Source organism: Neomonachus schauinslandi, chromosome 5 (assembly GCF_002201575.2).
Source record: "Neomonachus schauinslandi chromosome 5, ASM220157v2, whole genome shotgun sequence".
Taxonomy (NCBI): domain Eukaryota; kingdom Metazoa; phylum Chordata; class Mammalia; order Carnivora; family Phocidae; genus Neomonachus; species Neomonachus schauinslandi.
In genome coordinates, this window is record NC_058407.1 from 151,475,922 (window position 1) to 151,620,100 (window position 144,179).

Sequence of the window (144,179 nt, forward strand, 5' to 3'; positions counted from 1 at the left end):
CCACCCTCAGGGGAAATCTTTTTTTTTTTGTTTTCCTCAATGGAAATCAAAGAATTACTGTTTAAAATCAGTACCGGCAATGAAATCTTATTATTTTTGTCATCTTTGCATAGATTAGGGTGGAAATTGGTAATACCTTCTTGAAGGCATTTGGCAATAAATATGTTAAACATATCAGTGTTTTGTCTTAATCGCTGCAGTTGGTCCTGGGTCCTTGGCCAACCCCTAGCCTTAGGGGTTATGAGAGAGAATGGGCTGAATTCATCATATTTTATTTTTATTTTTATTTGTTAAAGATTTATTTATTTGACAGAGAGAGACGAAGTGAGAGAGGGAACACAAGCAGGGGGAGAGGGAGAGGGAGAAGCAGGCCTCCCGCGGAGCAGGGAGCCCGATGCGGGGCTCGATCCCAGGACCCTGGGATCATGACCTGAGCCGAAGGCAGACGCTTAACGACTGAGCCACCCAGGCGCCCCGAATTCATCATATTTTAGAAGTAGCTACATAATGAACATCCCCTAGGGATCACAAAGTGTCACAGAAGGAAGGATCTGTGGCAACAAAGACATTCTCAAGTACTTGCAAGAGGTGCGAGGTCACCCAGGTTGAATACCAAATGGGCGGTGTCCTGTCCTTGTCCTAGCTGACGAAGCAGGGATCCCAATCACCATAATGATGGCGACTGTTTACTGAGGTCTACTATGTGCCAGCCACTGCCTAAGTCCTTCTCGGGGAGCATCTCACCTGGTCCTCACAGCCTCAGAGGAATACTGGCATTCCCATTTGCATTTCCAAATGGGAGCCTGGTAAGGTGAAGCAGCTTGCCCAGGTTACACCTTGCAAGCGCTGCAGCTGGGGTGTGAGCCATGAATTTGACTCCAAGCCCACGATCCTCACCTGGAGGCTCAGCAGGGCCCCCGGTGTGGGACTGTGGAGAGGACTGCATTGGCTTCCATGGCTAAGGTCCCTGACAGTCGGTAGATGTTAGGAGGAATGCTGTGCAGCCAAACCTGGATGGAAAAGAAAGCCCTGGATTCTTCTTCTTTTTTTTTTTTTTTTTAAGATTTTATTTATTTATTTGAGAGAGAGAGAATGAGAGAGAGCACATGAGAGGGGGGAGGGTCAGAGGGAGAAGCAGACTCCCTGCCGAGCAGGGAGCCCGATGCGGGACTCGATCCAGAGACTCCAGGATCATGACCTGAGCCGAAGGCAGTTGCTTAACCAACTGAGCCACCCAGGCGCCCGCCCTGGATTCTTCTAACATGGCATATTTGTGAGGACTGGCTTCCTCAGGAGAATTCCCCAGCTGGTGAGAGCCTCCTTAAAAAGACGGATGCCGGGGTGTTGGATCCGAAATTCGCTTCAAAATAATGGAGGTCTGATTTCTCTTTTTTTAATATTATTATTATTATCCTTCGAATTGGGCAAACCACTTAACTATGCCCCATGTGTTTATTTTGACAGCTGATACAGCTCCTGATTCTCTTTTGCAGCTCTACAGAGAATATCCTACTTCTTAGGAGCTGAGAACGTGGGAAAAAAAAATACTCCCTCCAAAGACTCTTCACGGGAGTGAGATGTGGTCTTGCCCTTCTCTGGAAGACTGCCCTGAGGCTGCAGTTAGCTTTTTGTGTTTTCAACCTCCTTCTTCCCAGTTTGAAATTTAGAGCTGGTTCCTCGCTGCTTTCTTGTACTAGACATATTTTGTTTTCTTTTTTTCTTTTTTTAAGATTTTATTTAATTATTTGTCAGAGAGAGACACAGTGAGGGAGGGAAAATAAGGGGGGGGGGGGGGGTTGGGAGAAGGAGAAGCAGGCTTCCTGCTGAGCAGAGAGCCCAATGCAGGGCTCGATCCCAGGACCCTGGGACCATGACCTGAGCCGAAGGCAGATGCTTAACAACTGAGCCACCCAGGCGCCCTGTTGTGTTTTCAATATGGCTTCCATTAGCTCTCTCTCTCTCTCTCTTTTTTTTTTTTTTACAAAACACACCTCCAATTCCTTTTGGAAAGCCACGTGTCTTCAGCTCTTGATTGCATGGACCCTGATTGACTTAAGCAATCAATGTTTTATCCTCCTGGCCATGATGATGGGTTGAATTGGCCAAATAACCCAGGTACAGCCAATGATATGAGAGGAGATGTTTGCCGGGGCTTCTGAGAAAGAGTAACCCCTCCTTCTCTTGAAGGATATAAGATGTGGACTTATACTGGCCATTTTTGTTTTCCCAAGTGGAGAGACTGGAGCCTCAGGATCAAGCCAACACCATGGAGGCAGAACAGGGAGATAAATATCTTTGGCAATATCATTTAAGCCTCTGGATCAAGCTGAGCCTGAAGCTAGATACCTCTGGACTGTTCAGCTCAACAAGTAAATCAAAGTCTTTTTGTGTTTAGGGCAGTTTGGGTTGGGTTTTCTGTCACTAGCAATCAAAACAGTCTCAGTGATGCACTTGCCTCTGAGGACTGCCAAGGGAGCAGAAGGAGTATCCACCTGCTCACTGGGGGCTCGGTCTGAAGGCAGGGACCAATGTGTTGGCAAAAGCGCAGGTGAAGAGGGGCTCTCATATACTGTAGGTATGAGTATAAATTAGTAAGGGCTTTTGGGGGGGTGTCTCATTATAGTGTAGGTGTTTATGTGTTAATCTGGGTCCTCTGAGAAGCAGGCACAGGGATGGATTATGTGTGCAAGGATTTTATTAGAGGAAATGCCTTTGTGAAAGAAAATATGGAGGGAACCAGGGAAAGCTGGGAGAGGTGTCAGTCTGTGATGCAAGTCTGGCCCTCCAGTGAAGGACAGAAGGTGGAGGCCTCCTAGACTGGCCTGTAGTCTAAAGCAAGTTCAGCAAGGCCATCGGGGTGTCCCTGAACCAAAGTCCCCCACCAAGGAAATGCTGCCCCCCAGGAACAAGGCTGCCTCACTTAGTCATTGCCTGGCAGCAGCCTATGGGAAGTAAGGCCTCCGAGTAAACAAAATGATGGATTTCACCCACAGAAGCCAGGACCCTCAGTCAATTCTGTCCCTAGGAGTAGGAGGCCCTTGAGGTGCATTCTCACAGTGCTCACGGTACACATGCCCAGAAAACACTATTGAAAGGTCGATAGTGGTTAACTCTGGCTGGTGGGATTATGGGAGATACATACAGGACACTTTATATGTGTTTTTGCAGTCCACATGCATATTTTTGTAATAGAAAAGTAATCCTATTTTTAAAATGTGCTTACACTTTGAACTGATAATTCCACTTCTAGGAATATATCCCCAAGAAAATAATTGAATATATATATATATACAGATGATTATCACTGTGTTATCTATAATCATGAAAAATTAGATGGCACCAAAAAGACTAACAATAGAAGGACGGTCAAATACACGTTGATATGTCCACATGCTGAGATCGTATGCTTCATTTGTGATGATCGTATGGGTGATGTATATTCATTGTCATGAGTACCAGCTTCCCTGTCTGTCTGTCCATCTATCATCCAGGTCTCTCTAAATATATCTCTTGATTGTTTTCACCCCTTCCTCCAACCATCCGTGCATCCATCCATCTACCCATCTGTCTATCTACCCATGCATGCATGCATGCATCCATGCATGCATGCATGTATCCATCCATCTACCCATCTGTCCATCTACCCATGCATGCATGCATGCATATATCCAACCATGAATGCATGAATGCATGGATCATCCATCCATCTATTCATCTATCCATGCATTATCTATCCAATCATCCATCCATCCATCCACCCATGCATGCATGCATGCATCCATCTATCCATCCATCCCCGCATCATCCATCCATCCATCCCCGCATCACCCATCCATCCATCCACGCATCATCTATCCATCCATGCCTCCATGCATCTATGCATCTATGCATCCATGCATCCATGCATCCATCCATCATCGATCTATCTCCCCCGCTCTCCCCCGCCCTCTCTCTCCCTCTCTCTTTCACGGATTATTCTCAGGCTTGGTTGCCTGGCTTCCCTGCCCACAGCATCTCAGCAGCAACAGTCTAGAAAAGATGGGAGATTCTGTGGGCTGTCAGAGACTGGCACAGTGACACCCAGATATGATGACAGGCGACAAAAATACCTGAAGTAGATGAAGCGCACATGACCCTGAATCATCGAGAAAAGACTAATCTTGTTGAATATCATCTGTTTAGGGAAGCAGGGAAATGTATACGTGGTTTAAAAAGATTGCCATCCAAAGTAGAAAAAATAGAGATAGTTGTGATGCTTGGGGAATGAGTTTTCGTTTTCGGGAAAAGTCCCCTATGCAGAGCTCCTTGTTCCCCAGAGCTGCCTGATAAATCACAGTCAGAGCTGGAGGGGAATGCATCTCCAGTTTACAAATGAGAAAACTGAAACTCAGAGAGGTTAAGCCACTTTCATGAGGTCACATGGTAAGCAGAAGTGGTGGGATTTGAACCTTTTTTTTTTTTTTAAGATTTATTATTGGTGGGGGGGTGGGAAGGGGCAGAGGGAGGGGAGAGAGAGAAATCTTAAGCAGGCTCCACACTCAGTGCAGAGCCTGACTCGGGGCTCGATCCCACGACCCTGAGATCATGACCTGAGCCGAAACCAAGAGTTGGCTGCTTAACCGACTGAGCCTCCCAGGTGGCCCCAGCCTATGTCTTTTTGATTCCAGTTGAGTAACATGGAGATGCACCACCTAGATCCGCCTTCGAGGAAGAGCGCAGAGAGCTTTCAGCTGTCAGCTCCTTCAGGGTCGGCATCAGCTGCGGAGAAGTCACATCCTTTCTGGGGAAGCCTGCGTCGCCGCTGACTGGGTCAAGCTCGGGTCTGAAGGCCTGGTCCTTTCCACCCCATGTGGTCCACTTTGATGGCAATATTTCTTTTTTTTTTTTTAAGATTTTATTTATTTATTTGAGAGAGAGAGAGAGAGAAACAGCATGAGAGGGGAGAGGGTCAGAGGGAGAAGCAGGCTCCCCGCCGAGCCGGGAGCCCGATGCGGGACTCGATCCCGGGACTCCGGGACCATGACCTGAGCCGAAGGCAGTCGCTTAACCGACTGAGCCACCCAGGCGCCCTGATGGCAATATTTCTTTCTCCTGGATCTCCCTGCCAGGTTGGCTGATAATTTGCCAGGTCATACCCAGCTCCACTTCTTCCTCCGCTTTTCCTTCACAGGTATTGATCCCTAAGCGATCTCTGCACCAAACTCTGTCTCAGCGACTGCTACGGGAACACCCAGTCTAGAACCACTGATACTGGGAGAGGTCTGAAGAAGCAGGCAACAAGGCAGGGCTAAGGAGCTGGATGGCTTCCCTCTAGGCGGGCAATCAGTTGTTGTGGGTGGAGCACCCTCAGTCCCTGGCACAAGGTGGTTCAAACTTTCACTGAGTGAGCTGGGAGGGTGTCCCAGGGGCAGGGAATGCACCAGCAGAAGCCATGTATTGGGTAATGATACATTCATTACCAATACAATCGGGAACAGAGGAAATAGTATGCATAAGCATAACTAGGTTGGATGGCTATTGCTACAAGGCTTCGATGCTCTACAGAAAGATACTTATCAGCTGAGGACGAGTCACAGGCCCTTGCTCTAGGAGTGAAAGCCAGAGAACCTCTTTGGTTGCAGACAAAGAAGTTGGCAGGAGGGCAGACCAAGCCCAGGACTCAGAGTGACCGAACTTCAAAGGCAGTGACGGTCCCAAGGAAGGCATGCATTATACGATGGTCAGGGCCCTGGTTAGGACCCTGACCCATGGGAAGAGGTCATCTGGGTGGTACCCCCAAAGATGTTTCCACTTTGGGGGCCATTCTGAATAATGCTGCGATGACCCCTCACGTCTGAATACCTGTCTTCAATACTATTGGTTATATACCCAGAATTAGAATTGCTGGGTCATATGGTAAATTCTGTGTTTAACTTTTTGAGGAAGCACCATCTTGTTTTCCAGGATGGCTTCACCATCTTATATTCCCACCAGCCATGTATAAATCTGTTGATATTTTTGTTTTTCTTTGGGGAACCGCCCACCTCTTCGGGCCCATGTGGTTTAGGTGATGTCGACTCCCACACCTTTCTGCCCCAGAGATGTGCATCTAAGCAGGGTCTAGCCAACCAACATATGCCAAAGTAGAGTGTGACTGAGCCTGACCAGTGAAATTCAACTCTGAGTCTAGAACAAACCTTGGATTTTTGTTACCTGGAGCAATAAATCCACCTCCCCTGTTTATTTATTAAGCCAGTTTAAGTTGTGTTTCCTGTCACTTGTGACCAAGTAACCACTCTGTAGCATTAAGACTTGCTTGTTTAAAATCTCTGTCTGGGAGCTTTATCTCCCCCGTGTTTCACATTTATTGAGTGTCCGATCTACACTAGGTACAGCTACAAGACGGTGCTGGAGTCGGGCTCACTGTGAGGGGGCAAGACCGGATCAGTGAATGGTCAGAGACGCGATCTTGCAGACAAAGGGGAACTTGTGGTTGCAGGTGTTATTATTCCGTGACCTCAGAGCTGCAGTGGCAAGAAGCAGAGAACCTGGGTGAGGGTCCACCTACCACAGTAAAAGTCACCTCACCACCCCACTGGAGTAAAAGCCCTCTCCAGTGGCCTCGTGTCTGCACCAGCACCCCTTTCTTGCTGATGCTTGAGGAGGCAGCTGTCCAGCCTTTCTCTCTCATAAGGCTGGTCTTGACTTGCCACTGTGCATGGGGTGGAACAAACTTCACCCTGAGGCTGGGCCCAGCTCTGGCTACCAGGCTCCAGCCTGGCCCCCAGGGTAGCAAGTCCCTGTTCCATCCCTCCCTCCTCTAATCAGGAAAAGAAAAAGGAGCACAGAGGGAGTAGCAGTTGAGGGCTTGAATCTGGACTTTGGTAGGTCTTTGTCTGAAACCCACTTCACTACTTGCTGTGTGACCACGAGCAAATCACTTAACTTCTCTGAGCCTCTGTTTCTTCATCTGCAAAATGAGAATATTAATAGTTTTTACTTCTCAAGATTGGTGTGAGGAGTGGCAATGTCATTAATGCTGATGGCGGTGATTGCTAATACCTCATGCGAGCCCTTGTGGCCACTTTATGTACATTAGCTTCTTTCTTCCTCACAGCAACCCTGTGAGTTAAGTATCATGAGCCCAGTTTGCAGATGAAGACACTGAGGCACCAAGAGGTTAAGGCATTCACTTTGGGCCGCGTGATTAATCAGGGGTGGAGCTGGGTTTCCAGCAAGGGCATTCATGCTCTTGCCCGTGTGCTGGACCAACTGTACCTCCTATAAGCCTCAGATCTGCCCTGTGGGTAGCAACGATTACTAAATCCATTTTACAGAAGAGGAAACGGAATGTCAGAGAGAATAAGTAATTCCCCGCAAGGACACAGAGCTAGAAAGCAGCAGGGCCAGGGCTTGAACCCAGGTGTGTATTCTTTTCACTGCTTACACCGGGTGCTGCCCCAGGCACACCTCCGTTCTCATACTCAGGAGCCTGGGGTGAGGACTGGTACTTGGGTGCATTGGTGAGCGGACACGGAAGCACTGTCCTTTGACCAATCTTTGTACCTCCCCCCACCCGCCCCGTGCTTGCGTCACTAACACCTTTTCATCCAACAATGCAGCACTACGTACTGTTTAAACTGTATCCACTGGGGCGCCTGGGTGGCTCAGTCAGTTAAGCGTCTGCTTTTGGCTCAGGTCATGATCCCAGGGTCCTGGGATCGAGCCCCACATCGGGCTCCCTGCTCGGCGGGAAGCCTGCTTCTCCCTCTCCCACTCCCCCTGCTTGTGTTCCCTCTCTCGCTGTGTCTCTCTCTGTCAAATACATAAATAAAATCTTAAAAAAAAAAAAAAGATAAACTGTATCCGCTGTGGAGAAGGACGCCCCCAGCCACCTAATTCGCCAGTCTCCCTGCCATCCGTGGCACTTCCCCAGCACCCCTGCGAGAGCCCTGGTCTCAGGGGCACCCACTGCTGGTGGGCTGGTATCATATCTGCACGCAGTCCTCCTCTTCTGGGTCCGCGTGGACACTGTCACCCGGCTGGTTCCCGTCCCAGTAGCTGTAGTCATAGGAGGGGCCGTCGGTCCATTCAAACTGCCCTTCCTAGGCAGCCCCATCCGGAGTCCGAGGAGGCAAGCCCGTGAGAGAAAGATCTGGCAATAGCGCCAGCCCCACCTCCAGGAAGACACTGTAACACCTCCATGCGGAGCAGAACAGAAGTCCTCACGTGGATGTGAGACACTGTAATTAGCACCACGCAACTGTTTGGTGAAGCCTTACTAGGTGCCACGCCAGGCGCCTTAGCCTCACTGTCCTCTGAGTGGGCATCTGCATCTCCCTTTCAGAGATGAGGAAACCGAGACTCAGACTGGTCCAGCCAAATTCATACCGCTCATAGAGCCTTCCTGCTGGGATTCAAACCCACGTCTGTGACTGCAGTACCCAAGACTGTACCTACTACTCCACTTTTTTTTTTTTTTTTTAATTTACCAGTGGGCAGGGGTCACCCTTCATTTCTTTCCTTTTGTCCAACATAGTGTGTATTCTTCTTGCCCGAGGTGGGACCGCTCTGTCCAATTACAAGAAAACGCCTGTTGGGAATGTGATTGGTGTTAAAATAAATGTGCAAATTAACTGTGGGGAGAACTACATCTTTGCAATGTTCTGGAACACAAGCCGTTTCTGCATTTATTCAAGTTCTTAGAAAAGTCTCCCCCGAAGCACTGATGATTACGGAGGGGGCGTCAGATAATGGAAATAGCATGCCGCCTCTACGAGAGAGTTCTCGAGCTTGCCTGTCCAGCTCTACCCTCTTCTTCCCTGCAGTCTGGACAAGGGGCTTAACCTCTCGGGTCTGTTTCCGCACCTTTACAACGGGGCTAATATCTCCCCCAGAAAGCTATTGTGAGGGCTGACGAAGTAAAGCACGCAAAGGGCTCACAGTGCCTGGCCCTGAAAAGAAAAGTTTAAAAAAACAAGCCCTTTGACTGTACTGTTTGTTATTATTATTCTTAAATCTTGTAATATAGGTTCCTTAAACCCCAATTAAGTGTGTTCATCATCCCATTTTATTTTATTTATATGTATATATGTGTATATATATATATTTAAGCTTATTTAAGTTCTCCCTATGCCCAATGAGGGGCTTGAACTCACGACCTCAAGATCAAGAGTTGCATGCTCTTCTGACTGAGCCAGCCAGGCACCCCTATAATCCCATTTTATTTTAATATTTATTTGAGAGAGAGAGAGAGAAAGCCCATGCGTACAAGAGGGGGGGAGGGGCGGAGGGAGAGAGAAAATCCTCAAGCAGACTCCCCGATGAGCACGGAGCCTGACCTGGGGCTCTATCTCAGGACCCTGACATCACGACCTGAGCCAAAACCAAGAGCCAGACGCTTAACCGACTGAGCCGCCCAGGCGCACCCTCCCCCCTCACCATGGTCCCATTTTAAAGTTACTGTTACAAATAGAAATGTTGTCGGGTTTTTTTTGTTTTTTTTTTTTAATGACAACTTCTATATAGTTTCTTGCCAGCTGAATTCTATGGGCTTAAAAGATGTATCTCTGTCGAGTCTGGTCAGTATGGTTACCTCTGCCACTCTGATAGCAGCCCCAGCCAGCCTAAACGAGCCGTGATCGTGCTCCAAACACCAGGCTAAGCTCACTGACTTTCTACAACAAGGCACTACGAAGAAACTGAAGCTCAGAGAGGTTAAAAAAAAAAAAAAAAATGCCCGAAGTCACCTACCAGCCAGTCAGCCGCAGGACGGGAGGGGGAACCGGGGCCCGGTTCCCCACAGTACCCTGGGGCAGGGCTGGTAGTACACGCCTCTCAGAACAGAGACAGTATTCAGCTCACCCAGGGAAAGTCTGGGGACAAAACTTCCAGGTGGAGTCTGCGGTGATATCACCAGGTATAAGATCTGGCGTCAGCTCTCCGTTTTGGCCTAACCCTTCACCATGAATCCATTGACCACTGCCCCGCTCTGCATCCCCGACCCGCTTGTCTTTAATGCCCTCGAATGGGTCAGAAGTGCTCACACCTTAGGCCTTTTGCCCATGCTGTTCCCTCTCCCTGGAATGCTTCTTCCTCTGGCTGACTATTTATCCATTAGATAGTAGCTTAAATGTCTCTAACCTAGGAAGGCTGTGGCAGCCATGGAAGGACACTGCCTGGAGCTCCTTTAGGAGGACCGGCTACAGGGAACATGGCTGACTGACCGCCTCAGCTCCCCTGCCCCTTGGGATTCATCCCAGCATTCACAGTGAGACCGGGCTTCCTCCAGGCTGTGCCCCGTCAGTGACTCAGCAAGAACTCAGGGGTGCTAGTGCTGGCCCATTCCTGCCCCATGTGGGCTTCCTCTCCTGGCCCTCCTTTGCCTGCGGACTCCCCACGGGCCTAGCCAAGTCCTTCTCAGAACTCTGCTATAATCAGAGGCTCTTCCTCCCTGGTCTTCCTTCCCCCGCACCCCTCCCAGGTCTCAGACCCACCTCGCTGTCCGGAGACCTTCCCTGCCTCCTTATGCCCCCTCCTCTTTTTTTCTTCACAGCTTTTTCCCCTCAGAAATCTCTTGCACATCTAATCATATTTTTGTGTCTGCTTTTTCGAGAACTCAGACCCAAACAAAGGCCTCCCCTGACCATACTATGTTCCCATCATAGGCTCATTCACACCACTGTATTCTAACTGGGGCATCTCGGTGTCTGATTTCTCTCCGTGTGCTGGGCACGCAGCAGTGACCTGGCATAGAGGTTCCATGCACAAGGTTGGCTAAATCGAAACGGCGTCTTGGTTGGGAGCTTCCAGCAGTACCTGGTAGTCACGGCTTCCTTACCTGTCTGTGATCATGAAGCCCTGTCCAGACGTCGGCTGGGATCCCAGGCACACAGCTGTTGATAAGGTCATACACAAAGACATTCTCTTCCCAGCTGCAAACGTAAGGAACACAGTAAGTGGGTTATTCCTTGCCTCTTTTCATAGGACAGAGTTGCAAACTGAAAGCAATCCTTGTTAACGTTCCTGGACCACAGTAAATTGAGGGTCTGATGCAACCCCGCTTTTTCCTTCTTTAATTACATCACCCATATGTGACTGCCCTGCCAGAGGCACCTCTGGATTGGATTCATGCCAGTTCAAGGCAGATCTCAGCACTGCTATTCATCCGAAAGATTTAAATCTGCCTCAAGGGGCGCCTGGGTGGCTCAGTTGGTTAGGCGACTGCCTTCGGCTCAGGTCATGATCCTGGAGTCCCCGGATCGAGTCCCGCATCAGCTCCCTGCTCAGCGGGGAGTCTGCTTCTCCCTCTGACCCTCCCCCTCTCATGCTCTCTGTCTCCCATTCTCTCTCTCAGATAAATAAATAAAAAATCTTTAAAAATAAATAAATAAATAAATAAATAAATCTGCCTCAAAAGCACGAGCAAACAAGGTGGACTCGATTGACAATATCACGAAGAAAAAGAAAGAGGTTTATACCACATTGCGCCCATCAAACAACTTAATGAAAATCTCCACTAGACATTTTTGTTTTTTCTCAAAAGCCCTCCTTTTGCTGCCAGTCCTTACTTACCCTACTAATTTTTTTTCTTGCATACCATCTCCAAAATCTTTTGCTTTCCTGGAAAATTCAGCTCTGGTCTTGAACTTACAGAGCCCACTCCGCAAACCAAAGGCCTCCAGGGAACAGATCACTCTCCTTTAGAAAGTGTCTTAGTCTTTTCAGGCTGCTGTAACCAAGTACCATACACCGGGTGGCTTTCCAACAACGGAAATCTATTTCTCACAGTTCTGGAGGCTGGAGGTCCAAGATCAGGGGGCCAGCAGGGTCAGGGAAGGGCCAGCTTTGGGGTCACAGACTTCTCACTGTATCCTCATAAGGGGGAAGGGGCTAGGGAGCTCTGGAGGGGCCTCTTGCAGAAGGGCACTAATCCCATTCATAAGGGCTTCACCCTCCTGAACTAATCACCTCCCAAAGGCCCCATCTCCCAATACCATCACATTGGGGGTTAGGTTTCAACATATGAATTTGGGAGAGACGCAAAGATTTAGTTCAAACAATATCTATTAAGCAGCTCCCTGAATATGACTGCCTGGAGAACCGTGTCGAGAATGATTCAGAGTGCCAGAAGTCTGAGTGCTTCTGGAATGGACTACTAATTTCTTCCACAAACATGAAATTAAGAAGAATAAACATGTCTGCTTTGATTTGCTACCAATGGCTCAAGACAAAGGAAATTTAAGAGTGGGCATTTTGGACAAGGTGGCAGCCTCCGGACAGCGGCCATTCAGACGAAGCCAACGAGAGCAGACACGCTTTATGGCACCCCTAGCCCACCCTCCTGAGCTTGGCCAATGGCATTTTCCAGGCTCGCCGATGTCCGGGCACTGGGTACGCCATGACCTTCCTCCAGGGTCTTCCCGCAGCTCCAAGGACCATGTCCCCACATGACTACAAGCCAAGAAGGAAAGGCAGTGATGGAAACTGGGCCTTCTCCACATGCCCGTGTCCATTGATCAGGGAGGAGAGTATTTCCAAGATGCCCCTTACAAACTTCCCCTTACATCCAATTGGCCGAACTGGGTTTTATGGCCAGTGGGAGCTGCAAAGGAGGCTGGAAAGTGAAATCTAGCTTTCTTAACTTCTTACACAGGCAACAGGCAAAGGGATTAGTCATGGCTGTGGAGTAAGCTACTAGAAGGGTCTGCCCCAGTGCCATTTTGATGTGAGGACTCAATGAGTTCATTGGTGCCATACACACAACACAGTGCTCAGGGAACATGTTAATGATCGAATGGAAATTTCTGTGTGTCTATCTCTCTATCTATCCATCCATCTCCATTTCTTTGTTGTTTTTAGCAGCAGACAGCCTTCAGCATCCTTCACTGATTTCTTTTGTTAGGTGAATTATTTTATAAGCTCTTTGAAATAGGAGGTGAGAATCCCCCAGAAGACACCAATGCCTTCTGCTATGGTTTGAATATTTGTGTCCCCCCAAAGTTCCTATGTTGAAATCCTAACGCCCAATGTGATCATATTAGGAGGTGGGACATTTGGGAGGTCCTTAAGTGGGAGTGCCCTGATAAAAGAGATGCTGGAGAGCCTTCTCACCCCTTCCACCATGTGAGGACACAGCACAAAGATGGGCCATTTGTGAACCAGGGAGCGGGCTCTCACCAAGAACCCAACCATGGCTGGCACCCTGATCTTGGACTTCCAGCCTCCAGAACTGGGAGAAATACATTTCTGTGGTTTATCAGCCCCCCCCCACATCTGTAGTATTGTTGCAATAGCAGCCTGAAGAGACTAACACCAATACTATTGGAGGAAATGGAGGGGAAAGAGGGTGAGCGAGGCAGGGCTTGCATGCCCTTGGAAAGATGAGCTGACATGAGAACACTAACTAAGAACTGAGCCCCTGAGATGCCTAGGGTGATAATAAATGAAACCATTAACAGCTCCCACTGTTGAGCACTCGGCCAAGCTAACTGTGGAAGAACTTCAGATGCTTGGTCTCCTTGGTCAGATCGTGAGCGGAGGAAGTGATGGAGCTGGGACTGGTCCAGCACTATCTGACTTTAGTGCCCTTAAGGCACATCACATCTCCTCCCGTGGGCTTCTCCATCTGGAACATCTGCTGTTCCCATTCCTTAAGCTTCCTAAATTCTTCAGGGTCCTGATCCAGGACCAGTTTTTCCAGGAAGCCTTCCATGAGCACCCCCTATCCACTCCTGGACCGCCTGGAACACCCATTTCTGACCTCTTAGGGGTAGGCTGGTTGGCTTAGTTCTCTATTTCTCAAGGTCTGGTCTCCCCAAATGGGCCACAAGGACCACACAGACCAATATCAAGTCTTATTTCTGTTTGACGTCTTCTCTCTCATGCCGTCAGCAGGCTCGATTCAATATCGATGTTCCAAGAGTGTGTGGTCTGACATGGGAATGATCCAATTTCTGGGGACAAAGTGTTCTTCAGCCCAGTGGGTCGCTGACCTTGGTCCTACCCAGCTGGGTAAGCACTGGCATCCCCCAACGCCTCTCTCGTGCACAATTTGGCTACATTGACTGCTGAACATACATTTTGGTGGATGGCTGCCCAGTCACTTTTAGCGATTTTGCCATCTTTGCTCAACAACACCTGCTTGGGAAACTATTTCAATAATTTATTGCATTTCCCCCATATCTGGTCAAAAATAACAGGAACAGAGAGAGAAGCCCAAGGTGCTACTGCCAGTAATCAGGAGCATGGATCAGATGAACTTAATTCAATTCAACTGTTGCTTGAAACAAAGATGGAAATTATCAGGTAAGCAGAAAGTATGAGGATCTTAAGCTTCAATCAGATGCTCCACGGACATAAACTGATTGTGTGTGTAATTATGAAAGAAAAAAATTGAAAAAGCATGAAAAAAACCACCAGAAATTTAGACTCAGGCTGTGTCTCAAAGATAAGATGTAATTAAGGATTTTATAATGGTGTCTAGCTTTATGCAAACTGAACTTCATGTATAATAGATGAATGAATTGTTCAGGTTTAACTTTCCTACATGTCTTCAGGAAAGTATTATATGCCAACATGGAAAACTACCTGTAAAGGAGAGGAAAGGGAGAGACTGTTAGTGTAAGAAAGGCAAGGAGGAGCAGTAGGAGTTGAGAAGACAGGAAGAAGGTAAGTCAAGGCAGAAAAGAACAGGAATTGGGTCGGGGATTGCCGGAAGTCCCCCAGTTTGCCTGCAATCCTTTCTGATGCCCAGCTAACCAAGGTTGAGATTACAAGCACCATGAACAGGCTGAGCTGCCCTTCCTGTGGGCTGGCTAAACGGAAATCTTCATTTGGAATTTTTTTTTAAGAGAGAGAGAGAGCAAGTGCTGGGGTGGGGGGTGGAGGGAGAGATAGAATCTTAAGCAGGCTCCACACTGAGCGTGGGACTCGATCTCACGACCCTGAGATCATGACCTGAGCTGAAATCAAGAGTCGGACACTTAACCGACTGAGCCACCCAGGTGCCCCTGGAATAATTTTATTTTATTTTAATTTTTAAAAAAGATTTTATTTATTTATTTGAGAGAGAGACAGACAGAGATAGCGAGAAGAGAGCATGAGCAGGGAGGAGAGAGAGAAGCAGGCTTCCCGCGGAGCAGGGAGCCCGATGCAGGGCTCGATCCCAGGACCCTGGGATCACGACCTGAGCTGAAGGCAGACGCTTAACCGACTGAGCCACCCAGGCGCCCCAACCCCTGGAATCATTTTAAAAATATACTCTTTATCACATGGATCTCATTTTCCTCTATAGGCTCACAGTTTCTGAGAACGTCTTTGATCCATCCTTGTCAGTGCCAATCCTGCGCTCTGTTCTCTATCACAGGGAATTTGCCCTGAAGACCATTTTTCGCCGGTTTTCTTGTCAGCTGCCCTGCCCGTGGTGGGAGGCACAGATGAGGGTGGGAGGGAGAGAGAAGCCAGGGTATTTGTCTCCCTCTCTGCCTTGGGAGTCACTGGCAGGGGCTGCCTCACCCCGGTGGCTCCAGATCCTCTAAGGCTGGTTTGCCCTCCCGTTAGGGGTGGGATTGGCTTCCTGCCATTGTGAATCTCTGGACTGCCTCACTACTGCCTCTTTAAGTTCTTAGATTCCATCACCCGTGTGTATTAAATTCTCTGTTTTGAATATTTGTAGTGGTTCCTGTTCTCCTGATAGACCTGACTGCCACGCTATATTCCCTCAGCACCACTGAGAATACAGTGGGAGCTCTCCACATTGGTTGGATAAAAACATGGAGGATTCGCTTACACACTAAGATAGAGGACCCCTTCTCCATTCTTACCAAAATTCGGGGACTCTAAAGCATAAAGAACCAACTGTCTTTCCAGCTTCAAGTCTTTGAGATTCTTTTTTTTTTTTTTTAAAGATTTTATTTATTTATTTGAGAGAGAGAGAATGAGAGAGAGCACATGAGAGGGGGGAGGGCCAGAGGGAGAAGCAGACTCCCCGCCGAGTGGGGAGCCCGATGCGGGACTCGATCCAGGGACTCCAGGATCATGACCTGAGCCGAAGGCAGTCGCTTAACCAACTGAGCCACCCAGGCGCCCAAGTCTTTGAGATTCTTGAAAAACAGAAGCAGGATTGTGAAGTTGTAGTTTGGGTGCCAATGGAACATAGCATAGTTGGCTTGAAGGAACCCACACATGGTCCAGGATGTCTGAGGTGAAAACAAGTCCTAATAAGGTGATGAAAAAAATGCTCTAGGAGAGGTGGTCGATGAGTGCAAGTAGGGTGCCATGGAGTCAGGGTGACTTCAGTGAAGAGATGAGCCTGAAGGTTAAGGAGGTATTTATCTGGAGGAGAAGATGGGGATAGGAATTCCCTGCAGAGGGAACAGATTGTGCAAAGGTATGGAGGACCAAAAGGGCTGGATCAGACTGGAGAACTTTGAGACGGTCCGTGTGGCTGGGGCTTGGGAGACACAGAGGAATGTGGAAGGAGGCCTTGGTGGGTGGGCTATGGAATTCAACTGTTCAGGTTCAAATCCCAGCTCCACCACTTTCTAGCTAGCTAACTTTAAGCAAGTTACCTTTCTGGAGGATCAGGTTCCATGTCTGTGCAATGAAGATACCTACCTAATATGGTTTGAGAGAGCTTCAATATGATGATGTATATAAATGCCAAGCAAATAAATGTCAGTTATTATTCCTCATATTATAGTCTTCGTATGTATGTTATGTGAGTTGTTATCACAGGGTCAAGCCCTCTGCACAAAATCAGCACTTATAAAGACGGATCCTGCAGCTTGCTATTTGCCACCCAGGATAAATGCTTTGCCTTCTACTGTTTCAATGAGAAATTGGGCTGGACCAATTTCAAAGAGAATTCGGGCTAGATCAAAGCTAGCTAGAATTACCCAAGAGAAACACCAGTGAGAAATGCCATTTTTCACTCCCCTTTCCAAAGGGGGTGCTTGGTTGGGCCATGGGGGATGGATGTCCACTCACCTGTGGATGGAGGTCAGTTTGGTGGATTTCCTGCCAGTGGAGAACTCAGAGCAGTAGAAGTCGGCCTCGGCCCAAGTCTTATTGAGAGGGAAAAATCTATAGCAGTGGCCTTTGAACTCCATCCAGAACAGTGGGCACAGGGAAGCCTGCGGCAGCTCCGGCATGCCTGTGGGCAGAAAGAAAACAGACTGGCAGGAGGGTGGGCAGTGCGCAGACATTGTTCCTACAGCTTGTGACGTCTTTTCAAGAGTGAACATAAAACATGGCCCATTATGATTAGTAAAATTCTACACTTGAGGTCCAGAGAACACGTGCATACCTAACATTTACCAAATGACAAGAGTAATATATGCTTATTATAGAACACTTGGAAAAATGTTACTGCTCTGGTGTATTTTTCTTCATGTCACGCTTGAATGCAATGATTTGTAAAAACTCAATTCTTATATTGTACTATACATACCTGTCAGTATTCCGAGTTCCAAAAATGAGAACGTATTTCCCCCACGTCATTATAAATTTTTGTAAACATGGTTTTAAATAGCTCTCGAATCCTCCACTGAGTGGCCCCCCTTGAGTTGATTTAATCATTCCCCTATTTGTGGATAATTAGACTGGTTCCCTTTTTTAAAAACAATTACACCCAGTGCTGAGATGAACAGCCCTTGTGCATCAAGCTTTTTCAGCATTTCTGGTGATTTTCCGAGGAGAGATTTTTAAGGCTTTGATACAATTTTGCTAAATTGCCTCCTGAAAGCAATTTATACTCCCACGGTAATGCCTGAGAGTGCCCATCTCACAGTGCCCTTGCCAGCGCTGAGTGTTATCACTTTCATGGCAATCTTTGCAAATTTTATAAGCAAAAAATGGTATCTTGTTTCAATTTGCAATTCTGAGCTCTCTGGTGAGGGCGGAGATTTTTCCACATGTTTATTGACAAACGATAGCCCATTGAACTATTTATATCTGTAAGCCCATCGAACTGCTGGGGTTCAGGATGTGCTCTTAATTCTGAAAAAAAAAGCACACATGGAAAACCCATGATTGAGACAATAAAGTTCTCCCAAGCGTCAGCCCCCCTGAAGGCTTCTTAGGAGATACTCTTTTTGGAAACGACTCAAGATGACTGGCTGGGGGGAGGAAGGCATGCCGAGAACCTTCCTTGAACAACATTAGGTGGCACACCTGTAGCAGTGGGGGGTGGTGAGACCTGTTGGACTGGGATCTGGAGCCCGGGGTCCCAGCCACCAGCAATAGCACATTCCCTCCCTTCTGAGCTGTCAAGCTGGCTGACATTTGGGGTCCCTTTTGCGGCCACCCAAGGACGTGGGATCTTTGCCTTTCCAGCCACTGTAATAGCTGGCTGAGCTCTTGAATAATTAAGTAGTGGACAACATTCTCGGAGCATTTGTGACATGCCAAACACATACAGGGAAACCGAGGCTTAGACAGGTCAAGTGACTTGCCCAAGGTCATCCTGCTAGTCCGTGGCAGATAGGGATTTGAACTCAGCCTCGGGACACCATAGTCTTTGATCTTAAAGTCCGCAGGATGTTTCATCAAGGGAAATCAACAGGGCTGAGAATGGTTAATAGTCTTTTAGCACTTACTTCATGAGGTTGGTAGGCCAACTAATTGGGCCAGATCAATTCGCGGAATGCGTGGCATGTATGGACTGCTCTGTGATAGTATGATTATTAATGATTAGCTCAGGGGTTCATAACCAGGGTTGATGGGGCTTCGGGGATCCAGCGAATCCCCTGAAATTAAATGCAAAATCAAAAGTGTGTATGTGTGCGTGTGCACATGCGTGTACCTCTGTGCATTTATTTGGGGGAAAGGAAGAGTCAGTTGTTTTAATTGAGAGCTCTGCTAAGCAGACAGGTTCCATGCTTCCCATCAGTGACTAGAGCCACTGGTCTTTCTTGTTTGACCAGAACCAGCCCTTCCCCCACCCAGGCAGCTGTGCTCGGCAGTCCTGGCTTGTCCCTTCTGCGTGTTGCTGAGCTCTTTGTAGGGATTTTGTGGCACTGCATTTTACGTAGAGAGAGAGAGAGAGCAATAATTAAATGAAGGGGGCTGGAAGGGGAAAGGAGGGGGCAAGGGTCCTCGCTCCCCTCTCCCCAAGGCCCAAAGGCTTCTCCTGGGTCCCAAAGCCTGGTGGATATTTTAAATCAAGTCTCCCTGTGGAAAACAAGCTCCCTCCTCCACTCTGCTGGTTCCTTTGATTTTCTCCACTGAACAAACATGCCTGGAGTGAAACATACCAGAAAATGGGGCTGTGACAGGTCACTGCTTAATTATTCCCTTTTCCACCTGGGCAGGCAAAGGCCTTTAATTGGAAGGATCTGGGAGGCAAAAAGCCACGTGTTTGCACTGGGATGATAATGAACTCCACCCTGCCTGGTATCCCGCACCCCCTTTGCCTCTGGGATTTGAGAAACTGAGAACTGAAGGATCTCAGAGGCCATTCATCAGCCTGAACCCCGAAATAGCCTTCGCTAATCCGTGTCTCCCTTGTGAAGGGATTTCTCTAGGTTTATAGCTTTACAAGTCAGATAATGATGGCAATATAATAAACAGGATCAACACTACTGAGCTTTCATCTGAGCCAGGCATTGTGTCAAGTTCTTTGTACATAACAATTCATTTAGCGTTCACACATTCTACAAGGTAGGTACCATAATCACTTCCACTTTACAGAGGAAGAAACCTAAAGACAGAGAGGTTGAGTAACTTGTCCAAGATCACACAGCTCCTAAGCGGCAGAGGTAGTTTTTAAAGCCAGGCTATATGGCTCCAGACCTAATTTAGGGATTCCTGCTGCATTTAAGCCCATTTCCTTTAGTCTCAGTCTTGATGGCCTGGTCCTTCGTTCACTCCTTTTCATTCAACAAGTCCTATCAGAGCACTACTTGGGCTCAGGCTGTTAGTTGGCTAAATGCTGGAGATACTGTGGCCAACTACACAGAGGTGGCCTCTGACCTCTTGGGTCTTACAGTCTAATGGAGACCGACATTAAGAAAAATAAGCACAGGGGCGCCTGGGTGGCTCAGTTGGTTAAGCGACTGCCTTCGGCTCAGGTCATGATCCTGGAGTCCCGGGATCGAGTCCCACATCGGGCTCCCTGCTCGGCAGGGAGTCTGCTTCTCCCTCTGACCCTCCCCCCTCTCATGTGCTCTCTCTCATTCTCTCTCTCGAATAAATAAATAAAATCTTAAAAAAAAAAAAAAGAAAAAGAAGCACAGATATAAAATGTCATTAATGTGCCATTTGTGGATGTGTGTCATGCAGGCAAAAACTTGAGGGAGCAGCCGCCAAATTATTTTTGGAAGCTGGTTGTTTGTCCCCTTTGTCTCTCTAGTTGAACTGGTGGCCGCCCCAACCCTCTCTGCAAGGAGCCTGTGGGGTGATTAAGACAGGGCACCAGAGTCCCCTTCCCAGATGGGGAAATTTCAGGGAGTTGCCATAGGAGCACCGAAACATGTCATATAAGGATTTGGAGATCTGGGAGGCTTCCTGGAGGGGATGATTATCTCATCTGACACCTGAAAGGTAAGAGTCAGAGAAAATGTTTCAAGCGCTGTGTGGACACAGCAGGTGCAAAGGCCCTGAGGTATGAGAGAATGGAACATTTGGAGAACATTTGCAAATGGTTCAGCCAAGCTGGGAATCTGAGGGTGGCGGGGAAGGCAAGAGATGAGGCCAGAGGTGACAGGGAGGGGGGAGGGGTAGAGACAGGAAGGCATGCACAAAGGAGCTTGTTGCTCGGGAAACCAGGAGGCCAAACGGTAAGGTCTTTTTACCTCAATTACCAGCACTAAAGGTCACCAAGATCTCCCAGCTGGGGTGGGAGTCAAAGTCTTTGGGAGCTCTGAGCTTGTGAAGAAAAAAGAACACACCAGTGGAGTTCAGGGCTCATTTTTTTCTCTCTCTCTCTCTCTTTTTAAAAGCATAAATTGTCACCTTCCCACTCAATCTGGCTGCCTGCTCCCCTGGCCCCAATCCAGCCGCCTACAAATGCACTACCCTGCTGCCTCCTGCCCAGATCAGCCTTGAGAGCCAGCCAGGAGAGGAGGTGAGGAAGGCTCTGGGGTCCACATCCCAACCCCCACCCCACTCCCACTACTGGGCCCCAGATGTTCCAGGAGACAGGAGGAAGAGTCTCCCAGTGTCCTGGAAGGTGGCGACTGGGAGGGCTCTGTCACCCTCACTGCCTTTCCTTCCTGCTGTCTCCCTGGTTCACATGTCCCACCATCAGACCATCCTCCTCACCAGTGAGTCCTGGCTCTGGTTTCCAGAGCTGGTGGTCCTGGGCCTCTCGTGTCGGAGCTCTGCTTTCCCTTCTCTGGGCCACGCTTGTGGCCACATGATACAGAGGAAAAAAGCACTGGGCCCTTTCTTCTTCTTCTTTTTTTTTTTAATCTTTTTTTTTTTAAAGATTTTTATTTATTTATTTGACAGAGAGATAGAGAGCACAAGTAGGCAGAGCGGCAGGCAGAGGGAGAGGGAGAAGCAGGCTCCCCACTGAGCAGGGAGCCGGACGTGGGGCTCGATCCCAGGACCCCAGGATCATGACCTGAGCCGAAGGCAGCCGCTTAACCGACTGAGCCACCCAGGCGCCCCTGGGCCCTTTCTTCTATTGCCCAAACAGCGGCCATTCATTCGGTGGTGAGTATGTAACTGCTGAGACCAGCCTCGGAGGGTGTCAGTATCATCCCCATTTTACAGCTGAGGAAACTGAGTCTCAGAGAGGCTAAGTCACTTATTCCCACAGCTAGCAAGTGGTGTTATCGGGATGAACTCAGAATTCCCCAAACACTAAGCGCCTCCGGAAAACATCTTTTTTCTGCCCTTGGTTTTCCCATTTATAAGACAAATATATTAAACACCAAATTCAACCACATCATGGATTGAATGTTTGCGTCTCCCCCTCCTCAAATTCATATGTGGAAGCCCTAATCCCCAATGTCTTTGGAAGGGGGGCATTTGGGAGGGGAGTAGGGTTAAATGGGGTTATCGGGGGGCACCCATGATAGGATTAGTGCCCTTATAAGAAGAGAAAGAGAGACCAGCGCTCCTGCACCCCCACTTTTCTATTTGTGAGGACACAGCAAGGTGGCCATCTTGGACCCAGCAAGAGTCCTCACCAGGAACCAAATTGCTCAGGATCTTGATTTCGGACTTCCCACGCTCCAGAACCGTGAGAAATCAATTCCGATTGTTTAAGCCTCCCAATCTATGTTTTTTTGTTGTTGTTGTTTGTTTGTTTGTTTGTTTTTTACCATAGGTTATAGCAGCCTGCGCTAGTTGACTAAGACTAAAAGTTAATCAAGCCAATAAGTCCATGTCTCCCGGGTGTCTATTTGGCTTTGAGGTCTGTGCCCTCAAGTTGCTCACAGTCTGGGGAGAGGAACACACTCACGACAATGAGTCATCATATACTAAGATACAGTCCAGAAATATGCAGAGTGCTCTGTGCCCATAGAGGTGGGGTGGGGAATCGGGTCAGAGTGTCCATGGGGCACTCTGGGATCTGACTCTATGATTCAGACTCCGAGGGGTATTCTAGGAAGTGCGGACATCCAGTTGCTCAGACGTCTAGGCTCCAGCTTGGACTCTGGAGTCCAACGGCCCCCGTTGGACACTCAGCTCTTTGTGCCTCCATTTTCTCATCTATAAAATGGACATGATGATAATGCCTACTTCACAAGGCAGCCATGGCCTGGCTCATACTTGGCATTCTAGTAAGCATTAGGTATTACTGCAGCAGAGACAGCCTGGAACCCGGAACCCGCCTGGAGCTGGGGGTGCGGTGCCAGCCTGATTCCCCTGCCCACCCCTGAAGCCCTGCAGAAGCAGCACCCCACCCCACCCCCAGCTTCAAACGCCTTGCTGGAATTGCCTTTGCTGTGGAGAGTTCTTGGCCTCAGGAGCCAGGAAAGGAAACTTGATGGTAATGGTTGAAGAACCGTAACAGCAAATATTTATGCAGCTTTTACTAGGTGCCAGGTCTCTTCTAAAGCACTTTACATTCATTAATCCCCTTGTACAATGTGATCAAAGCCAAGTTCGCAGAAAAAGTTTTGGGAAAAGGCTCTAGTCTGGCTAAACCCTCCCAAGTCTCTCAGAAGTGTCTAAAGCGTTTTTTTTTTGTTTGTTTTTTTTCCCAGAGCAAATCTCGAGGTGTGGCTGAGTTGCACTCTGTGCGTATATTTGCATGTTCATGGAAGGTCAGGAGACTTGGGGTGAGTGAAGAAATGACAGATGCTCTGTTCTGCTTTGCACAGGAAGGCTGGGATCCAGAGGAGAAAGACAAACAGGGCGCATTCTCAACAAAGAGGGCTCTTGGCTGTGCACTCACCTTTGTGGCCTGCAAAGGCCCACCAGGACCCTAGAGGAACCCTTCCTAGTCACACATCAACATGCACACTCTTGCTCACACACTCACACACACACACACGCTTACACTCACACATTCTCATCTGGGTTGAAGTCACCTTCCTCTAGAAGATCTGTCTGCTCAGGCTCGAACTAGGCTTTCTGCCGGGCTGGGAACCTGGAGAGCCGGAGATCTACCCCTTGGCAGGGTCACTGGCCTCTGTAGGTCTCAGTTTCCCCAACTGTAACATGTTGGGCTGAATGGATTTCCCCGACCCTTCCTGCCAACTCCAGTTCTGAGCTCTCCAAGACGGCTGGGTTTGAAGTGATCTCAGTTCCCCTCTTGGCAGAATAAGGGTGAGCTGGGGAGAGACCTCTGGAAGGTCCTTTCTCCAAGGGAGGCTTTTGTCACAACAGAAAGCTGTGTCTCCTGACCACTTCTATCGTATCACCAACAAGTGCAGTAGCAGAAGAACTAACTCTCATTCTTTAAGCACTTAACAGGTGCTATGCACTTCATCTGCACGATCTCATTGAAGATCCCCAAAACATTTAGTAGGCGCCATTATTATCCCCCCTCTCCAGGGGAGGAAACTTGATGCTCACAAAGAGGTGCCACAGGTACAAGCGAGTGGGAGAGAAGACTCCCCAGTTGCTCCCACTTGCAAACTCAGCCTCAGGCCCTTCCCACACACATGGGACGGAAAGGCAAGGCCATGGGATATACAAGGCAGACCTCAAGGATATTTTGTCCACCTTCTCTCCTGCTCGCCTACTGCATGGATGAGAAGATGGAGGCCTAAGAGCCAGGATGCAAAGTCACGGTTATGGACTGAATTTTTGTGTCCCCCCCCCCCCCCCCGCTCATATGTTGGAGCATTAAGCCCCAGTGTGATGGTGTTTGGAAGTGGGGTCTTAGGGAGGTAATTAGAGTTAGATGAGGTCATGAGGGAGGGGGGCCATGATGGGATTAGTGTCCTTACAAGAAGAGGAAGAGAGACCAGTGTGTGCACATGCGCTTTCTCTCTCTGCCACGTGAGGACTCAACAAGAAAGGTGGCCGTCTATAAACCAGGAAGAGAGCCCTCACCAGGGAACGGAATTAGGCAGCACCTCGACTTCCCAGCCCCCGGAGCTGTGAGCAATAACTTCCTGTTGCAGCCCGAGCCAAGGAAGACAGAGTTTATGATAGATCAGAGCCCCTAATGCGTACCTAGATAAACAAAGACCACCACTCACCTTGGTTTAAGAGGGATGCCCAGGTACATCTGAATTTCAGCTAAACAACAAATCACTTTAAGTCTATGTCCCACTCAATCTTTGAGAAATGCTTATACTAAAAGGTGATTGTTTATCTGAAATTCAAATGTACCTGGGCATCAGGTATTTTATCTGGCAACCCTATCACCCCACTGTTTCAATTCACCCCAACACCATAACAGCCCAATAATGGGGTCTTATGGGAATCCTCCACTTTCATTATGAGTTTAACGGGGATCAAAATAGTATGTCTGTCATAGGCTTATTGCAGAGGTTAAATAAATCCATACACAAAAAGTGCTTAAAACAATGCCTGGCACATGGAGAGGGCTATGTAAATCTTTTTTTTTTTTTTTAAAGATTTTATTTATTTATTTGAGAGAGAGAGAATGAGAGACAGAGAGCACATGAGAGGGGGGAGGGTCAGAGGGAGAAGCAGACCCCCCGCCGAGCAGGGAGCCCGATGCGGGACTCGATCCCGGGACTCCAGGATCACGACCTGAGCCGAAGGCAGTCGCTTAACCAACTGAGCCACCCAGGCGCCCAGGGCTATGTAAATCTTAACTGGTTATAGGTATTATCATTATTTTAAATATTTTTTTTAAAAGATTTTATTTATTTATTTGAGAGAGAGAGTGAGAGGAGAGAGAGAGAGAGCACAAGAGGGGGGAGCGGGAGAAGCAGACTCCCCGCTGAGCAGGGAGCCCCATGCGGGACTCGATCCCAGGACTCCAGGATCATGACCTGAGCTGAGGGCAGTTGCTTAACCAACTGAGCCACCCAGGCGCCCTATTTTACATATTTTAAACAGTGTTTGGAAAGAACCCTCACAGTGGAGGCGACAGGCAAGATCCTCAGCCCAGAGCAGACGGTAGGATTCAGCAATCTTCCCGCCCAGACGGGGTTCCCTCACAGTGAGCACCCTGGTCTTCCCATTGCAAAGAGGAAGAAACGGAGCTCCTTTGAAGCCCTGAGTCTCACGTGGGACACTGGGAGGCCACATGCCAGAGGCTGGTAATTGCTGTCCTAATTGCCCGGGACACAGAAAACCCAGAGAAGCAGGCCACCAAGCAGTGGCCTCCAGGGAGGTCATGAGAGGGACAACTGTGTCCCCTTGCATGCCTAACCTGTGGTGGCAAGCAGCAGGTCTGAAAGGTCCCTGGGAACAGACGTCACAGTCAAGGTGGGGGTGGCCCCCGCACCCGATGCCAAATGCCAACAGAAATCCCGTTTTCAGACTTTGCTGTGGTGCCAGGCACCAAGCGCGAGCACTGCCCCACTTTATCTTATTTCCCTTGCAGAGTCGCCCCAGAGGGTGTTACTCTGACCCCCATTTTCCGAAGGAAGCTGAGCTCAGAGAGGTTAAGAAATTTGGGCGAGGTCACACCGTTTTTAAGATGCTAAGCTGGGATTTAAAAATCAGGACTCTTGGGGTGCCTGGGTGGCTCAGTTGGTTGGGCAACTGCCTTCGGCTCAGGTCATGATCCTGGAGACCCTGGATCGAGTCCCACATCGGGCTCCCTGCTCGGCGGGGAGTCTGCTTCTCCCTCTGACCCTCCCCCCTCTCATGTGCTTGCTCTCTCTCATTCTCTCTCTCTCAAATAAATAAATAAAAATCTTTAAAAAAAAAAAAATCAGGACTCTTTGAGTCTGAGCGGGGGACAATGCCGCTGGATGGGGTGGGGGGAGGGGAGCCGGAAGGGCTGTCGGGAGGCTCAGCTCGGCTCCCACCACTGCAGCCCAGGCTAACCAGGCCTCGCTGACAGAACCTCAAGTGTCTGGGAGGTGTTCTCCTCTCCTCCTGCTCTGGCCCTGGCCCCGGTGCTCACCTCGGCTGATATTGATGTCCGTCTGTGGAAAGGCCTGTGCAGAGGGGAGGGTCAGGGAGGCCGCCCCCACCCTTGCATCCCGAGGCCCAAGGAAGCCACCTGCAGGCCTGAGAGGAGGAGAGAGGCCCTTCCACTGGAGCTCTCTTGGGAGCAGGCGAGAGCTGCTGGGAGCTCAGGACACACTGCAGAGCCTCCAGTCTCCTCCTTCTCCCCTCCCTTCTCTCCTCCCTCCCCTCTGCACTGCCGGAGACAGCTCTGAGTGACAGCCTGAAAGCTGACCCTGGTCAGTCCCCTCCGGGGAACTAAGAGAAACCACCGCCCTGCTTCTGAGCCACTGTGTGGCCTTGGGCATGTGCGGGCTTCTCTGAGACTCCATTTTCTCCTCTGTGAGATGGGATAGTAACAGAGCTTGCATCCGGGCCTGTCACAGGAGATAAAAGCATCTCGGGCCCCCTCAGAGGAAATACATACCAGAAGGTAAAAATAGAAGTCGGAGGCAGAAGTGGATGGGGCCTTTGTTCTTGGGCTCAGCTCGTCCCCACCCCACCCTGGCCTTGAAGGCCCTAGAACACCGCTTGCCTAGGAAGCAGCAAGGGAGGCCTAGGCGGGTTACCCTCCTCCCTTTCCCTCTACCTTTCAGGGTTTCTTAGGGGTTAAAGGAGGTGCCAGTAGAAGGTTCTTGGCCCAGAATAAGTGCTCAATGAAGAGAAGCAAACATTATCGTTCGTGCACAAGTCTCGCGTGTGGTTTGCTCTGACTTAACATAAATGTGTTCAAATCCACCGGTGTTTCATTGGGAAGGTCACTGCACTTATGAATTAGTATCTCCGAAAATCGGAGTCTTTCTCTCCCCTGCTTCATGTGTTGTCAGGCAAGTCACTCTGCCTTTCTGAGGCCTCAGTTTCCTCCTTAATAAAATAGGGGACACCAAGAGTACCTACCTCGCAAAGAATCAATGAAATCATTTGTTTGTAAGACTCAGCATAATGACCTCACTGATATGAGGAATTCTTAATCTCAGGAAACAAACTGAGGGTTGCTGGAGTGGGGGGTGGGGTGGGAGGGATGGGGTGACTGGGTGATAGACACTGGGGAGGGTATGTGCTCTGGTAAGCGCTGTGAATTGTGCAAGACTGTTGAATCTTAGATCTGTACCTCTGAAACAAATAATGCAATATATGTTAAAAAAAAAAAAAAGAAGAAGATAGCAGGAGGGGAAGAATGAAGGGGGGGAAATCGGAGGGGGAGACGAACCATGAGAGACGACGGACTCTGAAAAACAAACAGGGTTCTAGAGGGGAGGGGGTTGGGAGGATGGGTTAGCCTGGTGGTGGGTATTGAGGAGGGCACATTCTGCATGGAGCACTGGGTGTTATGCACAAACAATGAATCATGGAACACTACATCTAAAACTAATGATGTAATGTATGGTGATTAACATAACAATAAAAAATTTTAAAAAAAGACTCAGCATAGATGCTGGCAAATAGTAGGTGTTCAACAAAGGATAGCAAATTTCGCTACCATTATCACGCATCCAGTGCAAGCCTTCTCCTGGCAGGAGACCCTGCATACTCCCCTCCCTCCCCTGCTTCCTCTCCTGAAATGCCCCATCGGGTTCTCTGACACTCCGTGTGGCTGGCACCCCCAGGGAGGACTTGAACCTGTCCCAGGCACTCACTTCTCTCTGGTATACCTGCTGCCATGCCTTCAAGGTCTAACTGCGGTGCTCTGTGGGCACCGGGTGGAGAGCCTGCCGAGGCCAGACTCAGGCTGCAAACACAGCTCAGGCTCAGTTTCCTCCTCATGCCCCACGTCTACCGGTTCCTCAAAACGCTGGGCTGCTGCACACCCCAGAGCGTGCATGTGTATTTATTTAAATTTTTTTTTAAAGATTTTATTTATTGGGGCACCTGGGTGGCTCAGTCGTTAAGCGTCTGCCTTCGGCTCAGGTCATGATCCCAGGGTCCTGGGATCGAGCCCCGCATCGGGCTCCCTGCTCTGCGGGAAGCCTGCTTCTCTCTCTCTCCCACTCCCCCTGCTTGTGTTCCCTCTCTCGCTGTGTCTCTCTCTGTCAAATAAATAAATAAAATCTTTAAAAAAAAAAAGATTTTATTTATTTATTTGAGAGAGAGAATGAGATAGAGCGAGCATGAGAGGGGGGAGGGTCAGAGGGAGAAGCAGACTCCCTGCCGAGCAGGGAGCCCGATGCGGGACTCGATCCCGGGACTCGATCCCGGGACTCCAGGATCATGACCTGAGCCGAAGGCAGTCGCTTAACCAACTGAGCCACCCAGGCGCCCTGCATGTGTATTTATTTAGGAAGGACATACACTTATTATGTCCGTGTTGTGCATCGATGACTTACTGTACTAATAGATCAGGTCTGTTATAAAATACCCCTCCCCCAAACTGACATATATATTTTTTGAAGGTTGATATAAAACATAAATATAAAATTTGCATCTTTTCTCCCCACTCTCCATCATCTGGTGCAATGCATTTCGGGAGCCCCTGCTGTCACAGAAATCAAGCACCCTCCAAGTGGGAACCCTCCAGGTGGGGAGGAGGGTGGTCCGACAGATGCCACTGGAAATTCTTTTGAAAAGTGGAGGATCCTTTGATTTGGCAAATGAACTAAATGATCTGTGTTGATAATGTGTCAATAGGTGATGGCTGAGAAGTTTTGGTAAATGGGTTCATGCCCCCTCTCTGGATGGAAACAAGCGGAGTGTTCGTTATTCGCCCAATCCCATGCACTGGGGTCTCCTGGGAGCTCGTTCAAAAAGGCAGAATTTCAGGCCCCACCCCAGACCCCCCGAATCAGAATCAAGGGGTTGTGTGTATGTTACAGTTTGTGAAGCATTGTTCTAGGCAGGGGTAGGCAAACTTTTTTTTCTTAATTCTATTTTTAAATAAAAATTGTATATATCTAAGGTATGCAACATGATGATTCAATATACCCATGCACAGTGAAATGCTCCTACAGTCACACTGATTAACGTAGCATCTCCTCACATGGTTACATTCTTTTTGGTGATGAGAGCACCTGAAATCTACTCTCTTTGCAAATTTCAGTATTCAGTCCAGTATCATTTTCTGTATTCATTATGCCGCGCATTAGCTCTCTAGACTCATTCGTTCATCCTACTTTATTGTAACTTAAACTTCTGTAGAGCCAGATAGCAAGTATTTCAGGCTTTGCTGGCCACACGGACTCAGTCACAACTACTCAACTCTGCCACAGACTATAGGAATGGACCTGGCTGGCTTCCAATAAAACTTCATTTACAAAAATAAGCAGCAGGCTGGATTTGGTCCATGGGTCCGAGTTTGCCAAACCCTGCTTTAGACCTCAAGTTTACTGACCAGAAAGTAGGTCATTTCTTTACTTAACAAATCAATCTGTCATTTGGAGGTTGTAGAGGTCTCTTCGTAACATAGTATATACATTTTCTGTCTTCCTAAAGTCGTATTTATTGTGTGATGGCATTGCCTGCCCTCCCACCCCCAGATACACCTCCACACACACTGTGCTCATGGTGGTCTGGGGATTCAGACCATCTCCTCTCCCCTCCTTTCCCCTACCCTCCCCTCCTCTCCTCTCCCACCTCTCCTTTATCATCTATCTATCTATATCTATCTATCATCTATCATCTCTGTTAGTTTCTTAGCTTTTAAAAAAAATGCTCTTTATTTACCAATAAAACAAAGTCCCCTGCGCCCTCACCACCGTTATAAAAGGGACAGTGGAGGCGAGTTCATTTCATGGCTTTCCCCTTCAGGCATCTGCTGCAGTAGGACCACATACTGTTATGTAATCCCATAAGCCTCAGTTTCCTCATCTGCAAAATGGGAACAAATCAGTTCTTGCCTCACACAAGTGCTTGGAACAGTGCTTGACATGCTAAGTGCTTAATATACATTAGCTACCATTAGATCATGATGCAACCTTCGAAAATACCGTACAGGAAGGTATATGCTTGAGCAGTAAAACCACCTCCCAAAGGATAACCCTGGCCAACCTTGAGGGTGATGCTGTCAGTTTTTTTTTCTAGGCATTGATTTTAGTTTTTACATAGTGATGATCATTCCTGAGTTATTTATTTATTTATTAAACATTTTTAATTTATTTATTTGAGAGAGGGACAAAGAAAGTGAGAGAGAGCACAAGTGGGGTGAGGGGCAGAGAAAGAAGCAGACTCCCCGCTGAGCAGGGAGCCCGATGCGGGACTCGATCCCAGGACCCCGGGATCATGACCTGAGCCGAAGGCAGACGCTTAACGACTGAGCCACCCAGGCGCCCCTGTGTTATTTATTTTTTTTAAGACTTTATTTTTAAAAAAGATTTGAGAGAGAGAGAGCATGTGTGCGCACGGGGGTGGGAGGGGGGCAGAGGGAGAGAATCTTCAAGCACACTCCCCACTGAGCACAGAGCCTGATAAGGGGCTTAATCCCACCACCCTGAGAGCATGACCTGAGCCAAAATCAAGAGTGAGACACCTAACCGATGGAGCCACCTGGGCGCCCCTAAGATTTTATTTTTTCAGTAATCTCTACATCCAACACGGGGCTTGAACTCACAACCCCGAGATCAAGAGTCGCACGCTCTACCGACTGAGCCAGCCAGGTGCCCCAATCTCTGAGTTATTTTCAATGGTCTTTTTGAACACTGAAAAGGGCAGGTAGCCCATTGACAGTGGCAGGCCGCTCAGAAAGGAAAGGAGTTCTTCTTTCCTCCCCTGCTGTGATTCCCAGTGTTTTCAAAGTGAAATATCAGAGCTCCAAACAGCTGTTCCCGGTGCCCTGGGACTCAGCATGTCTGAGCTGGGCTGGCAGAAGTCATAGCTTCTGTCAACTCCCGGGGGTGGACTGAAATCCTGAGGGGCTCTGGAGTCCCAAGAGACGAGAGGACTCAAGGACTGGCTGTGGGAAAACAGATTCGGCTTTCAAACTTCACCCCACCGCTCCCACCCCACCTCCTCCCTTTGAACTTGGGTCCCCACACTCCAAAGAGGGTGAGTAGGTGGCCGGTGAATCTCCTTTCCCATCTTCCAGCTGAGGAGGAGGAGGAGGAGGATGCTAATGGGTAGCCCACGACAGGGCACCTTGAGCCCAAGTTTCAATAGAAACCAAGTCATTCCTTCACCTTTCAACACATTTCCCTAGTCTCCTGACAAACTCTCTCCTTGGAGACGTGGACAGCTCTGACATCCATCCTACAACTGTCCCCTCTGGCCAACCAGCAAACATCGCCTGATGTGTGCCTCGCAGGAACAGTCTGCAAGTACATGTGGAGATGGTGCGGCCATTATCCAGGCTAATCCTCAAATGAACCGTGTGGGCTAACAACAGTCACCCTATTTTCAGAGAGGAGAGTCCAGCGAGCGTAGTTAACCACACCAGAAATTCATGGTCTCGCAGTTCTGGAGGCCAGAAGTCCAAAATCAAGGTGTCCGCAGGGTTGGCTCCTTCTGAGGGCTGTGAGGGACGGATCTACAACCTTCTGTCTCTGCCCATCATCTTCCCTCTGTGTGTGTCTGTCTCTGGGTCCTAATCTCTGCCCCCCCCCCCCACCTTTTTTTTATAAGGACACCGGTCATACTGGATTAGGGCCCAGTCAATGGCCTCACTTCAACTTGACTACCTCTGTAAAGACCCGATCTCCAAAGAGGTCACACTCTAAGGTACTGGGGGTCAGGCTGCCATCTTTTTTGAGGGGGCCACAATCCAGCCCACAACAGGCTCTCGAGTCCGACGGGCCTGAGCTGGTATCCTACTCTACCACTTACTGGCCACTTAATCTCATTAAGCCCTGGCTTCCTCCTTCGCAAAAGGGAATTAAGAACATCTTCCGTGTGGGTTTCTGCATGAGGACTACGTGAGATATTTGGCATTTCCCATGGTGCTGAGTCAGCCCTCTTGTTATTACTGATGAGGAAGGCGGATGCCGGGGATGCTCCACCTCAGAGCACACTCTCAGGCAACTCTGACTTTCCCTGTGGCTGCAGCGCATGCAGACCTCACACTCGGCCGAGAACATGGCCCCCCACCTGCCACCCCGTTCTCTGCCTGGGGATTTCTTGGTGCTACTGAAGTTTGCTCAGCCCGCATAGGACAGTCCTAAAGGGCCAAACATTTCATGTCTCCAGGGGCAACCCTCAGGCCCTGAGGGATAAGCGTCGGGAGTTAAAATACCCCAGCTTCCCCATCATGATCACTGTCAAGTGTATTCTCCGGGGTCCCCAGCATGACTGCGCCCCAGCTGCCCACAGTGCTAGTCAAGGCAGCCTTCATCTGCTTTTCTCCTTTCTCTGACTTGTTCTTCCATTTAATGCTTCTTGGCGTCCCCTCCCCAGTAAACAAGCAGCACCCAAGTCCTTGCCTCAAGGTCTGCTTTTGAGGTACCCCTAACTAAGATAACGAGGAGACCATAGCTCAGAGAAGTTATATGGCTTGTGCAAGGATACACAATTAGAGAGAGGTGAGTCCATGATTTGAACCATGGTTTCTTTGGCTCCAAAGCCCATGGGCTCAGTCACTGGTAGTCCCTCCTCTCTAGTGCCCAATGCCTGCTATGTTCCCGTCCTCCTCATGCTCTTTGTTCTCTCATGGTTTTTTTGTTTTGTTTTGTTTTGTTTTAAGATTTTATTTATTTATTTGAGAGAGAATGAGAGAGAGCACATGAGAGGGGGGAGGGTCAGAGGCAGAAGCAGACTCCCTGCCAAGCAGGGAGCCTGATGCGGAACTCGATCCAGGGACTCCAGGATCATGACCTGAGCCGAAGGCAGTCGCTTAACCAACTGAGCCACCCAGGTGCCCTGTTTTGTTTTTTTTAAAGATTCTATTTATTTAGTTGACACAGAGAGACAGAGAGAGAGAGACAGCAGGGGGAAGGAGCGGGGGGCAGGGGAGAAGCAGGCTCCCTGCTTAGCAGGGAGCCCGACGTGGGGCTCGATCCCAGGACCCCGGGACCAGGACCCGAGCCGAAGGCAGACGCTTAACCGACTGAGCCACCCAGGTGCCCCTGTTCTCTCATGCATTTATCCTCTTCTGGACAACCACGATAAGGAAGTCATTTTGTAGTCTCTTTTTTTCTCTTGAGAAACTTAACCTAACCTTGCCCTCCTGCCTTCCCCCTTGACCTCCCTGCCACGTCAGGGCTCTGAGTCATTGGGATGGTTTGTTACGCAGCAGCGGTAACCGCAACACCTTGCACTCTTCATGCCCCGTGTTCATGAAGAAAAAGATAACTCAAATGCATGGCACAAATAAATAATCTTTAATTTCAATAAATATCTCCCCATTATGCCAGACAAGAGGCTGTGGGAAAGATACAGTAGCATCCAACAGGGAGAGATCTATCCTAACTACACTAATTCCTTAGCATGAGAAAAATGACTTTGGTTCACACACAAACACAGAGAGATGCTCAGAGTATGACAAGGAAGGAGTCCTCTTGGACGGGAGCGCGGTGGCCATTTTAATCCATGTAACTGTCCTTTGCAAGTCTTTCATGTGCCACAATCACCATGAATCATCAAAAAAGGTTACTTTTGCTCTATCATATTCTATTTACTTGACATACGCACATGCTGTTACTGAAGGTGGGGTCATGACAGACAGGAGGACACTGGGTGAAATTTCACTGGGAGGGGCAGAGAGAAGGGAGTGCTCAGGACTGAGGTCCTGCCGACCACCTTGCTCACCAGGAGGACACACAGGGACACACACGTGTTCACCTGTGAGGGCACACACGAAAACATTCCCCATGGGGGGTCCTTAGGAATAAGCTAACACAAGGACAAATTCAGTTAAGCCAGGGAAGTTTCTTACACTGGAATATTTTTTGAGGCCATTTGGTTTCTCCAAATAGTCTAATCTATCAAGTCCACTAAAGAGAAGACAAAGTACTTACACTTTTGGGGGAAGGTATCAGGTCTGAAGAACCCCCCAGGGAACAGCAGCCCGTTCAGAAGCCACCCAATCAGCAGGTGTGCCTTTTGGGTGTGGGGGTCGGGCGTCCCACACACTGGCCAAGCTCTTGGAGAATTTCATCTCGATGGAGGCTGGCACCCTTGGGGAGGCCCCTTCTCTGGCCTGAGGGTTGAAAGTGCATTTGGGGGTAGGGGTATCAACAGGAGCAAGCACTGCCAGTAAGTCTCACAGCAGAGCCCACTCAGCTCGTGACGTATAGATGGGGTTTCTAGAAAGTTCTCAGGCTTTGCCCATTGAGGGCAACCATTCTGTGTTCAATAGTCAGCTTCTTCTCAGTTCTGAGAGGATTTAGTGTGTGTGTGTATTTGAGTGTGTGTGTGCGTGTGTTGTGTGGATGTAATAGGCATGTGACACGTTTTCTGTCTGTCTTAAATTTTCCTCCTCTTTTTTTAAACAAATGAAAGCTGCTTTTCCCACAGCTCTCAGGTCACCTCCAGCGAGGCAGGAGACACGCGGTCACACTCGGCCCGGGACCTCAGGCTGTGCCACTGCTCTACGGCTGTGCGGTGGGTGTTGAGCATTCGCCGCCAGTGGTTGGATTCGGAGGGGCCCGAAGAGTACTGGCCGATGACAATCCTTCCAATGAAGTCGTTGCTGCTCTTCATGTTGTGGCCAAACACTAGGGAGCCAGAGGGGCGAGGGCGGCGGGGAGGAGGTTGGAGGAAGGAGAGAAACGGAACAGGGAGGCGGGAACAAGACAGAGGCTGTTAGTCGACACGTTCCTCAACTGCAGGCACGGGCCCCTTGCTTTTGGGACATCATCTGTTTCTTTTAATGGTAAGAACGCCCCACTTCCCTCATCTCATCTGCCCGTGAGTCCCTTCACGCCAGGTATACCAGGTGGCCGGCTGTTCCTCACCATGCCAGGCATGTTCCCGCCTCCTGGCCCCCGCACTGGCTGGTCCTTCCGCCAGATAGCGGCGTCCCCTATAATAGGCAACTTTAAACTCACAGCCATTGCCCTACCACGCTGTGTACAGAGCACTATAGGTGGGTAGGTCTAGGGGGACAGTCAGCTATCACTGAAGTCTGGTTGAGTAGTTAACCCAGGGTTTCTCAATGGCGGCACTGCTGACGTTCTTTGTCATGGGGGCTGTCCTGTGCAGGATGTTGAGCAGCACCTCAGGCTTTTATGCACTCGACGCCAAGAGCACCACCCTCACCAGCTGTCACAATCCAAAATGTCTCCAGACGGGGCCCAATGTCCCCTGAAAGGTCAGTTCATGCTGGAGAAGAGCCACTAGGTTAAGCCTGTGGGCCATGGGCCAGATATCCTCGGTGACCATTAGGCTAGCTCTGGGACCCCGAGACAAGGGAAGGAATCTCTCTGAGACTCAGTTTCCTCCTAGGTTAAAGAGGAATCTTGATAGTGCTTTACCTCATTTGTCATTGTGAGGTTTTGAAGAGATAACGTGTGTAGTGTCTCAGCACACAGTACCTAGATAAGCACTCAGTGAAGGTTATACTGCTATTTTGATCCCAAATCTCTGTCTGTGGAGCTTTTATAAAAGAGGCTTTATGTTTCCTCTGTTCCAGGCAATGGAGGCAAGCTTCCTGAGAGAAACGGCCATGGCAATTTCTTCTACCCCTTGTTGTACTGCGTGTCTCTTTGGAAGGCTTCTCTGTTAATTCCAATGCAAGCTTAATTTGTGTCTTTCAAGCCTAATGAGATGGTTAGCTTGATTTATCTTCCCAGCCAAGTTCTGCCTAATTCTTTATCTGTGTGTGGGTAGTCCGGGCATGTCATCTCACGAACGGGAAAGCAGGCTGCATCTGGGTTATAAATGAAGGACTGCAGAATGGGAAATATCACAGATTCACCCAGCATGAGCCGAGCAAAAGCGGGCTGGATCCCAGGAGGGATGCCGATTATCAAATAAACCAGCTAAAATATGCAGCCAAAAACAGAACTTGAATGCTAATGAGCCTCCGTTCTCCCCTGTGGGGTTCACATCAAGAATTCTAAATGATAAAAATTGGAGGGGGGGGGCGCGGAACGGGAAGAAAAAAAGAAAAGTGGAAAAACAAAAACAAAACCCCATCCATTGTCTAAATACCAAAAAGACCCAGGGTGAACAGGCTAGCCTGTACCAGTCAAGTCCAATACCACTCCAGTGTCCAGTACCTGTCAGCAATGTGGACAAAAATTGGACCCTGTATATTTTTTGTAACTTGGTAAAGTGTTCAGGACACACAGGGGGATCTTGTTTATGTGAAGATCCCTTACAGAAGGGAAAAATTAGGACAGGAATCTCTGCTTAATAAAGGACATTACTAAGGAGCTCTCTGAGGCATTTGAAGTTTTTTTTTTTTTAAAGATTTTATTTATTTATTTGTCAGAGAGAGAGGGAGAGAGAGAGAGCACAAGCAGGGAGAACGGCAGGCAGAGGAAGACGGGGAGGGAGAAGCAGGATCCCCACGGAGCAGGGAGCCCAATGCGGCACTTGATCCCAGAACCCTGGGATCATGACCTGGGCCGAAGGCAGACACTCAACCGACTGAGCTACCCAGGCATCCCTTTAAGTTTTTTTTTTTTTTGAAAAGGTAACACTCAGGTTTGTTTTGAACCACGCCTAGTGGGCACTGTAAGGTTTGATCTCACCAAATGAAAACAAGTTACCAGAGTCCCCTTCTCTGTGGGCCTTGGTAAAGCAAGATACTAACAGGAGGTCATTTCAGGCTCTATTTGGTTTTCTTCCTTGGGGGCAAAATGTTCTATCTTCCTATACCTCTCCAAAGTTCAAGAATGAAAATGCAGAAACATCCTAGTAGATGAATGTAGGTTTCCCTTGGGAAAAGGTTTTTTTGTTTTTTTTTTTTAAAGATTTTATTTATTTATTTGAGAGAGAGAATGAGATAGAGCATGAGAGTGGGGAGGGTCAGGGGGAGAAGCAGACTCCCTACTGAGCAGGGAGCCCGATGTGGGACTCGATCCCGGGACTCCAGGATCATGACCTGAGCCGAAGGCAGTCGCTTAACCAACTGAGCCACCCAGGCGCCCGGGAAAAGGTTTTAAGAAAGGAAATCTCAAACACTCTCATGTATTGCTTGTGAAAGGGGAAGCTGGTTCAACTTTTAGGAGAGGGTCACAGTATGTACTCGAAATAAAAATGTTAACTTGTTTTTTTTTTGTTGTTTTTATTTTATTTATTTGACAGAGAGAGACACAGCGAGAGAGGGAACACAAGCAGGGGGAGTGGGAGAGGGAGAAGCAGGCTTCCCACTGAGCAGGGAGCCAGATGCGGGGCTCGATCCCAGGACCCTGGGATCATGACCTGAGCCGAAGGCAGACGCTTAACGACTGAGCCGCCCAGGCGCCCCAAAAATGTTGTAACTTGTGATCCAGCAATTCTATTTCTAGGAATTTATCCCATAGAATTATCTGCACAAATGGACAAAGATATACATACAAGGATATTCTCTGGATATTGGATATTGGATAATACCTGGGTTATTAGAGCCTCTAAGCCAAATCGGGCCTGCCACCTGTGTTTTGTAAATAAAGTTTTACTGGAACCCGGTCAAACCCGTTTGTTTACACAATGCCTGTGACTGCTAGTGCACTACAGAAGCAGAGCTGAATAGCTGCAGAAGAGACTGTGTGGCCCACAAAGCTGAAACTATTTCCTATCTGGTCCTTTGCAGAAAAGTTTGCCAACTCCTGCTCTAGAATAGAACATTGTGAGAATGAAAAATGTAAATAACAAAAAAACGCCCATGAAGAAGTGTACCTGAGGCGGTGGCGCCCTGTCCACCTCCCCAGCCCACCCTAGAGGCTACCCCCAGCTCTCAAGCACCTGGAGCCCTCTGCCGGGGCCACGCCAGTCTATGCTAATGATGACTTATGGTCGAGTCCTTGGGCCACTCTATGAATAGCAGTTTGACCTCTGCAGGGGCTGGAGACTAGGGTCAGCCACTTGGACGCCTACGGGACTGATTGCCTGATCAATATCCCAGACACCAAGGCTTGCGTGAACTTTTCTGGTTGGCGCCCTTTCGAGTGTGTGTCTCCCTACATCATTCCTGGGACAATGAAGTGCTGTCCTCACAACTCCACTGGGAGAGGGCAACTGGAAACTCATATCTGTTCTCGCCTGGACTCTGCCCTGTGTGCCTCTTTCCTTTGCTGATTTTGGTCTGTTTCCTTTTTCTGTAATAAACTGTAACCATGAGTATAATAGCTTTGCTAAGTCTGTTGAGTCCTTCCAGCGAATCACTTAACTTGATGGTCTTGGGGATCTTCCAAGCTGCAGTTACCCACTCATCAAATATCCCTGATTGGCTTGCCTCCCTTTTCCACTCTCTTATCAGTACTTCCTGGGGTCACCTCCTTAGTAGCCTATCTGAACCCAAGTCATTGTCTTAGGATCAGCTTTGGGGAGCAACCAGACAAAGACTGGCGGAGACTAATTAAATCATTGCTGATGTAATAATGTCATGGAAACCAACATTGCTGTAAAATGAGATAGACCTATATATATAAAATAGAAACATCTCCAAGACATATTGCTAGGAGACAAAAGCAAGTTGCAAAATAGTATATGTAAACACAATCTCTTTTTTGTTAAAAAAAAAAAGTTAATATATAAAATAGAAAACAATCTGGAGGAATTTCATCAAACTGTTGAGAGTGGCTCTCTCCGGGGGGCGAGGGGGGGGGGGGGGAGACAGGGAACTTTCTGCGTTCTGTATTATGTAAGTATGGTTTGCACTTCTTACAGTACATATTGTTTTGGAAAAAAAACAGGGGCGCCTGGGTGTTTCAGTCGGTTAAGCGACTGCCTTTGGCTCAGGTCATGATCCCAGGGTCCTGGGATCAAGCCCCATGTCAGGCTCCCTGCTCAGCAGGGAGTCTGCTTCTCCCTCTCCCTCTGCTGCTCCCCCTGCTTGTGCTCTCCTGCTCTCTGTCAAATAAATGAAATCTTAAAAAAAAAAAGAAAGCAAAAGAAAAAAACAAAACAAAGTTTCCATTAGAGAATCCACATCTAAATCGCCAGAAGGCAAAGAAGACTAAAAGGCAGTCTAATATCCTACGCTCCCTTTCCCAGTTTGCAAAGTTCCTTGGTGTGGTGAATCACTTGGCCCTTGCAAGGTAGGTGCTCCTAAGTGATTCAGCCTTTCTGATGGAAAGCAGTCACTGCTGTGGCCATCTGAGTTAATTGGCAGGCTTTGACATTTGCAAATCACTTGGTAAAGTTATGGCAATCTTAACAGTCTTTTAAAAATCGAACATTTAAAATGCAAGTTATAACAAAGCCAGAGCTGAAGAAAACTAATGACTTCTATGATAAAAGCTGCCTGGGAGAATATCAAGATTTTCTATCACTGTAAATTCTAGGGAGCATGTTGTTGGAGAAATGGGGAATTAAGACTGGATATCTATAGAATCCAGAAAGGGGCTCAGAGACAGAGGGCCAGATACCCAAAGCCCTCCATTTTACAGATAAGGAAACCAAGTCACTGAGCTAGTTGGTGATACAACTTGAAGTATTTGCAGCAAAAACCCTGCAAAGGAAGCCAATTCTGTGTAACTAGATCCCCACTTTCCTCCTCCTTAGAAACAATCACAATTAGAAATTTTGTCGTGAGGCATCCCCAAATATCCCTCCTGGTTGTTACGGGGGACTCATTCTACTGCGAGTCCCTATTGTATTACTGGACCGTGTACCCTAGTCGTCCGGAAGCGGCTTCCCAACGACCGATACAATTCAGAGAGTAGCACAAAGGTGTTGCAACAGTCAGAAAAGATTCAGGATTTGTGCACAAAACCCATGGAGAGGGCTCCTCACATTTTCTCTAAGAACCTATTTACTCTTCATGGATTTAGACATACTCTGAATAAACTTGGTCATCTGATTTCCCCACCTGCAGTAATTTTTAAATTTTTTTCCTGAGATTTATGAGAGAGAGAGAGTGAGCACAAGTGGGAGGAGGGGCAGAGGGAGAGGGACAAGCAGACTCCCTGCTGAGTGGGGAGCCAGGCCTGGGGAGTCCGATGTGGGGCTCGACCCCAGGACCCTGGGATCATTACCTGAGCTGAAGTCAGACGCTTAACCAACTGAGCCACCCAGGTGCCCCCATCTGCAGTAACTTAATTTAGTGGATTGCAACTACCAGCAGATATAAGAACTTTCTCTTTTTTTAAGAGTTTATTTATTTATTTAGAGAGGGCAGGGGGAGGGTCAGAGGAAGAGGGAGAGAGAGAATCTCAAGCAGAGTCTGTGCTGAGTGTGGAGCCCGGGGTGGGGCTCGATCTCACGACCCTGAGAATACGACCTTGAGAATACGACCTGAGCCAAAATCAAAAGTCACTTAGCTGACTGTGCCACCCAAGCACCCAAGAACTTTCAAAAAGTACAGTAGAATGTGGCCATTTAGTAAAGGGGGAAACAACCCTGTACTGCTTCAGAGCCAAAGGTATATCCAACCGTATGATCATTTATTTTTATTGTCATGACTGAATCAGTCAGAAAGCTCAGGGTTCCGGTTAATGGGTCAAAGGGAGTGTGACAAGTTCTCTATCAAACACAGTAAAAAACTTAAAGCCTTTTTTAACATCAAAGGGGAGGGGATGCAGTCGGTGGAAGATTTACTCACACAAAACCCGTTTAGTGCCCGTCCCCCCAATGGTTACAGAGTAGGGCAACCACCTCGCCCAGCAAGGCGCTCTGTTACTGGTCACACCGTGTTCTCTCCATAGCCTTAACAAATCTCAAGCGCCCTGATGCGACAGTCTCAGAGGATGGCCCCCTGTGCAGACAGGCGAGCCACCAAAGTCCAGTTCCACCCTCAGACGGGGCATGGGTATACCTGGCATATTGCACTTTCTGGAATTTTAGGCTCGACTTATCTCTAAAGGATTACCAACATATCTGTCTGCTTTTGTGGCACCAATCACCATGGCAAGTTAGGTGAGCAAAATCGCTTTGCAAAACCAAAGCACGATGAGAGGCTCAGGGACCAGGCTTTGAAGAAGTGTGGAGAGTAACGCAGCTTTATTAAGCACCTACTATACGTATGGCCCAGGGCTAAGCACATCATGTGGATTAACTTGCTAAATCTCCGTTATCAACCCTCTAGAGTCAGGTTTCTCACCTTGAGCACTACTGACGTTTGGAGCCAGATCGTTCTCTGTTGCCGGGCTGTTCTGAGCAGCGTAAGATGTTGAGGAGCATCTCTGGAAGATGCCACTAGCTGTCCCCTCCCGAGCTGTGACAACCCAAAGTTATCTCCCGACATCGCCGTACATCCCCTAGGAGCATCATCTAACCCTTCTTCTCCCTGGAGAACCACTGCTCTAAGACAATTGCTATCACTGGCCCATTTTACGGCTCGGGGGACAGAGGCCCAGGGAGGTACAGGGAGATCGCTCACTGCTCCAGTCAAAACCTAGGTGCCCTGAGTGAGTCAGGCACAAAGCTGAGGCTTTCACATGTTGATATTTGCTGTGAAAATGAATCTGTTCTTCCCCGCAAGAGCTAAACTCTTTGGGGTGCTAATTTAGTTTGCCAAGGCAGCCGGTCTGGAAGGGAAGCTGGATGACTTAGCATGTGGGTGTCATAAACACTGCAAATTAAAAGGGAAAAAAAAAAAAAAATCTCGACAGCTCCCCATTTTTTATGTTTGGTTCCAAGGTGATACCCCCACATGCCCCTTCGAGGCTGATAGCACAGTGCAGGGGTGCCCCAGGTCATGGTCAGAACCCCACCTCATCACAGGCCCCACAGTCTACCTCTTGGGTACTCAGTTGCACTATTCCCACATTTCTATAAGAAAAAAAAAAAAAAAAAAAAGCATGAAGCCAGCAAAACCCATCCTGGGCTGTTTCCCAGTCCTCCCTAATTCCTCAGTGCGGAGGGATCCCCACACTTGGTCTGGATGTTCAGGAGTTATCCCAACCCTCAGAGAAGCCCCAAAGCAATCTCCTTGTCCCTTTTCCTCCTGTTCCCTGCTCTCCAGAGGCCAGCCCTGACACATCCCAACAAAGGTGGTACCCATTCTCTCGTCAACTTTTGCAAAACTTCCTCAAGCTATAGCATTCCCTCTTTTTTCTTCTTCTCTCTGAAAGCTAGAAGCTGTTTCAGGTGTTTCTTCAAAACAAGGTAAATCATATCCTTTGCCTGGGCCTCAGTTTTCCCATTTATACAGTGGGTGGGTTTATGTAGGTTTTAAGGCCGTCTTCAACTCTAACATTTCTTTGGTTCTAAGAAGTTTCATCCACGACTTGAGTGAGGTTTCATTTTGTGATTCATAGCAGCTGCTCAGATGTTTTTCCTTCCAATGGTCAAAATGACAGTTTAGATAACAGGATTATTGTAATTAAAAATCAGCAATACCAGGGCGCCTGGGTGGCTCAGTCGGTTAAGAGTCCGACTCTTGATTTCGGCGCAGGTCATGATCTCAGGGTTGTGAGACTGGGCTCTGCACTGGGCGCAGAGTCTGCTTAAGATTCTCTCTTTCCCTCTCTCCCTGCCCCTCCCCCGCCACCCCTCCTTGCACAAGTACACACACATGCGCACGCTCTCTCTCACTCTCTAAAAAAAGGAAAAAAACCCCACCGCAATACCAAATCCTGGGTCCTGTATGCTAGGCACTGAGAGAAGTAGTTTATATACATTTTTTGACTCAATCCACACCACAGTCCTGTTAGGGAAGGCACTACTTATATCCTTTGGCAGATGGAGAATGAGAGGCTCACAGGGGCTCGGAGGTGGAGCGCCCAAGGTCACAGGGCCGGCATGTGGCAGGGATGGACACTCAGCCCAGCAACGCTTTTCCTTCTCTTGTCTCAGAAAAGCCTCACCCATTCCCCCTTCCACTGACCCCGCTCCATGACAAAAACAAGATTCGGAGCAGAAATACAGTGCATGCATGTGTGTTTGAAGGGGAGTGAGGCCCTCAAGCTGGCCTATAGGGCAAGAGGCATCAAGAGTCCCCTCACGAAGGTGCCATGTTGGAGCCTGTCCCATCATCTCTGTAGGGCCCAGGGGGGTCACATTTGCCTCCAACATCTGAATGGCCTCTTCTGCAGGTGGGCAGCAAACAAGGAAGCCGTCTTATGTCTCCAGACTATTGATATGAAAAATATAATACTAGCACCTAACCCTTATATAGTGCTTATCGCGTGTCAGCCCGCATTCTATGGATTCTCAGTTGCACTAAATGATTTGATCCACATGTCTATTTACAAGGTAAGTCTATCATTATCTCTTGGGTCTAGAGGTCACACACCACCAATGGCCTGCTTTCCTGAGGAGGGCCTGGACAGAGGCCTGAGCACGGGGTGGGCATGTTACCTTGACTCCTTGGGCTTGCCTTCTGACCTCTCACCCCACTGAAAGCACAAGGCCTAGAGTAGAGACCCCTTTTGGCCAGGTCTATAGGAAATGCTGGCTTAAAGTGAGTTGTTCAATTCCTTCAATGCAGTGGTTCTCAGCTGGGCCCATTTTGGTCCCCAAATTTGCCAATGTTAGGAGACATTTGGATTGTCACCACTGGAGAGGAGATGCTGCTAAACATCCTACTGTACTCAGGACAACCTCAAAATAAAGGATCTACTGGCCCAAAATGTCCACAGGCACTGAGGCTGAGAAACACTGCCTTAAGGGAAAAGCATGTGACCTGGGGTTTCCCTTCATTAATCCACCACCAGAAACTGGGGAGTGGAGGCAGAGGTCTTTGAGGACTATCTTCATGGCTTACGGATTAGGTCTCTTCCTCCTTCCACAAGACACAGGAGCCAAGACTGAAATTCCTTTTGGGGTGCCTGGGTGGCACAGTCGACTAAGCATCTGACTCTTGGCTTCAGCTCCGGTCGTGACTTCAGGGTCATGAGATCGAGCCCTGAACTGGGCCCCGCATTCAGTGCAGAGTCTGCCTGACACTCTCTCCCTCTCCCTCTGCCCCTCCCACCCCCCTCCTCTAAAGAAAATAAATAAAATGAATCTTAAAAAAAAAAAAAAAAGATTAAAATTCCTTTTGAAATTCCTTTGGACCACGGCTGGACCATTTCTTTACTCCTCTGTGTGGAAACTGAGCCATGTGGAGCCTGCGTTTATAAAGATGACATATGGGTTGAAGCATCACTTTCAGGTCTGAATCACACCGTCTAGGAGGAAGCATTTAAAAGTGTGATGATAACGTAATGTGCTTGTTTTTACACGAACAACCAAAATGTATATATCTGAAAGAGGATCATCCTTGTACACATGTCTTAGAGATGCTGGCATTGCTCTGGGGGAAATGTTCACTACAAACCGGCTTCAGAGCTAGTTGCAAGACACCTGTTAGAAGCTTCAGGGGAATAACTAACCAAATCTTCCCCCTCTCTGTCTTCTGAAATAATTGAGAAACAACTGGGAAAACAAAGGAGAAATATCACAAACATGTGAATCCCTCAGAAGGGATTTTAAAAAAATCCTAGTGCCCAGACCTCAGCCCAAGAGATGCTGTCGATGGGTTTGGGGGGTGGGGGACTGGGTGCCAGTGTTTTTCACATGCTCCCCAGGGGATTCTCATGGGGTCAGGTTAGGTACACTGTGCTAGATGCAGAACAAAGTATCAGTTGGACTGGTAGCTTAGCTGGATTATAGAAAGGGGCCAGACCCTATTTGCTCTCCTGGAATTAAACTTCTCTGACCAAACACAGTGCAGGCCTCGTCTTGGCAGGGGCAAGCCTGACCAGCAGGCTCACTGAAGGAGCTACAGAGAATGCTCCCTCCCTGTTGTGGGCAGGTAGGTCCCCAGAGAGAAGAGGAGGGCTGGGAGATCTTTAACACCTTAATCCCATCCAGCAGAAGACCATGGACCGTCAGATGAAAACCCACCAGGTTCCCAGTCAGATAAGTCAATTCTTCCCTGGGCAAGTAAATACAAGATAACAGAGAATAAAGCAAATAATAAAATGAATAGGGGCGCCTGGGTGGCTCAGTCCGTTAAGCGTCTGCCTTCAGCTCAGGTCATGATCTCAGGGTCCTGGGATCGAGTCCCGCATCGGGCTCCTTGCTCAGCAGGGAGCCTGCTTCTCCCTCTCCCTCTGCCCTTCCCCCCTTTCATGCGCTTTCTCTCTCTCAAATAAATAAAATCTTAAAAAAGTATAAAAATAAGATGAATAAAAGACAGCCCGGAGGTGTTACTTTAGTGCAAGGGTGGGCAGGCTTTCACCATAAAGAGCCAGACAGTAAAGACTTTAGGCTTCAAGGGCCCCCTATAGTCTCTGTCCCAACTTCTCTGCCATTGTAGCAGAAAGAAGGCACAGACTATATGCAAATGAATAGCCATGAAAATGACATAATAAAAATATATTTAGTCTCTGCCCCCACTTCCTTACACAGAGCTCCTAAAACCCTTGTAATTTCCTAAGTGATAGCGGTGATAAGAGCATCTTGTGTTATAATATTTGGTCTTTGTCCCGGGTTCATGACCCAAGAGCTTCTAAGACCCTTGGAATCTTCAAGTGACGGGTGTCTTCTGGTATACTAATGAGATGGCTGGTGGCAGAGGTCTCCAGATAGTTTCAGGAAGGGGGTTGGCTGCCAGGAAGACCAAGGCATGATTAGAGGGTCGGACCTTTCAGTCCATCCCAACCCCCCAGCCTCCAGAGAGAGGAGACGGGCAGGAGACTGACTTAATCACCAACAGCCAATGGTTTCATCAATCATGCCTATGTAATGATTTTCTGTATGCTAAACTTCAACAAAAAGTCAACTTTAAAAAACAAACGAATGGGACTAATGTTTGCAACTGATCTCGAAATGCATGAAAAAAAATGAACTGAGATAAATAGAGGGATAGATAGATGTGTGGTAAAGAAAACAGCAAAATATGCAGTGCAAAATCTAGGTGGTGGGAATACAGGTGTTGACTGAGTAAGTCTTCCAATTTTTTTTAAAGGTCCTCCATAAAATGTTGAGATCATAAAAAAAACAAACACACAAACTCAATTGTTTTACTTTCATAGCGGTCTTGTTACTGAGTTACTAGAGTTCTTTATATATTCTGGATACAGGCTCTTTGTTGGACAGGTTTTGCAAAAAATTCCTCTGGGGTGTGCCCTACTCTTTTATTTTCTTAACTATGTCTTTCTTTTTTTTTTTTTTTAAGATTTTATTTATTTATTCACGAGAGACAGAGAGAGAGAGAGAGGGAGGCAGAGCAGAGGGAGAAGCAGGCCTCCCACCGAGCAGGGAGCCCGATGCGGGGCTTGACCCCAGGACCCTGGGATCATGACCTGAACCAAAGGCAGACACCTAACGACTGAGCCACCCAGGCGCCCCTTAACTATGTCTTTCAAAGAGCAAAAGTTTTACATCTTGATCAAGTCCATTTGCAAAAAATTCCTCTGGGGTGTGCCTTACTCTTTTATTTTCTTAACTATGTCTTTCAAAGAGCGAAAGTTTTACATCTTGATCAAGTCCATTTATCACATTTTCACTCATTTCCTTTCAAAATGAAATAATTGCACACCCTGGGTTTTTGAAGCCAGTGACCAATGTGGAACTGCTTTGCCTATGGCAACTGAGAAATGAGAAACTAATCTGAGACAGATCTGCGTGGGGGGTCCATGACTGCCTGTGATTTTTTCCCCCATATATTTGAAGTATTATATAATACAGAATTAAAAATCAAAATGCTTTTTAAAGGTAAAAAATATCACCTCATAGTTGTTCAGCACTTCATAAGTTTCAAAGCTTGCTTATTTCAGCCTTGCCAGAGTCCTTTGGGGGGGGGGGGGCAGGAGTTGAGGCCTCCGTGGGCCACAAAGGCATAAAAGCATTTGTCAAAGTCATCTGTTTCAATTGCATACTGCAAGAAGACACAAAAGAGTAAAAATTTTGCCACTTTCTTTTTTTGGGATTGCAAATTTAAAAAAATTATTTATGTATTTATTTTAGAGAGAGAGTAGGGGGAGGGACGGAAGGAGAAGGAGACAAGCAGACTCCCCGCTGCGCAGGAAGCCTGATGTGGGGCTTGATCCCAGGACCCTGAGATCATGACCTGAGCCGAAATCAAGAGTCGGAGCTTAACCAACTGAGCCACCCAGGCATCCCCGGACTGCACATTTTGACAACAGCTATCCAAATGGACAAACATATATGCTTTGGCGGAGCAAGCCCACTGCTGGATTTTTAGCTCACGGTACATTTGGACACATCTGCGGAGACATGTTGAGGGTGCCCACCCCAGTAATGTTCCTAACTGCAAAAAAACCCCCTGGAATGAATCCCAATGTTACCAACAGGGGACTAATTAAATAAATTCTTCAACTCCTGGACTTAATGAAATATCATGCGGTCATTAAAAATAATTAGGGGAAATCTGCACTCCATGTCAGCCACACTGATCTCCCTGCTCTCACTCCCTTCCATGTAAGAGCTTTTGCACTTGGTATTCTTTTTGGCTGCAACGCTCTTCCCCCATCCATATCCACGTGGTCCATCTCTGACCTCTTTCCCGTCTTGGCTCAAATGTCACCTTCTCCATGAGGCCTTCCCTGGCCACCTTGGAAAAAATCGCAATCCTCCCCCCATCCCTCACTATTCTCTTTCCTTCCTTCTGTTTCCTCCTTAGCACTGAACTTCATCTCTACATGGCCCTCATATGGTTACTTGCTTTGTTTACTACCTGTCTTCCCACATTCAAGTAGTCATCTGATGAAACCAGGATTTTTGTCTAATTTGTTCACTATTGTATCCACAGTGCCTGGTTTGCATGCATATATATACATATATATATACATATATATATATGTATATATATATAAACATGCTAGTATGGAAAAATGTCCAAGATCTATTATGTGAAAAGACCAAGTCGCAGAAAAGCCTATCTATTCTGGATAAGAACAATAGCGGACGGAGACACCGCACACACTCGTGTACATCTGCTCCCGTATACACGTACATACGTGCACACATTCACGTACACAGAAGTGTATATAGTCCTAGAAAGAAGGCTTGTGAGGACTAATTACCTTTAAGTAGGGAGAATTAGGGATTTTTACTTTCTATTCAACTCTCTCCTGTACAGTTCCACTATATATACGTATACATACATATATATGTGTATAAACATATATTCCTTAGCATAACAACACTGAGAAGCCACCAGAACCCCTTTTCCCTTGTAAACCCTTGGTGTCACCCCATGCAGGTGACAGGCACCCATAAGCCACGAGGTGGGGAGGAGCAGAGACCAGATTTAAAAATACTCTGCTCCTCTTCCTGAGAGGGCTCCCCACCCCCTCTCCTGCGGAGCCAGGCGGCAGTCCATCTGTCCAGGTCATACCACCTGGGAGACGGGCTCGTGTGCCGAGCAGGATGCTTCTGTCTGCCCAAATCTTTATGGAAGCAGGGAAGCCATTTGAAAAATCTACACACATGAGCACAAATGCACTCGGGTTTCTGCCCCTGAATTCTTCATGCTTAGGCAGCCAAAGAATAACCACAAGAAGTGCAGAGAGGTTAAAATGCCATTGGGAGAATAAACATGCCTCCCACGGGCACATGACTGGAGCAAACTGGCTCTGAGCCCTTCACAGAGGCTCCCCCCCAACCCCGCCCCGCCCGGCGAACTCCGAGACCAGCAGAGCCCACTGCTCGAGCTCAGGGTGGTCGCCACCAGGGGGGCTGTTCCATGCACTGTGGGATGTGAGCAGCATCCCTGACCTCCACCTACTAGATGCCAACAGCACCCCTGGAGTTGTGACAACCACAAATGCTTCCGGACACCGCCCAATGTCCGCTGGGGAACAACATCAGCCCAGCCGAGAACCACGGGTCTAACTCCTTCTCTACGTCAGTAGCTGCCCAGCACTTGGCAGCCAAAAGGTTATGTGGTGATTCACTACGAGGACCGCTCTTATCAGGTGGAAGTCCCCGAGCCTGGGATTCGGTGAGGTGGGATCCCCGCAGGCTGACGCTCACGGCGAACTCAGGGGCAGCAGGTGCTTGGGGAGGCAGCAGAGGAGCAAGCCTGTTCAGGGCCCAGGCCGGCTTTTATGTGCCCCCTTGGGTACCTATGGCCAAGATGGCTGTGAGCTCACCAAAGCCTTTTCTTCCTGGACAAGCAGCTGGACTACAGTCCCAGCCTCCCCTGCAGGGAGTTGTAGCCGAGAGGGTCGGAGTGGGAGTGGAGTGATATTCATAACTTCCAGACCCGGCCTATAAAAACTTCCCACAAAATCCTCTCTCTCTGTGCCCCCCTCTCTCTCTCTCCCGTAACCACCAGCTGGAGGTGAAACCCTCCAAGGCCTGAGAAGATGGCAGAGCCACAAAACGGAAGGGGCCTGGGTCGCTGAATCTCTGCATGGAAGGCCACTAGTGAAAGGCCCCACAAACACTGGAGTGCGAGCAAGAGATCGGCTTCGACTCCAGTAAACCAGAAACCAGCACGGCTGATCTACTCCAGCAGCCTTCCTTGACCTCATCTAACACAGGAACTTTTAGCAAGTCACCTGGGCTTCAGTTTCATCCTCTGTAAAATGGGCATAACACCGGTACCTCCCTCGTTTAGTTGCTGTGAGGATCCACTGAGAGAGTCCTTGGGACTGTGCCTGGAACTTACTAAGCCTAACGAAGGTTGCCTCTTATTACGAGTGGGAAGAAGAGCTACTGAATTCCTGCCCTTCCCATTACCCCTTCTGTGCCTTCTTTTCTGAGTCACACTCAATAACCTGGGAAAGAATGATTTGCCCCAGTCCTTAAATGCCTTAGGGACATACTGAGGCTTTAGGGAAACTTCTTGTAGTAAGGCTGGGGACCCTTATTTTATCACACAGCTGTCCATGCATCTCCTAAGTGTCCTGGACCCTCCTTACCAAAGACACCACTGAGAGGCCAAGGTGACCTTGAACAAGAAAGGAAGAGGATCCCACCCACGAATCATCTGTAGGCTGTCTTTCTTTTGCTTTTCCAGCCTCAATAAAATTAAGCAGAATAAAACCTAAAAGCAGGGGCGCCTGGGTGGCTCAGTCGGTTAAGCGTCTGCCTTCGGCTCAGGTCATAATCCCAGGGTCCTGGGATCGAGTCCTGCATCGGGCTCCTTGCTCAGTGGGGAGCCTTCTCCCTCTGCCCCTCACCCCACTTGTGCTCTCTCTCTCACTCTCTCTTGCGCTCTCTCTCTCTCAAATAAATGAATAAAAATCTCTAAAAAAAGGGCGCCTGGGTGGCTCAGTTGGTTAAGTGACTGCCTTCAGCTCAGGTCATGATCCTGGAGTCCCGGGATCATGACCTGAGCCGAAGGCAGACGCTTAACCGACTGAGCCACCCAGGTTCCCCTAAAAAAAAAAATCTTAAAAAACCTAAAAGCAAACACATAATGAGAACTATGGCCCAGACTCTTCCTGGGCCTGCTCTGTAACTAAGGATCACAAAGAAAGTGGCCTTGAGTTAAGCCGCAAAGACCCTGCCTCCCCTGGCCAGTGTGGGGCACCACAGAGAGAGCGAAGGCTGACCCCTCTGCCCACTCTGCTTATTCTTCACCCACCTGCTTGTGGGCGAATAATGCCCTCGCCTAAGACCGTCTCTAGAAATGATTGCCATTATAGGCCAACTACATCCTGCTTTAGTGTGGGGGTTGGGGGCTGGGAAGAAACCCAGGGGAGCAGTTTTCACATCAACTTACACACAGGGAAAGAGAAAATTACACCCACTGAGCATCTGCTATGTGCTAAGTATCCCCGCACACATATCATCTCACTCCTTTGTGAAAGCACAAGCCACATCTGTCGTGCTCCCTAGTTTCCCCAGTGCCTAACAGGCTTAGGCACACAGTAGGTGTTCAATAGATACTTGTCATCTGAGCTTACCATGACCCCTACTTATTGCTCTGACCTCACGTGTAATTCACTCCCCTCATTAACTACGCTCCTGCCACTTTCACCTTCTTGCTCATTCTGGCCCCAGGGCCTTTGCACTTGCCAATTCCTCTGCCTAGAACGTTCCTCTCCCCGATCTTTGCACAGCCAGTCCTTTCTCAGCTTGTATTACCCAGCTTAAAGTGATGCTCCAGCCCCTGTCACTGTACTCCGTTATTATTTAGGTGTTGATTTGTCTCACCCCAACTAGCATGCATCAGGGAAGGATTAATTATTTCTGCCTCTCTGCTATTTCTCCAGCAACTAGGCACAGCACTTCAACAAAGTAGGGGCTTGATAAATATTCGAGGCTGTGTAACTCAATGACCGAGAGCCCAGACTCTGGACCCAGACCACCTGACTTTGAATCCTGACCCCGGGACCTGGGGCATGCTACTTCTAGCACAGCCTCAGTTTCCCCATTCATAAAATGATCGTAATTCCTACATCATAGTGCTGCTATGAGGATTCAGTGAGTTAATTCACGCGAAACCCTCAGTGCAGTGCCTGGCATATAGGAAGTGCTGCGGATGCGTCTGTTTGTCATTGTTAGAGACAGAATGAGCCACCTCAAGGTAGATCTTAAATGCGTCTGACAGACAGAAAATGCAGGCTCAATGAGATGAAAGGTTCCTGTTTGAGATGATTCAGCAACCAAGCTCTTTTGGACCTGGTTCTTGGATTTTTAAGCCAAAGTTATTTTCACAAGGTTTCCTGAGATGTAGGGAGAGAAATGACACTCAGCCCATGCCCCACAGTCCCTAGCCTTTCAAAGGTTAAGCCTTCTCCCGCTGACTGGCAGCTCTGGGTTGGAGCAGTCAAGAGAAGGCAAGGGACAGAAGGGCTGTCTGGAAAGGATATTCTTGGTTTCTGATCTCTTCCATGTGCCAGCCTTCATCTTGCAGCCACCAGGTACTGGCCTTGGCTGCTGAGCCCAGCTGTTTCTCGCCAACACGGTGGCCCAAGGCAAAGCTGAACCTGACCTTCACTGGCTCCCCTTTCCCACCCCTAGCTAGGGCTCTGCAGGGACACGTGTGGTTGGATAAATCCCCAGCCCCCTGAAGCTTTCCTCCATGGGGATATGCCTGGAGTGAGGCTCCATCTAAAGGCACCAAAATCATTAAACAACCACGCAAATGAAGTAAAAACTCCCCAGGAGCCCTGGCAGCTGGCCTGGTCTTTAAAGGCTGCCACGGGAGCCCAAAATGAACGCTTAAGATCTAGCCAAGTTTTACCGCCTGGTTGGATGGACTTTGGCAGCTCGAGGAGCTCTCTGGAGGAAAGATGAGGCAGGGGTGCCACCACAGGCTCTGCGCTCCGCCAGGAGAGCCCCAGGGTGGCAGGGGTCTGCTCCCACCTCCTGACCGCTTGGCTGGAGTTCCACCTTGGCCCACATCCAGGTTCAAGGCCATAACCCACCGAGCTCTCACTAAGGGCCAAGCGCTGTGCTAAGCACATTATATCGATCATTTCCTTTTGTCCCCACAACACCCTAGGAGTTAGGGGGCTGAAATCTACAGATGAGGAATCTTCATTCAGAGGAGTTAAGTAGCTTGCCACCATAGAGAATTGTCCTTTACATCTAATCCATGAGCACTTTCTGTTGACTGTGCCTCTTACATTATATCCACGAGTTACTTCTTTGAAACCGTTCTGCCACCTCCCTGGTCCAAGCCACCATCCCCTCTCCCTTAGACCAGCGCTGCAGCCTCCCAGATGGTCTCCTGGCTCCCCCTCTTGTCTTCTGACAACACTTTTATTCTTCATTCAACAGGTGGAGGGATACTTTAAAACATGATCATAGCACTTCCCTGGTCAAAACCCTCCAAAGGCTTTTCAATGCACTTAGAAAAAATATATATATATAGCTTCTAATCCTACAGGCTCTACTCAACCTGCCCTGTGCTATTTTTCCAAACTCACACTGCCTTCTGTGTTCTGGACATATTGGGGTAACATGGGAGAAGAGATGAAGTGTCTTCTTGCTATTCAAAGTGTGGTCTTCAGACTCCAGTGTAAGTGTTACCCTGAGCTTATTAGAAATACAGATGCTCAGGTCTCTCCCAGACTTACTGACTCAGAATCCACATTTTGACAAGATCCCCAGGAGATGCATATGCTCATCAAAGTGTAGAGGTTAAGAGTGAGGAAGACTTTGGAACCAAACAGCTTGGGTTGGAAGCCTGGCCCAACCACTCACCAGCTGGATGACTTGCATCAGTGACCAGCTACTTCCTGCGTAGTGAAGAACTCATCTTATCCAAAGAGAGATCTTGGTCTACGCCCTTGGCTCCTAGGAGGTGATTTCCAGGCTCATGGAATATCCGGCAGAGGTGTTTGTTCGCCTGAGGGCTCTAGCCACGGACAATGCGATTTATGGTGACAGCTTTGGGGTCCCCTAGAGAAACCAATGACTAGAGGTATTAGCTGGACCTCCAGGAGGTGCTGGAGGCTGATGGTCAGCTCCCAGAGAGTATGGGATCAAGCCCCGTTAAAAACTCTGGACACCACAGGCTCAATGAGCTCCCCTCGTTGGCAATATTCTGCGCATACTGCACACGTAGTGAGCAAGAGGAGGTAACACCGTCCATGACTCCATGGGGACAAAATGACAGGAAGCCCCATGTCCGGACCCCTTCTGGACTCTGCCCTGTGTGTCTCTTTCCTGGGCTGATTTTAATTTGCATCCTTTGCCATCATAAAACTATAGTTCTAAGGAGCACCTTCCTGAGTCCTGTTGAGTCATTCTCATGAATTATTGAAAATGCATGGGCACGAGGACCCTGCATATCTAGCCAGCTGGTCCAAAGTGAGGGCAGTCTTGTGGGGACCAGTCCCTCTGACTTTGCAGTTGGCTCAACTCATTGTCATTCCCTTCCCTGACCTTCAGTCACCCCAGCTGAAAAATGGCCATAGAGTAGATCACACCTTCTATGTTTACTGAAAGATTAAATGAGATAATGAACACACAGGAGTTTCACAATAAACACAAGTACAGTGTCCCTGTGGTTTGGTCAAGGAAACTGAGGGTCACAGAGGCAAAGCCACCTGCCCACAGTCAGAGGCTGAAGCCCTGGCTGACTCGAACCACGGGGCGATACTGCCTCCTCGTGACTTGCTAACACCTTCTGGGAAGGGAGGGACAGGCATGGTTCGGCTGAGCCCGTGGTCCAGCAACCTGCTGAGGAAGTCATGGGGCCTCTGGGGGGGAAGTCACCCACTGCCATCCCAATGCTCCCTACTGCTTCTCTTCTCTCCTCTCCTTTTGGGATTCACAGGACATGAATATGAGGCTCTGTGATATTGCTCCACAGGTCTCTACTTTCCCCTTCTGTCCCTCTTTTCTACCCCATCTTTTTTTTTTTTTTTTTTTAAAGATTTATTCATTTGACAGAGAGAGACAGCGAGAGAGGGAACACAAGCAGGGGGAGTGGGAGAGGGAGAAGCAGGCTTCCCACGGAGCAGGGAGCCCGATGCGGGGCTCGATCCCAGGACCCTGGGCCGAAGGCAGACGCTTAACGACTGAACCACCCAGGTGCCCCTACCCCATCGATTTATTCTGTTGTTCATAGTACGTAATTTCTCTTCATCTATCTGTACGTTCCCTAACTCTTTCCTCTATCACCTGCATTCTGCTATGGAGCCCATCCAGTGAATATTTTATTTGGTACCGTACTTTTCTGTTCAAAATTTTCCACTTGGTTCTTTTCTTCTATCTTCTGTTTCTCTACTAACCTGCAATAGTCTCTGTCTTACCATTCTTTTCAAGAGGATTCACCCGTCTTTCTTGGAGCACGGTTATAATAACTGCTCTGAAGTCTTTGTGTGATCATCCCAACATCTGGGTCATCCTGTGGTGGATGCCTGCCGATTATATTTCCTCTGAGAATTTGCCAGACTTTGCTGGTTCTCTGTGAATCAGGTCGTTCTGGATTGTACCCTGGACCTTTTGAATATTATGTTATGAGACTCTAGGTCTTGTTTGAATCCTACTAAATATATTGATTCTTTTTGGCTGTACCAGGCAGCTGAGTGGGTTCGGTTCAGACCACATGTTCTAACCTGCCTTCTGGGTGCTGTTAGGCCAAAGTTGGTTCAGCTTTCAAAGTCTCTGCAGGGCTCTGCACATCTGTCCCTCATTTGTGCCCGCCAGGGCCCAGCTGCAGACTGGGCTGGTAGTCTACACTGTAGTTCAGTTCTCAAAGTCTCTCCTATACCATTGAGGGTCATATCCACTCTATGGGGGCAGCTCCGGGGTGAGCCCAGGACTTCATACATCCTCCTTTCTGGAGCTGCCTCCTCCTGCAATATTTCCCACACTCCGGCTCCCAGGGGCCCACGTTCATTACCCTCTGTCTAGAAAGTGGAGGCTTTAGTCTCCCCACCCCACTTCTGCCGCTTACTTCCTGTGCCTGGATTTGGGTCTGCAGCCAAGTGCCCACTGCCAACCCCAGGGCACTGTGGGGAGCACACACCGCTCTGGTTCTGTGGCTGAGCTGGCACAGCTTGGGGGTCAGTCCCCGGCTCCTGGATGCCGTGCCAGCTGGAGGCTTTGGGGTGATGATGATTAGGTGAGGGCGCTGCTCGGGAGGCGACCACAGGCAGCTGGTCCCAGCCATTCACCTCCAAAGGGCCAGCATTTCAACTCTTCCACACTCTGGAATTATTAAAACAACAGGCATGATTTTCCAAGGGGCTATTTCTGGGATGGGCAGGTCCACAGGCTGTTTTGCCTGTAATTCCCAGGATAGGAATGATTTGCTGCATTTTACACAAGACAAAGTCCAGACTCAGAGAGGTGGAGTCATCTGCTTGAAGTCACACAGCTGGTTAACAGTGGGGGCCAAGATTCAAACCCAAGTCTGTATAATTCCAGGGTCTGCTCTTCTATGGCGAGTTCCATCATCATCAACATCATCATCACCATCACCATCATCATCACCATCATCATCACCATCATCATCATCATCATCATCACCATCATCATCATCACCATCATCATCATCACCATCACCATCATAACCACTATCATCACCACCATCATCATCATCACCATCATTACCATCATCATCACCATCATCATCATCATCACCATAGTCATCACCATCAACATCATCATCACCATCACCATCATCACCATCATTACCATTATCATTACCATCATCACCATCATCACCATCATCATCACCATGATCATCACCATCAACATCATCATCACCATCATCACCATCATCACCATTATCATCACCATCATCACCATCATCACCATCACCATCATCACCATCATCATCATCATCATCATCACCATCACCATCATCATCACATGTGATATTTATTGAGCACTATGTACAAGGCACTGTCTAAAGCTTTTTATATGATGTACTGAGGCTGGAAGGTTGGAAGAGAAGGAAATTGAGCTATAGGAAAGGGATGTCATCTGCCCAAGGTCACATACACCTGCTGAGTGGTAGAGGTGCTATTGGAACCAAAACCTGCATCTCACTCCAACCCGTACTCTGAGTGGCCATGCAACCGTTTCTCTAGCAGGCAGAGCTGGGCCCGGTGCCCAAGAAGTGGGGTGGGGAGAGAAGACAGAGGCTGTGGGGAGGCTGCAGGGAGGAGGTGTGGCAGAGGTGGGCTGAGGCCAGATGCTGGGGAACATCTGCGCCCCAGAACAAACCCACAGCATCTCTCCGTCTCAAGGGAGCTTCTAGCTCTCGCAAAATGGCTATGCCCCTCAGACGGGCTTCCTCCTCCCTCCTCTGCTGGAAGCCCTCAGCTTCTCCAGTCCTGCTGCCCAAACCCCAATGCTTTCTCAGCATGTCCTCTGGTGCCCATTCAGCCCTGAGGTCTCCCCAGGCAGGCTGGTGACAGCATTGCTCCTGGCCTCCCCTCTCCTCCTCTGCCCCACCTCCCCACCCACCTCATCCCACCAGCAGATTCAATTAACCAGTTAGATGCTGGAGCCGCAGAAAGCCAAGCAATTATGGAAGCAGACCAGGTGCCTTGGAACTCACTCTTCACAGAGGGGCCTGGGTGGCCTCCAAGCAGACAGCGGGGCGGGGAGGGAGGCAGAACAGTGTGGGCAAATGCTGCCAACCCAGGCTGGGGGAGAGAGATCATTGCTAGAGTCTGATTCCTTCTAACGCACGTGGAATGACTGGCGCTCACCCAGATGCACTTTCCGGGTCTTCTATGTATTTGCTCCCCAAAGTGTGGTCTGCAGACCCACAGCGTTGGCATCACCTGGGTGCCGTTAGAAGGGCAGAATCCCAAGCTGCAGCCCAGGCCAACTGAATCAGAATGTGCATTTTAACACATCCCTAGGAGATGTTAAGGATGGAAGTACCGTACTCTCTAGTCCTAGCTAGACACACTAAGGTTGACGAAAAAATGTGGGTCATTGCCCTGGTTTCTCTTCTTGCGTGTTCTGCAGCTGCCTGGACACTGGGTATGACAGGCGGACCCTCCCCACCCCCCCCACCCCCCGCTTCTGAGCCTGTGCCCAGGGCAATTCCTATAGCAGCTGCCTTGAGCATGGGGCTTCCATGCTGACCCCTGTCAACCTATTAGCTCCCAGGCTGACGTATGAGGTTGGCCTCAATTTCTCTCCCAGACCTCAGTTTCCCTTCTGGGCTGGAGGCCTGCCTGGTCTCTCCTCACTCCCTACAACCTTCTGCGCCCAGCTCAATGTCACCTGCTCACTCCTCAGACAGGGTTGGGCATTTGCAACGTACCCTGCTTTTCTCCTTCATAACCCTTAGACCAATTCACAATTACGTTGTGATTGTTGCAGCCTTTGACTAACATCCGTCTGTCCCCCTGCTAGAATTAAATGCCATGAGAACGTGGGTCATGAATGTCTGGCTCTTTATTGAATACACAGCACATAGTAGGTGCTCAAAAAAAATTTCAATCTGTGGAGACTGACACTTGGTCAGCTCCAGCCCCAGGGAGCTGAACCCCACCCCCTCCTGCCCCTGCCATCAGAGGCTGCCTCTACTCTCCATTCTGTCTCTATCAATCTGTCTACTGGAGATATCTCATATAAGTAGAATTCTATAGTATTTGCCCTTTCATATCTCGCTTATGTCTTCAAGGTTCATCCATGTTGTAGCATGTGACCATTTCCCTCCTTTGAAGGCTGAATAACAGTGCACTGAATGGATAGATCACATTTTATTAATCCATTTATCCAGCTCTCAATGGACACCTGGGCTGCTTCCTCCTTTCTGCTACTGGGAATAACACCACGATGAGCATGGGCACGTGAATGTCTGTTCGAGTCCTGCTTTCCGTTCTTTTGGGGATATACCCAGAAGGGGAATTGCTGGATCACAGAGTAATTCTATTTTTGATTTTTTGCAAAGCCTTCATCAAGCGCTATTTCTTTTTTTTCTTTCTCTTCTCCCCCCACTTCCAAGAATAGCCCACTAACCTCAGTGGCTAATTCTACTTCACTTTCCCGGAAGGCCTCTGGGCTGCACGTCATTCTCTCACGAGTTGAAAAGCAATTCTCCCCCCTTTTTTTAAACTTCAGCTGCAGAAATCACCTGATTGAAAATTGCAAAAAAACCCTCATCCCACACAGGAACGGAACTGCTCAGCCAGCCCAGCCTGCTGGCTAATTACAGGCTTTTACCAGGATTCTCCACGAACGCTCCTAGCACAGCTCAACCTTACTTTTTTGTTATGAAGTGTTTGGAAACAAGCTAATGGGCTAGGTTTCAGATCCTTAGCCCGGAGGTGACAGTTCTTTCCCCTGGCTGGTACATAAAGCAAGTTAGAACATCATGGATCCGAATTTGGCACAATTGTAGCTTTGCTTAGATAGATACCAGCACAACCCGCATTTCTTTTATCACTATGGTCAGTGCCCTTTACAGGTAAAATGCCATCCCAGCCGGGATTTCCACTCACAGCTATGGTTTCGAACCCTGACTCAGCATTAGAAATATCTGGGGTGCTTTAAAAAATACATATACACAGATAGAGAGACAGCCGATGTCCCCACCTCAGTCTGCTTGGTCAGAGTCTCTGGGGGTGGGATCTGGCCACTGGTTGCACTTTACTTGTTTACTTATTTTTATTTGCCTATTAGAGAGAGAGAGAGAGCATGAGCAGGGGGAGCAGCAGAGGGAGAGGGACAAGCAGGCTCCCCGCTGAGCAGGGAGCCTAATGTGGGGCTCGATCCCAGGACCCCGAGATCACAACCTGAGCCCAAGGCAGATGCTTAACCGGCTGAGCCACCCAGGGGTCCCTGGTAGCACTTGAAAGCTCCAGCTGATTCTGAAGTGTAGCCCGAGTTGAGCATCCCTTACTTAAGAAGGCAAGAAGATCTGCAATCCTTCCTTCTCTAGAAAGAATATTTTCAATGGGCTTTAACCTGACGAGAGGTGCCCCTGAGCTGGGGGCACGAAACCCCAATATTTAAACAGGAGAAGCAGATGTTCCACAAATGGAGAGCACGGGCCTTGTCTGATGGGTGCAGCTGATGACGGCCACCCGAAGTGGTGGGATGAATGACAGACGTATGGGGGCAGGGTGCAGGGGTGCTACTTCCATTTGAGGCTTTTGCCTGATGGGGTTCACACAGGGGATTCAAGGGGTTCAAAAAAACCTCTGAACAGAAGGCAAAGTTTTCTGTCCTTCGGGGTGTTTTTCTGGGAAGGGTGCTCCAAAGTTCTCACTGCAACACCTCAAGCTCTGTCACATACCCCTCACCTTCCCACACCCTCCCCTGCCCCCCACCGTGCGTAATGCAATTATTAAAAATAAAGAGCTAGGTGCGTCCACATTTGCTTTGACCTGGAGGGACTGGACACATGCAGTGGTTAATGAAACAAAAGTCAGTTTCAGGGTGGTGTCCACAGACCGGTCCGCCAAGCTCCCCAAGAGCGGGGGCTGTCTGTTTTGTTTCCTGCTATATTCCCAGCACCTGGAAACAGTGTCTGGCCCAGAGAAAGTGCTTCATACCCACTTCCGAAATGAATGAATAACTTCCTAAAAGAGCTGAATCTTCTATATGCGGATGATGTTTGTGTGAATGAGGAAAGAAGTGTGAAATGAGGCACACCAGGATGTTAAAGGTGGCGACCCCGGGGAGAAGGGACTGGAAGGGGGATGAAGAAGAGAGTAACATTGCTTTTTAATAATAGTTCCCGGTTACTGAGTGCTTGCTATGCACGAGGCACGTTGCTCAGCAAAGATTATGTCTTGTTCTCATCTGATCCACATAACAATCCTTCAAGTCGTCCTGGTGCGGTTACACCCATTTTACAGATGAGAAAAGCTAAGCATACAGATCTTGCTCAAGATCACAAAGCCCAGACCCAGGCCCTGGCTCCACAGCCCGCGCATTTAACCCCTCTGCTCTTCTCCGCCCAAACTCCTCCTTTGCTTGTGTCACTCACTGTGACCAGCATGTGCTACTTTTGTCCTAAAATCTTAAGGAAAATATAAAAGTGTCAGGGCTTTCCTTCTGTGCACTCACTGCCCCCCCTGGGGTCCCCTCCTGATTTAAATGTGCAACATTAAGTCCTTTATTCTCAGTAGGGACTTGGGAATCGATACTCCATGCTTCGGTCTTATCTTGGTTCAATAGAGTTCCCACTGCCTGCTCCATAGCATTTTTTTTTTTTAAAGATTTTATTTATTTGAGAGAGAGAATGAGAGAGGGAGAGAGAGAGAGAGCATGAGATGGGGGAGGGTCAGAGGGAGAAGCAGACTCCCCGCTGAGCGGGGAGCCCGATGCGGGACTCGATCCCGGGACTCCAGGATCATGACCTGAGCCGAAGGCAGTCGCTTAACCAACTGAGCCACCCAGGCGCCCCTGCTCCATAGCATTTAAGGATTCAGTGGAATCACGGTCTTCTGCTCGACCTGAAACCTTGGGGACAGTGGGACCCATGGACAGCAACCATCCCAGGCTTCAACAGATAGGACTGTCATACCTGCTTAGTGCAGGCAGGCCCTGATTGGATGCAGACTCTCTGGGTGACAGGCCCTAAGAAAACCCAGAACCAACCTGCCTCAGAGGAGTCTTGGAGCACAGAGCATCTGCAATCTTGGTGATGAGAAGCAGTAAGCCCGTGCGGAGGAAGCCTTGCATGCAAGGATTTTTTTCAGCCACGGCCTTCTGTTTTGGGAGACCTGCAGCTAAGGATTTTAGACTAGATCTAAACAGATGAGGCTTCCTATTACTCTGGAGCACGAATCCTCAGTTTGAGGTCAGTTCCTCAGTGCCAGCACTACCTGGGTGTTTGGGGAAATGCAGACCCCTTCATCTTTGCAGCTAGGAAGATGAGAGCTTAAATCTTGACTCTACCAGTCTGAGACTGGGTGGATCGGTTAGGTTTTGAGCCTCAGTCCCCAGCCCCGTAAGCCGATGAGGATGATGCTGATTTGACAGGGTGAATTATGATGCATATGAGCAATAAAGTAAATGAAGCTGAAGCCCCTGCTGGGAACAGGACACAGGAAATAATAACCATTACTTCTATTAACTCGACATGGTAGGAGCCTGCTTCTAAAATGGCTCCCAATGATCCCTAACTCCCAGTATTCACGCCCTTCTGTAATTCTGGAATGTGAGCTGGACCTACTGGGTTGCTTCTAATGAACAGTATACGGCAAAAGTAAGAGGATGTCATTTCTAAGATTAGGTTACAATAAGACTCTGGCTTCCATCTTGCTCACCTGCCCACTCTGATGGAAACCATCCACCATGTTGTGAGTTGCACTATGGAGAAGCCCATGTGGTGAGAAACAGAGGAAGGTCACTGGCCAACATCCAGGAAGGAACAGAAGCTTCCAGTCCAATGCATCTCCACTGTGAGGAACCGAATGCTGGCAACCACTAACTATGTGAGTACGCTTGAGGAACAGATCCTCCCCCAGATGAGCCTTAAGATAAGACTGCAGGCCCAGCCAGTACCCTGACTACAGACTTGTCAGAGAACCTCAGCCAGAAGCACACACCGAAGCTATGTTTGGGTTCTTGACCCACAGGAACTATGAGCTTAATAAATGTTTGTTGTTTTAAGTCACTATATTTGTTATGCAGCAGTAGATAACTAATACACCCTGAAGACAATATATTAAATTCAACCACAGTAGCACATGAAGGCTTTTAAAATCCTCCTCTCCAAGTTAGGTGACATATTACGTTTCCCTATGAGACTATAAGCTACTTGAATCACCGTATCAACAAAACTAACAGGGTGAGCACTTATTATTTTAGACTAGATATTACTTAATTTTACAAGCTCACTGAATCTTATAAACCTATGAAGCAGGTACTATGATTGCCCACATTTTAGAGATGAAGAAACTGAGACTCAGAGGGGCCAAGTAACTTGCCCAAGGCTTCAGCAATTATGGGGAAGTGCTAGGAAATCTGGCTCCAAAGTTTACATTGGTAATAATTATGCTCTACAGTTCTATGAATCTTGACCAACTTCACAAACAGTTGGATTCAAACCCAGATAGCTGAATACCAGATATTACCATCTCCAGACACCTATCTTTAGGACAGTAAGTGGAATACAGGACAGTAAGTGATGAACTCACCTGGAGTTCATCAGGGTCTGAACCACTACCTACCTGTAAACACTAAGCTGGCATTTTCAAGTTCTTCTTGGGGAACTTTGAAGCTAAAGGATTCATTGTAGAAAGGATCAATTGTGCCTCTTAAGAAGGATGTCTTCTTTGTTTTCACAAGCTTGAGTCCATGTACCAGCTGGATTTTCACAAAGGGGTCTGGGAATTAGACACAGAATTATAGAATGTTGGAGCTCATGAAACTCAATCCATCCATCCATCCAACTTCCCATCTATCTGACAACCCAACCACCTACCCATCCTTTCATCTCTCTTTTTTCCATCAATCCATCCACCTTTCCATCCATCAGTCCAGATGGATACCTCTCCTTTCATTCATCCATTTTCCCATCCATCCATCTATTATCCATCCCTCCTTTTTCCCATCTAGCTGCTTATCTGCTCATCCCTTTCTCTCTTCCTCCAGCCATCCAAGATTTATTGAGCTCCTCGCATGTGTCAGGCATTGTGCTCATTTTACAGATGAAGAAACTGAAGATTCAAGATAGGAAATGGCCTGCTTAAGATCAGACTAGTGGAAGAAAAGCCAGACCCAGAGGCTGTGCTGGTTTTCTGTCCCTAGAAATCCATTATCATGTCAGTGATCCCATAGCTCCATACACAGGAGCTCAGAGATGGCAGATTAATAACTATTGTTCTTAGATCTCTTTACAGTTTACAAATTCATGTACATTATCTAATTTAATATTGTTTAAACAACTCAATGAGATGGATACTGTTGTTATCACAATTTTTCAGATGAAGAAATTGAAGCTTATGGAGGTTAAGTATCTTCCCCAAGGCCACATCATTTGTAAGCAGTAGAACGAGGACCTGGTTCCAGGCAGTTTGACTCCAGAACCTTTAATCATTTTATCATACTGCCTCTCCCATCGTGGTGAGTCTGAAACTCTCCAGCCTTAAGACCATTTCCTCCACTGGCCCCTTCCAAACCTCTATTTTTATAATGTGGTTTTTGAGAATGTGAGTTGTGTTCTAAAGGCAGGTGTCACTTTCTAGCAAAAGTAATTTATTTTAGCTACTGTACTTAGAGGAGACAGAAGTTTCTCCACTGAGCTGAAGAGGTCCCAGAGACCCTGGCTACTTTCATGATAATATCCTTTGCTGTCATGGGAGAGGCTCCATACAGATGGAATGTAATCTGTTCCATTTCATGAAAAGTCATGTTTGAATTGGTTTGCTATAAAGTAGACACTTTAAATACAACAGTATTTTCAGAGCTGGGATTTATAAAGATTCAAGGTACACTTGAAATGAGCTGGGGGGGGAAAAAAACCTCAGGGCGTGCCCCCCACTCCGGCAGCTCGGACTGCAGGGCCGGTACACACTAGCGCCACCTGGAGCATGGCATCTCCACTGCAGGTACAACATCTGGAAAGGTGGGTCACTTCCTTGGGGGCTGCGAGCGCACAGAGGATCTAGAGGTCAGGAGTTATCACACATGGTCTCAGTCAAATCCCCCATTCGAATGGGGTTACTGAGATACCATCATTTACTTGCCTCATCCTAAGAGACATCTGATCGTTTATTTTCCCTCTTGAATCTAACATTCTAGTTCTAAATGCTATTTGTTTATCCTTGCGGGGTTTTATTAATAGTATTCGGAATGTATATGCTAAGCGAAATAAGTCAATCAGAGAAAGACATGTATCATATGACCTCACTGATATGAGGAATTTTTAATCTCAGGAAACAAACTGAGGGTTGCTGGAGTGGTGGGGGGTGGGAGGGATGGGGTGGCTGGGTGATAAGACATGGGGGAAGGTATGTGCTATGGTGAGCGCTGTGAATTGTGTAAGACTGATGAACCACAGACCTGTACCTCTGAAACAAATAATACATTATATGTTAAAAAAAAAAAAAAAGAAGAAGATAGTAGGAAGGGAAAAATGAAGGGGGGGAATCGGAGGGGGAGATGAACCATGAGAGACTATGGACTCTGAGAAACAAACTGAGGGTTCTAGAGGGGAGGGGGGTGGGGGAATGGGTTAGCCTGGTGATGAGTATTAAAGAGGGCAAGTATTGAATGGAGCACTGGGTGTTATACACAAACAATGAATCATGGAACACTACACCAAAAACTAATGATGTAATGTATGGTGATTAACATAACATAATAAAATTAAATTAAAAAAAAAAAGAGCTCGAGCCCCATGTTGGGGGAACAGATTACTTAAAAAAAAAAAAAAAGTATCTGGAATGCAGAAAAAAAAAATTTGGCCCTGGGTCAAACAAACAGAGATGCCTCGTTAAGGAAATGGGGGAGGGAAGGGGTCGCACTGTACCTGAACCTTGGCTCACATCTGTCTGAAGAAGTTGCTTGGCTCGAATAACATCAACATTCAGTCTCCCAGCACTTGGGAGATAATTCAGTGACAGAAGCAGCTCCCCCAGCTCTACTTCATTCTGCAGGGAAAAGAAATGGTCAGGAAGTTGCTTTTTTCTTATAGTCCCGTTTGTACCTACCATGCAGCAAAGTGACCCCAGCAGCTCACAAATGGGCTTCTGTGGGCGGATCAGTTGACAATGGGTGCCTCTTTCTTGGACTTCTTTTAGCCTCTGCCCCCAATTATTCCATCTATCTCAGAAAGTTCTAGGGGCCCCTGGGTGGCTCAGTCGGTTAAGTGTCCAACTCTGGATTTCAGCTCAGGTCATGATCTCAGGGTCATGAGATGGAGCCCCACGTCAGGCTCTGTGGTCAGCAAGGAGTCTGCTCCAGATTCCCTCCCGCTCCCTCTGCCCCTGCCCCTGCTCATGCTCTCTCTCTCTCTCTCAAATGGATAAATAAAATCTTTAAAAAAAAGTTCTTTCTGCTCTTAGAATGCTTAATAGCAGCAACAACATACTAACAACAAAGCATCAATAATGATAACACATAAAATGGGCGCCTGGGTGGCTCAGTTGGTTGGGCGACTGCCTTCAGCTCAGGTCATGATCCTGGAGTCCCGGGATCGAGTCCCGCATCGGGCTCCCTGCTCGGCAGGGAGTCTGCTTCTCCCTCGGACCCTCCTCCCTCTCATGTGCTCTCTCTCATTCTCTCTCTCTCAAATAAATAAACAAAATCTTTAAAAAAAAAATAACACATAAATGCTACATGTCAAGTTCTGTGCTCACACTTCGTATGTAATAACTAGTTCAATATTCATAATGAATCTGTAAGATGTTAGTATTACTCTTATTTAATGGATGAAACTGAGGATCAAACAGGGAAATGACATGTCCAAGGCCACACAGCCAGAAAGTGGTAGCACTAGCTTTTGGACCCGGGGAGGCTGATTCCAGATAATCTGACCACTGTGCTCTTCTGCCTCCCAGCAGGGTAACTGGGAGGCAGAACACCCTGCAGAGCAACGACGTGGCTGAGAAACCTGTTCTCAACCTGCAGTTCACAACAGAGCCCATGCTTCTAGTCTCACTGTGCCACCAATAGCCTGTGACATCCCTCATTAAAAAATACCCACTCCCTGGGTATCAACACTACCAAACTGGTGGGAAATTCACCCAGAGCATGATTCCTTCCACACTTCCCAAAGTACCTAGAAAACAGGAGGCCCCCACTTCTCTGTCCCATTTTTTTTTTTTTAAGATTTTATTTATTTATTTGACAGAGAGAGACACAGCGAGAGAGGGAACACAAGCAGGGGGAGTGGGAGAGGGAGAAGCAGGCTTCCTGCAGAGCAGGGAGCCCGATGCGGGGCTCGATCCCAGGACCCTGGGATCATAACCTGAGCCGAAGGCAGATGCTTAACGACTGAGCCACCCAGGCGCCCCTTTTTTAAAATTTTTATTGTAAAAACTTGCAACCATATACAAATTACACAGGCCGGTATAACGAATCTCCATATACCCACCACCCAGTGGCAACAATTATCAGAATACTTCTTTTGCTAAAGGCTGCTTCATCGTGTCTTAGTCTGTACTTGTCTTGGCTTGTATAACAAAAATACCACAGACTGGGTGTCTTATAAACAACAGAAATTTCTTTCTCACAGTTCTGGAGGCTGGGTGACAGCATGATTGGGTGAGGGCTGTCTTCTGGGTCACAGACTTCTTGTTCTGTCCTCACTTGGTGGAAGGGACGAGGGAGCACTGTGGGGCCTCATACATAAGGCACGAACCCCCACTCATGGGGGCTCCACCTTCATCACCTCCCAAAGGCCCTATCTCGCAACACCATCACATTGGACATTAGGATTCCAACATGTGGACTTCGGGGAGACACAAACCTTCAGGCCACAGCACATCTACATGCTGACTTGCAAAAAATTTTAGCTGAGTATTTTAAACCACATCCCAGACATGATGTCATTTTACCTGTATATCCTTCAGAGTGTACCTCTAAATGATAAGGACATTAAAACAAATATTTTCAGTATGGGAAATTTCCAGTCATATTCAAAAGAAGGCAGAAAAGTACAAAGAAGGGTGCCTGGGTGGCTCAGTCATTTTCGGCTCAGGTCATGATCCCAGGGTCCTGGGATCGAGTCCCGCAACGGGCTTCCTGCTCCACGGGAAGCCTGCTTCTCTCTCTCCCACTCCCCCTGCTTGTGTTCCCTCTCTTGCTGTGTCTCTCTCTGTCAAAATAAATAAATAAAATCTTAAAAAAAAAAAAAGTACAAAGAAACTCACTCAGATTCAATAAATAACATCTCACGGCCAATCTTGATTTACCTATACCCTCATTCAACTCCCCATATCACTCTGAAGTAATTCCCAGACATATTATTTTTCTACAATATTTTAGTATATATCTCTAGAAGATCAGATTGATCTATGTATCTACCCATCTAACCGTCTACCAGCTATTCAATCTCCATACACCCATCCATCCATCCACCCAACCACCATCCATCCATTCATTTATCCTTCCTTTTTCCATCCATCTATCCATCATCCATCCATCCCCCATCCTTCCTTTATCCATCCATCCACCCACCCATCCATCCATCCATCCATTCACCCACGCACCCACCCATAATCTCTATCCATCCCTTTCATTATCAGTCATTCCAGCAAATTTATGTCAAGTGGCAGCTCTAGAACATAGCTTGGCACACAGTAAATACTCAATAAACATGTGTTGACTGGATCCCCAGTCAAACCAAAAGATTTCTGTACTGAGTGAGTTAATCTCAATTAACTCAGAGGTTACAAACTGTCAGCCCCTAGATGTTTTTTATTTGGCCCACATCAAGTTTAAACATAATTACTTGATAATTATTATAAAATTCAAGAATCAAGATATTTCACACTTTCAAAAAAAATCTGGATTCCCTGCCTTTCTTGAAAAACGGGAAGTTTTGGCAAGGCTGGGCCCACATTCCCACCTGGCAACATCTGGCCACAGTGCAGCAACCCCCTAGATAGGACCTGCCTCCTTCATTTCATTCATCTATTCTTTACTGCTCTACATTTGAGCTTGCAGGTTTTTCAAGATAGGAATGGTCAATTCAGTGTCCTGAGCAATCGAGGAAGTTCAGAGCGCCCCTATACACAGTTGCTAGGGTTTCCCCCTTGTTCTTGAAGGCCTGGAAGATGTTATATCCTCAGAGTCTGACCCTGCAGACATATTTATCCTGAGATAAGAAATACTGAGAATTCTGCTGGCTCCTTCGTATCCTTGTGGACTTAGCGCAAAGGCTTCCCTGCTTCTACAACTAACCAGCTGCTCATCTCATGATACAGCTTTACAGGTAGGGATCCTAACTTGTAATTCAGTCTGCTGACCTGGTGCAAAATGGATTCGGCAAATCGAGTGTCATCGAGGGTGGTTCATTTAGAGATGGACCCAACTGAGGAACAAAACAATATGGCAGGAAATTAGCCTAAAGACATAGACCAGTGGTTCTCAAATGGAGATAATTTTGCTGCCACCACCACCACCATCTAAAGACATCCCAGATTGTCACAACTGAGGTGGGGGATGCTACTGGGATCTAGTGGGTAAAGGCCAGGGATGCCGTTCAACATCCTGCAACGGACAAGACAGTCCCTCAATCCCCAGAACAAAGGATGATCCAGCCCAAAATGCCAACAGCGTTGACTGAGACACAAGGGATAGAAGAGAGAAAGGGGGATAGGTATCTCTTTTACAATAGCAAAAAAAGTAAATATCCGTTGACTCAGTATTTCCATTTCCAGGAACTTACCCCACCGATGTATCTCTCTGTGCGTCACGATGTGCGCACAAGAATAATAAATACAGTATCATGACCTTGACAGAGTGACTGTGGGCCACAATGTGCAAAGACTGGGGAGCAAATAGTCCCTGCCTTCATGGAACATACACTCTGCTGGGGGAGGCAGAGAGTAAACAGACTAAAAGAGACACAAATGAGGGATTTCAGATAATGTTGAGGACTAGGGAGAAAAATCCAGCAGGGCAGGGGGATGAGGGGCCTTTCTGGGGTGAGGGAAATATTCTGTGTCTTGATTATGGTGGTGGTGGTGACATGGGTGCATTTGCCAAAAATCAACTATTTAAAATGTACGAATTTATTGTATGCAAATTACACCTTAATAAAGTTGATTAAAAGGGGGGGATCTGAAGTAAGCATACAGGGCAGAATATTATTAGCACTTGTCTAATCCGGGAGATGGGTACCTGGGGGTTTATTATTTTATGCCAGAAATATTTCATTTAAAAACACTTTAAACATTTAAACATTTAAAACATATTTTAAAAAATAAATATTAAAAAAGCAAGCACAAAAGCTTAGGGTAACAGAATGGCGACTGATAAGGCGCACCTGGGGGCCGCCATGTCAGCCACGTTGATCAGGCAAGGCCTCCCTGAGGTGAGGTTTGAGGAAGGCCTGAAGGAAGTGAGGCGGGGAGGGGGACACATGAGCATGGGCGTGGGAAGAGGGAGAAATCCAGGAACACACTGAAAGCCAGTGTGGCTGCAGTGTGCTAAAATGTGGGTTCTGAAAGGGTCCATGGGAGCTAGAGAAAACTAACCAAGGGGCTGACCTGTAGGAATGTGCCCACCCCCAGCCTTATAGGAGTTGGTAAAAAAGGAGTGAGGCCAGCTACCAGGCTCTGGTTGCCTAAGGGGGCCCTCAAGCCCTTTCCAGAGTGGAGAGAGCTGCTCTTTTCCTCCCCAGGGGGCCACTGACCAACCTTCAACAAGACATCTGCCTGGTGTCATCCCCTATTTTCCTCTTTCCAAGAAGATTGTTTCTCATCTCAAAAAAAAAAAAAAGGGAAAGCTCTTTTCTTCCTCCTTTCCTTTAAAGTATACAAGCTGAGGCTCTCTCCAGCCCCACCCCCCCCCCCCAACACAAGCCTATCAAGGTTTTCATGATGTATTTTTCCAAGGGAAGCAGTCCCATGGATCCAGCCATTGTTTCCCTCTGCCTCGCCTTGGGAGTGATCAATTTGCAAGACAGCTGTCTGGAACTCAGGGAAAAGTTGGTAGAAATAAAAAAAGAGGGCTAACTGAGCAATATCCAAGCGTTCGTTGACTTATTGAACAAACATTTATTCTACAGTTACTCAGTCCTAGGCACCGGGACATCACGGTATAGTTTGCCATAATTATGGCAAACTTTTATTGCAAAATCTCCCTAGGCCAGGCACGGACTCTGGCAGGCTAAGGCTGAATCTCATTTCTTCCCCTCAACAGCTCTAGAGGTTCCCATTTTACAGATGAAAGAATTCAGACTTAGAGAAGCCAAGGGATCACATTCTGAGTAAGGACAGGAGGCAAGGGCAGCCTGCTTTAACTCTTACACCATGTTGTTGGTAATGAAAGCACAATGCCACCAACAATTCAGTCTCTTGGTGGGGAGCAGGGAAGATATAGTAAAAAAAAAAAATCAAAATTCCAGTGGCCTCACACTTACTAGGTTGGCTATAAAAACAACAACAACAAACAGAAAATAACAGGTGTTTGGTGCAGGCATAGAGAAACCGGAAGCCTGTGCCCAGTTGGTGGGGATGGAAAATGTCGCAGCTGCTGTGCTCCGTGGTCTGATGGCTGTTTCCCAAAAGTTTAGAACTAGAGTTACCATATGACCCAGCAATTCCTCTCCGTGCTATTTCTATTCTCTGAAGAGAACAGAAAAACTTGTACATGAATGTTCACAGTTGCACTGTTCGCAACAGCGGGGAAGGTGGAAATGGGCCAAATAAATGGGCCAAATATCCACCCAAGGGTGAATGGACGAACACAATGTAGCATATCCATACAATGGAATGTTACAAAAAGAAATGACATACTGAACATGCTACAGTATTGTGTAGCTAAACCTTGTTAACATTAGAGTAGGTGAGAGAGGCCAGACACAAAATCATATATGGTATGATTTCATTTCTGAGATATCCAGAAAAGGTCAATCTCTAAAGACAGAAAGCAGATGAATGGTTGCCAGAATCTGGAAGGAGTGGGGTTGGGGTTGGAGGGCAGATATGGGGAGTGACTGCTTGGTAGGCAGAGGGTCTCCCTTGGAGTGATAAAAATATTCTGGAAAGGAGATGGTTCCATTGAGAATGTACTAAATGCCACAGAACTGTACACTTTAACATGGTTAGATTGATGTGATGTGAGTTTCACCTCAATTAAAGCAAATTATAGGTCCTCAGTATTAATGAGCCACATAAACCTGGACCTACTGCAAGACATACTGAAGCACAGGGTGCCTGGGTGGCTCAGTTGGTTAAGCGACTGCCTTCGGCTCAGGTCATGATCCTGGAGTCCCGGGATTGAGTCCCACATCGGGCTCCCTGCTCGGCGGGGAGTCTGCTTCTCCCTCTCCCACTCCCCGTTTGTGTTCCCTCTCTCGCTGTGTCTTTCTCTGTCAAACAAATAAATAAAATCTTTAAAAAAAAAAAAAAAGACATACTGAAGCACATGCTTGGGAGGGGCATGGTCAGGGAAGGCTTCACGGAGGAGGCATTTGAGTTAAGTCTTTAAAGATAAGTAGGATGTGGGGTGCCTCATGGCTCAGTTGGTTAAGCGACTACCTTCAGCTCAGGCCATGATCCTGGAGTCCCAGGATCAAGTCCCACATCAGTCTCCCTGCTCAGAGGGGAGTCTGCTTCTCCCTCTGACCCTCCCCCCTCTCATGCTCTCTCTCTCATTCTCTCTCTCAAATAAATAGATAAAATCTTTAAAAAAAAATAAAGATAAGTAGGATGTATTAACTAACCATATCATGGCAATCACTTCAAAATATATATGTGTATGAAATCACGACATTGTACACCTTAAACTTACATAATGTTATATGTCAACTATATCCCAATAAAACTAGGAAAGAAAAAAGATAAGTAGGATTTTGTCCAGCAAATATTTCAGGGAAGGACACTCCATGCAGATGGAACAGAATGAGAGAACCCTTCACCACAGTCCCATTACCCTTTGCTGTTCTGGTCTTGAAGTTCTTGATTTCCTAACATAAAGTCCCAAGTAACTTACTATTAATAATAAAGCAGGAAGGGGCACCTGGGTGGCTCAGTTGGTTAAGCAACTGCCTTGGGCTCAGGTCATGATCCTGGAGTCCCAGGATCGACTCCCCGCATCGGACTCCCTGCTCAGCAGGGAGTCGGCTTCTCCCTCTAACCCTCCCCCCCCCTCATGCTCTCTCTATCTCATTCTCTCTCTCAAATAAATAAATAAAATCTTAAAAAATAATAATAAAGCAGGCAAAGATGGTTAATCATTTGGATTTCTACAATAAATCGGTGAGATTCTCCTTACAAATAACATCACCCTCACTCATTTGTAGTCTTGGTTTTCATACACATTTCTCTGTTTTTTAAATGGGGAAGACAATGCTGGCTTCACCCTTAGGCAGAATAGGTGTGTGCTCTGGATGCCCCCCCACCTCCATTTCAAATAAAAAAAGAAATACATTTTTTGGCATGAATTTAATATTTGATATTCAGAAGTAACAGTGAAGTCATCACTATGGAGAAATTAAACCATTGCAGTTATCTTGAATGACTTATATATGATGAGAGTTCAGGGCTTAGGATCTCAAGATCGTATCCTAACCCAGGCCAGAAGAAAGTGGAGGGTTCTCACTCAAGTCTGGGCCAGAATGTGTGACACATCTGAACAACAACATCCACTCGGCCATCAGAGCTGCAGCTCTAAATAATCTGAGGGCAAAAGTGTTCCTGGAGGGTTCCTGAAGACAGTGTCTTCTTTGTCCTTCTTCCCTAGAAATATCCAATGCTAAATTTAAAAGCTGACCATCGGCCAGATGGTAAGGAACTTGGATTATGGGAACAGAAAAAGTAGGACCATCTAGTTCAGTAGCTCCCCAATCTGCCCTTCCTCCCCCAAAAGAATCACGGAGTTCATGGTGATCTTTGTGGACACCCATTAAGTACTGGCCCCTTAAACTTACACCAACTTGGGGGAAATTTTGCCCTCCCCCACATCTCTAGGGACATTTGGCAATGTCTGGAGACATTATTTTGTTGTCACAAGTGGCGTGGGGGTTGCTACTGACAGCTAGTGGATGGAGGCCAGGGATGCTGTTAAAAATCCTACAAAGTGCAGGATACCCCCGCCCCCTCAATACAGAATGATCTGGCCCAAAATATCAGTTAGTACGGAGGCTGAGAAATCTTAACTAAGATTCTTTTCTTATCTATGATTCCAGCCTGAACAAATGTTAACAGCAACCAAAGACTTTGAATTTTTCTCCAATAGATAGGAGGAAAAGTCCATTCACTAGCTCAGTTGAGCTTGTCTTAGGTCTTCTACAGACCAAAAAAGGCTACAGACTAGCTGTAAGCCAAAGATCAAGCTACATTTCCATCCTTCCACTTCCTCCTTGGGCCTTTCTTCTTCGCTGCAAGCAGAAACCCAAGCACCCGATACAAAACCCCTCCCAGGAAGTGGGCTCAGCCGCCCCAGGAATAATGGACTGCTTATTCTGGGAGAGTCTCCAACTCCATGAAGTCTCCCTTCTCCCACCCAAATTTAGTCAGATAAGGTTGGCATGTCACAGCGAGAATAATTTGGTCCAACACCCTAGGTTTATAAAAGAAAACTGAACCAGGACATTCTCTCACTTCCCTATGTAATATCCTCCATCCACCACTCTCAAAAATGAAAGCCAATGTCTTTAGCCTTGTCTAGAGGCGTCTGGCTGGCTCAGTCAGAAAAGCACGAGACTTCTGATCTCAAGGTTGAGAGTTCAAGCCCCACGTTGGGTGCAGCGGTTACTTAAGTAAATAAACTTAAAGAAAAAAATCCTTAGCCTCATCTACGAAAAGATTTGTCAACCTCAGCACCATTTGGGGCTAGATCATTCTACGTTGTGGGTGCGATCCTGGGCACTGCAGGATGTTTAATGGCATCCATGGTCTCTACCTACTCGATGCCAAGAGCATACCACCCCCCACTGTGACCACCCAAAATGTCTCTATACATTGCCAAATATCCTCTGAGGGCAAAATCCCCCAGTTGAGAACCACTGATCTACCAGGACCTAAATAATTTGACCCCAGCCTCCATCTCAGACCTCATCCACCAGCCCCAACTGCCTCCTTTCTACTCCTTGAAAACACAAGACCATTCCTGCTGCGGGGGCTTGCACCTGCTACTCTCTCAGCCTGGGAATGTCCACTCAAACGTCATCTCCTCATCTATGCTTTCCCAGACTCCCCCACTGAAAATAGTCCCCTGCCTCCCTCACTTTCAAATGCTTGTTTTCATCACCCATTTTATTTCTTTCAAGGCACGTTGTCCTTATGTGATGCTTTCTGGCCCTCCACGGAGGCAAGGACAGTATCCAACTTTCCACCACCACGTTCACAGCCCGTGGAGCAAATTCCATCCAGATGACCATGAGAACAGGCTATGCGGCCCCTACATGGAGGCTCGCCACCACCATGTCACGGTCCGGAGAGGGGTCCCCCCTGTGTTTTGTTGCTTGCCCTATCCAACCTCAAGAGAACTGAAGCTGTGTTGGGAGAAGAAAACTGCGTGACTGGTGCCATTTCCGCCTTTTCCCACTTTAACGCAATGTCACAAATAAACAGGCCTGGTTTCCTTTTTGAAGAGCCTGATGCACTTAATTTGGCTGAACCACCTGGGGTGGGCTTGGGAGAACCGAAACAGACCATCTGTAAATTACTCAAACGCATCCAGAAGCCAGCCTACAAGCCCCCAGCAGCCGCTTGTACAAATGCTGTTCTGCTCTCTACCCAGACAAAAATCCTCCCTCTCCCCGCAGCCTTTGAAAACCGCTAAGTTCTCATCAATAAAAAGGAAATCAAACCATTTGGGACAAAAGACACTTTCTGGGGAAAACAACAGCCTAGCTCTGCTCCTGATACACATCCTTTGAAGTGCTTCGAAATGGGGCTCTGGTTCTCACAGGCCCAGCAGAGGGTTCGAGATGTGTGCACACAACTTTTCACGAGGCCCAAACAAGGCTGCTCTGTGCTTCCCCGTCTTTGTTCTCACGGGTTTCGAGAAACCTTTTGTCTCTTAATTTACTGCATGAACAACATTAAAAGAGGAATGGATTTTTTTTTTTTTTAAGATTTTATTTATTTATTTGACAGAGAGAGAGACAGCGAGAGAGAGAACACAAGCAGGGGGAGTGGGAGAGGGAGAAGCAGGCTTTCCTTGGAGCAGGAAGCCCGATGTGGGGCTCGATCCCAGGACCCTGGGGTCATGACCTGAGCCGAAGGCAGACGCTTAACGACTGAGCCACCCAGGCGCCCCAGGAATGGATTTTTTAAAAAGCAAAACTCCAACGATCACCCCAGCCGCACTGCATCATGCTTTTTAGTCTCCGTTGCCCCCACCTCGCCACCTCTGGGATTCTTTTCTAGTCCTGGTCAATACACAAAAATATTATTTGCATAACCGCATTGACAACACAGGCAAATTCTGAACCACCCCCCAAACTTAAATAAATAGACACACTCATTTCTCCTGCTACCACCTATACATCACAAGTGTCTTACTCATTTATTCATCCATCCATCCATTCTTAAGTTCTATGCCCAAAATGGGGCTTGAACTCATGACCCCGAGATCAAGAGTCACATGCTCTCTACCCACTCAGCCAGCCAAGCCAGGCACCCCATAAGTTTCATTTTTAATGTCTACACAGAATATTCCATTAGGCTGAAATACTGTAATTTATTTTGACCATTTTCCTATTGCAAGGTACTTAGGTTATTTTTAATGACCTAAAATTGGGCACTTTGGCATTTTTCTTCTTTTAGATTACATCCTTTTTTTTTTTTTTTAAGATTTTTATTTATTTATTTGAGAGACAGCATGAGAGAGAGCACAAGCAGGGGGAGGGGCAGAGGCAGGGGGAGAAGCAGGTTCCCCGCTGAGCAAGGAGCCCGATGCGGGACTCAATCCCAGGACCCTGGGATCGTGACCCGAGCTGAAGGCAGACGCTTAACGACTGAGCCACCCAGGTGCCCCAGATTACATCCTTCTAATAAAACCCATTGGTGGTATTACTGGGTCAAAGAATAGATCAAGATATATCAAAAAATATCCAGGTATTTTTCTGCTGCTCAAGATGACCATGGCAACCAGCAGAAGGATAGGACAGAAGTCTCCCCATAAAGTCACCAGGACTGAATATTAACATTTTGACACATGGGCATGGGATCAGTGGGGCTGCTAACATATTTTTTTGTTTGTATTTCTTTGAGTGAATATCTAATCATATACCGATTTAACTGCATTTCCTCTTTTTTTTTTAAAGATTTTATTTATTTATTTGAGAGAGAGAATGAGAGAGAGAGAGAGCACATGAAAGGGGGGAGGGTCAGAGGGAGAAGCAGGCTTCCCGCCGAGCAGGGAGCCCGATGCGGAACTCGATCCTGGGACTCCAGGATCATGACCTGAGCCGAAGGCAGTCGCTTAACCAACTGAGCCACCCAGGCGCCCTGCATTTCCTCTTTTGCACAGAAATGTTGACGTTCTTTCTGGGTGAGTCCAATGCCCCCTATACACCCACAGCATGCCTGACAATATACATTTCAAACTGGACTCTGTCTGTTACTGTCAGGCTTTCTAATTATTCCTGTCCCCTGGATATCTTCTTTTGGATTTAGTTTGTATTTCCCTGGCTGCTTTCATGTTCATCAGCTCTTTATACTTTCTCTTTTATGAAAACCCTGTTCATTTCTTTGTGCCCATTTTTCTATTGGGTATTTGTCTTTCTCTTATTAATTTACAAAAAGGCCTTTAAATATTATGGATACTAAATTACCCATCTGTTATGGGTTGTTATGGGTTGAGTTGTGCCCCCCAAATATTCACGTTCAAGTCCCAACCCCGAGGATCTCAGAGCGTGACTTTATTTGGAAATAGCATCCTTATAGATGTAATTACTTAAGATGAAGTCATATGGGAGTAGGATGGGCCTCTAATCCAATATGACCAGTGTCTTTATAAAAGAAATTTGGACACAGACATGCATATTAGAGAGAGAGCTATGTGAAGAATGAAGTTATGTTTCCGTAAGCATAGTTCCGTGGAACTATCAGAAACCAGGAGAGAGGACTGCAATAGATCCTTCCTAGAACCTTCAGAGGGAGCATGGCCCTGCTGACATGTGGATCTTGAACCGCCAGCCTCCGAAACTGTGAGACAGTAAATTAATTTCTGTTGTTTAAGCCACTCAACTCAGTTTTTAGTACTTTGTTACAACAGCCCTAGCAAACTAATACATGTGTATAGCAAACATATTTTCCCAGTTTGTGGCTTGACTTTTAATTTTTTTTTTTTTTTAAAGATTTTATTTGAGAGAGAGAGACAGCGGGAGAGGAAACACAAGCAGGGGGAGTGGGAGAGGGAGAAGCAGGCTTCCCGCAGAGCAGGGAGCCCGACGCGGGGCTCGATCCCAGGACCCCGGGATCATGACCTGAGCCAAAGGCAGACGCCTAACGACTGAGCCACCCAGGCGCCCCCGACTTTTAATTTTTTTAAACCATATTTTCTGATGAGCAGAGTACAGAATTTTAACGTGGTAGAATGCACCCATCTTCTTCCATGGTTTGCACTTTATGACTTTTTTAGAAACGCTTTGCTACACTCAGGTTGTAAAGACAGTCTCCTTTTTTTCCTTCTAAAGGTCTGGCCTTTCAAGTCTAAATCCTTGGACCATCTGGACTTGGTTTCGGTGTATGGTGTGAGGTAAGGCTCCGTTTTCACTTTTGAGGTGGTAACCATCTTCCCTCCTGTCTTTCTGCCCCATAAGACAATGGCCTCATTGAGGGTAGTGATTCTACATTACTCTGTAATGAACAGACTCTTGATGCATGCTGACGCAGAGAAACGAAGCTAAACCTTCCAGAGAAGATAGGAGAGAAGCTCAATCTTTTGAATATGGACAGTTTCTGTCTAGCGCTCAATGGCCATCTAAACTCAGTCAACATACTTCAGATCCACTCAAGCATCTCAAGAGTGAGATACTGACTCTGTTGTAAATTGAGCTCCCAGAGAACATCTTATAGCAAAGATGTTTGTTAGAACATGCAACACTATCAACCCAAACCTGAAATGACAGTATGAAGCCTTGTCTCCAGCTACCCAGTGTCTGTAACAAAGGACTAACAGCAGACCCAAATGACGTTAGGGAGAGTCCCCCTCAAGCAGAAGGAGCAGTGGCCAGGATGGGCCAGGGTACTTATTGAGAAGGGCTGGGAGAAGTTCTGCCAGCTAAGGGAAGGCTTTTGAGCCAGGAGCGCCCAGCCCCCAGACCCTTCTTCCATTTCTGGAAGCATGTCCCCCTCTACTTCTCTGGGTCTCACCACCACCTACCCAACCTCAGATCCACCATCCCAAGTGTCCCATCAGTAGTTATTTACAGAGTATCTACCACATGTAGGGCACAGGGCTGGTATACAGTAGGCGCTCGATAATTTTCCTAAGTGTGCTAGACACAAAGGACACAGCAGTGAGCAAGACAGTTAAGGTCCGTGTAATGCAGTTCCTGATAGTAAGCATCATTTAATTAATTACTACGCATGACTAATTAACATGAGATGATTTCATTAGCACTGTGGGTGTGTGCTCTGAAGACAAATGGAGTGCTATGGGAACTGACCTTCCTAAGACCCCCCCCCCCTGCAGAAGTAAGAACATGGGTCAGAGGGCCAAGGAATAGGCACACGCAATAACCAAAACGGCCAATATGGACAAGTGACGGGAGTAAGGGGGCCCGGGGGGGGTGGGGTGGGTGCAGACCCAAGACTGGGGCAGAAGACAGATTAGCTCCTGCTTTGCTGTCAGGTAAGAAGTATGGACTTACCTGAGAAACAGAGAGCCACAGAAGGCTTTAGGCAGGGAGTCACCTAATCAAGACTTAATGTTTTAAAAGGATCTCTCTGGCTGCACCTCGTTGCTCCTCTGTCGGTTCAAGCCATCTCTCCTTCTGACCCCCTCTTCCACTCACATTGTACACACCCGCTTCTCTGCTACCTCTCGTAACAAACTCTTTTATGAGGCTACTGGACTTTCCATGTACTATGATTTCTGTGGGGAGGGGACTGCATGTTCTATGTTTTCACGCACCCCTCTTCTCTGCCTAGCATTGGGAGGTAGGGTAGTTGTTATGCATTGGATTATTTCCATCAAAAGATAGGGTGAAACCCTAACCCCTGACACCTGTGAATTTGACCTTATTGGGGACAAGGGGATCTGGTAATCTGTAATCAAATTAAGGTGAGACCGTATTGGCATCAGGTGGGCCCTGGTGTCCTTACAAGATGACAGACACAGAGAAGAACACGGCGTGATGATGGAAGCAGAGAGCCAGGTGATACATCTATAAGCCAAGGAGCGCCAAGGACTGCCAGGCCACCAGAAGCCCAGAGAAGGGCATGGGACAGGATCTCCCTCGGTGCCTCCAGAAAGGAACCAACCCCTGCCACCACCTTGATATTGGACATCCAGACTCCAGAACCGTGAGAGGATAAATCCCAGCGGTGGTACGCCTCCTAATTTGCGGGAACTTGTGACGGCAGTCCCGGGAAACTAACACGGTGGTAGCTCAGGCAAAGGACTGAGGAGGTCAAAGACCTACATTCCAACACCAGCTTCAGCACGTACTCACTGTGTGGCCTTGGCCTTGCTGCTAAACCCCTCTGGGCCTCATTACCTATCCTCCTGGGAAAAACGGGGGACATAACAGACACCCCACGAAGTTCTATAATGGAGATGAGCTCTTCTTGAAATTCCTCTGTTGGTTGGCATGACTGTGCTCCCTCCTAGCTTCCCTCTTACCTCCTAGCTTCCAATTATTGGTCTTCGTTGTTCTCATTCCCTTTCGTTTGCCCTAATATGCAGTTCTCCCCAGAATTCAACTCCTGGTCACCTTTTCCTCTTACCTTATTCAGTGTTTCTGGGCAATTCTGTGCCAGGCACGGGATTCTGAGTGCTTTCCTTTATTTTCCCGTTTAATCTGCACCACAGTCCCTGGAGAGGGACGATCATTAGCCTCACTGTACATATGAGTAACCTAAGACGATGGGTGGCCAAGGCGTGCACCTGACATCACAGCGAACAGGTGGCAGAGCCGCCGTGTGACACAATAAGAAATACATACTCGGTTTTTGTCCCCAGTTTCTGGCATACAGCTCCTAAAGCCCTTGGACTCTCTGGGGGAGATAAGAGTGTCTTTTGGATGCTAATGAGATTGCTAAGGGCTGGGGGTCCCCAGATAGCTTCAGGAAGAAGGCTGGTTGCCAGAAAGACAAAGGCACAGTTAGAGGGTTGGAACTCTCTCGGCCCCAAACTCCATCTTCTGGGGATGAGAGAGAGTAGAGGCTGAGTTCAATCACCAATGGCCAGTGATTTAATCAATCGTGCCTACGTAACAAAACTTCTATAAAAAAAACTCCTAAATAACAGGGTTTAGAGAGCTTCTGAGTTAGTGAACACATCAAGGTGCTAGGAAGGTCGTGGACCCCGAGAGGGAATGGAAGCTCTGTGCCCCTCCCCGCCAATACCTTGCCTTATGCTTTGCTTCCATCTGGCTGCTCCTGAGTTATAGCCTTTAAAATAAACAATAAAGTGTCTCCCTGAGTTTTGTGAGCAATTCTAGCAAATTATGGAACCTGAGGCAGAGGTCAGGAGAACCCCTGGTTTATCGCTGGGTCAGTCAGAAGTATGAGGACACCCTGGCACTTATAATTGGCATCTGAAATGGGGGTGGTCTGATGAGACTGAGCCCTTCACCTTCGGGATCGGAGCTAACTCCAGGCAGTGAGTGTCAGAACTAAGTTGTAGGACAGGTGCCCCGAAAGTAAGGGTTTTTTATAACAGGGCTTCTGAGGGCAGCCGACATAAGAAAGGAAAATAGTGGGGCATCTGGGTGGCTCAGTCCGTTAAGCATCTGCCTTCGGCTCAGGTCATGATCCCACGAGCCCCGCAGAGGGCTCCCTGCTCAGCGGGAGGTCTGCTTCTCTCTCTCCCTCTGCTCCTCCCCCTCACTCATGCTCTCTCTCTCTCTCTCAAATAAAATCTTTTTTTTTTTTTAAAGATGTATTTATTTGACAGAGAGAGACACAGCGAGAGAGGGAACACAGGCAGGGGGAGCGGGAGAGGGAGAAGCAGGCTTCCCGCGGAGCAGGGAGCCCGATGCGGGGCTCGATCCCAGGACCCCGGGATCACGACCTGAGCCGAAGGCAGACGCTTAACGACTGAGCCACCCAGGCGCCCCTCAAATAAAATCTTTTAAAAAACCCCACACTTTCTCTGTTTCAGGTTTTGGGGGGCCCTATAGGCAGTATATATGTTGTTTCTGTCTATTCAGCATCCCTACCCACTTACTCTGGTATCAGAGCCTCTTTGGCTGTGGTTTGGGTGGGGCTAAGCCTGGGCATTTGACCCCACCAGAGAAGTCCATGGAGCTCTGCTCAAGAAGGTCCCAGAGCTGTCCGGGTGCCTTGTGGTTCAATTCTTCCTTTGCTTCTATGAACTACTCCACTACCCTTCAGGACTACCCTCTTTTTCTCTCAGACAGCCTGGTATGAATCCCGGCTCCACCATTTACTGTGTGATCAGGTTCCCCAACTCCCCGGCCTTCGTGTTCTTATCTGCGCAACGGGAGAGTAAGAACACCCATCAGGCAGAGTTGATGAAAGAATTAAATGGGCTAATAAATGGGAGGAGCTTAGAATCCAGCATTTAGTAAGTGAATCTGTTATCATTTTATTTATCCCTTCCCTTCAGCTGGCCAAACTCAGTTCTGTTGCTGCTTGAACTGAAGAAACACTCATTTTCACCTTGTATCCTAGTTACTGATGGCCATGACTGTGTCTCAGAAGCCACTCCAGGAAATGAGGAAGTACTGAGGTCCAGAGTCACCTGGGTTCAAGCCCTGGCCCCACCATTTATTCCTCGAACATCTGAGGCAAGTCATTCACTGACTGGGACCTCTGTTTTCTCATGTGGAACATGGGGATGATCATTGTACCTCACGGGCTTGTATGATTCCATGGGGTCATGTCCAGAAAATGCTTCCCATGGTGTCAGGAAACAGGAAGCACTGACAAATGCTCACTATTTGTTCTACTGAGAGTCTTGAAGGAAGGGACCGGGTTTCATGCTTGTCCATAGCCCCAGAACCTGCCACTGGAACAGGCTCAGTCCATGACGACAGGCCCTTGAAACCTTCCACCTCTCCTTCTCTGAGCAGAGCCCCAACATTCTCTCTGAAGCTTACCGCCAGACACCTGGGCCACCCAACCTGCTCAAGCCTCATCTTCTCAACCCCAGCTGGGGTCGACAAATTACTTGCTGGCAAATGTCGCTTTAATCTCCTTGGTCAAACTGAGTCATAGTTCCTCAGCTAAGAAGATTCTAGCGCAGTGATCATGATAACGATGGACAGCAACATTTCCTTAGGGCTTACCGACAGTCAGTGCGCATTAACGGAGGACTTGCGCTGTGCTGGGCCAGTGTGAACACCACAGGCATTATCAGATGCCACCCTCACCACAACTCTTGAGGTCGAATTTGCTTGTCCTGCCACCTTCCACGGAAGGAAGCTGAGCTTCAGCGAGATAGGGTGGAGGCCAGGAGCAGATGCCAGACTTTGAATGCAGAGTCCCCCATTCACTAACTGCATAGCCTTGGGCAAGTTCCTCAGACTTTCTGTGTCTCCGGTTTTTAATTTAATTTTTTTTAAGATATTTTTTCTTTTCTTTTTTTTTTAAGATTGTATTTATTTATTTATTTGAGAGAGAGAGAGAGAGCTCGCGTGAGAGTGAGTGCACGGGCCAGGGGGAGGGGCAGAGGCAGAGGGAGAAGCAGACTCCCAGCTGAGTAGGAGACTTAATCCCAGGACCCTGGTATCATGACCTGAGCCCAAGGCAGACGTCGAACGGACTGAGCCACCCAGCCGCCCCTAAGATTTTCTTTAAGTAATCTCCACCCCCAATGGGGTGCTTGCCTCACAACCCTGAGATCAAGAGTTGCACGCTGCACCGACTGAGCCAGCCAGGCGCCCCTGTGCCTCAGGTTTTTAAAATGAAAACTGGGGAAAATGATAGTCCCTCGGTGATTTTTAGATTTATATAGTCTCTAAAACAATGGCTGGTCTACAGGACACACTCAGGAAGAGTCAGCAATTGTCATTATCAGCAACAACGAGCAACTGTCCAAGGTCGCACCACAGGAAGTGGCTCATGCTGGCCTGAGGATTGTGGGACTGCGGGGCTGTCCTCTTGATATGGCACCACTGTATACATACATCAAGGCTCTGCACTTTCAGCCTCAAGCGAACTAGCCCTCTGGTAGCCCACAAAAATACCCTGAAGTAAGTACCACTGTGATCAGTGATGTGCGGATAAATCCGTAACCCTCCAGGAGGGGAAGGGCTCTGATTTGTAGCATTTGTCAATTTCATACACAACGGCTGGCTTCAATGGGAAGTCAAATGGCTTGTGAAATGCCTGAAAATTTAAAATTAGCTCTGTGAGCCAGTGCAGACTAGCTCCAGCACGCTATATAATCCTCATTTTGTAGACAAAGAAACCGAGGCTTAGAGATAAGGTAATTCTCTGGGGCCCACACCTCTAGAGGATATAAAAGCCCGAACTTGAACCCAGGTCTGTATATTCCAGGGCCCGGGCTCTCAGCCACCACAGATCCCTTCCCGTGTGAGGTAAGTGTGGCACAGTGCTAAGACCTCCCGCCTGCAAGTCAGGCAACCTAACTAGTCTCTGAAAGCTGTGTGATCTTGGACAAGTCACTCAACTGCTCTGTGCTTTAGTCCTCTCATCTAGAAAACAGGCTTGGTCCAAACCATGTCTGGTTCCCCTTCTAGTTGACATTATAACTAGGACTCAAAAGCTCGTGTTGAGGTCTGAAATGTAAACTCCATTTCTATTCCAGGAGGAGGAAAACAAGGACCACAGGAAAAGAAACTTCTAGTTAATGCTGCCTTCTAAGGCTCTTGCCAAAACACTGCTGCTCACCAAAACCTGGGCAGGAAACCCTTTTAACACACACAGAGGCCAGCATCCTACTGAAAGAGTCAAGGCTGACAGAAGCTCAGGATAAGTTAGAGGAATTGCTCATTAAAAAATTGACATTTGCTTTGTCTAAGGCCTTGCCTGATCGGTGTCAGGCGGTGAGCGATCTCAAAATACAATATGCGGATGGGAGAGGTTGGGGGGCGTGTATCGCTTCTGGCGGTTTCCAGGTACTCGGCCCAATCAACACATAACTCTGGGTGCCTCAAATCATCACCTCTTTTTCCTTTTAAAAAATGTCCTAAACTCTTTCTATCTCTGTCTGCCTGGGACATGGTGTAAGGTTAAAGAAGCACATATTGAAACACAAATCAGATCCTCTGGCCAATTCCTCATGGCCTCGATCTTACTTGCTTCCCGACATCTCCTTCCTCTTTTCGGCTTTGTCCCTCCTCCTTCCCAGTCCAGTGTAGGAGCTCCCAGTCAGTACTTATTCAGTGTATATTATATGCCACAGGCTTTGCCTGCCTGCTCTTGGTTTATCAAGATGTAATGGAGTGGAGTTAGAATGGCTAAAAGCACAGCCTCCGGAGCTGGACAGCCTGGGTGCAAATCCTAGTTCTGTGGCTTTGGGCATGTTACTTAATGCATGCCTCAGTTTCCCCATCTATAAAATGGGATGATAACAATCGTTAATACAAAAGAAATGCCTGGGGCGCCTGGGTGGCTTAGCTGGTTAAGCATCTGCCTTCACCTCAGGTCATGATCCTGGAGTCCTGGGATCGAGCCCCATGTCAGGCTTCCTGCTGGGCAGGGAGCCTGCTTCTCTCTCTCTCCTCCAGCTCCTGCTCTCTCTTGCTATCTCTGTCTCTGTCTCTCTCAAATAAATAAATAAAATCTTTTAAAAAATTATTTAAAAAATAACAGAAATGCTTAGCACCATGCCTGACACAGTGAGTACTACGGCAGAGTCCGCCCTCTTTAACTACTATCCTCACAACACTGCCCCAACTCCCCATGCCGCAAGCATTGCATTATTATCCCTGATTTATAGGTGAGGAGTTGGGCTCAAATTCACACATCTGGTAAAAGGTGAAGCCGGGACCTTCACCAGGTCCGTCTAACTCTAAAGCTAATACTCTTTATACAACAATATTTTTTCAATTCAAAAACATCTAACGGGTTCCTTCGCCATGCCAGAAATACCGAGAATAAACAGAAGCAGAAGCTGATGTTATGGAGAGTCTGGCTAAGCCTTTAGCTATACATCAACAGGATGCGGAAGGGGGCGTTCCCTGTTGGACCCAGAACTGGCCGCCTGGGCCCACAGCTGGGGACAAGGGACAGGCACGAAGGAGCAGGCAACCAGTGCCCAGGACCTCCCTCTGGGATTTCTAAGAGGCAGAGACCGGGTCCTGCAGTATTCCAAACCATCGCCATTCCCTGCCTCTAGAAGCAGAAGAGGAGACGCTGGCTGAGTGCGGAAACCTGGGGACTGTCCCTGCCCATCCACCCCACAGCTGAGACAGATGGCTGCCAAGAGAGTCCCAAAGATCACACACCCCTACAGGAAGGGGAGAGTGGCATCTTCTTCTCTATAGGCATTTGTTTAACCAGGGGTCTTGCTCATCTGCTTTTCACCGTTCTGATCAGACGAGAGGCAGAATGGATAATAAGTGGCAAGCAGAGGGAAGGGAGAGCATAGAAGATCCTGCACTCGGAGCCCTCGAGGGGGCAAGAGTGAGTGTGGGGACACAGAAGGCACCACCCCAGCCCCCAGGCCTGACCACATCACTGCCAGAGACCACCGAGCTCCCTACTGCCAGCCCCACATCTCCCCATCTGAGGAGTCTCTCTGGCCACCAGAGTCCTCCTTCTTCATGTCCATGCAACAGGCTGGAGGAGCCCCAAGGAATTAAGGGTTTCCAGAAGCAGCCCTCAACCTCTACCTGCAGGGAGCTGGTGAGTAAACTCTCTGGCGCCGTCACCCCTACACTGAGTGCCCAGGAGGATCACGACCCAGGTGCCCACGGTGGTAACCTGCCTGATAACACGTCCTTTAGTACAGGTCTCATCCCCCTGCTTCCCTTCTGGTTTTTCTTGGCATTACCCCCAAATAAAACACTTGTACTCAAATCTTGGTCTCAGGGTCTGCTTCTAGGAGAATGCAGCCTAGGTCAGAGACGACTTTCCCAGGGCCAATGAGCCATCTGATTAGGACCCATCCTTGAGAGCTCCTCCTCCAGGGAAGGGAGCCCAATAGCAAAAGGCCATGAGGTACCCGGGGTGGCCAGAGGAAAGCAGAAAGGGTTAGCTGTCCAAGCTGGACATATGGCTCGGAAGCGTGCCTCTACCACTCACTGGCTGGCTCTTGTGGTGTTTGAAAGAGCTGAGTGGCCAACATAGGCTGCCATCAGGATTATGTTTGATGGAGTCATTTGGGAAGGAGTAGACTCAGGTTAGAGTGCTCTTAAAAGTTCTTGGGGGATAATCCTGAGACGGGTAGGGGTATAGTATCCTTTATTGCAAAGCCAGATTTTCCACTGAGGAGAAATGTTTGACTTGCGTGCAGAAGAAGACACAGCAGCCCCCCTCCACTTCCAGGAACTTCCAAATAGTTGACATCCGCCTGCTACCAGGCCCTGCCTGCCAAGGTTCTTCAGTTGCAGATGTTAGCCAGGAAAGTGTTAGCCAGGGAAGCGGCAACAAAGAAAAAATCACAAACGTGGCAGCTAAGTAAGGAGACATTCACCCTTCCTTCCCCTAAACCATGCTCCCTCCCACTGCAAGGCTCCTTCCTGAGTGGTGGCCACCGGCTGGAATGTGGATGTGGGAATCAACCTTCTTCCACCATGTAGACAAGGGTAGGACTCAAGGAATGACGGGCCCCTGAGAATCCTCCCTGGGACTTCTGGAACTCTTTAGAAGAGAGGACCTCTCTTCCCCTGTGTATGTCCTGGCTGATGGGAGGTAAGCCTGGGCCAACTTGTGGTCACTTTTGCTCCACGGGAAGGGTCTTCCTGAGAAGAAAGACAATGGAGTAAGGCAGAGCTGAGGAACATTCTAGCTGAGAAAGATTCCCAGGGCATAACCTGAACCCCAGACCCAGTGTTGCTGGGAGCCCACACAACCACAAACCTTCTTCTTTGGCAAGAGCTAGCTTGAGATGGGTTCTGTCAGTTTTAATCAAGATTCCTGATAAAAATAGACATTCTGAGGGCCACACAAGAAAAGTAAATCTCTTTACCTCAGGGTCATGCAATTTTTTTTTTTCTATTCCGCAATAAAAAAACCAGCAATCCCACACTGACACCTTTCTTGGTTCCCAAATCAGACTGTCTTGTGGACATTTTGAAAAATCCAGTCAGTTTGGCGCTCCTGAGGAAAGCCACGAGCACGCCCCTAGGACTCTGAAGGCTCTCCTCAACAACAGGCTCCTAGCAAACCCAGAATTCCTTCTAAGGAGATAACTCCAAAGGTGGAAGGAAGCAAGGTACATACTCATATAAAAATGAGGTTATACTTAGGAGAAAGACAATCTTATCCTTGAGTTACATGGGGTGGATCAGTTTACAAAGTCATTGGCCAGGACCTTCTCCTAAATAGATTATTTTATAGCAGTTACAGGTGTGGGCTTAGAGTCAGGCTCAGGTTCAATTCCCCATTCCAGCTGTGCAACCATGGGTAAGTTCCTTAACCTCTCTGAGCCTCAGGGTTCCCATCTATGAAATGCAAGTGTCATTATTATCCACCTGGTAGGGTAATGTAAGTGTTGCATGCCGCCCAGGGTCCAGTATGTGTGAGGACGCAGAACATATTTACTGCTAAATGTGAATCACTCAGTCTTACTTGGCAAAGGCAATATGCACAGACTTCATTTCCTAAGCCACGGGGCCCTGAATGCTAGGCATCGAAGACTGAAAAGGCATTCCTTCGGTCAGAGCAAATCTCAGGTTAAAGCAATTTTCAGAAACATAAATATCCAGCATTCCTGTGTGCAAATATCACTTCTGACGAAACACATTTTCTTCTTCTGCACGCAAGTCAAACATTTCTCCTCAGTGGAAAATCTGGCTTTGCAATAAAGGATACTATACCCCTACCCGTCTCAGGATTATCCCCCAAGAACTTTTAAGAGCACTCTAACCTGAGTCTACTCCTTCCCAAATGACTCCATCAAACAATCCTGATGGCAGCCTATGTTGGCCACTCAGCTCTTTCAAACACCACAAGAGCCAGCCAGTGAGTGGTAGAGGCAGGCTTCCGAGCCGTATGTCCAGCTTGGACAGCTAACCCTTTCTGCTTTCCTCTGGCCACTCAGTGTCGCTCAGCGTGAGGACCCCAGTTCACCTGCATCGGGATCTCCGAGCACCTTCGCTGAAGTGTGATTCATCCAGGACGCAGGACCCTGGAATCAGCGAGGCGCAAGTCTGGGAGCCTCCGCTGCTCATGAAAATAAGAAACAGCCAGCACAATGGTAGAATCCCCACTCTGTCAGGCAGCCTGGTTTACAGTGCCCCCGAAGCTGGAGTTGAACGGCTAAGGGCTGGTCCTGGACATCAAACACCGTGCCTTCAAATCGTCTCTCCAGCTGGCCCCTCGTGCACCTGCACCTCACACCAGGTCCGGGACATCGCCTCCTGCCTACATGACCGTAGCAAATTACTCCTAACCAGTGCCTCTGTTTTCTTCTCTCTTTGCACTCCAACATTTTATTATAAAAACTGTCAAATCCAGAAAAGCTGAAAGAACTGTATAGTCACCTCTTTTATACGTATCACCTAGCTTCTGCAATGCAGCTATTAACACTAATAATTCTACATTAGTATTTTAAAACTATGCTACATTTGCCTTATGGTGTATCTAATTATCTTTTTTTTTTTTTTAAGATTTTATTTATTTATTTGACAGAGAGAGACAGCGAGAGCAAAAACACAAGCAGGAGGAGTGGGAGAGGGAGAAGCAGGCTCCCCGTCGAGCAGGGAGCCCGATGTGGGGCTCGATCCCAGAACCCTGCGATCATGACCTGAGCTGAAGGCAGAGGCCTAACGACTGAGCCACCCAGGCGCCCCTCTAATGATCTTTTTTTAAGATTTATTTATTTGACGGGGGAGGGGCAGAGGGAGAGAGAGAATCTGAAGCAGACTCCCCGCTGAGCTCGGAGCCCAATGCAGGGGCTCGATCTCCCAACCCTGAGATAACGACATGAGCCAAAATCAAGTCAGACGCTTAACCGACCGAGCCACCCAGGTGCCCCTCTAGTGATCTCTTTCGGAAGGCATCTTAAGATAAGCTACAGACATTGGTACACTTCTCCCTGAAACTTCAGCAGGCATGTCAGTAGCCAGAGCTCAATGTGTGTTTACGGCGCTTTTTCCCCCCACAAATAGCATTTACATCCAACGAGATGCACAAATCTTAAGTGTACCTGATGAGTTTGACAAATGCTCACACCAGTATATCAAAGGCCTATCAGGATGTAGAACATCACTATTCGTCCAGAAATGTCCCTCTTGCCCCGTTCCACTCAATCCTCTTCCCTACTGTTCCCTTCCCACAACCACTGTTCCGATTTTTTCACCATAGATTAGTTTTGTTGGTTCTCAAACTTGATATAAGTGCAGTCATATATATGCGCTCTCTTGGATCTGGCTTCTGCTTAGCATTATGGTCGCTCCGAAAAATGTTCTACTTGGCATAATGTTTGTGACACTCATCCATGCTTTCGTGTGCATCACGGTACTTTGTTCCTTCTTATTTCTGAATAATGCTCCATTATAGGAATATACTATAGCTCGTTATCCTTTACCCTGATGGTGGGACACCTGGCTGCTTCCAGTCTCGGGCCTATGACAGGTGAAGCTGCTGCGAATATGTGAGTACAATTTTTCGTGCAGACATAACATTGTCATCTCTCTTAGACAAATACCTAGGAGTAGCATTGCTGGATCATGGGGGTACATAAATGTTTAGTTTCATGAAGAACTACTACCATGTTATACTACATTATACCCCTCCGCTGTCTGAGAGTTCCAGTTGCTCCACGTCCTCACCAACATTTGGTGTCATCGGTCTTTGTAACTTTTATTAGACATTCCAGTAGGTGGGTGTGTAGTGGTATTTCGCTGTGGTTTCAATCTGCAGTTCTCTGATTGGCTAACAATGTCAAGCACCTCTCCGTGTGCTTAGAGACCATCTGTATGTATCTTCTTTTGTGGAGTGTCTGTTCAAAACTGTTGCCCATTTTAAAATTGGGATGTTTTTTTAAGGGGGAGAGAGACAGCGTGAGCAGCTGGGAGGGGCAGAGGGAAAGAGAGAGAATCTTAAGCAGGTTCCATGCCCAGCACAGAGCCTGATGTGGGGCTCGATCTCACAACCCTGAGATCATGACCTGAGCCAAAATCAAGAGTCCGATGCTTAACCGACTGAGCCATGCAGGCCCCTGGGATTTTTTTTTTTTTTTTTAATTTTGGGGTCATTGGTGTTCTTTACATATTTTGGATGTAAGTATCTTGTCCCCCAACGATTTCTCTCCAGGGCAGCCTGACAGGGTCACCTCTCCTTCTCAAAACTCTCCAGGGCTTGCCATCATACTTAGGAATAAAATTCAAGTCTTTACCTATACCTTTAACTATAACACTGATGTAAAGTGACCTTTTTATACCAAGTCAACCCCATCTCCTCTCATGCTCTCCCCCTCACTAACTACTCCAGCTGTCAAGATGCCAAACCAGCTCCTGCCTCAGGGCCTTTGCACTTCCTAAAGTCACTGTTTGGAATGCTCTTCCTCCAGGCTCACTCCCTCACTCTATCTAGCTTTCTACTTAAATGTCATCTCCTCACCCATTTAAAATAGCTTCCCCACCCTCACCACCCAGCCATCCCTCTCCAGCCCCTTATCCTACTTTGTTTACTCTCTTGGCATAGACAGTGAAACATGGCATTATTTGTTAACTCATTTATTTGCTACGTATCTCCCTCCACCAGAATGTAAACTCCACAAGGGCAGGCACTTTTGTTTTGCTGGCGGTAGAGAACCAGTGTAATGTCATGGTTACAGCACATCATTTTTTATGTCAAAGAGCCTCAGTCCTACCACTTAGCAGCACAGACAAATTACTTAACTTCTCTCTGTCCAATTTCAACCTCTGTCAAATGGACCCTTGTTAGGATAAACAAGTTAGGCCATGTACATCATTTAGAGCACCGCTTCGCTCACCGTAGACACTAACTTATGGCTGTATCAGAAGTCCCAGTCCCTAAAACACAAGAAGATACTCAGGGACTAAATAACTGAATAAAGTATATAGGTATGCTATTTTTGTTGTATACTTACTGGGTCAAAATCATTATCATTCTCTCCCAGTTCGAGGGACTTTCACTTCCCAAAAGTCCTTTCTCCTGAGAAGAGTTCACATCTGTGCAGATGCACAGTAAGGGATGCGAAGTCGTAGGTACGAGGTCTCTGCTCGGCTCAGGCAAACCAAGACCCACAGGTTACATGATTCCAGCCACAGAGTGGAACAAGACCTCTGTTCCTTCCTAATGCTCTGGGAGGTTGTGCTATGTCCATGGGGCATCTACGCTCTCCACCACCTTGCCCATCCTTCCCAAAGCCACACGATCTCAAGAGAAAATAAACTGCCTTTATCCTGGATATGTTTCTGGCTCAAAAAAAGGATTGCAGAAATATGTATACACCCATGTTGCATAGTGTATTATTGGCAATATTACTATATACTGTAGCATATTATATATTTACATCTAATAATAATAGCTATCACATTTGTTATATAATATATCGTAATACATATTGTAATATCTACTACAGTATTATAAAATGACTCACAAGAAGCAAAAGGTGGAAGCAACCCAGTGTCCACTGACAGATGAATGAATGGACAAATAAAACGTGGTATACACCTATAATGGGATATTACTCAACCTTCAAAAGGAAGGTAATTCTGAAACATGCTACGACATAGATGAACTCTAAGGGCATATGTCACAAAAAGACAAATCCCGTATGACTCCACATATATGAGGTACCTAGAGTAGTCAGATTCATAGAGACACAAGGAATGGTGATTGCCAGGTGCTGGGGACAACAGGGGATGGGGAGCTATTGTTTAATGGGTATAATGTTTCAGTTTTGCACGATGAAAAGAGTTCTGGAGACAGATGGTGATGACGGTTGTCTAATGCTGTGAATGTACTTAATACCACCGAAATGGGCACTTAAAAATGGATAAGCTGTTGCACTACCTCCCATCTAGCTCCCATATATAACTATCTAGAATTTAAGTAAAATTTTTTTAAAAAATGGATAAGCTGGTAAATTTTGTTATGTATGTTTTGTCATAATGACTAATAATTTTTTTTTAAGAAAGAGTAGAGCCTAGGGGTGCCTGGGTGGCTCAGTTAGTTAAGCGTCTGTCTTCGGCTCAGGTCACGATCTCAGGGTTCTGGGATCGAGTCCCGCATCGGGCTCCCTGCTCAGCGGGAGGCCTGCTTCTCCCTCTCCACTCGTGCGCTCTCTCTCAAACAAATAAATAAAATCTTTAAAAAAAGTAAAGCCCACACAGATTTCACGTTTAATGGCCACAGTGTCGATTCACTGCCGTCCACTTGGATGAACAGAATTTCTCTTAGCGGCGAGAGTAACTTCACACCTGTTCAATCACCGCATATGCTTTAGATTTCTCTGTCCTCATTTTCATTATCTCCTAGCCAAACCTTACCAATGAGACCAAAACATTTACAGTAGCTCCATTAGCTGCTAGTGTCCTGAAGGCCAAGATCAAAGACACAATGTTCAAAGCCACAAAACAGCTGGTACATTCGGCCGCAAGCCAGAGGGTGCCTACAGCCGGCCCTAGCCGCCACCGTTCCCGTGGGTTCTCCAAGGCACAGAGATGTAGAACTCAGCCCTAAGAGTCGCACTGATCCCACACCAGTGAGGCAGCCTGAAAACAAGAAACTGCCGAGCTCTGCTTTCCACCCCCTGATGCAGGTGCATCTCCCCATCCCATTCAACGGACCGACAAGTGCCTTGGTGAAGGCGGACGCTGATCTGCAAGGAAAATCAGCATCAACATCCAATGGCCTCAGTGCATCGTGTGAGGATTTTGTTTTCTGTCTCCAAGGCAAGCCTACTTTGCACGGTATGGATTTTTGTTCAGAACCAGTATCTCCTTTTCTACACCCTCCGCCCCTGGCTCTCCCTGCTTCCCAGCAACTGTTTCTCCTGGAAAAACGCTCCCCAGCCTTCAGGGACTAGCCCTGCCCTTGTCTTGCCTGCATGGTGACCCTGTTGCTGTCCTCGAACCTCCATTTCCCCTTCTTCCATCGTGGGCTTTCTCCTTCTGGCACTACGGACGCTTTTGGCTAGAACGTCCTTCGGGGTGGGGACTGTCCTGTGCACTGCAAGTACTTAGCAGCATCCCTGATCTCCACTCACCAAACCCACAATGTTTCCCAGCACTGCCAAATGTCCTGAGAGCAAGACTGTCCCTGGCTCAGAACCACTGATCTGTAGGACAGAAGCTGCAGGGAGGCCCATGGCCGCCCCGCTGAAAATCAGATTTCCCAGTCCAGTCCCAGCCAACGACTGACAGAGGCTGTCTCCCAGTCTGAAGGAGGAAGGACCCTGCAGTGCCATCCGGTGATCCACAGTCCCCTCCCCACCACCGATTAGGCTGACGCTAGGACCACGCCCTTCCTGGGCTGTCATCCTTCGCCTAGACTGCTTCCCTCCCTCCCCTGCAGGGCATTCTCCTACGTCCTGCTATGGGTTCAATGATATCCCCCAAAAGACAGGTTATCATCCTCACTCCCATCACTTCAGAATGTGACCTTACTTGGGAATAGGGCTGTTGCAGATGTAATTATTTAAAACGGGAACATAATGGAGTTAGGTGGGCCCCCTCATCCAATAGGACTGGTGTCCTTCTTAAGAAAAGACAGAGATGCACACAGAGAAGATCATGTGACGACAGAGGCAGAGATTGGAGTGATGCAGCTATAAGCCGAGGGGGGACGCCAAGGACGGCCGGCAACCACTAGAAGCCAGAAAGCGGCAAGGAAGGATTCTCTCCTATAGGTTTCAGAGGGAGCATGGCCTTGATCTTGGACTTCCAGCATCCAGACTGGGAGACAATCAATTCCTGTAGTTTTAAGCCTCCAATTTGTGATGTTCTATCACAGCAGCCCTACAAACTAATCCACACCCAAATCCTTATCTCAAGCTCTGCTTCCAGGGAACCCAAACCTCCAACAACTGGCCCTTCTTCTCAGACTGTAAATTCCAGAGCCAGCCTGAGACGGGAAATGGGAGTCTGCTCTTCCCTGGGCCAGTTTCCATGAGCCTTTCTTTGAGCGAGAAGGAAGAAGGAGAGAAGGAAGGAGGGTGGCCGGTGGGAGAAAGAAATTCACTTCGGGGAATCCTTCCCTCCCTCCATCCTTTATTCATTCAACAAATATTACTGAGCACTAAGTACCACATGGCAGGCACTGTTCTAGGTGCAGGACATGGAGAAACGTTTGCATACTAGCAGGGAAGATAGAACATAGAATGTAGGTCTGTGGGATGATGGGAAGGGCCACAGAGAAAAGAAAAAGCAGGGGAAGGGGCCAGGGAGTGCCTGGGGTGGCGGCCACTATGTCAGCAGAGGGGTGCGGCAGATACCGCCTCTGGTGCCAGCTACAGACAGTCCCCAAGTCCTGCTTGGGCAAGGTATCCATTCAGGCAGACAGCCGCTTCCTGTCCCAGCCCTCCCGTGAGGCCGTGGGAGCCCACCTGACCCGCGGGCAATGGGCCACAATGGCCCGAAGAGCCACCGTTGACTTGCCCTCCTTCCCTGGGTTCTCCTCACCCCTCACTCCTGCTTCCTGGGATCACCTCCTAAATAAACTCCCTGCACCCAGGACTTTGCCTTGGCCTCAGATTTTGGGAGAATCAAACTAGGGCAGACGGGCCGGGAAATCTTTGCTGAGATTGTAACATTTCAGCCAAGACCTAACATGGCAGCCAAGGCAAGGTGTGTGTATGTCCAGATTCTCTGGGTGTCCAGGGTCCTCCACGCTGATGTACACAATCAAGCTGGCCATACAGAGTTGATTTTGTCGAGTGGGTCTCCCTCTTTCAACTGTGTAAGTTTCTTGATGGTTGAAAACCCAGTGATATCAAACATCGAGGAGGCTACATGGAAAGCATCCAATATGTCCTGATCATGTGACGGGAAGGAGGATATGAGATTATAGCAAACACTGCTAACACCTGGACCACCACCTCCTGGTCCTGATGACTTCGGTGCACACGGGCCCCCATGGGGCAGCCAGCTCTTGTGCTTTTTTTTGCATTTGTGGATGTCAAAGTTCTCTATCTGTCAGTGTAACGGGTCAGAAGTGCCAGGGGAGGAGCGTCTCCATCCCCCACAGCCCTCCTTCAATGGCCGATAGGAGCTGGTGTATGAACACCCCAGCTCCCCTGCCCCTCTGCCCCTCTGGTGGAAAGACTCGTAGGCATGTGTCTAACGCTGGCTTCCCATTTCCCCAGCAGGTTTCGGCGCCGGTCACCCACAGTGGTGGCCAGCCAGGTAATGCATACTTTATGTGAATTTCCCACTCCCTCCTGGTGTGTCCTCTGGTGTCACCTCCCTAATAAATGACTTCCCTGGCCTTGGGATTTTCTTCTTCTTGGGGGATCCAAATGAAGGATAAATCTATCTTTGATTAGAAACACACACACACACACACACACACACAGAAATACACACACAGAGAAGAGCAACCCCTCCAGTCCCCATGTTTAAAACCTGTACTCAGGTGTGCTGCTGAATCATCAAATCCCTGACCCGCAGAGCTCAGCTTTGAAAAGCACCTTGGTGTGTCAGACGTAAAATAATCCTGCCTGCGTTACACAAGATTGTCACCCTCAGCGTGAATGGACTAGACTGGCCTCCCACTGGCTGGGTCTTTTCCTGCCCTTGGGCTCCCACCTCCTCCTTCCACCCACACTGCATGCACTGTCATCCTCCAGTCCACAGAATGCCCAAGGGAGGGATGCTCTCAGCCCACTGGGGACAGAGCCGGGTCCGTGGGTGGCTTCCCAAGCAGCCAATTGCCTGTCTGTGGGCTGGTAGGGGGAAAGAAGCCAATCTCACAATTTGCCTGAAAAACATCCATATATCATCCTGTTCCTCAGCCCTCATTTTATTTTTCCCAAATCAATTTCTGAAAGTCAAAATGACTGATAGCTTCATACCCTGGACAATCATTCTCCTTATTTAATAACCTGGCATTGATGACAAAAAGCTCCCAGGGTGGTGGTGGTTACATGAATCTATACATGCGGTAAAATTTCATGGAACTCCATAAACACACACACACAGTGGTGCACGTAAAACTCCATGAAAATTCAATAAGGTCCGAAGCTCCGCTGCCAACGTCACTTTGCTGGCATTGCTGAGGCACTCGGGTTGTGTGAGATTTATCACTGGGGCTGCTGGGTGACGAGACAAGAACTCTGTATGGCGTTTGCAACTGCTTGCAAGTCAAAACTTGTTTCAAAATAAAAAGTTTTTAACGTGCAAAGACGATTTAAATAATGAAATGAAAATCATCTTTTTTTTTTTTTTTTTTTTAAAGCTCCCAGCAGGAGACAGCGCCAACCCACCCCTTACCTGAGAACTGGGGACCAGCGCCTTCCACCAGTGCCCGCCTTTCACCAGGTCAACCTCGCACAAAGGGACGGACACCTTCCCGATGACACAGTGGCGGGAGAACTTATCAAAATCCACCACGGTCAGCAGCAGGGTCCTCCTCTGTGCTTCTAGGAAGGGGATCTCAAAGGTGTAACGCTCCTCAAACACGGGTTTCTGGGTCTTGCGTTTGACCCCCGTCTGCTTCGAGTTCTTCTGGTCCGGCAGGAGACAGATCTTGACGTAGGGGTTTGAGTGCGCCATGTCCTGGCGTGAGCCGTCGTGGGAGATGGGGGGCGGCAGGTCCCTGGCCTCGATCACCCTCACGGTCAGGTGGTTGTGCAGCAGGTCGTACTGGGTGCTGAAGTGCAGCATGCCCAGCTGGTACTTGGACAAGATCTCCTCATCGGTCAGGAAGTCCACATCGTCGCTGTTGGAGTCTAGGGAGTAGAGCTGGGGCTCGAACTTTCTGAAATAGTCGTCTGGGGTGTAAGTCCGTCTGAGCACCGAGGGCTGGATGGGCTCCTTTTTGGCGCTGAGAACGCCAAACTCGATGGGTTTAATATCAATGAGCGGGGAGCTGGGTCGTCTGGATTCGAGACCTAAACAGCCGCCAGAAATAACAATTAACACTGCCACGTGTGAGACCAAACCTGGGCCGCTTCATGAAACTGGCAACATTTCCTAGATTCTCACGTTGTTCACTGTTTCCCAAATCTCTTTGCCATCTGCTCTCCACACCTTGAGATCCTCTTATTTATTCTCTGAGAGGCAACATGGCGGCATGACCATCCCCATCACAACCAGGCACTGTTCTCAACACACTGACATATCAAGTCATCGGATCTCCACAAGGTATTAGATAATGGCGATCCCTACTTGACAGATGAGGAAACAGAAACTCGAAATAGCTCTCCGGAAGTGACACAGGTAGTAAGAGGAAGAACCGGGAGTCAAGCCCAGCCTGTCTGGCCCCAGAGTCTTGAGGCTAACCGTGACCCTACACAGCCTCCCCTTCCGGAGAGTGGACTGTGGAGCCAGAGTTCCTGGGACTCAGTTTCCCCATAAAACGGAGTCAATCATAGCGCCTGCTTCAAAGATTATGGTGACTCAAGGAGCCAATGCATGGAAAGGGCTCGGCACAGAATGTGCACACGGTAACAGCTCGCTAAATGGTAACTACTGTACTTCTTCAAGGATCATATTTGGACTTCCCCACTTGTGGGGTGCCTCTCCCCTCCCCATCAACCAGCAGAGTTTATGGCTCCCAAGTCCATCATTCGAATCTTTGCTCATCCCTTGATTCTAGCAATGAGCTCATGGAATTTTATTTTAAAAAACTATTTAACTGAAGCATTACTGACATACAAAAAAAGCTGTGCATATATGAGCTTGGAGGTAAGTACGCAGCCGTGAAACCATCACCACACTCTGTGCTATACACATACCCATCACCTCCCAAAGTGTTCTCCTGCCTTCTTTATTTACTTAATTTTTCTGGTGATAAGGACCTTTAACATAGGATCAAGTCTCTTAGTAAAATTTTAAGTATACAATATTGTTAACTATAAGCACTGTGCTGTACAGTAGAGCTCTAGAACTTCTTTATCTTGCATAACGGAAAGCAACACCTCCCCAGCTCCCCGTCCCTGCAGTCCCTGGTAACCACACTTTCCTCTCTGCTCCTAGGAGTCTGACTATCAGATTCCTCATATAAAGCAGGGTTATGTAGCATTCGTTCTTTCACGACCTTCTTGTTAAGTGCCCCAACACCTGTCTTGTCCGCTGAAATCATGAGACTTTGGTCTGGTGCATGGCTGGTACTCTGATAACTATGTGCTAAATGATAATCATCTGCGTACAGAGCTGGGCAGGAGACCTAGGAATCATCTAGACAGGTGCTATTCAAGAGAAATACAGTGGGGTTCAGAAATACAAACCACATAGGTAACATAAAGTCTTCCAATTCTTTAAGAGTGCAAAGAAACGGGTGAAATTAATATTTTCAACATATAATCAAAATGAAAACGTCTCAGTGAGACAGTGTAAATTCTCTTATTTTCTGGCTTCAAAATCGTGGGCACGTAACACATACAGCATGTCTCCACTGGGCTCAGCCCCATTTAAATGCTCACCAGCGATGCGTGGCTGGTGGCCGCCGTACTGGACAGCGCAGTTCGGGAACAGGCCTCTTGCTTTACAGATGGAAAGACTGAGGCCTAGAGAGGCCTCACATCCCCTCTGTTTCACTCTTTCAAGCCCTTGAACTTTTCTCTACTTCCTCCCCCGCCTCCCGTTTACCCCCAAGAAAGATCAGACACCAATATTTCCACCCAAGTGGATTTACTTCATGAATTTTAAGCTTTTCCCCACCCTCTGTTAAGTGAATTGCAGACAGCTGAATGAGACAGCAGAGATCCTTTCGGGGAGTGAAAGGAGGCTGGGGGTCTTTGGGCTTTATCCTCCTTTTCCCTCCCCACCCAAACCATGCCATCTGGTCAAAGACAGATGCTGTACATCCGAGTGGACCAACTGGGGGGCCTGTGGACCCTATTTGACCTAGAGATACATCTTGTCTGGGTTTAAAGCTAAAGAAGTTTCATATAAAACCCCAGATCGCCAGTTTCTCTTTAGAAAGGGCAGGCAATACGGAGCCCACAATCTCGCACGCCCCCGCCCAGCAAGAGCTGAGTAACAACTGCCCCTTTCAGTGGGGCACTGGCTTCCCAAATGGCCACAGTCCCCACCCTGCCCCGGTTACTGAGGCTGAGTCAGCTGCCACTTGTCACTGCATTAGAACGAGTCTCATCTCTGTCCAACCCTCTCCAACTCATTCACGGACACAACCCACCTGGCCCCTGAAGTTACTTGAATTTGCAAGCGCTGCCATACAACACAGGAACACCCACCTTTTGGGGTCTGAAATGATAATGTGCTGACCACGTCAATCAACTGAGCCAATTCAATGAAATTTGTGATCAGGAAAAAGAAAAATCGATCAAGTAACTGCTTCCGGCTGAACTCAGCAGAAATCAGGTGCAACGCACTCTGGTCACACGGTTATCATCTCTCCATCATCCTGTCTCCTGCCTGGACTGTCATCCCACTCTGCCCCCTCCCCAGAAGACAAGCCCTTCCCTCACATCTTTCCTTGGGGATGCTGCCGAGTGTCTGGGAAAACCAGCTCTCTTCTTTTGTCCTGGGGACCTGGCTAATGGGACTTTAATTTGTGAATGGAGGTGGAATGGCACAGGATTTCGTGAGGATCCCTAGGCAGTCACAGCAAAGATGCTTACTTGAAATCCTTCGGGTCAGGCTGTACGTAGACTTTGACGTGTCTGAGGATGAGCATCTGCGATCTGGGGAGTTGGTCCGTGGGGTCAGAGGGACTTCACTGGCTGTGTGGACGGAATCCCCGTCCTTGTCACTGCTCCGGCCGGCCATCCTATAGGAAAGGAAGAGGTCTCAATGGTTGTCAAAAAATCTCTAGGGACTGGCATCCCCGCCCCTGGGAAGACAGACCCACGACGAAACGGCTCTCAGATCCAGTTTATACAACTTTCAGTAATACAAACTTGAATCAGTGTGGCAGCCCTAGACTCTCAATAATGCCTTACTTTTTGCACAAAATGAGAAATGATATAAGGACTTTCTGATTTAGAACAATCTGTCAAGGACAGTGGGGAGGGATATGTACTTATTCAGGTTATTGCCACATGGAGGCGCCACGCTAAGGCAAGCCCAGACCTGTCAATCAGTCTGGAAGGAACCACAGGGTTGTCTATACCCATATGAACTTCTGCAAGTGGCTTTTGGTGGGAAACGGCCTGCTATTTCAACCCTCACTGTGTCTATACTTTAGCATCTTCTAAAAGTATCCTATAACAGTGTCAACTCGAGAGTTCTGAGTGCCAGGGCTAAAGCTACAAAATGGCCCTGAGAATCAATGACTTAAGAGCAATAGTTCGATGTGAAGGAACAGCTAAAAATCAGCAGCCGCCGTGATTCAATGTGCTCCCAATGAGGATGAAAAATACTAAAAGAAGAAAAAGCACTGGGTCGGGGGTGGGGAGATACAGGGTAGCAATTAAGAGCACAACCTCTTGGTCTGAACCCTGGCTGGGTGACCTTGGGCAAGGCCCTTCCTCTCTCTGTGCCTCCATCTACCCATCTGCAAAATGGGAATAATAATAGTACCCACCTTAGATGGTTGCTCTCCACACTGAATGAGTTAGCACATATAAAATGCTTAGAACAGTTCTTGGTACATAGTAGGTGTGTGCTCAATACATTTTAGCTGGCATGATAACAATCTTTAAGATCCCCCAATCTCCAAAAAGCTAGGTAAGGATGCTTGGGGGGGGGGGTGGGGAGAGGTGGGGAAAAAAGCTGGCGGAGTGGCCGGGAGATGGATGCTGCTATTGACTCAGCCCTAAGCAATTGTGGCTGTAGATGGATACCTTCTGAGACTACATCCCCCACCCCCAACCCCTACCCAGCTTGACATTTAAGCCTGTGCATAAGCTAGTCTTGAAAAATGCAAGTTTCCAATTCTAGGAGGTCTTTAGATGTATCCTGTGCATGAAATGAGACGGATCTGATGTTCTTCCAAAGCAATGTAAGGGTCACAGCCAGGACAAGACCGGGCATGTTATGGGGGGTAGGGGGGGTGCGGGGGAATGCCCAGTCCCTGCTTGCCTCCCACTCCTGGTCTGTAAAAGGTGCACGCAGCAGATGAAATGGGGGGAGGGGGAGTAGGGGAAGGCACAGAAATGCAGCCATACTGTATCATTCATTCTTCTCTCTCCCTTAAATGAAAGCTGCAGCATCTTCCAAAGAAGGTGGAACCACCTCGGGCACCCCCACCTGCATGCCTGTTTCCTGGAGGGCCGCGGCCATACGTCACTGCAGCGGCCACCTCCAACCTATTAAGTCCCATCCAGTCTTCGGGGCTCAGCTTAAGTGCTGTCGCCCCTGAAGCCTCGCTTGAGTCCTCTCGGACAATGTCTGAGCCACCCCTAACTCCTCTGCACCCACCGGGCTTCCCAGCCCTTCCTCCAACACACTGAGCTGAGCCATGCTGTTCCCTCTGCCTGGAATGCTCTTCCTGTCTCCATCTCCTGTCTGGTTCCTTCTCATCAGTCAGGTCTCAGTCTCAACAGCGCCTCCTCAGAGACGCCCCACCCTGTCCCTATCACCTCCTCCTACCCCATCAGCCCTTCTTTCCCTCTTCCAACAATGCACATAACTCATCTTTAGTTGTGGCTTATCTTCTGCGTCTGACACTAAGTCCTTGCTCAGTGTCTCTCGTTCACCACTGCCGACCTTGCCCTAGCATGGCATGTGGCACGTGTGGAGTCTTCGTTTATTTTCTCAGTAAACGAATGAATGAATTCACCCTTCTTGTCATTCTTATCTGATTTCATCTTGTCTCAAAATGATCTGAGTGCATATCTTGCCGCCCCCCCCCCCAGCAGGGTACACTCTTTAATGGGGCGATCTATACTTATCTTGATCCAAGATACCAGGTGCTAAGCACCAACTGTGTGCCAGGCACTGTGCTCAATGCTCTGTCTGAACCATCTCATTAATCCTTAAAACAATCCAGAGTGTACTTGTTATTAACAAGCCTCACCCCCTTTACAGATGGGGGGGGGCAGGGCGTGGAAGGGAAGCCTGGTGGGGTGGGGATGGGATGGATAATTATTCTGCACCACTGTTCAACTCCCAGTGAAGTCCAGCAATACCAGACTCCGAACAGCATGCCCTAAACTACAGAACTGGGTATCCCTTATGAGGCCTGTTGGAGCTGTGTATACAGTAGGTCCTCGATACACGCTTGATGGACAAAGAAATGACCTGACTTTAGTCTTTCTGGCATCGCTCCAAAAGGAGCCAGTCGGACTGTATATAGTTTTCCTGACCTTCACCAGTCCAGCCCAGCCAAGGAAAGCTGGGGGACCCAAATGACAGGAGCATATCTGACAATTAATGATGTATCCCCTAAAATCCCCCACACAAAGGACTGGCTCATCTGCCACAGGCCGTCCCACAGAGAGGCATGTCCTGTGGTTCTTAGCTCAAATGTCACAGTAGGAACAGCACTGCAAAGCCTGGACACTTGACATTTCTACTCCCTGTCTGTTTGATAACATGCAACTGCCCACTTGGTAAATAAATCTGGGGAAAGCACAAGCTGTAAATTCACTTTTTGAATGATTTAACCCGCCTCCCCTTTACAGACTTCTCTTAACATTTTGCATTATGTTGAGTGCCAAAAATGTACTAAGTTGCTACCCAGGATTCAAGATATTCATCCTGAGAAGCACAGAAAGTCATGTACCGTTGTTCAGGCTTTCAACTGCAAAGCTCTAGGTGGTATCATTCATAACAACCGCCAGGTGAATGGGGCCTTCCAGTGTTGTGTGGTGTGTTGGCCGTGCTGGGAAGGTTCCAGCCCTCTTCTCTGCTTGTGGCAAAACCAAAATAAGTGTCTTCCCAGAAGGTCCCCACCCCTGGCCCCCAGAAAGAGTCCCCCACTTGCACAATGGGTCAGCAGCCAGGGTAAAGTGCAACTGTCCTCCAGCTCAGTGCTAGAACCTAGGCCATGCACCCGTGATACTCAACATCTGGGTATCTGGGGCAAACAGGTACCTGACTAGGATTTTCAGGGTCCATCACGATTCTCCACTGGTTCAGAGGCCAATTCAAATTCCTTGATCTGGCATTCAAGACCCTACAGGACCTGAGCTTGCAGGCTCATTTTCCATGACTCCCCCCACTCTTCCTAGGTACTGTGGAGTTTGCCCAACCTAGGTCCATTCCCTCCTCTCTGGTTACAGCACGCAAACTGTCTATTACAAAGATTGGCAAACTACGGGGCCCAATCTGCTGCCTGATCTTGTACATGAAGTAAGACTGGAACACAGCCACGCCCACTCAGTAATGTCCCACCTATGGCTGCTTTCACACTGTCTAGGAATGGTTGTGACAGACTAAGCCCTTTCTAGGAAAAGTTTGCCCACCCCTAGTCTGCTAGCTCGGTTCATGTGGGTCAGGTGGGAATGACCCTTTCCCTGGTTCCAGAATGGTCAGACAATCCAGGCATGATCCTAGCATCATCTCCTCCAAACAAAAGTGACTGGCTCAAGTGACTGGCACATGACCCAAATCAGAGCAATGAGAGCCCATCCTGGTTTGTTTGCTGCTATTGAGGCAAAGAAGAAAGCAGCTTAAGAATGAGGCCGATAAAGGGGCGCCTCCGTGGCTCAGTTGGTTAAGCGTCCAACTCTTGATTTCAGCTCAGGTCATGATCTCAGGGTTGTGAGACTGAGCACTGCGTCGGGCTCCAAGCTGGGCATGGAGCCCGCTTAAGATTCTTTCTCCCTCTCCCTCTGCCCCTCCCTGCCCCCCAAAAAAGAATGAGGCCAATATAGAAGAAACAGAGAGAGAGGGAAGGGGAGAAGGCACAAATGCATGCCCATGACAACATCTGACCCCTGGATCCAGCTATGCCTGAAACCACTGTCCCTGGATATCTTTTTCCATAATGAGACTCTAGGCAGAACTGTCATATGGGTGTGCAGGGTGTGAATGCACAACTCTCGGGGGCAGCTGGGCTTATGTACCTGCCTTATCTCCTGTACTAGATTTAAAATCTCCTGAGCACAGTAATCGGACTCTATGTAGTCTCTGCATCCCACAGTGCCTGGCACATGAAGCATACTCGAGAAATAGTTACCAAAGAAACTGAGATTAAGTTTTCAACCAGATGACTGGCACTTTCAGGATTCAATTTCTGCCTGTAAGTTTGTCAGTTGGTCAATAACAATTTTTTGGAGTGAACAACACAGATAAAAACCCCACCCTCGCAGAGCTGGCACTCTTCTGAGCATGGCTTTCAAGACACCAGATGGGCTGAGCCAACCTCTGCCACACAGGGCACTGGACAGTGGGAATGATCTCTCGATCATTCACCAAACATCTCAACTCTACGCATACCTGCAGGACTCAGACTACAACCCGTGACTAATGAAAACATTTCTTAACACTGTCTTTACACCAGTTTAAAGAATCTCCATCAATACCTACAAATTCAGAAACGAATACTTACTACTCTGTGAAGCATGTTATGTGCACATCTCATTACTCGGAACCACAACCCTATAAAGGAAGTTCTATTACTGTCCTCACTTTACGGATGAGGAAACGGAGACCAAATAGGGTAAGATGAATCACTTACGTTTATGATTGCCAACCAGGGGTCAAGCATTTGTAGGGGTTTTCTGTGTACTAATTCTGGCAGTCACCACAACAACCATATGAGATAACCCTATTATTTTTATCATCCCCATTTTACAGATGAGAAATCAAGGCACAGAGCTCTAACTACTTGCCCAAGGTCACAGAACTAGAAAAAAGTAGGAGACACAGGATCTGAAGGCACAGGGCCTGACATAGAGCCATTGTGCTATGGAAATATTCGATGCTTGCTTCTAAGAAGAGCAAATGAGAGGACTGAGACATGACCCCCAACTTGGAGGGAAAGGGGATATCATGGACTTCCAGAATCTCAGCTCAAAGATTTAGCTGGAACAGCACTGGGTTCCCCCTGAGGCTCTGGCTGTGGGCCCTTGCATTGCCTCCCGCCCTCTCGGGGCCTCCCGCTCTGCGCAGGAGAGCTGGACTCACTGGTGGCCAGGCCCTTCTAGGCGCTGGCCTTCTAGACTCAACCCAGGCTCTCTGGCCACGCTCCTCTCTTAGCCACTGAGAGGTGGACCAGACACGTGGCTGAGAAGCTTCAAAACTGTGTTCCCAAAATATCTGAGCGACTGGCAGATGGAGATGTATGCAGGCGCGGGAGGAGCACGAATTGGAAATAAAATGAAAGATGCCAGAGAGAACATAAACAGCGTTGGAGGACAGGATGGAGCCTGGAGGTGCTTTTCTGCTTCCCCGGGTCTGAAGTCCTTGTTCAGACCGGCAAAAAGGCACCTGTTTGTCCATGCAGTCTACCAACCATCCAGCAGTTTTCACTGAGCATCGACTCTGTGCCAGGCACTGGGTCGGGTGCTGGGACTGTGGGTCATACTGACTTGGATGGCCATCCTTAGAATTTCGACATCCCTTGAAGAATGCAGATGCTCACAGATCTCTTCTTCCACTTGGAACGACACTCGACATGATTAAAAGCGCGCACAGGCTTAACACTGCACCCTCCGAGTCTCAGACGAACTGAGGGGGACCTAGCTAAGCTAGAGCCCGGCCACCAGCTTGCCAAACAAAATGAGAGGCACAGAGCAGGTCCCCGTCGGCAGCAAAGAGGTCCAAGGACACTCAGCGTCTCCCCCTTTCATACCCCGAGCCCTCCTGCCCGCACCCCCTCGCACAAACTGAGCCAAGAAAACGTCTTGAGATCGCTTTCAAGGAAGTTCGGAGCAGTTTTACTTACAGCCAGGGAGGAGTCTGGGCAGGGAAAGGTCCCAGAATTTCAACTTCATCCTCACTCGACTGGCAACAGCTGGACTCATAGCACTTCTCACAGCAGTGCCTGCAAGTCCATCTGCACAGTAGCAGATCGGAGATTCTAGAAAGAAAACCCTGAGGCCATCGGGGGAGGTGGGCAGTGGAGAGGGGGAGTGGGGGGGAGGGGAGGTGGGAGGGGAGGAGAGAAGGAAAAGGAAAAACACCCGAAAATTACAAGCAGCCGATCCCCGCTGAGAAATAAGGACATTCAGGAGGTCTGTCCCTGCTGCTGAACACTTAGAACAAAATGTTTTCCGTTTCTATTTACCAACTGCAGGCACAGAGATGGCAAACACCAACTTGCTGGAGCCGTTAATAGTGAGCAAAACATTTGCAGGTATTTTCTCTGGTAGTTTATGTGAGTGTCTTTCTTGACAGGTGGGTGGTTTATACAACACTGTGAGGGCTATACAATATGTTCTCGAAACACAATGAATATTACTCTGTCTTCTTGAAAGCAAAGCAAAAAAAGATTTTTAAAAAAAATCATCTCAGTGACACGAAAGTAAACAGAGGTAACCAAACGGAATAAGGACAGTGGTGGGGAGAGCAATCTAGCCTGTCTACAAGTGTCTCCTCTTCATCGGGATCTCCCTCCTTCCATAGAAAGGCATCAAAACCGTGCCATTCTAAACATCCAGTCATTGTTCAATACTGAACAGCCCCACAGCCCCACATAAGACTCCGAAATGAAACGCAAGCACCTCTTGATCAGAAACCAGACCAAAGGAATCATCGAATTAACCCACCTCGTTTAAAGGTTCCAACTGCCCTTTTAGAGATCCACGAAGAAGCCAAGGGGCGTCGGGGGTGAGAGGGTTACAAAAAGAGAGACAAGACCAGTTTAGCAATATTCCAGCAACTCAGAAAAGAAAAAAGAAAAAGAAAGAAAGAAAGAAAAAAAAAAAAGCCCTGCATCTTTCCACTTACCATCCTGGGAAGGGAGCTGACTCCCTAACAAGGTGCTATCTGCGGGGCTGCTGGGAGCCTCCTGGCTAACCAACACCGAATAAATGGGAAACTTTAGCATTTCGATTTGATTTGCACCGTATGCTGTTATGAATCAGACCGGGTGGATAGATCGTCATTCTATCCAATGCAGCCACACTTCAGAAGAGCAAACCTTCCTATACAGAAATAGCCATGAAGCCAACCCAAAAGGACATGATTAGCTAACACGCAGGCAGACGCACAGGGGATGTGACTTGGCTTCCCCCCCACCCTCCCAGGGGCCCTACCTTATAATTCTGCTCCAATGGTGATGGTGGGGAGTTTCATATGACCACCCACAAACACAGGGAGCAGAGAAGGAAGCCATAATCTGGGCCTGGGAGGGGGTGGGGGGTGGGGCTACCTCCCTTTTCAGCCCCACCTCCCATCAGGACTTCTCACCCGTTCCCAAGGCACGGACTCCCTCCCCCTCTGCCAGGGAAGAGTTGCAGTGGCTTAGGAATGAATGGGCCAAGGAAACCAGGTAGATTAGGAGTCCCGCATCCCAGCCTGGGATAAATCCCCGGGATGAACTCAAACTCAGAATTTGGAATCAAGACGAAGAAAGTTATCTATCCTCTTTTTCAATTCTCTCGCTCTCAAGGAGGAGGTCTCAGTTTGGTACCATTGCATGTTAACATGTTTCTAACACTTGTACAACTCCCGCCCCACCCCGCCCCCATCCCCTCTTCCTTTTTAAACAGAGAACAGACCTCAGCTCAGAGCCTTGGACATAACTAATCGTGTGGCATTACTATCATTGTGTTTATTTTTCCAGTTGCCTTCTGTTTATACCAAGTGATCCTCGTTTTCTATTATGGTAGTGACATAAAGTTTCCTTTTCATATGATTTTAAGTTAAAAAAAGAAAGGGAGTCCGTTTATAGGAAAAAGTATTAAGTAAATATAGTACAAGTGGTACACAGCTCATGAAAAATTCAAAATCCTTGAAGTGATAAGGGAATGGCTGCAGCTTGGGAAAGAAAGTCTCGGGCACTAATCACAGACTCTTCCAAAAGCAAAACTCGAACCACACACAGAGCAAGACCTGAAGATGCTTGGGGGTCACGCAGAGCTGAGCGGGTAAGTGTTAGTGCTGGCTTCACCACCAGCCAATCATGTGACTTGGGTAAGTCAGGGGGCCACTCTGAACTTCAGTTACCTCTTTTCTTTAGTGGAAGGGCTAAACTAGGACTCTGACTATAAAAATGCTTGTGTGTGCTGCCCAGCTGCAAAATATCTACATTCTTTCTGTGGCTTTATGAGAACAAGGTGGTTTGTCAAGACCAGTTGGAACCTATTAGGCATCAGAGACTGTCCTGGCAGCTGCAACAGTGAAAAAGTAGCAAAAAGCTATGCCCTCGTGCACTTACATGAGGAAGTGCTTGAAAATGCTTACAATAAAGTGCAAGGATAAAGGGCTACTTTTTCCTTGGACAACAGTCCATGCCCATTCTTTCCATAGAGGGAAAGCATTTCCTAGGTGTGTGGTGATCAAAAGACACTGTTTATAAAACCACATGAGTAGAGACAAAGGCCACCGTAGGGCCCAATCCTTTCTCAAACCCCAGGTATAAGATGAATGTCCGGGAGCAAAGAGAAACCAAGGAAGAGAAAGAGGGGAGGGAAGATGTTTTTATGTTCCCAGCATGCTAAGTCTTTCTTCACATGGAGTCCACTGGGTTCATGTATTTGACCGGAGAGAGGATCACCGGGTCAAGCCAGAAAGAAATAGGAAGAAGAAGAATCCAGATATTCTAGAACAGGTGTTGGCAAGCTATGACTTGCAAGGCTAAATCCAGCCCACAACCTGCTTTTGTATGGTCCTCCAGTTAAGGATGGTTTGTACATTTTTAAATGGTTGGGAAAACACCAAAAGAAAATGAATATTTCTTGACTAGCACACAGTATATGAAATTGAAATTTCAGTGTCCACAAATAGTTTTATTGGAACACAGCCACGCCCATGCATTTACTATGGTCTATAGTCGTTCGATGCCATAGTCAGAGTTGAATATTTATGACACAGACCATGTAGCGCTCCAAGAAAAAAAATGTACTATCTGGACATTTATAGAAAAAGTTTCATACCTTGTTCTAGAAGGAAAGTCAGTTTCACCAAGCCAGTCTCATTTTAGCTGCTTAACAAATCCCCCACTGATCCCCACCATCTCCCTTTTCGATCCCACCACGACCCCTAAGCAGCTGTGTGACCTTGGGCAAGTCACTAATCTCTGTCCTGAAGGTGGTTATTAAAACCCACAGAAGCATGGTCTAATATTGTGTATTTCTCACTGGATTGTGCATTCTGAGGGGCAGAGACTATGCTATTTTCACAACTGTATCCCCAGAGCTCACATAGGTGGTCACTCAAGTGTTTGTTGAGTGACTATTGAATAGCCCCACGACATTCAGCCTGCAGTAAGTGTATAGAAAATATGACCTTCACTGAACTTGAAAAGAGGATCTAGAGATTCCATAGAAGCCAGTGGTGCAAATCTAAGCCACCAGAGGGATGGGGAGAATAAGACGGGTGACAGAGCACAGAGTTCCTGCCAGGCTGAAAAGTCTGAGGACAAGATGTGAGCCAGTGGGGAACCAGAAAACCAGCAGCCCCCTCGGCTGTAGCTGAGGGTGAGAGAAGTGAGCCCAGATGCACCCTAGATGTGGGAACCTGTAGGCTTTTCTGCCGGGCAGAGAGGAGCCAACCCCAGAAAGCAAGCAGCTCAACGGGTCTGACTGCAGGTCTGACTGCATGACCTTGGCGCTGACCTGTCGCCACTTCCCTGCCTTGTACTGAAGGGAAAGGTCTCGTAATCAAGCAGCCTCCCCCCAAAAAGGATGCCTGGAAATTATTTCAGTCCAAGGATTCTTGTGAGAGTTTCCTCAAGGTGATGGGGGTCCACAACTCCCAGACCCCAATGCAATGGCCGAAAATGATCGGTTGCTCCCGCCCCCACCAACAGCGCGCCTGTAGTATGTCCCCCACCCCTCAGCACCCAGTGCCCGGGAGAGACGACGTCCTTGTCCCTCCTGGCCGGAACAGCTGCCTCAGGCTCGCTCCGCCGGCCAATTAGCCAGAGCCGTCGCCACGGCAACGGCAGCTGGCGGGCCGGGCGGCTGGCGCGTCCCGGGCCGCCCTCCCCGCGGCCCCTCCCCTGGGGTGGGGTGCAAGGGGAGGGGATGGGGGCAGAAAAGTCCGCCCCACCCCCACTCCCTCCCCAGGAGGCCAGGGCGCGCGGGCAGAGTCCACAGGGGCCCTTCATCCCCAGGTGTGGGGGTCCCCAGCCCCCTATCCTGGGTCGCACCCGTGCCGCTGCACAGGCTGCGTGCCCTCGGGCACCCTTTCTCTCGAAGCAAGTTTGTGGGAGCCCAGCCATGTGCCCTCCCTTCCGCGCGCTCACGGCCGGAGGGGGCGCGGCACCCCCCACCCGCACCGCGGACCTTGCCCCCCAGCCTCAGCCCTACCTGGATGTACGCCATTTTCGCCCTCGCGCACTCACTCCGGCCCGGGCATGGCGCCGCCACGGCCACTTTGCCCTCGCCAACAGGGGAGGGGGGGGGAAAGGAAGAAAAAGGCAGCCGGGTGGCCCCAGACGTGACTGGCGTGGCTGATGAGCGGCGCCCGCCCCTCCGCCGGCCGCCCCGTCCTTGCCTTTCCCTGCGTTCCGGCTCCCGGAGTCGGGGCCGCCTCCCAGGTTGGGAGCTGGGGCGCCCAGAGCCCCCGCCTCGGCCACTCTCGCTGTCCTGCGCTCCCCCCGAGGCGCTGCCCTGGCTGGAAGGAGGCCGGGGCGGCCGCGGGGACTGCAGCGACCCCGGCGCAGGCGGGGCCGGAGACGCCGGGGCCCGGGCGCGCCAGAGGCGGGGGAGGGGATGGGGAAAGGGGTGGGAGGGGGCGGTGCGCGGGCCAGCCCATCCGGTCGGCACCGGGGCCGTCACCTACCGAGAGCAGAGCCCCCGGAACGGTCTTGAAACCGAGGGGGTACGGTCCTGCCCGCCGTGGAGTCTGGGGCGGGGAGGGTCCTCCCCATCCAGCCCTCTCCCAGTCCGGGTTGGAAAAACTTTATTCCCGCCCCACCCGTCGCGCCTAGAACTGTTGCGGCGAGGAACGCAGAGGTCAAATGAATGGGAGCTTTAAGTTCAGGTGGGGGCCTAGAGCGCCGGGAGGCGGGAACGTGCTGTGGCCGGGGCCGCAGGGGCGCGCGGAGAGAGCGGAGCGCCCCTTCACCCTACCCTTGCCCGAGTTGCGCCCTGGGCTCAACAGGTCTGGAGCGGGGCGGCCCAGCAGCGCCACCCAGCGTCGCGCCCGCGCCGTGCGCGCCTCTGCCCGCTCAAAGCTCCGTGCCCGCGAGCGAGCGCCCCCGGGCGTGCCCACCCTGTCCCGCCCGCCCGCGTGGCTGGGGCGCCCTGGGCCTGGAGTCCTCCCCCCAAACCGGTCTCCCACCCCCAAGGCCACAGAACTGGGGCCCACTCTGCTACTGAGGGATTCGAAGTGGAACATTGCCCTCCGCTGGTTCTCTTTTTAAAATGCCCAGCCGTCTGCCGTTGTCAGTCGCCAGTTTATCAGCCTTTTAACTCCCAGCGCCTCCGTCTGTCTTTTTCATCTCTAAAAATGGCATAAAATCTCTGTCCTGCCTCTTCTCCAGGGCTGTTTTGTGGGGATACGTGAAGAAATGAACGTGGAAGTAATAAGCACAAGGCGTAATGGGCGTCTGTGTACATCTTTTGCGTGAAAATCGAACAGGTGCACATTTTTTTGTACCTCCGTCAGATTTCATTCGTAGCACGTGGTGTACAATACGTGCTGAGCCCTTATCCGGTAGGCACTGTGCTCAACACTTCGCAAGCATGATTTCATTTCCTTGTCCTCTGCCTTCCTCACTCTATGTCGAACACAGCGCCTGACCAGAGTAGGCACTCAGTAAATGTTTCCGTTGTTGCTGTTGACTCCTAACTATTTGGGGGAGGCGCTGCAGTCGTCCCCAATTCACAAATGAGACGGAGGTGCAGTGAGGTAGACTCCCACCCCCATCCCCACTGGCGTTTGAATCCGCACAGGGTGCCCTCCTAACCACTTAACAGTATTCATCCATACTGTTTCTTCAGCACTGATGGAAAGGGTGCTTGGCGGGGAGAGGGCTTCACCGAGAAGGGGTGCCTACTGGGATGGGCGCTTTTGGGGGGAACTTGAGAGAGGTGGAAGAGTTTGCCAGGTGTTTCCAGGAAGAAGAGCTAACCATTTTGAGACTGTGTGCCAGGCTCTGCCTTAAGCCTTTTACACAAATTCAACTTTCAATTCCCTGGTAACCACGAAGTGGGCACTATTACTATCCCAGTCTCTAGATGAGAAAAGAGGAGGCATAAAGCCAGGAAGTAACTTGCCCAGGGGTGTATATGTCATTGAGGAGCTGGGATTCAAACCTAGACAGCCCACACCGAATGCTTCCCCTAGCCACCGCACCACACTGCCTCGCAGTACTGGGTATTGGGGGAAGAGGGAGGAAATTCTTAGGATTAGTTTGATACCTTAATCCCTAAGGACTTAAAACTGTCTGGGAAAACCAAGCACCCCTCCTCCTGTGAATGAGGTTATTTTATTTATTTTTTTTTAAGATTTTATTTATTTATTTGACAGAGAGAGACACAGCCAGAGCAGGAACACAAGCAGGGGGAGTGGGAGAGGGAGAAGCAGGCTTCCCGCGGAGCAGGGAGCCCCATGTGGGGCTTGATCCCAGGACCCTGGGATCATGACCTGAGCCGAAGGCAGACGCTTAACGACTGAGCCACCCAGGCGCCCCGAATGAGGTTATTTTAAATGGGCACAAGAGAACCTACCTCTGGGGTTATCAAATTCATCTCCGTATGTAAAGCACATGCACACAATAGGTGCTTAATAAATGCTTGTTGAATGCGTAACTGGATGGTAACAATAGCTAATATGGATGCTGCCAACTCTTGAGTCATTATCATGGTTGAGAGCTGAGCACTTCACATGTATTCCTTTGTTATCCTCACCAGAGCCCTACAAGGTGGGTACTATCATCGTCCTATCTTCCTGATGAGAAAGCTGAAGCTCTGAGAAAGAAAGTGAATCACCCTAGGTAAACAAGTGAAGAGTGACTGGGACAGGACAAAAATGCTAACGTGTTTAACTCTGAAAGCCCAGCTCCTCAGAGCTGCGCCATCCTGCCTCCAAAGAAAGAATGAACGAGAAGTCAGTTCTAAGTCATTTCTCAGATGTCACTCCAAGACTGGCTTTCAGTGTCCCCAGCTCTGTGAGTCTCTCCCTGTTCTTCACAGGAACCTGTAGTCCAGCTGTGAGGTGTAATGTGGACTCAGAGCAAGGCTGTGCCTGTTTGCACAAAGCAGCTGGTACTCACCAGGTCTCGGGAGAAGCCCCTACTTCAGAATTCTGTGCGGTTCCTGAACTTAGGGAGGAAAAGAGTTACATCTCCATTGTCACTAACCTCTACATGAAATTCAGTATCTTCTTTCACTATGGATGCAGGCAACAAACCACAACAGTATTAGCATTTACCTGGGTTTGTCACCAATAGAAAGAGAAATAGAGTAGAATAGAAATAGAAGTCAATCGAAATCAGGTACATTCACATCACATTACAGTTGAGGCAAATAACTTGAAATTTTATTTATACTCTTTACTTCTTGAAAAATCACAACTACTAGATCTATTTAATGCATTAATGAAGAAGCCCTTACATCACCATATTTAAATTGGTTTTAATATTTTGATAAGTGTATCGCAATAGAATTATCATTTCATTATAATCCTATGTATTCTACTCTATGATTTATTTATTTATTTATTTATTTATTTTTAAAGATTTTATTTATTTATTTGAGAGAGAGAGAATGAGAGAGACAGAGAGCACATGAGAGGGGGGAGGGTCAGAGGGAGAAGCAGACTCCCCGCCGAGCAGGGAGCCCGATGCGGGACTCGATCCCGGGACTCCAGGATCATGACCTGAGCCGAAGGCAGTCGCTCAACCAACTGAGCCACCCAGGCGCCCCATCTACTCTATGATTTAAAGACATTAGTCTGCGATGGGGTCTATAGGCTTCAGCGGACTGGTGTGGGGATCCATGGCACAGAAAGGGTTAGGAACCCCTGCAAGTAACGTGTGCATTAGCTCAGGGGTAAGAGTGGGAACTGCCAAGTAATTCTCTGGCTGGAGTGAGGGGAGGATGGCGCCAGGTGAGGTTCAGTATGTAGGAGAGGCCAGATGCCCTGCAGCCTGGTAAGTTACTCCATAGAAGAGCAGGAAGGGTCAGGCCCAGAAGGATTTTGGCAGGGGTGTGTGTGTGTGTGTGTCTGTCTGTCTGTGACAGGGAGACAAGCCTGGAGGGAGGGAGGAGGTTGCAGCAATCCAGGTATGAGGTGATTTGAGCCTGAACTGCGGTCATAGCAGTGAATCAGTGGCTATAACTGAATGAGCAATGATAAGGTGGTGGAAGGCAGGGGAGGCTGGAGGAAGGCAGGTTTGCTGGGGGTAAGAGTTGGGGTTTTATATTTGGATATGTTGACTCTCAGATACGTATCATGCAGGGTTCCTGGAAGAAACTCCACTCCATCCAGCTTGAGGGAGAAAAGAACTGACTGGGAAGTCCAGGGGCCAATCCTACAGTCAGGCCCGGATTTAGAGATGCAAAAGAAGTCAGTCACAATGCCTCGCTCTCTCCATATCTCACCTCTTCACGGCTTTTCTCTGAACATTTGGAATTTTTTTCTCCTGGAGTAGGTTTAGCTGCACGTGGCAGAAACATGGCCAGTAGGGGACTTGAGTTTCTGGTTTATTAGTTTATTTTCCAAAAGTAAGACTTTTTATGAAATTTTAAGGAAAAAAACTCGAATTGGTCCTGCTTGGGTTAAGTGCCTACCTCTGGACCAAGCACTGTGTCCAGAGGAGCTAGCACCCTGCTTGAGACCACCCAGACCAGGTGAGCAGATCACATGAGCCACCATCCCACGAAGACCACGCAGAGAGGGGAAGCATGGGGTTCTCTAGGAAAGGCATTCTGGGAGACAAAACAACATGCCCGCAATGGGGTGGCTGTGGAACATGGGGTGGGGGGGTGGAGATGTCCAATGGGCAGATGAGTTGGTTCCGGAGTTCAGACCCCTCTGAGGCAGAATGGTGCTCAGAGTTGATCAGGAGATAAGGCTTCAGTCATCTCCTGGGGGCAATTACAGGCTCACCTCAGTCCACAGCTTTTAAAAGGAACCTGGCCCCTCAACTTCTCCCCTCCAACCCCAGAGGGCAGACACATAATAATGGTTTTCTCTTCAGGATCCTTAAGAGGGTAGTTAGGAGTGGCAGGGCAAACCACAGACCTCAGGATATCTATTACAATTCAAAAGTGCCAGAACAGCAAAAAGCAATCATGGGCAACCACATGGGCAACACGCATTCTGGTTAGGTGACTTTCTATTTCTGCCAAACAGGCTGACGGCACTTGTCTCCTAAGTCAGTTTTAATTATATAGCTTCCCAAACATGCCATTCCGATCCTGTTTTAGCTGTGCCCATAACCCTGGGCAGTGTTTCTGAACTCTGGGGAAGTGGGAAGGCTCTGGGCTAATTAAATAGCTGGTCTGGCAAGAAGCAGAGCAGACACCTGTTAAGTATGATCCCCAGGGCGGACAAGACCAAGTAACCCCACATACGACCCCGACCCCCTTCTTCATCTTCACCAACGGCAATGTGGCTTGAGGATAGCAAGAGATCTAGATTCCAGTCCAGCCTGGCCTACCTAAATAGCTGTGTGGCCTCAGGCAGGCTGCTTCGTCCCCAGGAGCCTCAGTTTTCCTCACCAGCAGAGTGGGTATAATGCTTCCCTCTGAGGGCTGGTGTGAGTCCAGCACATGAGAAAATGTGAAACACTCGTGTATGTTCACAATTAGTGCTTCTCTGTTTCTTTCTCCCATAACATTGAATCTGAGGCCATGGTGCCTCTTCTCCCAGGAGATGGCTGATGCAGGTGGTCCAATGTGTGACCTTGACTTTGGCATGCTAGGACATCATCTCTGTGATGTTCACACACTTCCTTCCTAGGAGGCTCATCACCACGGGGGCCAATCCATTGGCTGGAATGAGTCAGGGTGGGAGATGGCCCTGGGGCAGGGATGCCCCTGATGGTGCCCATAATCCCTGAGGATGTGTGGCTCACCGGTGACACTTGACCTCCAGCTGATCTCTGCATCGCACCAGGCGCGCCATCTTGCCTCCCGTCTGCTGGCGTCACTTCTAAGGATCTTGCTGTGATGGAGTCCCCGGGTCTAGCTTCTGAAGCCCCCACGCCATCTGACCTCCAGCCGCCACACTGGTTCAAGAATTTCCACCACATATGCCCCCGTCTGAGGCCGGGAGCGGCAGTCAGCCAAAGCCTCTCCACCCCATGATTCAGAGAAGGGTAGCTAATTATTTAGTCTTCAAGAAGGAAAATCTGAGGGTGATTTAATAATGGGCTGCAAACATCTGAGGAGCTATTGGCAGGGCGCTGGTGACCACCTGTTCCTCTCTCTGCCACAGCTAGGAGAAACAGAGATGAAATTTAGCTGCACCAATAGAACCGAGAGCTAGGGTAGGCACCGTGTGATAGCACATAAAATCTACTTTTCTAGGACTTATGACAAGGAAAGAGCTTTGGGCCTGATGTGTCATTTTCCCCCAGAGGCCAGGAGCAGGGTCTGATGCTCTGCACAACTTCGAGGGAAGGACTTGGTCTTCCTCGTCCCTGCACCCCGGCACCAGGCACACTGTAAGCCAGTGGTTCTCAAAGCGTGGTCCCTGGACCAGCAGCATCAGCATCTCTGGGACCTTGCTAGAAATGGGGAATCTCAGTCCTCACCCTGCACCTACTGGATCAGAAACTTCTGGGGGGTGGGGGAGGGGACCGCAAGCTGTGTTTCAACAAACACTCCAGGTGATTCTGATGCTGGCTGCAGGGTGAGAACCACTGAGGTTCCAACTGTACTGTGCATGCCATTCGCCTGGGGATCTTGTTAAATGCAGTCTCTGATTCACTAGGTCTGGGGTGGGTCCTGGGATTGTGCATTGCTAACAAGAGTTAGGGTGATCCGCAGACCACAGTTGGAGGATCGAGGATCTAGAAGAAATGTCAGCTCATGTCATTCCTCTGCTCGGAACCCTCCAGTGACTCATCTCACGTAAGGGGAAAGTCAAAAAGGTGCCACATAACTTGGCCCCCCATTACCTCCTCTGCTGTCCCCATCTCTACTCCCCTACCCCTTGCATGTTCCACTCCACACCAGCCTCCTCACTCTTTCTTGAACACTCCAGACAAGCTCCTGGCCCAGGGCTTCTGCACCTGTTTCTTCTGCCTGTTACACTCCTCCCTCTGAGTTCCCCCATGGCTCAGTCTGTCACCCGTATGACAGGCAGCATACAAGATGGTCCATAATGATTCTGCCTCCGGTATGGACCCCCTCACATAATCTCCTCCCATTGAGTATGGGCAGAACTTATCACAGGTGATGAGATGTCACTTCTGTGATTAGGTTAGATAAGGCAGTAATTTCTACCTTGGTAGCCAACTCTTTCTGTATGACCCAAGCTCCCATGTTGGAGAGACCCATATGGCAAGGAGATGAGGGTGCCCTGCTAGAAATTGAGACCCCAGCCCAACAGGCCTAGAGGAGCTAAAATTCTGACAACAACCATGTGAGCTCGGAAGTGTATCCTTCCCTGGTTGAACCTTCGTGTGAGACCCCCACCCAGCTGACGCCTTGATTAAAGACTTGAGAGAGACCCTGAAACAGAGGATCCAGCTAAGCCGTGCCCAGACTCCTGACCCATAGAAACTGTAAGATAATAAATATGTAAGATAATAAATATGAAAGATAATAAATATTTTGAGCAGCTAAGTCTGTGGCAATTCATTAGTGCTTTAGATAATACAACCTCCTTTAGGTTTTGCTCAAATGTCACCTTTTCTATCTGATCTTCACCAACTTTCCTCTTCAAAATAGCAACCTCTCCCCTCTCCCAAGAACTCCCTGTTCGCCGTTCCTGCTAAATTTTCTCCATAAAATATATCACCATGTTACATATCTTATATTTTTCCTCTTTTTAAATGGTCTGTCTTCCCAACTAGAAACAAGCTCTATGAGCTCAGGCTTTTTTGTAGTTTTTTGGTCTGTTTCTCCCACACCTGTATCCCTAATACCTAGAGCAGTGCCTTGCATATGGAAGGTGTTCAACAGTATTGTTGAATGAATGAATGGATTTTGCCAACAGTCTCCTTCCATGTAGAGGACAAGGGGCACTCATGGGCGCCAACTTTACATTTTCTCAGCATTGCCACCCCAGTGAGAAAAGAGATTTTTCCAGACATCCATAGGTCTGTCAATCCAGGGAGAAACTAATGGGCCCCACCTGGGTCTTATCCCACCTTGTTAAGAGAGACATGGGGAAATCTCCTGTATAGGGACCGAGACCTTCTGATAGTCCCTATAACAATTTTGCCTTCTCTGGGGTAGCAGATGAGTTTGAACACATTATCCATTATTCAAGGCAAGGTTCATGAAGGCCTATGTACTCTTCCAAGAAAGAGCCTGTTTCTCTGTGGTGAAGAAGAATTCAACATCATCTAAAGGGCCATTGCTCTGCATGGAAACTTATATGTGATCCTCCACAACAGCATTTTTCATAATTGCCCCAAAGTGGAAACAACGCGAATGCCCATCAACGGGTGAACACATAAACAAAGTGTGGTAGAGCCATACAATATAATACTTTACAGCAATAAAGAGAAATGAACGATTGGTACATGCCACTATGTGGGTAACCTCGAAAACATTTGTCTTAAGTGAAATAAGCCAGATAAGCAAGACCATTGATATGATGTGACTCCATTCATAGATGTCCAGAAAGGGCAAATCTATAGAGACAGAAAGGAAAGTCATGGTTGCCTGGGGCTGGGGGTGGGGGTGGGAATGTGCAATGGATGCAGATAGGCACAAGAGAGTTTTGGGGAGTGACAGGACTGTTCTAGAAGTGCTTTGTGGTGACAGTGGCATGACTCTGTGCATTACTGGAAATCATTGAATTGTACACTCAAAATGGGTGAGTTTTACAGTACGTAAATTACATATCAACAAAGCTATTTTTAAAAAGAAAATAAAATGAAATCTCTTGCCTAAAGGTTTTTTGTTGTTGTTATTGTTGTCCTATGTCTAAAGGCTCTCCTCTCAAATTCACTTTGAGAATTATATGTTTCCTCACTTTTTAGATATATATTTCTATGAAAGATCAATGATGGGGTGCATGGGTAGCTCAGTTGGTTAAGCATCTGCCTTTGGCTCAGGTCATGATCTCAGGGTCCTGGGATCAAGCCCCGCATCGGGCTTCCTGCTCAGCGGGAAGTCTGCTTCTCCCTCTCCCTCCTGGCTTGCGCACGCTCTCTCTCTCTCAAATAAATAAATAAATAAAATCTTTAAAAAAAAAAGATCAATGAAAATACCCATTGGTGTCCCAGTTAATACAAATGAAGGGTTATAAATAGCCTTATTTCTGCCCTAAGACCCAAAAGGGTTCATAACATTCTGACATTTTAAAGTGGTCTTCTGGGGGGGTGCCTGGGTGGCTCAGTTGGTTAAGTGTCTGCCTTCGGTTCAGGTTGTGATCCCAGGGTCCTGGGATCTAGTCCTGCATCAGGCTCCTTGCGCAGCGGGGAGCCTGCTTCCCCCTCTACTCCCTGCTTGTGCTCTCTCTCACAATCTCTGTATCTCTCTCTCTCTCAAATAAATAAATAAAATCTAAAAAAAATAAAGTCAAATAAGGTGGTTTTCTGGTCATGTTTGCAGACCCTTGGTTATCTGACCCCATCACTGAGTAAATCGCACCAGCCCCAGGGATCTGTGCGCATCAGAGCAAGGGATAAATCCCACATTCATGTGGCGAGTAGGAATATATGAGTAAAATCTAACATGGTGGGGCACCTGGGTGGCTCAGTCGGTTAAGCGTCTGCCTTCGATTCAGGTCGTGATCCCGGGGTCCTGGGATCGAGCCCCACATCGGGCTCCCTGCTCCGCGGGAAGCCTGCTTCTCCCTCTCCCACTCCCCCTGCTTGTGTTCCCTCTCTCGCTGTGTCTCTCTCTGTCAAATAAATAAATAAAATCTTAGAACAAAACAAAACTTTAAAAATCTAACATTGTGATGCGGGGAATGGAGGAAGCATGAAATACTCCAATTAGTCTGTTTCCAGATGACCTGTCATTTCCATCTCCATGCAGTCAGAGTACAGAGGTAGTTTCAGCTTTGGTGGCTCCTAAATGGCCACCGCGGGTCCATCGGGTCCATCGCAGAGGTGAGGGCGGATGGAGCACTCTGAGTGGCCCAGCCCGGGTCACGTGCCCGTGCCTGTGGGGGGAGACAGGACACCACGAGTGGCAGACCCACTGGAAACACATGGAAAAGCAAAAAGCAGTTCCCACAGAGGCAGTAAGAATGGTAGAAAGGCAGAAACGCCAGATAGCCGTTATATTACCCCCTTGGGCGGAAAAATCCTAACAGGGCATGATGGCCCATGGGGGAGGGCAGCCAGCGTGGACTTCAGAGTATGTAGGTGACAGTCTCACCGGTGTTCATAGGGAAATGCCTTCCTGGTTATATTCACATCCACTCTGGTCAGGGGCAGCAAGATTTTCCCTTTTTAAAGACAGTGCCATCCATGTCCACATCCTCTCTCTTCAGTCAAGAGGACTTACAAGTCTTGAGTGATTCTGGGAAAGCACGTGATCCAAAGGGGACAGTCACCAGATGGTCCACATGGGCAGGCAGCTCGGCATCTGCTGAGCCCCCTCGGCTCCTTAGCCCTCCGCTTATACGGGACTGGTCGTGCATAATTTTCAGGGCTCAGTGCAAAATGAAAATGTGGGGCCCCTTGTTCAAAATGTTATTAACAATTTCAAGGCGACAATGACAACAGATCTTCAAACCAAGCTCAGGATCTTTCCGAGCGTACCTCCTCTCCTCTGAGTCCCTCCTGCACCCCCTCCTCCTTCACCCCCACCCACACTCCTATCCAGGATTGAAAGCTAAAAAACAAAAAACCACCTTCCCTTGCAAGCTTAAATCCAAATGATCTCTGAGGCTGGAGAGCTCTAAGAGGAGAAAGAGAATCTTATGTTAAGAGTTTTATTAAAAAAGAAAAAAGTTTTATCCTTAAAGCGTGTCTCATGGTGTTTACTCTCATCCTTGCCCAGAAATAGCCCCAGTATCTTTCATGGGCCTTGGGTTGAAAATATCAAGTATTTGATACAGCATCCCAATCACTAGGACTTTCACCGTGGGATGGTATTCAATAACTATTTATTGAGCCCTTATTATGTGACTAAGCACTGTCCTAAACACTTAAATATGTGTCTTCCTTACCATCCTCACAACAACTCTGTGAGCCGGACACACAGGCAGTACCTAGTTTTCAAGAAAAAAAACTGAGACCAAGAGATATTCAGCAAATCGTTCCAGGCCAGACAGCTACTAAGGGGCAGAGCTGGGATCTGAATGGTGTCTGATAGTGAGCTCTTTCTGTTATACCAAACAATGCCTGATCATTCCATTTCTGACCCCACAGAATCCTGGAGACTGAACATAGGACGAATGAAGGCATTATCATCTTAGGATATTCATGTCTTTTACAGTGCTCTAATTCCATTAAACCCGATCAACTTTGAAGGTTATCATGGGAAAAAAAAAAATCAAAGATGGGCCAACCACAGTGCTTTGGGTGAGGACCAATGTCAAACCCTACTAGATGACCCATTGTTCTAGGTATTTGTGGGTTCAGAGATAAGATCTGTGAAGCCTGAGCTGCTAATCTCCCTGAAAAAAATCGAATGTGCGATCAGTAGAAATAAATGCAAAGCATCCTGCAGAGGAAGGGTGGGTCGGAGATTGCTTTAGGACAGTGGAGAAAGAGGCTGTGCTAAAATAGTGGAAACTCACCCAGTTCTTCCTAAAACACTGCACAGGTCGTTTATTCTACCAAGTGTATTGAGTACGAATTTCTACAAGCCAGGCATGGTCCAGGGTGAAGGTATGGGAAACACTAGGCATGCCAGTGCCCAGCTCAGAAGCCTTCCGTGGCCCCCACTGCCTGCAGGATAAATACCAACCCCCTCCCTGGCACGCAAGGCCTCCCCTAACCTGACTTCCTCCCATCTTGCAGAGGGAATGCACACAGCACAGGGAAAACTGGAGAAGGGGAGAGATCATCCAGGGAGAGCTGAATTTAAAAAGTGAAGTCAGGCGTTAGGATGGGGAAGTGTTCCTGCCTGTCACACCCAGGTTAACAGTGGATCCTCTTTGTGGCCGGGCTAACTTCACTCTCCTGGGGACCACATTTTTCCTCCCTGACTACCGAAGCCATAGACTTCCCTGAGAAGGGGATCATGTGCCTCACCAGAGTCTCAGACACCCAAACGTGTGCCCCTTTGGAGGGGGGCTAAGTTCAGCTGTGAAATCTAGGCTTCCCCCACCCCCAATCTGGCATGACCCAGAGAGTGTCCCTGCCCATCAGGCCCCCTCCCTCTCCAAAGTAAATGCTGCAGAGTGAGTAACGATGTAATTACTGGGTGGGACTGGTCCCCTCAATTCTAGACCTATCCTCACTCTGTAGGTCCAGCCAGTTTCTCAGAGAGAGGCATCTACCCACCCATTGCCGGGCTTCATCAATCTTAACGGGATCTCCATGACGCCTCTGAGCCTCCTACCCAGCCAAGTTCTTATGAGGCTCAAACCCTTTCTTTTTTTTTTTTTTTTAATATTTTATTTATTGAGGCGCCTGGGTGGCTCAGTCGTTAAGCGTCTGCCTTCGGCTCAGGTCATGATCCCAGGATCCTGGGATCGAGCCCCGCATCGGGCTCCCTGCTCAGCGGGAAGCCTGCTTCTCCCTCTCCCACTCCCCCTGCTTGTGTTCCTTCTCTCGCTTTGTCTCTCTCTGTCAAATAAGTAAATAAATAAAATCTTTAAAAAAATAAATATTTTATTTATTTGTCAGAGAGAGAGAGAGAGCACAAGCAGGGGGAGTGGCAGGCTCCCTGCTGAGCAAGGAGCCCCGATGCGGGACTCAACCCCAGGACCCTGAGACCATGACCTGAGCTGAAGGCAGATGCTGAACCAACTGAGCCCCCCAGGCGCCCCTCAAACCCTTTTTTGTCTCAGACAAACCTTCATTTATTAAGAACTTTTGATGCCGTGTATGCCAACCATGAAATATCCCAGAGCAAACTTGACACTATGATTCAGTTGTGCAAAACGAGCAAGTTTCTTTGTTTCCTTCCATTCTTCTATCTAGATCTGACACTCCCTTTCTGGTTCAGGAAATTTTACCTGTTAATGATAACCTAGTCTCTTCTGATCTCAAATAGTCTTTTTCCAGGAAATGGAGTGAATAGAACTCTTTCCCTCAGCTCTGAGCCTTTTCCATGATGGATACAGGGAACGTGTCAGAATGCTCAACAGTAGGGTGGGAAGACTGTGAAGTCTGTGGGACCTCAGTGTAGGGGGGTTTCATTCCTCTTGTCTTTGAGCAGGGACTGGGGCTAGAGTGAATGCTGACCCTGCATTTGTACTACCCTGAAATTTTGTGTCCCACGTACCTCCCTCGCCTGACCTTAGTCCTGGCCCTGCTTTGCCAGTGGGCTTCTGTGCTTGCTGCTTTTCGCCGAGGAGTGGCAGGTCTGTGCTGGTCTGGACTGCGTTCGGTCCTGGATTTCCTGCTGGAAGCCATTCCCCATGACAATGGGTCCTGTTCGTGTTCCTGTGATCGCTTTTGCTTCTTCCCAACCCCAGACTTCGAATGATCCATAGTAACCTTGGCACCCCCCCCAACCCTGGGAAGCGGGGGATTGTTGTAGACCCCGGGGGATTTTTCCTATAGCAGTCAGGACTCTGGGAGGCTGCCCTCGAGGCCACCCTCACCCCAGGTCTTCCCTCAGTCTTGGTTAAGCTACCATTCCCAAGCCACACTGATGTGGTACCATGCCAAAGTGGGTTTCTCTAAGAGACCTGCAATCTCCCTAGGCTGTGTTATGCTAAATGAATACCACCTCCAACTCTCTCAGATTCCCCAAAACTGTGCTGGCGACTCCTACAACTCACTGTCCTTTGCTACTTCCTCCAGGAAGTAAGAGTGAGGACTTTTAAATCTAATCTCTTACCTCACTTCCTCTTTCTCTCCCCTCCTCCTCCCAGCCCAGATGGAACTTCTACTTCTCCATCCTGTCTGGTAGGAATCCCCACTCCCCATTACGTCATAACTGTTTTCTTCCTGCTCAGTAGTTCCCAAAGCGTGGTCCCCAGACCAGAACATCAGCATCACCCAGGAACTTGTAAAAAAAAAAAAAAAAGTGCAAACTCTTAGGGCCTAAACCTTCTGAATTGGAAAGTCTGGGGGGTGAGGCACAGCAATTTCTATTTTGATAAGCTCTCCAGGGGGTTCTGATGCACACTCAAATTTGAGAACCACTGCTTTAGGGTCTGAATCAATGGTTCTCCATCCTGGCTGCATTAGGATCACCTGGGAGCTTTTAAAATGAATTGATGGCTAAGCCCCATCATGGACCAATTAAATTTGAGGCCCATGAAGAGACACAGTCAAAATCTACCCAGCCCAGTCTAGATCAGCAAACTTCCCAGATGACCCACAGACACGTAAGCACGATTGTTGTTTCAGGTGACTACGTTTCGGGGGTGGTTTATTTATTTATTTTTTTCTTTCTTTCTTTTTTTTTTTTTAAGATTTTATTTATTTGCGAGACAGAGAATGAGAGACAGAGAGCATGAGAGGGAGGAGGGTCAGAGGGAGAAGCAGACTCCCCGCTGAGCAGGGAGCCCAATGCGGGACTCGATCCCGGAACTCCAGGATCATGACCTGAGCCGAAGGCAGTCGCTTAACCAACTGAGCCACCCAGGCGCCCTCGGGGGTGGTTTATTATGCAGCAGTAACTAACTGATACACAGCACGCATAGGAACATCTGCTGAGATGGTGATGGATCTCTTTTCTTTCCTCAAACCTAGCCCTCACTTCCGTTCCATGCCTGCTCTCCTAGCTGCTCCAGCCACCAGAAGCAGACCCTGGCATAGGTCCCCAGAAGTAGGTCCCTACTTCTCTGCCCTAGCCTTGGCAAGGGAACCCGACTGATGGCTCCCAACAGGTGCTGGCCAATAGAAATATAACGCAAGCACATATTTAATTTTAAATTTTCTACTAGCCACCTTTTTGAGAAGGTGAAAAGAAACAGTGAAATTAATTTTAACAATATACTGTATTTTATGACATAATTTCCTTATGTATTTTACATGTTTTCTTTAACCCAGTATATCCAATGTACTGTCATTTCAACATGTGGCACTAGGGACATTGCAAGTGTTGACGAGCCACATGTGGCTAGTGGCACGCAATTGGATAGAGCAGCTCCATGCAGATCCCTACATATGTCCCTTCCAGAGTAAGAATGACAGCAGGACTAAGAAGCAGAAGGAGCTGAGTCTCTGCCAACCCCACATCATACCAAGTCTTGACACGAGAACAATTACGCCCAGCATGCAGCCGGTTGTAAGACATCTGCTCCTGCTGTCCCCCAACACTTCTTCCCGTTCTGCCTGACTCAGCTCAAGTGACACCACCTCCATGAAGCCTTCCTTGAATGCCCGTAGCACTAACTTCAGAATTCTAAAATAGCTCTTAATAGCCTATCCCAGGGGTGCCTGAGCGGTTCAGTCATTAAGCGTCTGCCTTTGACTCAGGTCATGATCCCAGGGTCCTGGGATGGAGCCCTACGTTGGGCTCTCTGCTCAGCAGGGAGTCTGCTTCTGCCTCTGCCCCTCCCCCTGCTTGTGCTCTCTCTCACTTGCTCTCGCTCACTATCTCCCTCTCAAATAAATAAATAACATCTTTTAAAAAATTGCTTTAAATCCTGCCTGGGGAAAAGAGCAAGAATACACTGTGCATGGCCAACTCAAAAACATCTGTCTGTGTCTTCCACAATAGCCTGTTCCATTTTTTTTTTTTTAAGATTTTATTTATTTATTTGACAGAGAGCGACACAGTGAGAGAGGGAACACAAGCAGGGGGAGAGGGAGAGGGAGAAGCAGGCTTCCCGTGGAGCAGGGAGCCCGACGCGGGGCTCGATCCCAGGACCCTGGAATCATGACCTGAGCTGAAGGCAGACACTTAACAACTGAGCCACCCAGCCACCCCTAGCCTGTTCCACTTTAAAAGCACAAGGTATGGCAATGTTCTGGAGTTCCTGGAGCCTACAATAAATGGTACCAGTTATAGAGCTAATGCCCAAAATCTGTTGGAAGCCAGGCCGGGGAATCACTGTGCCATTCTGATGTCTGCTTTTTAAGAAAGTATTCTCTCTGAATGGAACTCGTTCTATCTTAGAAAGTGTTAAATCTTTTTTTTTTTTTAAGATTTTATTTATTTATTTGAGACAGAGAGAATGAGAGAGAGAGAGCACATGAGAGGGGGGAGGGTCAGAGGGAGAAGCAGGCACCCTGCCGAGCAGGGAGCCTGATGCGGGACTCGATCCAGGGACTCCAGGATCATGACCTGAGCCGAAGGCAGTCGCTTAACCAACTGAGCCACCCAGGCGCCCAGAAAGTGTTAAATCTTTAGGGGCTCCTCAGCAGAGATAGTCCCAGAATTTTTACACAAGGAAGGGCTTGGGTCTCTGGAAGGAAGGATGACTTGAAGATGAAGATGTTTAAATACTACATCAGATTAAGACAATGTCAGGGCGCCTGGGCGGCTCAGTCAGTTAAGCATCTGCCTTTGGCTCAGGTCATGATCCCAGGGTCCTGGGATTGAGCCCACATCGGGCTCCCTGCTCGGCGGGAAGCCTGCTTCTCCCTCTCCCACTCCCCCTGCTTGTGTTCCTGCTCTCACTGTCTCTGTCAAATAAATAAATAAAATCTTAAAAAAAAAAAAAAAAGAGTTGAACCTGAACCTAATAATCACCAACAGAAGTCCCTTAAAAAAGTTAGATCAGAGCACTCAGTTTGAACATCAGACTAAAACAGGCTTCCTAGCTCCCTACCTCCAATCCATGAATATAAATCTTTTTTTTTTTTAAAGATTTTATTTATTTGACAGAGAGAGACACAGCGAGAGAGGGAACACAAGCAGGGGGAGTGGGAGAGGGAGGAGCAGGCTTTCCGCTGAGCAGGGAGCCCGATGCGGGGCTCGATCCCAGGACCCTGGGATCATGACCTGAGCCGAAGGCAGACGCTCAACGACTGAGCCACCCAGGCGCCCCCATGAATATAAATCTTGAGGTCTTACCAAACTTAATACAGAGCGCAATCAAATGGCCACCAGTTTCCCAGTAGGAAAGCATGAGAGTTCAGGCGAGCACTAGATCGGAGCCCTGCCCAGCCTCGTGAAGCGGGGAGAGGAGGCAGAACAGGGCTGCAGCTATGGCAACATAGTGACCCCCTCCCACTAGCGAGGCATGGCCCAGAGAATGTCCTGGATCCTGAAGGAACCAGCTAGCACCTTCCCCTTGGAGAGGAGCTAAAAGATTGATGGGCTGTGGGTGGTTAGGCATGAGGACTGAAGAGTCCTCTTTGCCTATGTAAACGAATAAATAACCTCTCAGGCACCATCCAACCCCCCCTCCTCCACTTTACAAGAGAAAACTGAGATCCCCAAAGGGGAAGTGGCTAGCCCACGGTCATACAACAGGAACACTGGCCCCCCGGAAGGAGAAAATGGGTCTGTGATTTCTGATTCAGAGCTTAGGTGGATTCTCTTCCCAGATGGATGCACACAGCCTTCAAGAACTATGAACTCTGGGAAAGAATGACAGGGACTCAAGTATAACCAACTATCCTAGAAAGGGAAGCAACACTCCTCCTGGCCAGAACAGGATCACATGGCTACCCCTAGGTGCAAAGGAGTCTGGGAAAGCAGGGAATGGATTGCCCGATTGACTGGCTTAGTGATCAACCATGATCCATACATAGTCTAAGTCCACTCCTACCTGGAACAAATTCACAGTATGTAAAGAAGTAGGGGGGGGGGATGGGCAATTTGTAAGTAACATTGTCCAACCCAGTGCTAATATTATGTTCATATTACAAATGTAGAGCCCGATACTAGAGAAGCAGAAGGAATTTGCCTAAGATCACAGCTAATCGATGATCAAATCACATTTCTTCCTTGATTCCCGAGTCTGAACTCTTAGCTGCAATGGAACACTGACTTCCAGAAAGAAAACAAAAATATGAGACCCTTCAAAAATGTGAGAATCATACTTTGCAAAGCTATGTCAATCTTCTTTAAATAATATGTTGAAAGGTACTTGAAATTTATACACATTTTTCATTCAAAGCCACAAGAGATCATCTTTTCTTCACAATAAAGGCTTATAGGATGAGTGATCGGCACAACCACAGCAGGTGCCATTCACATGGAGCCTGCATTACCAGCACCCTCAAAGTTGTGCAGTGCACAACCTGCCCAGCCACAGATATTAAACCGTGCTAAATTTACCCTGCATGGTCTCCAATTTCTTCATCTGCAAATTGAACTGGTGGTTCTAGAATGATTCTGAGGTCCCCTGTGAGAGCCTAGGATACTGTGACAAACCATGTGTATTCACATAGGAGGATAATAAACAGGCAAGAACACAAAGTGTCTTTTGCCTTCCCAGGAAGACTTGCTGTTGCTTTACCAATGTACAGAATGGAGATAGCTCTGAAATTTCCCATATTGCCCATAAGACAGCCTTTTAGAATGTAGAACACCCTTGTCAACAATCCAGAACTGTCTCGAGCTTCATTCGTCAGAAACAAAAGTACGTACTTCGAATCATGTGAAAGTATTCCTTCCTCCTCCTCAGACTGACAGCGAATACGGCGCTGATCCTTGAAGGACACTATTTATGGGCATTATGCCCGCTATGAATCGGCGTGACCTTTCTCCCTCCGATCTGTTTAGTCTCCAGAGGGATAGGCCCTCTTATTACATTTTCCCAGCCTGGAGTTGAGCTCCACAGGCAACCTCCTGTCATTCGTTTGTCTGATGGGTATTATTTCTTCTAGAATCTAATTAGGATCTTTTAAAGGATTCAGCCTCAGAGTGCGGGAATTAAATATGACTCAGAATGTGTGCTTCCCAAAGCCAGGCGAAAAGTGAGATGATCATTCATTTGATTTATTCGTACATTATTCAGCCTACAAACCCTACAAGCCTGACAGTACACCTTTTTTTTTTTTCTTTTTTCTTTCTTTTTTTTTGGGGGGGGTGCCAACCTATGCTGGGAGTTAGGCAAGTGGACAGAAATGGATGATCTCTCTCCACCTTGGAATCATTTAGCTACATATCACATGTATGCTACCACGGGTCGACCTTTCCCCTTTCCTTTCCCTCTTTTCTTAGGTCAAAGAAGATTTCACTCCACAGCCCCTCTGCAGCTAGGTGATGCCATGGAATTAATTCTAACCAAAGGGCTGTAGCAGACACGACCAAGGTCTTTAAGAAGCAGGCTACAAGCTTCAGTTCTCTCTCACCATTGTTTTGGGGACCAAGAATGCAGAGGTTGAGGTGTATGAACATCTGTCAGCCTGAGTCTCTGAGTGACTGACTGGTGCAGAGCCCCAGCCCTCCCCCTACTCCCTTAACTTAGATAGGTAGCAGGGATAAGAAATAAACCTCTGTTTTCTGAAGCCACTGAGATTCAGGGACTCATTTATTACGACAGCATAACTTAGCTTCATCTGACTAGTTGAAAATCTAGACTTTTACACCATTTAAACTGGTGGTGTTGGATTTGGGGAGAATAGTTATATACTTCATTTATCTGGTAAATGTTTGCAGAGCACCTACTGGATTCCAGATACCATGCTGGGGTTACAAAAATGACTAAAAGATCGTCTCTGCCCTCATGGGGCCCATGACCTGATGGCAATAATACACCACAATACCTGGCACATAGTAATTGATCGATAAACAATTCTACTATCATTGCCCCTCAGATGCAAAAAGACATGAGCACCTGCAATGCACACCTATCAGCGTGCCCAGATGGTAATAAACGCAAAACTTGTTCGGTAGTAATCAGTGCCTCAAAATTTGTTCTTCTTTTTTGCTGTGGTTCTCCCACAAACATTTTGCTAGCCTACGAACACTTAGAGTCATTTGCAAAATCTCAGGAAGTTGCCCTTTTATAAGCAAAGGCAAATAGACACACCCAGCCTCACCTCCAAAAATAGGAAACGTTAGAAGAAAATCAGAGATATTAAATGCAATGCAGTATGCTGGATTGGATCCTGGAACAGAAACAGGACATCCGTGGAAAACTTGGTAAAAACCAAATAAAATCTGGAGTTCATGAATACTAGCATACCCAAGTGAATTCTTTAGTTTTGATGAGTGCACCATAGTTTTGTAAAATGTTAACATCAGGGAACTAGGTGAAGGGTATACTAGAACTCTCTATACTATCTTTGCAACCTTTGTGTAAATATAAAATAGTCCAAAATAAAAAGATTTTTAAAAAATCAGTGCTAATGTTTTCCAGGTAATATATGTGAGGTGAGTCTACGTGGAGGCTTGCCACATAAAATACAAGAAGCCCCGTTAAATTTGAATTTCAGATGAACGATAAATTTTTTTTAGTATAAATATATATCATGCAATATTTGGGACATATTTACTCTAAAAAAAGTTGTTTCTCTGAAATTCAAACTCAACCTGGCTGTTTTGCATTTTTATTTGCTAAATCCAGCAAGCTTCTCCAGATGTACTATTGATAAAGAAGCATGAGTAAATCTTATTTTAGGGGCACTTGGCTGGCTCAGTTGGTAGAGCGTGCAACTCTTGATCTCAGAGTCGTGAGTTTGGGCCCCATATTGGGTATAGAAATTACTTAAAAATAAAATCATTTTCTTTATAAGATCTCTTATTTATTTTTTTTAAGATTTTTATTTATTTATTTGACAGAGAGAGACACAGCGAGAGAAGGAACACAAGCAGGGGGAGCGGGAAAGGGAGAAGCAGGCTTACTGTGTGCAGGGCTCGATCCCAGGACCCTGGGATCATGACCTGAACCGAAGGCAGACGCTTAACGACTGAGCCACCCAGGCACCCCTTAGAAATAAAATCTTAAAAAAAAATCTTATTTTATCATTTAAAATGTAGATTTTAACATGTGATAATTAAAATGAAAAGCATCATTGCACATTTCACTTATTTGATATTAATTAATTATAATGGTGAGACATTCTATATGAACGAGTGATTAAAGTAGTTCATGAAAAAAAGAGGAGGAAGAAAGGAAGGAAAGAATGACTGGGTAAATAAATAAATGAGTGAGTGAATAAATGAGTGGTATGTGTCCCCAAATTCCAAAAGAGAAAAATTTACAAATATTAGAAATATGATAGGGCTCTCTCTAAAATACCTGCAATCCAGGATGCCTGGGTGGCCCAGTCAATTAAACGTTAGACTCTTGGTTTCAGCTCAGCTCATGATCTCAGGGTGGTGAGATCGAGCCCTGTGTTGGGCTCTGCGCTGGGCATGGAGCCTGCTTGAGAGTCTCTCCTCCCCTCGCTCTCTGCCCCTCCCCCCACTTGCACATGCGCTCTCTCTTTCTCTCTAATAATAAAGTACCTGCAATCCACTTTATAGATTGAGACAGATTGGGATAAATTGGGAGTCACAGCCGTGTCCGTTAAGGATGGCATCAATGTTGCAAGTCTTTAATCAGGAAGGAAATGAGGGGTGCCTGGCTGGCTCACTTGGTAGAGCATATGACTCTTGATCTCAGGGTCATGAGTTCAAGCTCCACACTGGGTGTAGAGATTACCAAAGATAATAAATAAATAAACTTAAAAAAAAAAAAAAGAAGAAGAAGAAGGAAAAGAATCCCAGGAGCACCATTCAGAAACCATTCTGAAAATGTCACTTTAGGCTCACTCCCTCGCCCAGCCCTCCTACTACCTTGTTCAAGAAACCTGTGTATCCCCCTCTCCCCAAAAAGATAATCAGTGCTTTGTTCATGCTTTTTACATCCAAAATTTAATATAAAAATTTTCAAAGATATCAGGAAGTCTAAAGAATTTTGCAGTGATCACATAGGCTCTACATTAATATTTTACCTGTTTTATCGTGAATCTGTTTCCATCTGTTGATCCATCTTGAGGTTTGATGCATTTCGAAGAAAGTTGCAATTATTATTTTACTTCCTCCTAAATACTTCAGCAAGATTATCATTCCCTAGAGTTCAATATTTGTTTATAGGTGAAATTACATACAGTGATTTGCACAGATTTTAAGTACACTGTCCAGTGGGTTTTGACAAAGGAACACAGCTGTGCCACCCAACCCCCTCTCAAGATACGGAACATCACCAGCACCCCAGAAAGTGCCCAAGTTCACGCTTTGCTCACCTCTCCTGATCTACCTTAGTAAAAATACTCCATGGGTAAAATTAAACACAAATGCATGTAGTTCTAAAATAACAACTCAGGGCACCTGGGTGGCTCAGTCTTTTAAGCGTCTGCCTTCAGCTCAGGTCATGATCTCAGGGTCCTAAGATCGAGTCCCATGTCAGGCTCCTTGCTCAGTGGGGAGTCTGCTTCTCCCTCTCCCTCTGTCCCTCCCCACCCCTTGTGCTCTCTCTCTCAAATAAATAAATAAATAAATAATGAAATAATGAAATAATGAAATCTTGCCTTTAAAAAAATAATAATAAAATAAAATAACAACTCAAAGTCTCCCAAGCTGTGGATGGCAAGCTGCGGGGTGGGGGTTGTGGATTACTGTGGGTCCCAGAAGTTCTGAGGGTTCTGGGCAAATCTCTGCTTTGAAAAGCATCCTGCCATCTGTTCTTTTTTTCTCATACTCAGGAGGATACAATTGAAATAAATAATGGAGAGGGAGGTTACTTCCTCTATCCCTATGTTTGCAGACTTTGGTACTTTGTTATAAATAAGTACTACACCACCTGCCACATCATGGCCCCACAGTGAGGCCATTCACCCTCCCATCCAGGTTGTTAAGTATGTCAGGTCCTTTCTTACAACACACAACCATTCAACAAGCATTGGTCCAGCTATCACCTCCAGGCCAAGTCTGGGATGAAGGTGGAGGGTGCAGGAGTGACTCTGACGTGATCCCTAGCATCTAGTATCTTCAGTCTAGTATGGGGACAGACACTCGGGTCCCCCGGTATATCCCAGCTCCTGGCACAGTGCCTGGTGCTAAGTCAGAGCACAGATACTGCTGACTGGTTCAGTGTATGCGTGACCTCATTCATTCAAGATACACTTACTGAGCACCTGCTATGACCTAGGCACTGTGGATGCAGCAGTGAACAAAACAGACCAAAAAGAAAAACCTGTTGTGTACATATACCAGAGTGGGGGTGGGTGACAATACGCACATAAATCAGCAAATACATGAGGGAACACGAGCAGGGGGAGTGGGAGAGGGAGAAGCAGGCTTCCTGTGGAGCAGGGAGCCCGATACGGGACTCGATCCCAGGACCCTGGGACCATGACCTGAGCCGAAGGCAGACGCTTAACGACTGAGCCGCCCAGGCACCCCAAGATTTTATTTATTTTTGACAGAGAGAGAGTGTACAAGCAGGGGAAGAAGCAGGCAGAGGGAGAGGGAGAAGCAGGCTCCCCGCTGAGCAGGGAGCCCGATGCGGGGCTCGATCCCAGGACCCTGGGATCATGACCCGAGCTGAAGGCAGACGCTTAACGACTGAGCCGCCCAGGCGCCCCGGGGTTGCAATTTTAAAGAGAGTGATCAGGAAGCCTTGCTCAGTGACAGCTATGCACAGACCTACACGAGACCCGCTGTACAGGAAAGTGTGAATAAAGGAATACGTGTGTCCTTCTGGAAGGGCTACCCCAACAAAATACCACAGACTGCGGGGGGGGGGGCGGGGGCGGGTTAAACAACAGAAATTTCTTTCTCAAAGTTCTAGAAGTCCAACATCAAGGTGCTGGCAGGGTTTTCTCCCGAGGTCTCCCTCCTTAGTTGCGGATGACCACCTTCTCGCTGTCCTCACATGATTTTCTCTCTGCCTGTGTTGTCTGGGCCCTAACCTCTTCCACTCAGGAAGTCACACAACCCATACGATTTCATTTTACCTTAATTATCTCTTTAGAAGCCCTATGTCTAGGGCGCCTGGGTGGCTCAGTCGTTAAGCGTCTGCCTTCGGCTCAGGTCATGATCCCAGGGTCCTGGGATCGAGCCCCGCATCGGGCTCCCTGCTCCGTGGAAAGCCTGCTTCTCCCTCTCCACTCCCCCTGCTTGTGTTCCCTCTCTTGCTGTATCTCTCTCTGTCAAAATAAATAAATAAAATCTTTAAAAAAATAAAAAATTGGGCGCCTGGGTGGCTCAGTCGGTTAAGCGACTGCCTTCGGCTCAGGTCATGATCCTGGAGTCCCGGGATCGAGTCCCGCATCGGGCTCCCTGCTCGGCGGGGGGTCTGCTTCTCCCTCTGACCCTCCTCCCTCTCACGCTCTCTGTCTCTCATTCTCTCTCTCGCAAATAAATAAATAAAATCTTTAAAAAAAAAAAAAAAAAAAAAAAAAAAAAAAAAAAAAAAAAAAAAAAATAAAAAATTAAGTATAAGGGTGCCTGGGTGGTTCAGGAGGTTAAGCGTCTGCCTTCGGCTCAGGTCGTGATCCCAGGACCCTGGGATCGAGTCCCACATCGGGCTCCCTGCTAGGCAGGAAGCCTGCTTCTCGCTCTCCCACTCCCCCTGCTTGTGTTCCTGCTCTCGCTATCTCTCTCTCTGTCAAATAAATAAATAAATAAATCTTTAAAAAAAAAAAAAAGAAGCCCTATGTCTAGATACAGTTACATTCTGATACACTGAGTGGTAGGACTTCAATATATGAATTTGAGGAGGTGAATACAATTCAGTCCATAACAGTGAGTGAATGAATGAATGAATGAATGAAGAATGAACTAGTCCTCTGCTTCGGTTCTGGGCAGGAGAGTGAGGGTGGTCAGAGAAACACAGAGACTGAAGGAACAGGGGACAAGGGACAAATAGGAGCGACATTAGGAGAAAAGCCGGGGATTTGACGTGTGTTGGTTTTTCAAATCCCTCTTGGCCAATTCAAATGTGCTTTTTTGGGGCTCCTGGGTGGCTCAGTCAGGTAAGCATCTGCTTTCGGCTCGTCATGATCTCAGGGTCCTGGGCTTGAGTCCCGAGTTGGGCTCCCTGCTCAGCGGGGAGCCTGATTCTCCCTCTGTCCTCTGCCTCCTCCCCACTGCTCATACTCTGTCTCTCCTCTCTCTCAAATAAATAAATAAAATCTTTCCTTAAAAATGTGCTTTTTTTCTGGTTCTGACTCTTAACTATTTCCGGAGACGGTTTTACCGACTGCTGGCTTGCAGCAACATGTGCCTGAGGAAAGCTCTGAACATGAACCCAGAAGAGCTGGGTTCCGAATCTTCTCTGCTGGGTGACCTTAAGGAAGTCACTTAACCTCTCTGAACCTTCTTTGCTTCATCCATAAAATGGAGACGAGAACCCTCCCCCTCACAGAACTGCCAGAGAAGTGAAGTGACTGATGAGGGCTCATAGCAATAGGGCTTTGTAAACAGGAAATGTAATATAAATAAAAACAGAAGGTATTACTGTGAAGCTTGCGGTGAAAACCACTGCAGACAGCTCATAGCTGGGACCTTCCGGCCATTTCAAAGAAAGCTTATTTATTAAATTCCAGCCCCTGTCCTGGTTGTTTCCCCTCAACTCCCCCGCTCCCCCCGCCCCCCCAGGGCAATCAGAGAGTGTGGGGCTGGGAACAGGGAAAGCTTATGAAAAGGGGCAGAGGTGTTGATCCCACCTGAGGCGGAGAGTTGGCCATGCCTGCCTCATCGAGGATTCTTTAAAACATAGATATACAGCTACAGATGTAGATATATACAAAAGCTGGAGCTATTTAATGTATGCAACTTGATGTGTTTGGAGACAAGTAAGTATACGCCATTGAAACTGTCAACACTACCAAGGCGTAAACTGACCCATTGCGTCCAAAAGCTGCCTCCCATCCCTTCTGTTCTTTTCCTTCTATGGTAAGAACACATAACATATGATCTACCTCTCAGCAGATTGTTAAGTATATGATACAAAACTGCTTAGCATAGGCCCCATGCTGGACGAAATAGATCTCGAGAACTTATGTATTTCGCATAACTGAAACTCTTACCCTCTGACCAACATCTCCCCCTTTCTCCTTTCCTCCAGCCCCTGGCAACCACCATTCAACTCTCTGTTTCTATCGGTTTGACTATGTCAGATTCCACACGTAACTGAGATCATGCAGTATTTGACTTTCTGGGTCTGGCTTATTTCAATTAGCATAACGCCCTCCAGGTCCATTCACGTTTTTGCAAATGGCAAGATTTCCTTCTTTTTTAAGGCTGAATAATATTCCATCATATCTATATCTATATATCTCACACATTTTCTTTATCATCAAGGATTCTTGGTATAGAGAGCTGACTTTAATGGGTACTATCTTTGTCAGATTCTATGCTAAACCCTCCCCAAGCATCAATTTGTTAAGTCCTCACAGTACCCTCTGAGGTTGGGGCCATTATCTACCCATTTTTCAGGTGAAGAAACTGAGGCCCAAAGGAGTTAAATTGCCTAGAGTCATATGGCTCTTAGGAGGCCGAATTGAGCCTGAATCAGCTACTTGGTTAACTTTAACCTACCCACCCCCCCACAATTGCACCAAAGGCCCTAAGTTGTACCTGGCACTTCAGTGTTAAAGATATTTAAGGTGTCTAAATTCTCCTGTTTGAATCCCCGCTCTGGCATTGCCCAGCTGTGTGACCTTGGGCAAGTTACTTACCTTCTCAGAGGACCATCCGGACCACCTATCAACTCTACTACTGCCCAAGTGGGGGTTGGGGGTTCGGGACAAGAAAATAATTATCTCAGCTAAAGATGTGCCATTTTCCTTTGATTAGAAAACAAAAAATTATGTGAAGCATCGTGTTCCCCTTTTTGCTTTGACAGCCAGAAAGCTCAGAGCTAAATTTAATAATTATTGAGAGTAACTGAACGAATCTGGGCTGTCTTCCTTTATGTCATGTGCATTTTAAATGTTTTGTTTTTTTAAAGATTTTATTTATTTATTTGACAGAGAGAGACACAGCGAGAGAGGGAACACAAGCAGGGGGAGTGGGAGAGGGAAAAGCAGGCTTCCCGCTGAGCAGGTAGCCCGATATGGGGCTCGATCCCAGGACCCTGGGATCACGAACTGAGACGAAGGCAGACGCTTAACGACTGAACCAAGGGCGCCCCCATTTTAAATGTTCTGTTCTATTGACTTCATTGTTCCTGTAACATTTAGAGTTCGTGTAAAAAAATTGTTAATGCAGCCGCTTGAAAAATAAGCAAGGTAGAAATGAGCAAGACATATTATGTAGTTATAGTTTAAAACAGTGCATTTGAAATCAAAGCACTCCCTTGACTTGAATTTTAGACAAAGATAAAAGACACTGAGATACCGGAAATTAATTTCAACGTGGAATTAGTTTAGATGAAGCATTTGGGAGGAAAAAATTGTAAATCATCGCAGAGCCGGTCAATCCTGTTTGCAGGCAGAGGGAGGTCAGCTCCAGCTCCCGGGGCCCCACCAGGGCCAGCACTCAGCTAGTTGAGTCCCAGCTCGCAGATGAGCCGACGCCTGCCCCATGTTCCCGTGCCTCGAGGGACTTCCTGTTTATCTTCCCAGATCGTGTGTCCAATTGTGCAAGATGTGAATCCGCAACAGAAGCCGAGATGACAGGAGCTATTTCTGTACGTCAAGTTCGCTGTTAAACATGCTGGGGGTGAAGGAAATTTACATTTAAATGAAACTTCGATCACGTTCCCATTGTCTGGCCTCTCCAGAAAGAGAATCTGTGGGGTGAAAGAGAGAGTGTGTATGTGTCTACATCCAAATGCAGTATTCTGTCTACACAGGCCGTTACAAGGGTTCTCCTCTGGCGCTGGTGTAGCAGCCAAAAGATTGGAAACAATATAAAGTTAATTGGTGGGAACTGGTAACACGACGTGCCCACATGATGGGAAAGGATGCAGGTGTTACTGAAGAAGGAGAACACAACCACTTTGGAAAATAGTTTGGCGGTATCCAGTATATCTCAACATACACCTGGTCCAGGTTTCTCATCCTCTCTCTTAGAAGAAAATCCAGGGGCGCCTGGGTGGCTCAGTCGTTAAGCGTCTGCCTTCAGCTCAGGTCGTGATCCCAGGGTCCTGGGATCGAGCCCCGCATCGGGCTCCCTGCTCAGCGGGGAGTCTGCTTCTCCCTCTCCCTTTCCCTGAGTCCCTCCCCCTGGTCAAGCTCTCTCTCTTTCTCTCAAATAAATTTTAAAAAATCTTTAAAGTAAAATCTTTTAAATCTCAAAAACCCTCATAAACATAACGTTTAGCTAAAGAAGCTAAACAAAAAACACAAAAAGAGTACATATTATTGGGGCCTGGGTGGCTCTGTCGATTAAGCATCTGACTCTTGATTTCAGCTCACGTCATGATCTCGGGTCATGAGATTGAGCCCTGAGTCAGGCTCCACACTGGGCATGGAGCCCCCTTAAGATTCTCTTTCTTCCTCTCCCTCTGTCCCTCCCTGCCTACAAAAAAAAAAAAAAAAGGTACATATTTTTTTAAAAATCCTTTTTGTTTGGGAGGGGGGAGGGGTAAGCGGGGGGGGGCGGTTCTCTGATGAGAGTAACATTCTGTTTCTGGATTGAAGTAGTGATTTCTTAGGTGTTTTTCACTTTGAAAATTCATTGTGCTTTGCACTTTTCTATAATTATGATATCATTCGATAAAATTTTTTTTTATGAGGCATATCTAGATGGGTTGATATGGAAAGATCTCCAATATACATGGTAAGTGGAAACAAAGCAAGGTGAAGACTGAGCATATCATGATTCTGCTTGTAAAGGATACTACACAGCACAGGGAAAGCACACGCACTCCCCGTGGGAGTGTAAATTGTGAATCACTGCAGAGTACCCCTGGCCCTCAATGACACTAATGTTGCCCACACCCTGTAACTCAGCACGTCTGGACCCCAGGGATGTGCTAGAGAAACTCCTGCCCATTGCCTAAGGAGACCCAGACAGGAATACTCACTACAGTGATGCTGGGATAGTGGACCGAAGCTCAGAGATGTTAAGTAGATGTTAAGATGCTGAAAATCACACAGCTTGTGAATCAGAAAGCCAGGATCTGATCCCAAGTGCCTGAGGGCTGCCCTGAGGGCTCTAACTCTCCGGCACTTTTTGCTGTTCTGCACCGGGGTGGAGGGTCCCACCAGGGCTGGCTAAGAGTCCTGGGGCCTGAGCTGCTGGTGCTCACAGGAGGCGGCCTTCAGAGCAGGAGCGAGCGCGGCCCCCCTACACGAGCTGAGGGTGACCTCTGCGAGCATATCCCCCCAGACCTCAGTAGGCACAATGTGTCTGTCTCCTTCCCAGCCTTGAGTTATACCACAAAATCCCCTCTTTTCCTTAGGAGGTAACTGCCTTGGGAAAACAATGGGGCAAAGGCAAAAAAAATCCACCCTCCCCTGTGCTGTGGGCTAACCCGGAGTCTCCCCTCCTCAGTGCTTTGCCTGCCCTGCCCTCGGCCCCAGCCTGATGGAGGAGTGATGGCAGACAGCCCGGGTATGACAGGTCCCAAGGGCTCATGGGGGGATGCCAAGGGTTGCTCTTGCCTTTGGGAAGGAAGAAGAGGTGAGTTGCCTGAAGAAGATCAAAGGCAGCCCCATCCTCTGTGAAAGCAAAGAGCTGCTCACACTTTAAAAGAGAGAGATGAAATCAACCTGGCAATCGTCCCTGGACTGACAAGAAAAGTCGCCCACAGGCATGATCATACCCGAGAAACTCTTGCTGGAGCCTGAGCTGTGCCCTGCTTTCTCTTCTTTTGCTTTTGGATCACCCACTGAAAAAGTCAAATTTCTTCCCGTGTTGAAAATAATGGGAATAGTCCCAATAATCCGGGCTTTCATGGCTGAGACTGGTGGATATCACTTGGTAAGTGCTTTACATCTAGTAACGAACATATCTAATCTTTCCACTTCCCAAAAAGCCTAAGAAGGAGGTTCTATTGTTAGCCCCGTTTTGCTAATGGGGAAACTGAGGCTCAGAGAACCCAGGTTAGGGGTCACAAGCTCAAATGCCTACAGGAGCAGGCAGGCAATATAAATGGGGGCATTGGGAGGATATAAGAGATCAGTTGTGATTAGTGAGGACTGTGTGGACTGGAGACAGGCACTCATGCTGAGAATAAAGGGGACAGCTTCCTCTCACACCCATCCCCAATGTTGCTTCTTGAGACCTTGGGCCCAGTGTAGCCAGATCTTGTTTTTTCAAGTGAAATAGAAATTTGTATTTGAATGTGAATATGACATCTTCCCATTTTTGTAAGCAGCTCAATCAGCTACGATTAGGTTTTCCTGCTTACAACAAAACTTCAAAATAACAAGTCTAAGATTAAAGCTTATTTCTCTCACACATAAGAAAGATACCTGGAGAATCACCAGCTCAGAGCTGGAATGGAGTCTCTAAGCATGAGCAGGGATCCAGACTCTATATTCCTGCTCAGCCATCCTTAGCTCATGACTTCCATCATCAAGATCATAGACCAAAACGGCTGCTGGTGCTCTGGTCATCTCTCCAAAGTGGGAAAATGAGCAACAGCTGAGCAGATCACTTGATTTTTTCCTCCCTACATTTGGTCCTCTTAATTTATATTGTCTACCATCCTCAGTAGGCATTTGAATCTGTAAGCCTTGGTCTAAATCTAGGGTGGGAAACAAAGCCAAACTCCATCTGAGTCTCTCTTAATGGGGCTCTGTCTCACCCCAGATTGTTGACTAATTTGATTATTATCCATGAACCTGGGATGAATCTCCCATTGGCTAAAATTCTGGGATTGAATTTAAGATCAACCTCTTCATCATGGATTGAAAAACTTTGCCACGGTATTTTGCAGCAGTCTCTAGACTCCAGTCAAGAGATGGAGTCTGTTTCTCCATCGCCTGCCCCTGGGCTTGCCACAGTATTTTCTTTGGCCAACAAAATGTGGCAGAGGTGGTGTATGCATTCTAGAGCCTAGGCTACAAAAGCTTTTGCAGCTTTTGCAGCTTCTACTTTTGCCCTCTTAGAACCCCGAGACTGCCGGGGCGCCTGGGTGGCTCAGATGGTTGGGCGTCTACCTTCGGCTCAGGTCATGATCCCAGGGTCCTGGGATCGAGTCCCACATCGGGCTCCCTGCTCCTTGGGAGCCTGCTTCTCCCTCTGTCTCTCTCTCTCTCTCATGAACAAATAAATAAAATCTTAAAAAAAAAAAAAGAACCCCGAGACTGCCATGCTGTGAAGAAGCGTGGGATGGAAGACAAAGTGGAGAGAGGCCCAGCCATCTGGCTGTCTCAGACAAATCCAGGCCCCATTGGATCTGCCAATTGAAGGCAGCTGCATGAGTGAGCCCAGATAAGACCATCAGAAGAGCTGCCTGGTCAATCCACAGGATTGTGAAAAATGATAAATGGTCCTTGTGTTGAGCCACTACATTTTGGGATGATTTGTTAGGCAGCAATATCTAGCTGATACACTCTTCATCTCTGTCTACCCTCCTGTCCCACATCCTTGCAGGGGTCTATAACTTTGACTATGCCTCTGGGATAAGACGTTAAATCCTCCACCATCCCTCCTGATACCAGTTTGGAGACTTGAACGTGGTTGCTCCCCACTGCAGCCCCTCCCAGCTCCCACCTCCCACCATGGCCCTCTTCTCCAGTCCTGTGTGATTTGAGAACCTGTCTGTATTCGTTTGCTAGGGCTGCCATAACAAAATACCAGAGACTGAGGGGCTCAAACAACGGAAATTTATTTTCTTATCGTTTTGGAGGCTGGAAGTCCAAGATCAAGGTGCCAGCAGGGCTGGTTCCTCCTTGGCTTGAAGGTGGCCACCTTCTCATTGTCCTCATGTGGTCTTTTCTCTGTGAATGCACCCACCTGGTGTCTCTCTCTCTTCTTATAGGGACACCAGGCCTATTGGATTAGAGACCTACCCTGATAGTCTCATTTTAACATCATCACCTCTTTAAAGACCTTATCTTCAAGTACAGTTACTGGGAGTTAGGGCTTCAACATATGAATTTTGTGGGGGACACAATTCAGTCCATAATACTGTCCATCTCCCCCACTCACCTGCAAGCTCCCTAATGAAGGTTCAATTCATGTCTGGTCAGAGAAAATCCTGTGTTTTTTATAAGTGAGTACAGGTATAATTGGTGGGATGGACATATATGGTTTACTTTATTTTTTTTTTTAAAGATTTATTTATTTGAGAGAGAGAGCACAAGCAGAGGAAGAGGAAGAGAGAATCTCAAGCAGGACTCCACACAAAGTGTGGAGCCTGATGTGGAACTCGATCACACAACCCTGAGATCACGACCTGATCCGAAACCAAGACGCCCCACCAACTGCGCCACCCAGGCACCCCTATGGTTTACTTTAGTAGGTGTTTAATGTATTCAAAAAATACATATAACCAGCACATTAAACCAACAATTTTACAGATATTGTTTGGAATAAGGCTAGAGAAAGAAGTCAACATTAAGAAAAAAAGATTAAATTCATAAGGTACACTGACATAGCAAAGACGATGAAGGTGGTACCTCAAGGGCTGGAGTTGAGGAAACCTGATTCTAAGAGCCAGCTCGGAAGGCAGGTGACCGTGAACTTCTTTCCTGGCACTCCTGCTCCTTAGCTGTATGACTCTGGGCAAGTCACTCCGCCTCTCAGAGTCCCGATTTCCTCATTTATCTGGTTAGGATTCTAAACAGACCTGCTTTTCTGTCTGTTTGGCTCTTCTGAGCATCACATCAGCTTCTTGATGCCGAGCATGTGGCTTGATGCGGAGCACGTCCTCTGCTTACCAGCTGTGTGACCTTGGGCAAGTTATTTGCCTCTCTGAGCCTGCTTCTCTTCTATAAGAAGGGCATAATGGGAGGGTGGGGTGGCTGGGTGGCTCAGTTGGTTGAGCGTCTGCCTTCGGCTCAGGTCATGATCCCAGGGTCCTAGGATAGAGCCCTATGTCAGGCTCCCTGCTCTGCAGGAGCCTGCTTCCTTCTCCCTCTTCCTCTGTGTGCCGCTCCCCCTGCTTGTGCGCTTGCACTCTCTCTGTCAAATAAATAAACAAAATCTTAAAAAAAAAAAAACAACAAGAAGGTTGTAACGGTGCCTCACTGCTAGAGGTGGTCACAAGGATTCGATGAGTTAATTCACCCTCTGACTGATATCTGGCACATTGTGAGTGTTCAGTCAATATCATTATTATTAGTCACTCTGGGGACAGCTCTGGACGCAAGTTGACATGGTCCCTCACAGAGGCCTTGATCAGGGGAAAGTCCCAGCTCCAGGTCAAGCCCTTTCCAATGAGGCTGATGTCAGAATTTGTTGGAACTCCCTATCCTGCCATTGTCCCCAACACCCCAGCTCCAAGGCAGGAGATGATGTCATGGGAACTGATGTTTCTTTCCTGAAGGGATGGGCAAAGGGTGGTGGGGTGTGTG

At 47.9% G+C, this 144,179-nt stretch overlaps 2 protein-coding genes across 3 annotated transcripts; both read right to left on the bottom strand.

Annotated features, from left to right (window-relative positions):
* Window positions 1-7,967: 7,967 nt before the first annotated feature.
* CLEC19A (C-type lectin domain containing 19A) lies at window positions 7,968-17,132 on the bottom strand. Its single transcript, XM_021698028.1, has 3 exons — window positions 16,969-17,132; window positions 10,820-10,913; window positions 7,968-8,084 (listed from the first exon to the last, which is right to left on the bottom strand). Exons 1-3 carry the CDS (start codon window positions 17,130-17,132, stop codon window positions 7,968-7,970), a joined length of 375 nt encoding a protein of 124 aa, XP_021553703.1.
* Window positions 17,133-34,302: 17,170 nt separating this feature from the next.
* On the bottom strand, window positions 34,303-111,557 carry SYT17 (synaptotagmin 17). 2 transcript variants are annotated; one of them, XM_021698112.1, is made up of 8 exons: window positions 111,022-111,036; window positions 107,314-107,331; window positions 106,491-106,639; window positions 100,336-100,484; window positions 97,022-97,641; window positions 65,198-65,318; window positions 62,895-63,050; window positions 34,303-35,054 (listed from the first exon to the last, which is right to left on the bottom strand). In XM_021698112.1, exons 1-8 carry the CDS (start codon window positions 111,034-111,036, stop codon window positions 34,858-34,860), a joined length of 1,425 nt encoding a protein of 474 aa, XP_021553787.1. In that variant the 3' UTR covers window positions 34,303-34,857. The 2 variants fall into 2 exon arrangements, with proteins under 2 accessions (XP_021553787.1, XP_021553788.1); XM_021698113.2 differs by lacking the exons at window positions 107,314-107,331; window positions 111,022-111,036 and adding an exon at window positions 111,497-111,557 and having other exon boundaries at window positions 106,491-106,625.
* Between the last annotated feature and the right edge of the window lie 32,622 nt (window positions 111,558-144,179).

What these genes read in the sequence shown, in the direction of transcription:
- CLEC19A (XM_021698028.1), bottom strand. Translation starts at nt 17,132, where the DNA reads ATGCCGGAGCTGCCGCAGGCTTCCCTGTGCCCACTGTTCTGGATGGAG. An exon ending in AAACTGACCTCCATCCACAG is followed by an intron (nt 10,914 to 16,968) that starts GTGAGTGGACAT and finishes TTACGTTTGCAG; the next exon opens with CTGGGAAGAGAATGTCTTTG. An exon ending in GGCTTCATGATCACAGACAG is followed by an intron (nt 8,085 to 10,819) that starts GTAAGGAAGCCG and finishes GGGGCTGCCTAG; the next exon opens with GAAGGGCAGTTTGAATGGAC.
- SYT17 (XM_021698112.1), bottom strand. An exon ending in AGATGTGAGCCAAGGTTCAG is followed by an intron (nt 63,051 to 65,197) that starts GTACAGTGCGAC and finishes TCTAATTCCCAG; the next exon opens with ACCCCTTTGTGAAAATCCAG. An exon ending in TGCCAGCTTAGTGTTTACAG is followed by an intron (nt 35,055 to 62,894) that starts GTAGGTAGTGGT and finishes CTGGCTCCCTAG; the next exon opens with TGTTTGGCCACAACATGAAG.